Raw genomic sequence first — 144,179 nt, 5'->3', positions numbered from 1 at the left:
GTCCAGGTGTGCAAAGCTCTGAGACTTACCCAGAGAGATTCTAACATGTATTGACACAGGGGTGTGAATATTTATATTAATGATATATTTCTGTATTTCATGTTCAACAAGTTTTCAATTTGTCATTATGGTGTATTGCATGTAGATTGGTGAGAAAAACAATCAATTTAATAAACTATGAATTCAGGCTGTAACACAACAAAATGTGGAATTAGTCAAGGAGTATGAATTTTTTTCTGAAGGCACTGTATATCACAGTGGTGTATTAACTAATTGGTTATAGAGCAAACAATGCAATTATCACAACACGTAGGTTGTAATATGCCTTTTTTCCCAGACTTGGCTTCCCCTTCCTTTTAATCCTTCATCGGATCCTCCCTCTACAGTTAAATTAAACTAAATTACTCCCTGTACAAACAAATGTTGTAGCATACACACAGTACATATGCATGCAAACACACAGTACGTACAAACGTACCCATTTGGACACACACACACACACACACACACAGTCCGCATGGTCCAGGAACACCTTTCTTAATTAAGCCCTTCTATATCACTGTCAATCAAATTATTCGAAGAATGTGTTACTTTTGTGAGGAGTATAACAGGAAAAATACCAGTCAGTTGAAAATAGCGGCCAGTCTTCCCACAGACGGGCTYAAATGTGTGATGGAGGGTTGAGAGGTGCGGTAGTGACGTGAGCAGTCTGGCTCGACTAAAGTGTGAACAGGCAGGTGTAAAATCACAGAAAGGCCTCCTGAGAACTTGGAAGTGCTAACACAACAGCACAACAGACCCGCTTCCACAGCTGAGACAGAGCACCTGCACACACACACAGACAAATAGACAGACAAAGACACACACACTCACTCTCTCATATGTTGTAGGTTTAAATAGGATTTGCCAGTGTCATATACCTCCACAACCTGTAGTAACACCCAAGCATTTGCTGCCCTCTAGTGGTGGTTCAGTCTCCACTATGAAGGTCCATGTGTTTCCATTTGAAAGGTATCTTATGAAATACCTTTATTTGACTGATTATATTTTGGACCATGGAATTTGTCAATATAAAATCATTGTAATGATGTGTTGTTAAGGATTAACATCACAAGGGAGGATGCCAACAGGTTGAACAAAATTATAAAGAAAGCTGGTTCTTCCATCAGCACCCACATGGACAATCTAGAACCCATTCTGAATAAGCCGATCGTCAAGCAGCTCAAGAGCATAGAGACCAACACTAGCCACGCCCTCCACAGTATCTGTTTGGACCATTCAGTGTAATGTTAGACAGATTTATTTTACCTAGGAGTCAAACAGAATGTTTCCACAGATCTTTTTGTACCTTATGCTATGAGGGTTTTTAACATGAACACTTACAGTACGAGTCAAAAGTTTGGACACACCTACTCATTCAAGGGTTTTTCTTTATTTTTACTATTTTCTACATTGTAGAATAATAGTGAAGACATCAAAARGATGAAATGACACATATGGAATCATGTAGTAACCAAAAAAGTGTAAAAACAAATCAAAATATATTTTATTTTTGATATTTTTCAAAGTAGCAAGCCTTGCACACTCTTGGCCTTCTCTCAACCAGCTTCATGAGGTAGTCATCTGGAATGCATTTCAATTAACATGTGTGCCTTGTTAAAAGTTCATTTGTGGAATTGATTTCCTTAATGTGTTTGAGCCAATCAGTTGTGTTGTGACAAGGTAAGGGTGGTATACAGAAGACAGCCCTATTTGGTAAAAGACCAAGTCCATATTATGGCAAGAACAGACCAAATAAGCAAAGAGAAACAGCAGTCTATCATTACTTTAAGACATGAAGGTCAGTCAGAAAAAAACAACAAGCATTATGATGAAACTGGCTCTCATGAGGACCGCCATAGGAAAGGAAGACCCAGAGTTACTTCTGCTGCAGAGGATAAATTCATTAGAGTTAACTGCACCTCAGATTGCAGCCCAAATAAATGCTTCACAGAGTTCGGTAACAGACACATCTCAACATCAACTGTTCAGAGGAGACTGCACGATTCAGTCCTTCATTGTCCTAATTGCTGCAAACAAACCACTACTAAAGGATACCATTAAGAAGAAGAGACTTGCTTGGGCCAAGAAACACGAGCAATGGACATTAGACCGGTAGAAATCTGTCCTTTGGTCAGATGACTTCAAATTAGAGATTTTTGGTTCTAACCGCCGTGTCTTTGTGAGACACAGAGTAGGTAAACGGATGATTTCCGCATGTGTGGCTCCCACAGTGAACCATGGAGGATAAGGTATGATGGTGTGGGGGTGCTTGATGGTGACACTGTCAGTGATTTATTTAGAGTTCAAGGCAACATAGCTACCACAGCATTCTGCAGCGATCCGCCATCCCATCTGATTTGCTCTTAGTGGGACTATAATTTGTTTTTCAACAGGACAATGACTCAAAACACACCTCCAGGCTGTGTAAGGGCTATTTGACCAAGAAGGAGAGTGATGGAGTGCTGCATCAGATGACCTGGCCTCCACAACCACCCGACCTCAACCCAATTGAGATGGCTTGGGATGAGTTGGACTGTAGAGTGAAGGAAAAGCAGCCAACAAGTGCTCAGCATATGTGGGAACTCCTTCAAGACTGCTGGAAAAGCATTCCTCATGAATTTGGTTGAGATAATGTCAAGAGTATGCAAAGCTGCCATCAAGGCAAAGGGTGGATACTTTGAAGAATCTCAAATGTAACACTTTTTCTGTTACTACATGATTCCATGTGTTATTTTATAGTTTGGAAAAATAGTAAAAATAAAGAAAAACCCTTGAATGAGTAGGTGTGTCTAACCTTTTGACTGGTACTGTATGTGCTGCTTTTAGTGTGTTTTTAGTTGTGTTTTATTGTGTATTTATTGGCGTTCTCTGTATTGGCTGGTGCAATCAACATTTCCCTTCTGGGGGATTAAAAAAGTACTATCTTATCTGTAATGACCCTATAGGTGCCTAACGATCTCTCATCATACAATAAAGTATCTACAGCAACAATGGCTAATCACCCAACAACAATYTTCTTATAATACTTGTTTTGTTTTCCTGTAACACAGGATTTGGTCAAGTAATGGATTTTGCAAACGGATGTTTTTATTTTGAACACTATCTTATGTGATGAAACAAAGCACTTGCACTCCTTTACATTCATACCCAAAGTCAGAGCAAACATCTTGTGTCTTTAAACAGGAAGTGAACTTCAAGATTATAGGCCTATGGCAGACGATTTGCCTCAGTAACTACTGTAGGGATAATAATATTTAACAATCTACATTTAATACATCTTACTGTCTGACTCCATTTAATATAGTAAAACCATGTGCAATAAGATTAAGAAATGGTAATGAGAAGAGAATCCAAGGTATTAATTAGTTATTCTCAATTAACAACTTTCAAATAGATAACAAACATGAATGCTATAGTATTATTCTCACACATTCCAATAGTCATTCCGCTGGATACTGTAGAGAGAGAGAGATACATTTTAGGGGGGAAGGGCTGTTTTAGGGCAAATTGCCATGCAGCCCCAGGTGACGGAGAGCACGTAAGTTTGAGGCAGGGCCTACACTATCACTCTGCTGAAGTCATCTGTCCCTTCATCTGGACGTTCAATAGAAGACAGCAGGTTGAGCATGCCTCTATTTCTGGTGTCATTTTCTGCACACCCATGGTCCATTTCTGGCCACCGCAAATGCTCTGTCCAAGTCACTGTCCTCAGCAGCATCTTTAAGCGACTGCATCACAAGGGCATTTCTCCTCCTTGTATCCTCCATTCTCACTGGGTTAGCTTCAGGGAAATGTTGAATTAATTCCTTCTTTCTTTCTTCTCCTGGGGAAATCACTGAAAACATTGTATATCCAACACCTAGTGCACCGACCAGCGCTGTGGATGCCAGGATAGTGACTCTGCTCATTGTTACTTGGTCCGCTCGGTTTTGCATATGACACAACTACTTAGAGTTTTTTTTAAATGTTTTGTTTTCTATGTTATCAATCACTGTTGTGTTTTTCCTTCAGCAGTGCACAATGTCCACCCAGAGGTTTTGTAAGTYGCTTTATTTTGGTCTGTTGACAGTCACAATGCATTCTGGGATGGGAACAGAACGGAACGAGAACGTGATCGCTGTGATTCCCTTTCAAAATAAAAGTCCTGCGATGAAACTGGTACAAAATGTTACATATTGTCAAAATTCGTACCAAAGATGTAGTAGTAAATGGCATATGCTTAACAGAGTTGGAATATTCTTAAACATGATCAACAAAGTAATTATTTAATTAATTTTACAATTATTATTATGGTAATGGTTCTCCATGTTCCATATGCATATCCGTGAGTAATAAACATAAGAGGATCTGAAATATGTAGATGTTTTTCAATCTGTAGAGAGGTTAAATGCCGGTAATGTAATAAAAGATTCTCCAGTACTTTTGCATACTTTTTAGCCAGTAGTTCTGAAAGTAGTGCTCACGAGTCAAAAGTGATCCCCGAAAATCGCGTACWATGTCACATGCAGATATGTGCACCCCGTCCTTGGTCTCTCTCTCTCACTGCTGTGTGTGCATCTTGCTAGCTGTCYCWCTAATGTCGAGGAGCTAAGCTCATTGGCTATGAACACAAATTGTTAGGGGGCTGGCCCAGGTGGGGAAGAATGTTGGGGAAATGGCGCAGCAAAGCTTCCAGAAAAATAGTCGCTTTCAAAATAGAGATTCCGTGGCTAATTGAGGTAATACAATAATTGTGCTCATAGATTATGCATATATGAACTGCACATTGACACATCCAGCCTAAAGCGGGAGGTTTAATGGACCCATCTTGCACACATAATTTATGGTAATTAGGTTTGACATTTCACTCAAGAGCCTCAAAACCCCTTTTTAACATGGTAACCAGGGTACCATTAATGTGTGGCGGACCTCTCCAAATGCCTTTCTGATAAGCAAAGAGAGACTGAAAGGAAAGGCTGCTTTTCAAGGCTACTTTTCAAGCATGTCCATATTCACGTCCATTCTTTATGTGTGAGAGCAGCCCATGTACATTGTATTGTATTCACTGCAGATTCTACAGTATATGCCACCTAAACCTGCTTTTCCACTGAGCAAGCAAGGTCTTATACGTTGCTGTGGTTTATTATGTTTAAGTTCAATAATCACTGACAAGCAACGTCCCACCACACGCCTACGTACACTGAGTGTACAAAACATTAAGAACACCAGCTCTTTCCATGACATAGACTGYCCAGGTGAAAGCTTTGATCCCTGTTAAATCCACTTCAATCAGTGTAGATGAAGGGGAGGAGACAGGTTAAAGATGGATTTTTAAGCCTTGAGACAATTGAGACATGGATTGTGTATGTGTGCCATTCAAAGGGTGAATAGGCAAGACAAACGATTTAAGTGCCTTTGAACGGGGTATGGTAGTAGGTGCCAGGCGCACCGGTTTGAGTGAATCAAGAACTTCAACACTGCAGGGTTTTTCYTMCTCAACAATTTCCCGTGTGTATCATGAATGGTCCACCACCCGAAGGACATCCAMCCAACTTGACACAGCTGTGGGAAGCATTTGCGTCAACATTGGGGCCAGTATCCCTGTGGAACGCTTTCAACACCTTGTAGAGTCCATGCCCCGACGAATTGAAGCTGTTCAGAGCGCAAAAGGTGCAACTCAATATTAGGAAGGTGTTCCTAATGTTTTGTACACTTAGTGTACATAGAGTATACGACACATAAGATGTAAAATATACATCTGATGAGTCTGTGGACTGTAGAAAGAAGTTCAAGGCATGCTTGATCTAGACTTTTCTGGCACATTGTTCCAGGGGAAAAAAATATTTCTTTGATTATTGTGATTATTTTTCTKTTTTCTCTGGTGATGAACRTACTCATTGGACTGGTGAGCCTTAAAGAGTGGTTCTGGCAGCCGTCCTTGAGCGTCATTCCTGCATAACAAGTCCACGGCCCTCCCAGCATCATCTTGACTTTTTCAATCATCATCTTCAGATACTGTTATTGGCACATGAAGAATGAGGCACACAGGGATATAAACAACCACCGTGCTTGTGGCTGTCCAAATAGGATAACTGTTATTTGGTTCCAGCTAGAACCCTTTGGGTTCCAGCTAGAACCCTTTGGGTTCCATGTAGAACCCTCTGTGGAAAGGGTTCTACATGGAACCCAAAAGGGTTCTACCTGGATCCAAAAGGATTGATTCTACCTGAAACCAAAAAAGGTTCTTCAAAGGGTTCTCTTATGAGGACAGCCAAAGAACCCTTTTAGTCCTTACAGAAAAACCACATGAACACGTTTTCATGCGATCACATGTGGCCTTATATGATAACATGTGACATGTAAAGCAACGTGATAACATGAAACTACACATGTGAAAACGTGATCACGTGAAGTGTTCAGAAATCATTTTTTTCATGTGATTTTCCACATGTGAAAAACATGTTTTTTTTCTGTAAGGTACAGTAGGTTCTAGATATCACATTTTTTTCTAAGAGTGTATTGTCTATTGGAAGAAGCATAACCCAGGGGTGAATCGTGCCGTGTTCTGTGTTTACCAAAGGAGGCAGGAGAGGAAGAGGAGGAGAGCGTTCAGGAAGAGTAGACCGTTCAAGAGGAGGAGAGCGAGGGCTGGAAATGATACCACTGGGAGAGAGAGGAGGACCACAGGGGGATTTGGTGGGATGGAATAGGAGCAGGAGACCGCACCCGTCACCTCTGTCTCACATCCTCATCTCCTCCTCCAGTTTCTTGGGATCTTTTTCAATACCGGTTAAATTCTATCTCGCAAAACATTGTATTTTGAGCCTGTGTATATGTAAATGACTGATTGAACAAGTTAAATAGTTCATGCAACATAGGCCTATTTAGGAAGGATAGTTTATCAACTGTGTTTGATGGTAATGTGCAGCTGTGTGTCTGCTGTTCTCTTTGTCTGCTACTTTAAAAAAGAAATGTTATTCTTGTATGTACAATAGCATGCTTCCATCAGCTCTCTCTTATGCTAACAGATGTATAATACACCCTCTTTTATTGAGACACAATGTACAGGACATGTTCTACAGTGAAATGTAACATGCCACAGCTTCTATCATGTTTTAGGGAAGACCCAGATGCAGACAGTGTCGAAGTAACAAAAGTTGTTTTACTTGAACAGGGGGCAGGCAAAATGACAGGTCAAGGGCAGGCAGAGGTCAGTAATCCAGATCAGAGTCCAAAAGGTGCAGAAAGGCAGGCAGTCTCAGGGTAGGCAGAGGTCAATAATCCAGTGTGGTGGGGCAAGGTACAGGACAGCAGGCAGGCTCAAGGTTAGGGCAGGCAGAATGGACAAAACAGGAACTAGAAACAGCAAGGGGAAAAACGCTGGTAGGCTTGACGAACAAAACTAACTGGCAGACGAACAGAGAACACAGGTATACATACTGTATGTGTGGGGTACAGAGATTAGGTAGGGGTTCAAAAATCTTGTTAAACACCATTATTAAACACAACTAGTCCATGGAACTTATTATGTGACTTGTTAACTCCTGAACAGTGCATTCAGAAAATGTTCAGACCCCTTGGCTTTTTCCACATTTTGTTACGTTACAGCCTTATTCTAAAATTGATTAAATAAATAAAAAATCTCATCATTCTACACACAATACCCCATAATGACAAAGTAAAAACAGGTTTTTAGATTTTTTGCAAATGTATACATTTAAAAAATATATATATACTTTATTTATATAAAGAATCTCATATCTACAAATAAAATTCTCTGGTCTGATGAAACCAAAATTGAACTCTTTGGCCTGAATGCCAAGCGTCACATCTGGAGGAAACCTGGCACCATCCCTACGGTGAAGCATGATGGTGGCAGCATCATGCTGTGGGATTGTTTTTAAGCGGGAGGGACTGGGAGACTAGTCAGGATCGAGGGAAAGATGAACTGAGCAAAGTACAGAGATCCTTGATGAAAACATGTTCCAGGGCGCTCAGGACCTCACCGTCCAACAGGACAAAGCCCCTAAGCACACAGCCAAGAAAACACAGGATTGGCTTCGGGAAGTCTCTGAATGTCCTTGAGTGGCCCAGTCAGAGCCCGGACTTGAACCCGATCTAACATCTCTGGAGAGACCTGAAAATAGCTGTGCAGCGACGCTCCCCATCCAACCTGAGAGGATCTGCAGAGAAGAATGGGAGAAACTCCCCAAATACAGGTGTGCCAAACCTGTAGCGTACCCAAGAAGACTTGAGGCTGTAATTGCTGTCAAATGTGCATCAACAAAGTACTGAGTAAAGGGTCTGAATACTTATGTAAATATGATATTTCAGTTTTGTTATTTTTAATACATTTGCAAACAATTCCCCAAATCCTTTTTTTGCTTTGTTATTGTGGGGTATTGTGTGTAGATTGATGAACGGAAAACAACTTTTTAATCCATTTTAGAATAAGACTGTAATGTAACAAAATGTGGAAGAAGTCAAGGGGTCTGAATACTTTCCGAATGCACCGTATTTAAGTTTGCCATAACAAAGGGGTTGAATACTTATTGACTCCAGACATTTCAGCTTTTCAGTTTTAATTCATTTGTAAACATAATTCCACTTTATGTTTATGTTATTTCATAGTTTTGATGTCTTCATTATTATTCTACAATGTAGAAAATAGTAAAAATAAAGAAAAACCCTTGAATTAGAAGGTGTTCTAAGACTTTTGACCGGTAGTGTATGTCCACAAGCCTACCTCAACATTCAAGACTGAGAACACACTTCTCAAGATGTCACCAAAGCAGGTTCCCGCCTTTCTAGGGAGTTTTTCCTAGCCACCGTCATACTACATCTGCATTGCTTGCTGTTTGGGGTTTTAGGCTGGGTTTCTGTATAGCACTTTGTAACATCGGCTGATGTAAAAAAGGCTTTATAAATAAATTTGATTGATTGATTGAGAAAGGGACCAGTGGAAAATACTACTAAGCTATGTTTTAGGGAATCGTCTCAGAGCCCAATGTATGATTATGTGCTTATGTTCAGTGTCAGGAGAATTTTCCCAAATAGAACACGATAAGTACACTCTGTCAAATGTCAAAGGCTTCCCATGTCCTTCATCCAGCCAATACTAGCATATGTTATATGGTTGTGCGGCCTTAAAACTCATTCTATAAGACCAAGACCCAAGTGGTTTTTGAGCAAAGAACAAAATGCATGTTTCATCATTTTTTTGTGACGTATAGTAGGATAGGATTAACAAGAGTTAAGTATTTATTCAAATAGCTGCAGTTCATTCAAAGTATTTCCACCTCTACTTTGTGATAATAGTTTTTCTTAGGATACAAATCCAGTCTCCTAAAGTTAATATAAATTAAGTAATTGAGAAAAATAGAAAATGGTTACACAGTATATACAGTATATAGTGAAAAATATAGTTCTCATGTAATCAAACAAATATCATGGTTACAAATAGAAAAATACACACATTGACCCAAAAAATGTCACCATCTACCAGCCGATAGAAATACTGACTCAGAAGAATACCTTAAGGCATAGCGTGGTTAATGGAAAGAACTATGATCTTTTCGGCAGGTTAAATATATGCTTTCTTGTAGGCTTGTAGGTTATCTTGTAGGTTTCTGGTTTCTGGAGGAAATATCCCTAGCCAGCAGCATTCTTGTCACGACTTCCGCCGAAGTTGGTGCCTCTCCTTGTTCGGGCGGCATTCGGCGGTCGACGTCACCAGCATTCTAGCCGCCACCGATCTACGTTTCTTTTTCCATTTGTTTTGTCTTGATTGTACACACCTGGTTTCCATTACGTTATCATTTATTCCCTATTTAACCCTCTGGTTCCCACATGGTTTTGTGCGTGTTTGTTCTTTGTTAAGTAGTCGCTCTGTTGTGTCGAGCTAGAATATTTTTCCCTGTATGGAATTTGTTTGTGATTTTCCGAGTAAAGTACGTTGTTACTCACTTCTGTGTCCTGCGCCTGACTCCGTCCTACCTGCTGCACACTGACTCTTGACAATTCTAAAGAAACAAGAATCAACACTGTGTCTGCACTTTAAGCAGATGTAAAGCTATATGGTTACATGGACATTGTTTACTGCGAGAAACTAAGCAAAACAATGTTACCCAGACCATGAGGTGAGACTACCAAAGGATAGGTTTCCAAAACGGGTATTTAGTGTTATAAAGTTCTGTTTTTACGCTGAAATTTGCTGCTCTCAATAGCACATTATTATGCATTACTGCTACAGCACTATTGATCTATTTACATTTAGGTAACCATTTGTTCTTTCAGATTTCTCTTTCACAACAATATCGAAAGTGTTAAATCAACTCTAAAATTATAAAAATGTACACTGTCTATTGCCCCACAATACATGTTCATGCCTTCGAAAGTGTAAGCTTTTTAAAAATGGCAATATGTAACTTTTTGGGCAACTCAACCTAATTCACATAGAATTGGGAGTTACTGTGTCTTTCATTTCATTGAAAGCAAGTCTAAGAAGCAGTATATCTGTTGTATGTGCACTATTTCTATGCTTCCGGTTAAGTTTAGCTTTTGCATCTTTCACTTTCAGTTTTGTACAAACTTCAAACATCTGAAAATACAATATTGTTGGATATGGAATATATATTTCACAGCGGTTTAGATGGTACAATGATTCTCTACACTATAATTGCTTGTTTTTTCACAAACTGAAATTAGGTGAAGTATTAGAATTTTAACAACCAGAAAATGCCATAGTGCACTTTTATCATTTTCACAGAGTTTATGTAACTCTGTAAAGTTGGCCAACACTGGTTATTATTGCCTTCACTCTACATTGGTGTTAAGTGTTAAATCGATTTCATCTTAGTATTTTATTTTTATTTTTTACTTACTACCATTTAACACGAGGGTGTAAACACTTCTTATTTAAATGATATGTCATTCAAGGGACCAGAGTGGCCCTGGTCCAGACGGTGAAGGGTAAAGTTGTCCCTAGACGCTGATCTTGGGTCAGTTTTGCGTTTCCCCCACTAATGGTTAAGGTTATGATTGGCGGAGGGGAAGCCTAGATCAAGAGAAACTTCACCCTGGAGTGGTCTAGACATTGTTTGGCAGGGACACTTTGACAGTCTTTATTTCTGAGATGTGGGAGGACTTTTGGATGATGCAGCTGGTGGTGGTAGTCCCTGTGGCGCAGCACTGCCCCTGGGCCAAGTTAGTCAGAGCCATGGCAGCGTGGATCTCTCTCCACTCTGCCTCCTCCCTCCTCTGGCCTCTCTCACTCTTCCCCTCACTGCGAACGACATAAAGGAGAGATTTAGAGATTTAGAGCCTAGAACGTATCATTAATGCACACTCCCCAAGATGAAATCATCATTCACAACAGSGAGACTTCCTACTAACAGACAACAGCAGGTATCAATAGAAATGCATCATCCTAGACTGCCATTATTTGCTCATCCCAATGTGGGTGTGCTACAGCGAAATGTTGCATTAGTACATGTTTATGAATAATACTACATCTTTATGCTGGACTGTGAATTGAATATGTCTTCTTTCTTATGCATCTGGAGCGCTTCTACTCGATATAAAGAATGGTACACTGGATAGAAGGGGTCCATAAACAAACAAACAAACATACTCTTACCTGTCACATCTAGTTGATGCATAGTTCACTGTGTCTGAAAACATGGATAGAAAAAAAGCCAGAATTACATTTATTGTACAGGAAAGGCCAATTAATGATAAAGTATGGAGTTTTCTGGAACCTATATATTTATTTACATACAGTACCAGTCAAAAGTTTGCACACATTGTAGAATAATAGTGAAGACATCATAACTATGAAATAACACATATGGAATGATGTAGTAACCAATGAGTAGGTGTGTCCAAACTTTTGACTGGTACTGTGTATGAGTGTGTGTTGGCATTGTGTTTTCTATTCATAATTTTCAGTTTCTGTGTGCATTACCAAGTGTTTGCATATGTGTTTCTCTCTCCTGTGTGTGTGTGTGTGTGTGCTGTGTGTGTGTGTGTGTGTGTGTGTGGTGTGTGTGTGTGTGTGTGTGTGTGTTGGTGTGGTGTGTGTGTGTGTTGTGTGTGTGTGTGGTGTTGTGTGTGTGTGTGTGTGTGTGTGTGTGTGTGTGTGTGTGTGTGTATGTGCACTTTAACTGCGCCAGAGGGCCTTAACTCACTGAAGTACTCCAGTCTGGCTGCTCATAAGCACTCCGGCCAAAACAAATGCAATTATGTTTCTCCTGTGCCTTTTCAGATGGAAAAATACAATATCTGTGCAGTGTCATGAACGCAGACACTCTGTTTCCAGGTCTCCAGAGCTCGTTTGCATCCAGAAAGTTTTTAAACTGTTTTTCAATCCACCCTCTGCCCTCTCTCCCTTTATGTTTGGCTGAGTACTGCAGATCATCATACATCATAGAAATGTGTATGGGAGTATTGTGTGAATGAGCGACATGTACTGTAATACTCCCTCTATGGATCTTTAGTGGGCAGTGTCTCACCTTCTGGGTGTCTTTGGTTCCACTAAACGTATTGGTTTGAGCTCAAATGTTGGTTTATCAATCTACAAAATGCACTTTGTTTATAGTTTGGGTGTTATCATCCTTTTTTTATGATTCGGTTTATAAATGAGTAAGAAATAGTGTGTTGATTTGCATGTTTGCGCACACGTTTTTCATGTGAACACAGCAGTAGGGCTATCTGTTTTGTTGAGACAAGTCAGAAAAGTCAAGTATAMTTATCTTCAGGGAGCTGTGAGCAGGAAAATTAGAGGCCAATTGCGAGCATACAAAATGCCGCTTTCAATATTCGCTGCCTGAAACATCTCAGACTCCTATTTCTATAACAAGGCCCAGGCCAAGAGCAACTATAGGCAGACAATAAATCATTTGATGCCTCTCACATTTTGCTACTGAATGTCTCTACTCTTTCTTGGTGGTTCTGACATTTATGTTTTAAAAAATAAAACAGTACTTTCTGGAAACCTATCACTAAATACAAAATGCACATGTAAATCATTATGGGGAAATTGAACTCTGCTGTGTTTGTCCCTGCGTCATTTATGTTTTACAAGAATTCTCCATTCATTTTACTGAAATAGTGTTTTGTACAAGACCTTAACAATCATGTTAGCGTCTCTCAGACCAAGTCTGACCTGGGACATCAACTACAACAAATATGAAATTCCTTGGCTTACTCTGAAAATAACATTTCCATTCTGATCATAGAAGTCATGAACTCATACAGTAGTGTTGCACAAGGGGATGCAGGGCAGATAGTTTTCACTTGCCCTCAAAAGTTAGTCAGAGCTGGATTGGCACTACAGATTCGAAATCAGTTGCTAATTGAGAGACAGATTGAAACCAAGCTACCAAGAATTAGAACTGCTCATCTAGGGTATCAGAAAACGAGGAACTTCTGTCTCAGCATGAATGTTTTCATTTTGCAACAAACTAGGTTAAAAAAAAGTGTGCAGTGTCCTCACTCCATATAAAACATGAATCCAGTAAGATTTATTCGTCTCTGGCTCCTCGAAGGGAAAGACCACTTGTTATAGTTTAACAGCATATTTCAACGTCAAGATCCCCAGTGTGTAGACGCTTTCTGAAGACTTTCACTTGGCAGGCAGATTTAGTGTTTGATGACCTGTCGTTATATTGGACATCCAAGAAACAACACTAATTAGCATGTCCCAGATAGGCGTAGTGACTCTTTTACCCCTCCCTAGTGCAGTGTAAAAAAGCGTTAACGTTCTGAGTTCTTTCGAGACTGCATCAAGGTTCAGCACTGCTCTCCACTCCCATTCCAGAGAAGCTCTAAGCACCCTCTAAATACTCCAGGGACACACCCAAAAATTTGCTGTGTGCCTGTATAGAAATCCGAAATGTTTCTTGATATCTGAATGTAATGTTCTGTTCTACCAATGTTCTGTTGGTAGCCTACCCTAAAACTAGGTATTTTGTGAAATAGGCTAATGAGGTAAGAAATGAATGTGATATATACTGTAATGTGCTTATAAACCAATTTGAGAAACTATACTTGCAACTTTGAGTGTGGATATAGTTATTTGAACTTCCAGAAGCAAGTCTGTGGTGCTTTAGTATTAGGGTCTAAGCAAAAATCCACATTGAAACGCCATTTGTACCAGAAACTTTGGCAAAGGTCCTTATGTCTCACCTTGGGGACAATAAAATCTCAGACATTCTGTAATTGACCCTGAGATCTGCTATTTTCCACCATGGCAAGGAAACAACGCACTCTAGAATATGGATCATGGAAATCATAGGACCGATGAAGTAGTCTACTACTTTGTCTTTGGCTAAACAAGATCAAGGATTTTATAAGCAGTGGATTTAGATGTCAGCACAAGTTCTTATTAGCTGTTGCTTTTGTTCCAGGACCTTTCTGGAGTTTAGAATTGTCAACCTGATTTAGGGCAGTGCTCCTAACTTCAGGTACGGAAGTGCACCCATGTGTGAAACATATCTCCCTCCAACCTAGTTGTGTCTTGTTAAAGCTTTCAACATTGACAGATAAGACCAACTGAATGAACAGAAGTTCTGCAAACCTAAAGCGGCAAATCTTAAAGCTGCAATATAACTTTTTGGGCGACACGAACAAATGCACATAGAAATGTGAGTTATAGATCTGCCATTCACATTGAAAGCAAGTCTATGAAGCGGTAGATCTGTTCTATGTATGCTATATCTATGCTTTTTGTTTCTCAAAGCTTGCGAACTTGCAACATTATATCAACTAGCCTATTCCGGGCCCTAAGAGTTTCCACACCAGTGAGCTCCGGACAGACACAGCTGTTTTTGCGCAAAAGGAAACGTGTTCAGGTAGGCTAATTTATGAGGTTTCCACTGGATATATGGGATACTCGGAGCATGACATTTTGCTCTTTCACACCAAAGCCTGGTCCTTAACGTGTTCAGGTAGGCTAATTTATGAGGTTTCCACTGGATATATGGGATACTCGGAGCATGACATTTTGCTCTTTCACACCAAAGCCTGGTGATTATCGAGGGGGAGTGTGTTGGAAAGATTTTTCAAATACTGTGAGGAAATATTGTTCGCAATGGATTAAAAAAAAAATAACTCACTTTATTGAAAAAATTACTAAGAAGCTTAGCTTATTAGTGGTGGTGAGTTAAGACAATCAGAAATCAGACATCCAGTTAGCCTATGTGTGCTAATGCTCGTGTAACAGTATAACTTTAACACGTCCCCTCGCCCCGACACGGGCGCGAACCAGGGACCCTCTGCACACATCAACAACAYTCACCCACGAAGCGTCGTTACCCATCGCTCCACAAAAGCCGCGGCCCTTGCAGAGCAAGGGGAAACCCTACTTAAGTCTCAGAGCAAGTGACGTAACTGATTGAAACGCTACTAGCGCGTACCCGCTAACTAGCTAGCCATTTCACATCCGTTACACTCGCACGCTCCATCAACTTTAAGAGGACCGAAAAACCAGACACGTGCTCATTGCTCACATGAAGCGCTTCAAACAAAATACAATGAAAACATTGACAAAACTCGGAAATGATGGTATGAAATAAACCAAAACGTGTTTCTCACAAGTGGAGCAGGTTGTGACGCTTTCACTCCAACTTCACAGTAAATGACTGTAGGCCTTAACACAAAACAATAATGTGCAAGAACTGGCAGGAGACAGCTGAGCCATTCTGGAGGGAGACTTGCCTATATCTTTGCCACACACACCCCTCCCCTTCTTCTTGTCTCAACATTTCAAATTATACTGAAGACACATAATCTTCACATATTTTAGATGCATTGCGGTTCACTGACAGCCACACCTTAATAATCAGCTAGACCTGTTGCCACTGGCGCTGCCCAAATTGAGGGCCTCCCAACTAGGCATAGGCCTACACGCTTGAGGTTTGAAACAATGAAGCTTTAAAATAAGCTAACGAAGTCATGCTCTCTGGTGAAGTATTTTCAATAATTTTATTTCTGTATACAGTAGACAGGAGTAATTATATATTTTTGGCAAATGTATTTCCATTTACTTTAGGCTGCAAATCTTTTCCTATGCTTAGGCTACACCTCACAGCACCTCCTATGCAAAGTATCTTCCCATAGCTATGCCTCCGCCTCATGGCAAAATTTGCAGAATTGCATGAAATTTGTTATAAAATTGCTAAATCTTCTCTCCGCCCCATAGCAAAATGTGTAGAAATGCAGCAAGCTTGCTGTAAAACAGCAAAATGTTCTCTAAACGCCATGGCAAATTGTGCAGAATTACACAAAATTAACTCTAAAATGTAACTTTGTGGCCCCCTGTCACGACTCCTACCGAAGGTGGCTCCTCTTCCTGTTCGGGCGGTGCTCGGCGGGGTCTACTAGCTGCCACCGATCCCTTTTCCCTTTTCTGTTGGTTATGTCTTATTAGTTACACCTGTTTCTTGTTTACGTTTAGTTGGGCTATTTAAGCTGGTCGGCCCGCCTGCTCTTTGTGCGGGCTTAATTTTTCCACTGTGTTTTGTGAGTGGTAGCGTGTTTCGTTTTGGGATTTCCCTCTGGACTATTTAGGTCCTGGTTTTGGGTATCGTGTTTGTTGCGCCCATGAGTGTTGGCGCGCACAATTTTTTCCCTGTGCCTAATTAAAACACTACTCAGTACTTTCTGCCTCATGCGCCTGACTCCGCACCCACTACGCTTAAGTGCGTCACACACCCCACCCCCATCAGAGTTGCCCATCCCTGGTTTAGACGATACAATGATTCTCTACATAATGACTGCTTGTTTTGTCACGTAAACTAAAATTAGGCAAACTATTCAAATTTTAGCAACCAGGAAATGGTGGAGCTATTTCTGCATATTCTACCGTTAACCCTTGAAGTAAGCTAGTTGGTTAGCGTTATGCCAAGTCACTGAGCCACAAGCGAGTCCAGTCATTGTAAAGCTACAGTACGTTAGCTAGTATGTCTGCATATGACATCTCTTATATCCAGCGTATGGCAGCATTCTGTAGACTTTGTTCAGCGTTTCAAGTAAAGTGTCTCCAAAGAATAAGAAACCTCTCACCCATATGGTAGAGAGAGTTTGCCTCTGCTTCAGAGGAAGAAGGCGAGACGAGGTCGTCGTCACACTCGTTGGAGCTGAACGACCCTGAGTGGTTCCTCAGGTGGGACTTTGTGACGTCATCAGAGGTTGCCATCACGTGTCGTAGGGTGTCGTTAAGGTACCGGTTCAGCAAGCTGCTCTTGTACTTGGGGGGTGGAGAGACATAGTCGTCACTGAAGGCAGGATCAGTCCTGTTCTCCTGTTTGATGACACTCTTAAGTGAGGGCCTGGAGAGCTCTGATTGGTTAGCTGGAGTTTGTAAGTGACACTCATCATCTGCAAAAAAATGTAATAATAATAATAATAATGTTTGTCCTCCGTCAACTACCTTTGGTCTCCAAAAGAGGCTGAATATCTCAAACATACATTTTTAAGTTTCAACTGCAGTGTTAAAAGGTCAGCAACTCTATTAGTAAAAAAAATACACAGAGAGTAGATTTTGCATAACATAAATTCAGTGGTGTAAAGTACTTAAGTTAAAATACTTTAAAGTACTACTTAGGTATTTTTTMGGGTATCTGTACTTTACTTTACTATTTATATTTCTGGCAACTTTTACTTCACTACATTCCGAAAGAAGATAATGTACTTTTTACTCGTAAAATTTGTCTGAGTGAGTGTGCCCCTGGCTATCCATCAATGGGAAAAAAATTACATTGTGCTGTCTGGTTTGCTTAATATAAGGATTTGAAATAATTTATACTTTTACTTTTGATACTTAAGTACATCTTAGCAATTCCATTTACTTTTGAGACTTAAGTATTTTTAAAACGAAATGCTTTTAGACTTTTACTCAATTAGTATTTTACTGGGTGACTTTTACTTTTACTTTTACTCAAGTATGACAATTTAGTACTTTTTCCACCACTGCATAAATTCACACCCTACAGTGTTATTGTAGCGTGAATTTTTTGTTAATGGCTGGTGTTCATTTTCAACTTTTTACAGAGTTACAGAAATTGTTACAGAAGTGTAACATTAAACTCTGTGTGGTATGTGACACTATAGACACTTGGGGCGTGCTAAAATGAACACTTTTGAGATGACATCCCCAGCTATAACCCTGCTTAGCCTACCCCCAGTCTCTCTTACCCTCAGAGCTGGTGTCTTCACTGCTGACACTCATTCTCTCAGCGTTGCCCTGGATGTATTTATTGTAGAGTTTGATCCGTAGAGCCCAACTCAAGTCTGGCTGACTCACTGTGTTCTTCAACCTCCGCCGGGCATTGGCAAACCAGTTCGAGACCTGCAACATAAGCATAAAGAAATTAAAAAAGGAACATTAATTTGATGAATTTCAAAACTTCAACTTGTCAGCTAAAAAAATGTCCGACGGGCTTCTGCTTTTACTTCCATGGTAGTATCCATATGACCAAACCCATACCTTGCTTTGAGGGGTGTGTGGTTTGCCTCAGCTCACCTGTACTAAAGTCATGCGGGACCCCAGGGAGAGCAGGACCTTCTCTGTCTTGGTGGGGTAGGGGTTGTCCTTGTGTTTGTACAGCCACTGCTTAAGAGGCCTCGCCATGTCCTGAAGCGCCTGGCGCTTGTGGCAAACTTTGACCCCGCCCAGACAAGACCTGTGTGTAAGGTGATATATGATAGAACTACGCTTAATCTTCTGATGGGAGAGGAGTTGTCACCATTTCATGGTTTATTACAAGGATAGGGTTGCTGATATTTCAGAAACGGACTAGGACCAAAAATCAGCCCGCGCATAGCACTAACTTTGCTGATAACTTCGTTGAAAAATGTACTTTCTACGAATGTGATATGTAGTTGTCTCTTGGCGATCTTAAGATCCATGCACTAACTGTAAATCGCTCTGGATAAAAGTGTCTGCTAAATTACTAAAATGTAAACGTTATGTAAATGTCTTTTTGGTGGGAATCCATAGATGTCACTGTTGGGCTGTGTAAGCCATCTAAAGTTTGCTCTCAGTGATGGGGATGTGTGGGTCAGGTTCCTTAAATATACAGATATAACCTGGTTCTCCCAATTATTTCAAACATGCTTTTTGATCATGATCATATATGTCATCTCATTGCAATTTGAATAAGTAATGTCTAACATACACAACACTCACAATTTATTTTCCATATGACAACATTTTTGCAGCATTACAGACAATGTTCAATATATTTCATAAAATATAAAGTGTTTTTTTGTGTGAAAAAAAATGTATAGATGCAAAAAAGACGCTGCACTGAAGATATTTAAACGGTGTAAAAAATACATCTGATCAATTACCACGTTTCCATCCACAGTTATATTGAGAGTAAAGTCAAATTGTATATAACAAATCACGACAGCTGTGATGGAAACAGGTGATGTCGGTACAATTTTATAAATGCCGACAGAGAATTTGTTTGTTCGACATGATGGGATCTTTTTGTGTCTGTAAAATTWGTTAATGTGAGAAACGGTGGTGGAAGCACCTTCATGCGCAAATATTGATATAATAACCAGAAGTAAACTTGGAGTCACTCGGTGATATGGTGTGTGTTCCACTACGACTCGGGAAACCGTGCAGTTTATTAGGCTACAGATTATGGTGATGGAGCTTGATGCTCCTTTACAATAAATATTTAGGGTCTTATTCTGGTGACATGACGATCGATACTTCACTACCATTTGACAAATATAAATATTCTCGCTCTTATCCATAATAATCTCATCAGTAGCTGTATCCGCGAGCTGTTGGCTAGAGCGCACGTGCCAAGACCAGTCTTGGCCATTTGCCATTTAACTCGGAACAGTTTTTGTGACAAAACTTTCGTTAGAGTTGAACATGCACGGGAAACATGTTGAACTTTATATTTTTATTCGGTACATGAAAACTTATGCGAAAAAGTAAATTTTGTGTGCTCTACATTTAGTGGAAACCCACCACTGGTGGGAAAATGTGCATAATTGGATGGAAACCTAGCTCCAGGTTTTTTTTTTTTTTGCCCTTTGTAAATTGCAATGTATATGACAAAAAAATAGAAATTGTGCTTACCCATACCTCCTATACTTAACAACAGGGTTGTCTTCTATTGCCTCTTGGCATGGTTGTAAGTCTGTATGCTGTCTATCTGTTACCAGACAGTCCACACCGTTTCTCCTGCGCTCCTCCAAAATATTTTGTCGATTTGACCTCTTCACAACAATGTTGTTCATCTTTTGATTGCTCGTTTTATCCAAACAACATCAGACGCAACTGCAGAAGTTCAAATCCGAATACATGCAGTAGCTTTCCATCCTCACTGTGACATACACAAGCAGAGAAGTAACCCAGAGGTCTCGGTGCGCTCAGGATTTAAGCCACCTGTCCAAAAGACAGCTCATCTGGAGGAGCCTCTTGGAACCAGACCTTTACAAACCAGACGCTGATGCCAGTCTTGCCTTTACCAATGAGAGTGTGTTGTCTGGGTAGTTCAAGTAACCTGCTCTCCTGTGTCTAACTGGCTGGCTATGGCTCTTTCAACATCCAATTAAAGTCAGATTTCTCTGCTCTGTGGAGGTAGCTGTTCACTGTATGTCGTACCAAGACTTGGGATGAATACCATGCAACAAGAACGCCAATAGATGAACTAGCGTGTATGGATTGTGACGGGGATCAGCACATCTTGGGCACTTTACTGAGCTCTTTTGAAGTTTGTAAGCATTAAGAATGTAGGCTATCATACATTCTTAAGTCATCTGACACATGCTCCCGATATTTCCTTCATAAGGATCATGAAACCTTGTGTTTTTCCTCAACTGCCATGTCTGCGGATAACATACGTTTTACGAAGGGATTCTGGYAATGTATAGGTGTAATGACACGGTTTCTAATGTCCACTGAAACCCCTCAGCTGTGTTTTGTATTAGCTCAACTGGGTCTATAACTGGAGATCAACASAAATCAGCATAAGAGTCATCATAAGAGTGAGAGGTAGTTATGTTGGGCACTCACAATGAAGACAGTAGAAAAGGAACCATTTGACGGAACACTTTACATTACGTTGCCCTTACACCTGTGTAGTAACACTGTAGTTGCACTAGAAACAATTTATAACATGTTGTTAGATAGTACCAAAGTAATTACAGAGTAATAGAGTTGAGCGGTTGTTGTAAGAGTAATAGGGGAGGGTTCCTAATTTCACATGTAACTAAAGTACTATGTCAGATCAGTGTTACTGTAATAACAGCATTACTACACAGGGGTAAGAGTAACTTAATGTAGTGTTACCAGACATTTGAAAAACATATATACTTTCTTTTACAACATCGGTGCGCCGACCCCACCCCAAGCAACAGTGTGTGTGCATTAGTGAGAGCGAGTGAGATAGAGAAGAGTGAGTGTAAATATAGTGGTGAGCACACTTATGTGTAAAAAAAAAAGAATTAAGCAGCATTATAATTGATAGTCAGCTGTGCGGTGATGAAAACTCACTCTAACAGAGACATTTGACTGTTCATAAGTTACTTTATGACAACCTTCAGGCTCTGTGCCCAGCACAATGTTGGGCACTTAACTTTTACAGTAATCCCTCAAGTGAAAGAGTCAAATAAAAGGCCTGCAAATACTCCCAACACAAGCAGAAAATGTGTTTTTTCTCAATCGCAAATCTGTATTGCAGACAGCGCATACCTTCCACTGCAGTTTGACGCTAAAATAAAGTTTTATACCCTATTGAACACCAGATTACCAAAACACTACACGGTCCCTGTCTCTGCACTAGGCTACTTGTCACACACACTTGGAATGATAGGGCAGCTTGTACCAAAGTACAGGTAGACTTCCCATGACACTCAACCACACACATAATTCAGCAACAACGGGGAAGGTTCGGTTTAAACATCTCAAAGCTGAAAAACACATGCAGCATCTCCCATCAGGTAGCATACATTTCACACATGCATTCCTTAGCGGTAGTCCGAGAATATTACATGGCATAACAGCTCATAAAGTCCTGTCCCTTAGCMATYCATTAGACTGCTCTTTCTTCATTCAGTAGCTTGGAGACCTGTGGAATAAACACATTGGGAATTGACTTTGTCTCTTTTTAGGTAGCTTGGAGCTGTTATGTTCCACAGTAAAACGAAGCAGATTGGTTACCTTACTTTTTAAAACTGTCTGTATGCTTTGAGAGCGTTAAGGACCTATCCTGCTCGGACACGGTTACATTATTGTGTCTACAAGGGTCAGAGTCAATTCCATTTCGACTCGTTCAATTCTGAAAATGTAACTAAATGTAACATGTCCAATTGCCCTCTATTCTTAGTTAGGATCCTCAAAGAAGCATGACAGCGTATACTTTTAGCTTGTGAAATATTGCACGTTTACAAAATAGGAATCGATCATATCACTGTGTATATTTAACTGTACTGAAATCAATGGTTCTAATGACCAGTCTACTTTATAGAGGCATTACAAAGGCTCATACACGCGTATAACAAGTTATAAAGCATTATACCCGGATGCTTAAAGTAAAGTATTGCCCTGGACATTCCTTTGTGCTCTAAAATAGATCATAGGTGAACTGCGAGCCACTGTAAACAAAGAATAGAAGGATTTTCCTTGGATCATTACACTCTTTTTAATAGGATTGTTATGATGTCAGAGGGTGCCTGTGGATGCTCAATGCGGGTATAAAATTATATTGCCACGCTCAGATGGATCCATGGCTAGTGTCTAGCAGCAAGYCTGCCACGGACAGTGTCCAAAAGTTTGGTATTAGACGGTCGGCAAGATTAGGAACCATAAACCACTATTTCCTCATCAAATAATTTAGCCGTTGAAAACATCCAACAGTAAGCCTGTATCTTTAACTTAGCAATATTTGCATTAAATCACATGATTTCCATTGTAATAGTTGCCTTGTAATAGTTGACTTGATGGCAAGACAACACATCTTTTCTTAATATTTCTATTTCAATGCTTCTGGACMATTCAGCCATATTTTCATCAAACAATCAACAATCTTATACAATTACTAKATTCCTAACTCCTAAGTGAGCAGGACCAATTACAGTAAGGTCCGTGATTTGGTAATCTCAGTCTAATTCTACTTGTCGAAACTCCACATCCAATAAAGTATGGCTTTTTATGTTTCTAATAKCTCTTACATGCTGACCACACAGCTAGCGTTGCAAAATACATGCTARTAAATCATTGCACCAACACTGCTCGCGCAAGTCAATGAGCGTCTGCGTAGTCAGGCGCTAAAATAGAACTTGGTTATATTTGTGACGCTTGACGCGATGCGAGTCCCATCTCTTCAATCTCCTCATTGGTTTTTTAGGAGCATATACCCACCTGGGTGATTGAAAGATGAACTGAAGTCCACACTCCAGTCCAGTTGGTGGTTGTAATGCACCTTAAAGTTGGTTGCCAACCATCATATAAAGTCCAAAGAAGAAGAAGCCTGAAGGAGGAGCGATTACTAAACTCAGCAAAAAAAGAAACGTCCCTTTTTCAGGACCCTGTCTTTCAAAGATAATTCATAAAAATCCAAATAACTTCACAAATCTTCACTGTAAAGGGTTTAAACACTGTTTCCCATGCTTGTTCAATGAACCATAAACAATTAATGAACATGCACCTGTGGAACGGTCGTTAAGAAACTAACAGCTTACAGACGGTAGACAATTAAGGTCACAGTTATGAAAACTTTGGACAAAAAAGAGGCCTTTCTACTGACTCTGAAAAACACCCAAAGAAAGATGCCCAGGGTCCCTGCTCATCTGCGTGAACGTGCCTTAGGTGTGAACGTGCTGCAAGGAGGCATGAGGACTGCAGATGTGGCCAGGGCAATAAATTGCAATGTCCGTACTGTGAGACGCCTAAGACAGCGCTACAGGGAGACAGGATGGACAGCTGATCGTCCTCGCAGTGGCAGACAATGTGTAACAACACCTGCACAGGATCGGTACATCTGAACATCACACCTGCGGGACAGATACAGGATGGCAACAACAACTGCCCAAGTTACACCAGGAACGCACAATCCCTCCATCAGTGCTCAGACTGTAGGCTGAGAGAGGCTGGACTGAAGGCTTTTAGGCTTGTTGTAAGGCAGGTTCTCACCAGACATCACCGGCAACAATGTCGCCTATGTGCACAAACCCACCGTCGCTGGACCAGACAGGACTGGCAAAAAGTGCTCTTCACTGACGAGTCGCGGTTTTGTCTCATCAGAGGTGATGGTCGGATTCGCGTTTATCGTTGAAGGAATGAGCGTTACACTGAGGCCTGTACTCTGGAGCGGGATCGATTTGGAGGTGGAGGGTCCGTCATGGTCTGGGGCGGTGTGTCACAGCATCTGTCTCTTATACACATCTAGATGTGTATAAGAGACAGGGCAGACAATGTGTAACAACACCTGCACAGGATCGGTACATCTGAACATCACACCTGCGGGACAGATACAGGATGGCAACAACAACTGCCCAAGTTACACCAGGAACGCACAATCCCTCCATCAGTGCTCAGACTGTAGGCTGAGAGAGGCTGGACGGAAGGCTTTTAGGCTTGTTGTAAGGCAGGTTCTCACCAGACATCACCGGCAACAATGTCGCCTATGTGCACCAACCCACCGTCGCTGGACCAGACAGGACTGGCAAAAAGTGCTCTTCACTGACGAGTCGCAGTTTTGTCTCACCAGGGGTGATGGTCGGATTCGCGTTTATCGTTGAAGGAATGAGCGTTACACTGAGGCCTGTACTCTGGAGCGGGATCGATTTGGAGGTGGAGGGTCCGTCATGGTCTGGGGCGGTGTGTCACCGCCGGCAATCTCAGCGCTGTGAGTTACAGGGCAGACATCCTCCTCCCTCATGTGGTACCCTTCCTGCAGGCTCATCCTGACATGACCCTCCAGCATGACAATGCCACCAGCCATACTGCTCGTTCTGTGCGTGATTTCCCGCAAGACAGGAATGTCAGTGTTCTGCCATGGCCAGCGAAGAGCCCAGATCTCAATCCCATTGAGTACGTCTGGGACCTGTTGGATCMGAGGGTGAGGGCTAGGGCCATTCCCCCCAGAAATGTCCGGGAACTTGCAGGTGCCTTGGTGGAAGAGTGGGGTAATATCTCACAGTAAGAACTGGCAAATCTGGTGCAGTCCATGAGGAGGAGATGCACTGCAGTACTTAATGCAGCTGGTGGCCACACCAGATACCGACTGTTACTTTTGATTTTGACCCCCCCTTTGTTCAGGGACACATTATTCAATTTCAGTTAGTCATGTCTGTGGAATTTGTTCAGCTTATGTCTCAGTTGTTGAATCTTGTTATGTTCATACAAATATTTACACATGTTAAGTTTGCTGAAAATAAATGCAGTTAACAGTGAGAGGGACGTTTCTTTTTTTGCTGCGTTTAGAAACAAACTCAGTTTACCCTTTTATCTGTGGATTAATTGTCGGAGTACAGGACCACTTCTGGTAAAATAACAACCCAATGTTTATATGCCAGGACAAATTAGCTAGCAACAGCAAGCTAGCTAGCTAAATTGCCATAAATGTTTAATGCTTTTCGACCTGTCCCCAAACTAATATTACTTTGATATTTCAACCTGTGTGTCCTGATCGCGTCTGGTGTGGGTGGACAAAATCAAAATGCTCGCGATGGCGCACGCAGACGCAAGTGCGTGCGAGTGGTGTGGTCAACATGTTAGGRGGCTCGAGAGCCTAAATCCCCGGGGAACACATAACTGACTTCACATGACGGCGGTTTCGTCTTTAAGACATGATGGACACATTTACACTCTTTCACACCCAATTGACAGCATGATCCAAAAGAGGAAGGAAATCCCCCTGTACTCACAGGAATGCATCCATTAAATGGAATTACTGAAAMATTTACTGGGCYTGTTGTGTGCTGTACGTCATTCTCCTCATTAACCGTGAAATATGTCATTGTTGAATGGAAATGTTTGTCAATGATATGTCACTTATGACAATTTTCTGACATTGTCTGTAATTATGAACTCTTGACAAGTGCACACGTCACAACTTTGAAATCATACGCTTGCTTATTAACTTTACACATGAACAGAAACAAATTCTAATTAGTTATCTTACAACGTAATCCTTTCACATTCAACCACTCCTACCACAATGTCTGTACAATTCCYTTTTTATTACCATTTCAGCAACAAAAACAATGAATCTGCTTCATCTTGTCCATGTTCCCTTGTTAACCTTTCCCTGTCAAAATATCTTCAATTAATTTAGTTTCGCCAACACTTTCTTCATATATTTTGTTAAGTGTTGACTCTGCTTGTGTGCACTGTTTCCTTGTTCTATATGCAGCATGCTGTTAGTGTTGGTGAGTGCCTGGGCCGGGTAATATTTGCTCTGGGATACATTACAGTTAATTGAGCTATTGCAGCTGTCAAAGTAATTACATGSTCGTGTTTGTAACTTGGCAGGGGGAAGGTCTGTGTGACCACAAGCTTTTGGAGGTTTTTTATGTTTCGACCCTAATTGCCAATGTAGAAATGCGAACTCGAAGACAAGAAAAGCTGGCACGTAGGTGGCAGGGACCAATAACACTGTTTTGGACATGTAAGTACTATGGTCAGACAGGAGGCGTAGGGATTTCGATTCCTATAGTTCTTTAAGAGCCGTGCTCTGTGACTAACTTGAAGTTGGGACTAGTTATTTCTCATGAAGGCCGTCTAGACTCTGTCTACATATTACAAATATAAATAATGATTATAGTATTTTCGATTTAATCGAATGAATCTGAGTTTGTACATCATTTTCTCTGCCTTGAGTGGTTCCCCTTACACTTCTGTATTCCTTCAGGGGTGTGACCATGTTCCTTGACATTTCCTCTGTTTTGGCAGGAGAGTCCTTTTCTAGTTTAAAAGAGGACATCTAGGATTCAAACAACAACGAAGGGGTCACCCCACAGGTAAGGGATGGGGCTTGAGAAATGTAACCACTCTCAATGTTGACTAAAAACTGTTGACGGCCATGTGTAATCTATCCGTTTTTTTTTTATGTGCGTCAAAAGGTGAAGTGAGTTGAACTTATGAAGAAAAAAATGGATGTGAAATTCTCTCTCACTACGTTTCTTCAGTCTCTGTTGCCTGAATCACACTATAGGGCCAAGCCTAGCTATACTAGTTATGGTTATGCATCCATAAAAGTGGCTGGAACTGTGCTGTAAAGGAAAATGTGAAAACAAAATATCTGACCCCACACAGTACGGTTTGACACTATAGTGTGAACACAGGTGGCCGGTGGCACCTTAATTGGGGAGGACCGGCTCWTAGTAATGGCTGGAACGGAATAAATGGAATGGTATTGAACACATCAAACACATGGTTTCCATGTATTTGATATCATTCCATTAATTCCATTCCAGCCATTATTATGAGCCATCCTCCCCTCAGCAGGGGAATGAGACATGTATGACCAGGCTCTTAGTGTGTTCAGCACAAGCTCTCTGTGTTCTGTTCGGTGTGACTGGTCCACTCCACAGGAATCCACTGAGGCGCCTCCGTCTCAAGCTTTTCCAGCTCCGCCCTCAGTTTGTTGAATGCCATGGCGAAATCTCCATTGACAACGACCATCTCAAACAGGTGGCCGTACTGGCTATCCATGGCTTCTGCTGAGCTAATCATATCTTCAAAGTCCTCTTCCTGTGAYAAACAGGAAGTACATGTGTGAGTTCATAAATTCTACAGCTGAATTCTCACCTGTAGGCCAATTGTAGGTCATGCTTTGGACGGATGGTAGTACCGGTATTTCCATCCAAAAACATGACCTTTATCACTCATTGTCAGGTGATCCTGCCTTTAGCTGCAAAGGGGTTTATGTTGAAAACATCACATCACGTGGCCAATAAAGACCAGCATCACATAAGGCAGGAATGTGCAACTTTGACGGGGGTGGGGGCCACACAAAACATAACTCATCATGAGGGGCCACAGTCTGTGTACCCACATTTCATGCAATTCTACTCATTTTGCCTTGGGGCGGAGAGAAAAATGAGCAGTGTTACAGTTCATTTCCTGCAATTCAACACATTTTGCCATAGGGTTGAGACAAATGTTTGCAGTTTTTAATATGATAACTTATGATCAAATGGGCCCTACCTCAGTCGATAATTCAACCATGCTTACTACAAGTTTAGATAGCTGGCCGCTAGACTAACTTACAAATCAAAAGAAAATTAGCTGACATGGGATAATTGGGTGACTGCTGATGAACAACCAAATTTTGAAATGACATCTTCTAAGTTGTAAATGAATTATGCACCCTTGTTTTCAGTACTCCAGCACCCTCCCCTTGCGAGGATAACAAAATAGCCTTTTTCTAAKCTGTTTTATGAGATTGGAGAACACATTGGGAGGGACCWTAGACCATTCCTCCATACAGAATCATTCCAGATCCTTGATATCCTTCGTCTGTGCTTATGGACTGTCTTTTTCAATTCAAACCACAGGTATTTAATGGGGTTCAAGTCAGGAGACTGAGATGGCCAATGCAAAATGTTGATTTTGTGGTCAAATAACCATTTCTTTGTGGATTATGATGTGTCCTTGGGGTTATTGTCTTGCGGCCAAGTGTCAGCATCCTGGCAGAGGCAAACAGGTTTTTGGCTAAAATGTCCTACAATATACAGTCTTTTTTGCTCATCTTTATCAAGGATTCCAATCATTTTGGACGCCACTGTATATGCAGCCCACCCCGCAGCCATTTTATTTGTGACCTTTTGGCCACTGGCTACTCTTATAAGTCAGAGGGTCAACCATYTTTAAACTAAGTTGTGTGTAACCTCACACCACCTGATGCTGCCATGTTACAAGACCTGGGACACAAACATGTTTGATCATGTGTGRGTATACGACAAGTGAGAACAGATACATTTTTTCTGTATTCCCCTCCACCTCAATGATGACGTGTAGGAAAACTGCATTGCAGCAAAAACATAAAGAACGGTTTCCATTCAAACATACGTAATKAAAAAATTAAATWAAAAAAACTGGGTAAAACATTTATTATGCATTTAAACAATTTCAGCACCATTTATTAATCATCGTAAATGTTAGTAAGCTAGTTATTTACAATGACTAACGATTAGGGAAATTATTTATAAGGATCTATATTAAACATCTTATGAATGATCTTAGGAATTATTAATACATGTGTGAATAACTAGCTTTCAATGTAAAGAGAAACCCGTACATTTACAAATGTAGGAGTAATGATTAATAAATGATGTAAAATATTTATAAATGTCTTATAAATGGTTTGTTACTGAAAGTTATTCTAAACTGTTACCAAAAACAGTTTCTTGACATTACCGAAAATGTCTTTGTCAGTTTCGTCATATCTTGGGTGGAAATGAATGTAGCTTTCCTTCGGCTAAAACGTAGCTCCTGAATCGATGGTGGCTTCACAAAAACAACACATGGTTTGAACTCGGTTGTGTGTAAGCGCTGTATAGTCTGTGGTATTGAAAAGAGGGAGAAAGAGCCAGGCAGAGGGATAGAGAGAGAGACAAAGATAGATTTGAATTCAATTAGAGTTAAGAAGCACATAAATTAGGCCCCATGTCACCATTTTCATGATGTGATCCTAAAAAGACCAATAAATCTAAATCAATCAAATCATTGGCTCCTTGACCTGTCATTTACTGGTCTGGGATTGTGATTGGCCTGCTGGCCTGTCACTCACATGAGGCTGCACATCCAGTAGGCACACCTTGTCCTCCCCTATGACCTTGTGCACCGACTCCAGACTGGTCCCGTAGTAGTTCCCTCTGTGATCCCCATACTCTAAAAACCTGAGACACAAAACCGTACAGAAACACTAGTTAAACTTGAGCCAAACAAATACGAACTTAATGGAATACTTTCATACAGTTGAAMTCGGAAGTTTACATACACCTTAGCCAAATACATTTAATACAATTCCTGACATTTTATCCTAGTAAAAAGTCCCTGTKTTAGGTCAGTTAGGAACACCACTTTATTTTAAGAATGTGAAATGTCAGAATAATAGTAGAGAGAATGATTTATTTCAGCTTTTATTTCTTTCATCACATCCCCAGTGGGTCAGAAGTTTACATACAGTACATTCAATTAGTATTTGGTAGCATTGCCTTAAAATTGTTTAACTTGGATCAAACGTTTTGGATAGCCTTCCACAAGCTTCCCACAATAAGTTGGGTGAATTTTGGCTCATTCCTCCTGACAGAGCTGGTGTAACTGAGTCAAGTTTGTAGGCTCTTCTTGCAACCACTTCTTTCAAGTTTGCTACAATTATATAGGATTGAGGTCAGGGCTTTGTGATGGGCAACTACAATATCCTTGACTTTGTTGTCTTAGGCCATTTTGGTGCCAACATACTTTGGAAGTATCGCATTGGGGTCATTGTCCATTTGGAGACCCATCTTTTGCGACCAATAGCTTTAAACTTCCTGATGATGTCTTGACGATTTGCTTCAATATATCACACATAGTGTCTATCTCATGATGGCCATCTATTTTGTTGAAGTGCCAACAGTCCTCACTGCCAGCAAAGCACCCAAACAATGATTGCTGCACCTGTGCTTCACAGTTGGGTGGTGTTCTTCGGCTTGCAAGTCCCTTTTTTCCTCCAAACATAACAATGGTCATTATGGCAAACAGTTCTATTTTTGTTTCATCAGAACAGAGGCATTTCTCCAAAAAGTACGATCTTTGTCCCATGTGCAGTTGCAATGGTAATCTGGCTTTTATATGGCGGTTTGGAGCAGTGGCTTCTTCCTTGCTGAGCGGCCTTTCAGGTTATGTCTATATAGGACTCGTTTAACTGTGGATATAGATACTTTTGTACCCGTTTCCTCCAGCATCTTCACAAGGCCTTTGCTGTTGTTCTGGGATTGATTTGCACTTTTCGCACCAAAGTACGTTCATCTCTAGGAGACAGAACGGGTCTCCTTCTGAGCGGTTTGGCGCTGCGTGGTCCCATGGTGTTTATACTTGCGTACTATTGTTTGTACAGATGACGTGGTACCTTCAGGCATTTGGAAATTGCTTCCCAAGGATGAACAAGACTTGTGAAGGTCTAAAAAAATTCTGCGGTCTTGGCTGATTTCTTTGATTTTCCCATGATGTCAAGCAAAGAGGCACTGAGTTTGAAGGTAGGCTTGAAATACATCCCCAGATACACCTCCAATTGACTCACATACTCATAGCTATCAGAAGCTTCTAAAGCATTGACATAATTTTCTGGAATTTTCCAAGCTGTTTAAAGGCACAGTCAACTTTGTGTATGTAAACTTCTGACCCACTGGAATTGTGATACAGTGAATTATAAGTGAAATAATCTGTCTGTAAACAATTGTTGGAAAAATGACTTGTGTCATGCACAAAGTAGATGTCCTAACTGACTTGCCAAAACTATAGTTTGTTAACAAGAAATTTGTGGAGTGGTTGAAAAATGAGTTTTAATGACTCCAACCTAAGTGTATGTAAACTTCTGACTTCAAATGTCCATGCTAAATGGAGGAGACTTACATGGGGAATTGAACTATCCCTGAACTGAACTATCCCTTTAACTATTGGAATTTTCTTTAATAACATGTCATTCCTGATTAAGAAAAAATCCCAAATGATCTCGTTCCCTGTCGCTTGCTACCAGTTCTGGTTGTAATGAACTATCAACCCTTATACTGCCTTATACTTGCCAACATTGATGTCTTCGCATTAAGACACATAAAAGAAGGATGAGAAAACGGGAATCCATCCCAGGGCATWACTGGAATGCCACGTCTTACCTCCTTTCTTCCTCTCCTGTCCTGGTTCAGCATTAGAGATAGTAAATGCCATGAAAACATTGGAATATCAGGCTCACTAGTCCTCTTTGAGCAATGGCCTAAACTCACCAAAGGCGAGCATGCAAGGCATGTGTGTGATTTATTTTAGAATSCGTTGTTTTGAATTATAATGWCCTAACCGAAACAAGGTGGGCGGGATGTCCGCTTTGACGCGTCCCTCAATTAGAACGTGTCTCTATTTTTGCATTTTAATCYCTATACAAATGATGAAGGTAGGTAAGGGTTGAGGCTTTACCATACATGCTAAATTAGAACAATTTATCCACTTGAGGAAACATAACATCGCTACCAGCAAAGATGATTGGAGATTTAGACTATCCTGCTAGCATACAGTCACTGCTCTGCCTGTCCCGRCCTTTCCATCCACCTCACTCTGCTTGCTCCGCCAACCCGCTTCTGGTTTTTCGCTTAAGATATAGCATTTTGCAGAGCCCTGCCTGTTCCAAATATCTTAGAATGTTTGCGTTTCAGCTGATCTCCCTTGTTGCATATTAAATGGGAACCACCTGCTTGTTTTATTGTTCAATGACTAGATGCCTGGATGTGTCTTATCCAAGGCTCTAGTGAAATGGAATGCCAACAAATGAAATGCTTGTGTGGTAGCACTGCACTCAACATGCAAATTTGCATCGTTGGTTAACACCTTACTCAAAAGGGTATAACTGGGGCCTCCCGAGTGGCGCATCGGTCTCAGGCACTGCATCACACTGCTAGAGGCGTCACTACAGATCCGGGTTCAATCCTGGGCCCAGCGTTGTCCGGGTTAGGTGAGGGTMTGGCCAGATGGGATGTCCTTGTCSCAGCACGCTCTAGCGACTCCTTGTGGCGGCCGTGCACATTCACAGCTGTACGGTGTTTCCTCCGAKACATTGGTGCGGCTGGCTTCCGGGTTAAGCGAGCAGTGTGTCAAGAAGCAGCGCGGCTTGGCGGAGTCGTGTTTTCAGAGGACGTATCGCTCACGACCTTTGCCTCTCCCATGTCCGTATGAGAGTTTCAGCGATGAGACAAGACTAACTACCAATTGGATATCACGAGATTGGGGAGAAAAAAAAGGGTAAAAAGTAACAAAGTACTAATGTAGTAACTGCCTTGAACCATATGGTGATCACTGCCTATTGCACAGCATAATCAGTAAAGGTCACTGGCTACTTTCTCTCCCYTCAAGAAATACGTACTTGTGGTTGACGATGTCCATTTCAAACGTCTGCCTTGAGACAAAGTGGTACTCTACCCCATCTTTCTCCTGCTTCCTCTTCTCTCTGGTGGTGTCTAAAAAGGGAGTACTTTGTCATTTACATTGTGGAGTAATGTTGTGGAAAAAAGCATCACCGTGGGGAAGAAATAGAGATGATTTTAAAATAGCCTAATTACAGTTCTAGAATCAGCTCGCCGTACCCCCAATTCACCGTGACCATGAGGAGAGCAAAAACAACCCTGACCCTAGATCCTGGCCTTAGGAGCAGTAGAGTGAAACACGGTTTAGGATCCAGAGTTGTTACAGATCAAAAGGTCAGGAAAACTTCTGGGCCCTAATGTGGTTTAATAAATCGCCCCCTAGAGTTGATGTCCGCGCCTGCAGTGGAAAATGGCAGACCAGGAGACATCCCGAGAATCTGTCTTTTCACAAAAACACCTGTAGCGTCCGAACCGTTTGGGCTACAAACTAATATGATCCCTTTATGGGACTCTCGCGAACACGATGMTGTTCTCTGTTTTGCTCTACGACCCCCACAAGCATCATGGGACTCATCTGAAGTCAGTAGCGCCGGTCTACCATCTTCTGTCTGTAGCGTACGAAAAGTTTGGGCTACATAGTAATATGACCCCACCAGCGAAACGTGACTCTCACGAGCACGTACAGTACCAGTCTAAAGTTTGCACTAACCTATTAATTCAAGGGTTTTTCTTTATTTTTTACTATTTTCTACATTGTAGATATATATACATTGTAGATATTATATAGATATATAATAGTGAAGACATCAAAACTATGAAATTACACATATGGAATCATGTACTAAGCAAAAAAGTGCATTTTAGATTGCAGATTCTTCAAAGTAGCTTTGTTTCAGGACAGCTTTGCACACTCCTGGCATTCTCTCAACCAGCTTCACCTGCAATGCTTTTCCAACAGTCTTGTTGGTCAAATAGCCCATACACKGCCTGGAGYTGTGTTTTGGGTCATTGTCCTGTTGAAAAACAAATGATAGTGGGACTAAGCACAAACCAGATAGGATGGTGTATCGCTGCAGAATGCTGTGGTAGCCATGCTGGTTAAATGTGCCTGGAATTCTAAATAAATCACTGACAGTGTCACCAGCATAGCACCCCCACACCGTCACACCTCATGCTTCACGGTGGGAACTACACATGCGGATATCATCCGTTCACCTACTCTGCGTCTCACCAAAGGACAGATATCCACCGGTCTAATGTCCATTGCTCGTGTTTCTTGGCCCAAGCAAGTCTCTTCTTATTSGTGTCCTTTAGTAGTAGTTTGTTTGCAGAAATTCAACCATGAAGGCCTGATTCATGCAGTTTCCTCTGAACAGTTGATGTTGACATGTGTCTGTTACTTGAACTCTGTGAAACATTTATTTGGGCTGCAATCTGAGTTGCAGTTCATTCTAATGAACTTATCCTCTGCAGCAGAGGTAACTCTGGGTCTTCCTTTCCTATGTCGGTCCTCATGAGAGACAGTTTCCTCATAGTGCTTGATGGTTTTTGCGACTGCACTTGAAGAACCAGATTGACTGACCTTCATGTCTAAAAGTGATGATGGACTGTCGTTTCTCTTTGCTGATTTGAGATGTTCTTGCCATAATATGCACTTGGTCTTTTACCAAATAGGGCTATCTTCTGTATACCACACCTACCTTGTCACAACACAACTGATTGGCTCAAACGCATTAAGAAGGAAATAAATTCCACTAATGAACTTTTAACAAGGCACACCTGTTAATTGAAATACATTCCAGGTAACTACCTGSTGTAGCTGGTTGAGGGAATGCCAAAAGTGTGCAAAGCTGTCATCAAGGCAAAGGGTGGCTACTTTTAAGAATCTCAAATATAAAATAMATTTTGATTTGTTTAACACTTTTTTGGTTACTACATGATTTCATCTGTTATTTCATAGTTTTGATGTCTTCACTAGTATTCTACAATGTAGAACATAGTAAAAATAAAGAAAAACCCTTGAATGAGTAGGTGTGTGCAAACRTTTGACTGTTACTGTACATGTCGGCTGTTTTGCTCTAGGACGCCAACATGACTCACAAGACTCGTCTGAAGGTAGCCCAGTACCAGTTAATGGAAGTACAGTATATGGAAATAGTTTAGTTCCAGAAAAAGGTGTTAAATATGGGTAAAAAAAAAACATTATAATAATTTCCTGCTCTTTCTTATATCGCTCAGATATAGAGTTGGACAGACACTTCAAAACAAACTTCCTTTTGACCATCTGTTTTGCCATGTATGAATGTTATTCAATGTGTTTCTATGGGCTAATAGCAATAAAGTTCAATAAAATAAAAAAYTAAAYAATMTGATATTTCTTTATGCCTACAGGAGGTCCAAAAATGCTAAATCAAATAGCAAAATGATGTACGGTYTGATCATCTTAAAATAATTCCATATGTTAGCTTAGTATAACCCCTCCCCCCAAATCCAAAAGGCTCAGACTTTTAGGTGTTTTAACTCACGTGGAACAGTGACACCATAGTGGTCAGGGTCAGAGAGCAGGAGTCTCCTCTTCATCTCACTCAGCCCAACTCCACTGGGACCTAAAGGGTTAACCACAACACATTACAGGGCAGCAGCTTCATTGGGCCATAATAGTGCTAACTACCACAACACATTATATCAACAGCACTTAAAACAACAACAGTCAGCATATTCTGTACAAAAACGCTCTCAAATCTCTTCCTTTCATATTGTCAACCTGCACTTTTCTTCCATAATACCACCCTCTTAAATTACAAAGTGATCTTTCATTCACATAAAAACATCAGAATGAACAACCCTCGAGATAAAATAAGTCCCTTATCCTAGTGATACAGCTGTGATTCAAATCATTGAGAGGATAAGTGTGTGTGTGTGTGTGTGTGTGTGTCCGTGTATGTGTGTGTCTGTGCTTGTGTGCGTGCGTGAAAGAGAGAGGTTGATGCTATTTTGATTTTAGACTGTGACTATACTGCTCCAAAGACCCTGCTTCTCTATCCAGGCAGTTCAGTATCTGTCCACAGATGCTCTGGAAAAGCAATATAGATGAACTGATGCGATTCCTTCAATGACTCCACATAATATCAATGTCATGGCACGTCTTTGGACAGGATTACATACACGCACACGCAGCATCTGGGAACATCTTTAGGGATCTGGGTTGCGCTCAGGAAAGTAGTAGAGTGCAACGTACTGAGCATTTCTGTCACAGATCCCCAGGGTACTGCTGCTCATTCTGTTCACCAGTTCCGGAGGTCGACATCACCGGCCTTCTAGGCTGCACTGAACTGTGTCGTTACACACACCTGGTTCCAATTCCTCACTGATTGTGTTTGTATAAATGTGCACTTTGTTTCCCCATTGGGCTGTCGATTATTGTTCCCATGTCTGTTTGTCGTGCGAGTACCTACGCGTTGTCTCAGCCTGTGCTGCGTGTTTTGTGCATTGTGAATTACGGGTCTCGTCCTGTGTCGTTCTATGAGGTTTACCCTCGCTCTTTTGTTTGGGTACATCCCAGTGTTTTGTATATGTGTTTGTTTTGGGTGTATTAAAAACCCAGATGTATTCCTGCTCCTGTCTCCAAATCCTTTATACCAGTGTGACAATTTCAGATAGAAACCCCATGAATTTACAGTAGCTGCCATGATAACCTACCTAAACAATGTCGGAGAGYCATGACTGTTTTATGTAACGTATTTCTATCTGATAGTTCCACAACGCTGTGCTCTACTGAACATTGCYGACAGAAAAACCATGAATAAAGCTGCCATGATTTCTTACTGTACATATTTGAGAGGCATGTCTGTTCTATGTAAATATTTATATCTCCGCTCTCCACAACACTGTGCCATACTGAATGCTCCCCAGGTCGATGTCACCGAGTGTTGTCTCAAAGTAAGATTCCAGAAATACATGCCATCTCGATCACCCYTTGCATGACTTCAGCACATGCAGTCTTAAGTTTGCAGATCAGTTTAAGGTTTTTATTATGCTTTTCACAACCGCTTATTAAAAGGTGGATGTGGAACCACGAGCATGAAAAATCTACTTTACTCCCCCCTCACATATCTGATTCATAGTAACATAATCTTGTCTGTTATGAAAAACTATAGCACCAAGCGATGAGGGAACTAGATCATTTGGCCCAGGTTTCCCGGGTGGGAGGAGTTTTCACCAGGTGCATTCATTTGTAAAGGGCGCTCCTCCCTCAACACTTTTGCCCGTTCACATCATGGGCCATAGACCAGAGCATCGCGGTTCAGCTTAATCGAACGCTGCCATTTACTTTGGAAGCTAGAAAGATTGAGAAAGAGAGCGCATGCTTGTGTATGCACGCGTATGCACGTGTGCATGTGTCTGTATCCGCTCATAAATATCTAAATTAAACAAATGGCAAAACGTCCACCTAATTAGCAAACCTGACCCATCAATAAATGTGTCACTTGTGCCCAGGCAAGGTCTTCCCACTCATAAGAGATATATATGGGTCATTTATCTCCCTCCCCAATGATGACTTCTGGCAATGGTGGATGGAGACTACATGACATCAAACAGAAACCGGCGGTGGAGTTGGTCCAACTCAATTACAGGGTGAAATCTGGATTAACATTTTTTGATTTTCTTTACATCCCTTACTGTACGTCTGGATGATGAGCTTGCCTGTCATTATCTGTGATCCTGTTCACAGTCCAGCCCAGACCTGGGTTCAAATAGCATTTGTTTTCTTACAGAAACTGAGCTCGATTGAGCTTGTCTGGCACAATGGAACCAATGGAATAGTCCCAAAAGTGGCGCTCCAAAGTAAATTATTCTGTATGTGACACAAAATAATATTCCCTCTTCAGTTACGACCAGAGGTTGCCAATAGAGATTACATTACAAAGAGCTCTCAGCAAAGCCTATGTCTGAACCCCATTGAGAGAGACATAGTAAAAGATACATACACCAGACTAGATTCCCTGGCCGTAGGAAAGCCCTGAAGGGGAGTTCCATATATAATCTGTCCGAAAATATTTACATTAGTATGAAAGGAGAGAATTGGAGTGCTTTCTGACAAAGACCATGCATTTGGTTGCCTAGATTTTATTGATTGAGTCATTAATTAAATAGACATTAAATAAACATCAGAGCCAGAACTATATATGTGAGTGTAATTTAAGACTGATGACAGCCATGGATCAGACATCAGACAGGAAACAGTTATCCACACCAAGATTATGGCAAGGCCAAAGCGAGACTAAAAACCAAGGATGACCGTAGAGGCATTCTAAATAAGTGAAAACATTAAGTAASGTTCCTCAACATTTCCTTATAGTTTATATTATGTAAAAAAAAAAATGTATTTAACATTTATTTAACTTCTTGGTACTTGGTCTGGATTGCTTAGCTACACCAACACATTTAGCAAACCTAGCACTCTCCAAATTTGGAGAGTTGCCCTATTGTTTAATTGTGGTCTTACACAGAACCAGCAACCCATTCTTTAGACCAGGGTTTTCAAACATACGGCCCCGCGAGTTTTAACAAAAAAATATCTATCTATATATGTGACTAAACTTTTTTTGGCAGAAATGCCTTCTGGAACATGTGAGCTTTCATGTGCCGTATTAACAAACTTGTATGCCATCTGTAAATACAAATACAATTCTTAAATTACGAGCATAGTTGGTTTAGCCACGGAAAAAGAAAGAAACATTACCCCTAGCCATGAGCAAAAACATGAGCTGGTCAGTATGTGCAGGTAATCCTTTCTAGCGCTGATGTTCTTAAAGATATCACGTAGTAGAAKTGCATAAGTGTTGCTCRCCACTTTCTGGAGGACCYAGTTTTTAAATCAGTGGAATTAGAGWGATAGCTAAGATGATGGAGAAAATTCTGGKGTTTGATTGCAAATARGCAGAGGGAGTCGAAAAGAGAACACACAGAAGGCTGTTGTATAAAARGCCTGTCTACGGATTACATCTTCAAACTATGGGCAACCATGGCATCTGTGACAGAAAGGGAGAAGCGTCCATCCATGTATACAGGTAAGATAGTCTAGCTAGCTACATTTTSAGATATTATACATTTCWAATTTTGTCAGAAAATGGTCAGAGTGAGCTGTTCTCTCATTTGTGCCTGGAAGTAGCTAGCAAGCTATCCAACCTTAGCCAGTTAGCTTGGGTAACTGCTGCTGTTAGCTCAGAACGCTCGGATCAACTCTACTCCTTGGTCAGAGCATTCAGTGTGCGCTCTGAATGCTCCAAGAGTGTTACGTCTACTCCTGCTCCTCCCCTCCGGCGTTCAACGTCACCAGTATACTAACCACCGGTCTTGGGATCCATCATTACGCACACCTGGCAATCAATCATTACGCACACCTGCATGTCATCCATTACCTCACTTATTAACTCCCCTATATCTGGCACTCCCTTAGGTTCTTTCCCCAGTCAGTATTGTTCCTGTGTTCATGTGTAGACGATACTGTTATGTTGTCTCATTCCATGTTTGTTGTTTTATTAAACGTTGCACCTGCTTCTCGACTCTCAGCGTCTCCGTTACAGAATACTGACTCCAACAATGGAAGCAGCAGGAAAACAGAATATCTCCCAGATGGTCGACGAGCAGGGATACCTTCTAAGTCAACACCATGACCAGCTGGCACAACTGGGGACGGCTATGGAAGAGGTTCTTCGCAGTGTGCAATGTCTCAAACATACCCGGGTGGCGTTTCCGTTATTAGCGGAGGATACTCTACAACCAGTCGAACCAGCACAACAGCCCATTCAGCAACCCYCTCAGGTCAGCAATGCCTGTTTGTCTCTCCCGGATAAATATGACGGCACCCCATCTAAATGCTGTGGCTTCCTACTTCAGTGCTCCCTCTTCTTTACGCAKCAGATGGGAGCTCCCACCATGAGAGGTCCAATTGGAATGGGCCARGGCCGTCTGGGAGAGAGGAGAGGAGGAGCTAGATTCATATGAGGGGTTCATGGCTCTGTTCAAATGCATCTTCGATCATCCCCCAGAGGGCAGAGAGAGGGGTGAGCACCTACTCCAATTACGGGTGGGACTAGACAGCTGCCGAGTGCGCACTCACCTTCCGGACAGTAGCAGCATCCAGTGGATGGAACGAGAGGTCTGCGCGAGGAGGTCCAGACGGAACTGGCCAGTCAAGACGACAACCTCTCCTTGGATGCACTCATTGTGATGGCCATCCATCTGGATAACCTACTTCGGGAGCGTCGGTACTCTCATCGCATGTCTCCCTCCCTCAGTGAACACTCTGGATCAGAGCCTGAACCCATGGAGGTAGGGATCACACACCTCCCTGCGGTGGAGCAACGCAGATGGAGTCAGCTGGGGCTCTGTCTGTATTGTGGTCAAGGAGGGCACCAGCTCCAGTGATGTACGGCACTTTCTAATCCAGGATCTACAAGAGCAAAGGGATGTTCACGTGATCTTCCACCTCCTGGGGCAGGAGTGAGTATTCCATCTTCATCACTTTCTGCTGAACACTTTTTGATGTCCATCAGACTAGTTGACTGTTCCTCATGTACTGTGTCTACAGAGTTAGTGGATTCCGGTGCCGCAGGGAACTATATTGACCAGACCCTTGCCTCCTCTCTTAACATCATCTCATACCCGCTCTCCTCTCCTTTCCCGGTTCAAGCCCTCGATAGTCGGCCACTAGGATTCAGAACCATCACACACATCACCCAACCACTAACCCTGACCGTGGAGTCCATTCATCAGGAGAGCATCCCTTTCTTCATCACCAGTGCACCAGTTCACAAGATCATCCTCGGCCTCCCTTGGCTTCCACGCCTAACCCCACCACCTCATGGTCYAGAATGAGAATCACAGACTGGTCATCCGAATGCCAGAGTACCTGCTTCCCCATCCCATCCCATCGGTTGAGAGTCATGTGGTTGCCCTTCAGCCCAACATCCCGGAGGCATACCAAGAACTGCGAGAGGTATTCTCCAAGACCCACGCCACCTGTCTTACTCATCATCACCCTTGGGAGTGTGCCATCGACTTACTGGCAGGGTCTTGCGCTTCCGCYCAGACGCATCTACCCTCTGCTGGTGGCTGAGACCCAGGCCATYGAGGATTAGAGAAGAGAAGCTCCAACAAGGTTTCATCCGCACTTCCACTTCTCCTGCATCGACTTGTTTCTTCTTCGTAGCCAAGAAGAATGGAGGGTTACGTCCATGTATTGATTACAGAGGACTCAACGAAATCACCACGAAGTACCGTTACCCTCTCCCGAACAGCTACGACGGGCCCGGTTCTTTACCAAACTGGACCTGTGGAGTGCATACAATATCATCCGCATCCGGGAGGGGGATGAGTGGAAAACTGCATTTAGCATGATGTCTGGTCACTACGAGTACTTGGTGATGCCATTTGGCATAGCCAATGCTCKATCAGTGTTCCAGGCATTCATTAATGAGGTGTTCAGGGACATGCTCGGACACCAGGTGGTCATCTATATCAATGACATCCTGGTCTACTRGGCTACCCTGGATGATCACATCACTCACGTTTGAGCAGTCCTGGAACGCCTCCTGTCTAACCACCTGTTCATCAAGGCTGAAAATTGCCAATTTCATCTTCTTAAGCTACCGAATCAGCCCACAGGAAGTGACGATGGACGGCAAGAAGGTAGATGTGGTCAGGTCATGGCCAGTCCCAACCACCATAAAGGGGTTACAATGGTTTTTGGGGTTTGCCAACTTCTACCGCCATTTCATCAGGAACTTCAGCTCCGTCGCCGCCCCTCTCACCTCTCTCCTCAAGGGTGGTCCCCGTAGGTTGGTGTGGAGCCCAGCAGCCGACAAGGCCTTCCATCTACTCAAGGGACGTTTCACCTCCACCCCATTGCTCAAACACTCAGATCCCACGATATCCTTTATGGTGGAGTTGAATGCTCCAGAGGTGGGCGTGTGGACAGTTCTGTCTAAACGACAGTGTAATCTACAGTAATTGTATCCGTGTGCATATTACTCAAAGAAACTTTCCCTTGCAGAGAGGGATTACGACGTCGGTCATCGAGAGCTCCTGGTGGTGAAGTTGTCATTAGAGGAGTGAAGACACTGGCTGGACGGCGCCAAGGAACCATTTGTCATCCTCACCAACCATCGGAACCTGGAGTACATACGGACAGCGAGGAGGCTGAATCTGCACCAAGCAAGGTGGGCCCTTTCCTTCACAAGTTTCGACTTCACACTGACCTATCGCCCAGGTTTTAAAAAAACACGAAGGCCGATGCCCTGTACCATCTCTACGATTCGAGAGAGGGTCCTGTCCAGAATACACCTATAATCCCATCCTCCCAGGGCCTCCCGGGAGGCGCAGTGGTCTAGGGCACTGCATCGAAGCGCTAGCTGCGCCACCAGAGTCTCTGGGTTCGCGCCCAGGCTCTGTCGCAGCCGGCCGCGACCGGGAGGTCCGTGGGGCGACGCACAATTGGCCTAGCGTCGTCCGGGTTAGGGAGGGTTGGGCGGTAGGGATATCCTTGTCTCATCGCGCTCCAGCGACTCCTGTGGCGGGCCGGGCGCAGTGCGCGCTACCCGAGGGGGCCAGGTGCACGGTGTTTCCTCCGACACATTGGTGCGGCTGGCTTCCGGGTTGGAGGCGCGATGTGTTAATTAAGAAGCAGTGCGGCTTGGTTGGGTTGTGCTTCGGAGGACGCATGGCTTTCGACCTTCGTCTCTCCCGAGCCCGTACGGGAGTTGTAGCGATGAGACAAGATAGTAATTACTAGCGATTGGATACCACGAAAATTGGGGAGAAAAAGGGGTCAAATTTATGGTCTGGCACGTAGATGTGGACATTCACCAGGCTCTGGAGATGGAGCCCACACCCACTAACTGTCTTCCCGAACGCATCTACGTTCCCACGGGGATAAGGGATCAGCTGCTTACCTGGGCACACACAGCGGTCGTCGCTGGACATCCAGGTATTTCTCGCACTAACCAATCCATCTCTTAGAGGTACTGGTAGTCCACCTTGGCGCAGGACGTCACTCACTACGTCAAGTCCTGTTCCGTATGTGCCCAAACCAAATAACCCCGGAACGCTCCAGCAGGGAAACTCCTTCCCCTTCCTGTGCCTCAGCGTCCCTGGTCCCATCTATCCATTGACTTTGGTACTGATCTCCTCTCTGACAGTTTCACCATCATTTTGGTGGTTGTGGATACATTTTCAAAATCCTGTCGTTTAATCCCTCTTTCTGGTCTCCCTACTGCTCTCCAGGTCGCTGGGGCACTATTCCAGCATTATGGCCTTGCGGAGGACATCGTCTCCGACCGTGGCCCCCAATTCACATCACAGGTCTGAAGAGCCTTTATGGAGAAGCTCGGTGTCACAGTTAGCCTCACTTCCGGGTATAGCCTCAGTCCAACAGGCAGGTGGAGAGGAGGAACCAGGAGCTGGGGAGGTTCCTGAGGAGTCATTGTCAGGACCGGTAGGGAGCGTGGTCTCGATTCTTTCCATGGGCGGGGGAGTATGCCCAGAACTCGCTACGTCACTCCTCTACTGGGTTAACCCAGAACACACTGGAAGAGGGTCTTCAGCCAATCCTGGCTCCGTGGACCCCGGGCCAGACCGGGTGGTTCAGGCGCGCAGAAGAAGTGTGGAGTGACGCTCACGTGCGACTCCAGTATGCCATCCACCGTCAAAAGGAGCAGGCAGACCGCCACTGCTGTGCGACCCCCGTGTACCAACCTGGGGATCATGTCTGGCTCTCTACCAGGAACCTCCCACTCCGCCTGCCCTGCAAGAAGCTGAGCCCCCGGTTTGTGGGGCCATTCAAGGTTTTCAGATTCAGAAAACTTTAATGTCCTCAAAGAGGCAATTCATCTTGCAGCAGTCATAAAACATATAACATGTAAAAATATAAAATAAATAGCAAAGGATATTTACAAACAAATAGGCAGGGTAAGTGCAATTTCATAGTGCAAGTGCTAAGTGCAATTAGTCCAACATTTGTTAAGTTGCAGAATTGCATTCGGAATAACAGAGAACTTGGCCCTATTTTTTTAACCTTAGGTAGTCTATACCTGCATCCAGAGGGAAGGAGATGGAATTCAGGGTGGAGTGGGTGGGAAGAGTCAACCTCTATTTTATTGGCTCTGCCCAGGTAGAGAGATGACATTTCTTGCTGTTGCTGTCCCATGATTTTTCCACAAGTCCTGACTATCTTTCCCAACCAATATTTCTGTGCAAACTTGATATTCCCAAACCAGCAGGTCAAGCAGTAGGACAGAATGCTCTCAATGAATGATTTATAAAAGAGAACCATGATGGTTAGATCAATGTTAAAAAAGTTCAGTTTCTTTTTAGGAAATACAGTCTCTGTTGGCCTTTCTTAAAAATAGCGTCAGTACACTGATCCCAGGACAACTTGTTGTCAATGTCTATCCCAAGGTATTTGTACTCCTCCACTATTTCAATGGGCTCACCTTTTACCAGTGATGGTTTATTAACTTTCAAAGCAGAATTAGTTTCCCATTGTTCCTCAACTCTAGTGTATGATATACCATTTTCTAGCTCTGAATCTCTACTTTTATCCAATTTTAAAAAACGGCATTTCAAATTTTGCTACATTAGACCGAATAGAGCCGGTCGGTCACTGAAATCGGTCTTATGTAGCAAATTTTAATTTTTAATTTTTTACAATGGATAAAAGTAGTAAATGGGAAATCATACACTACAGTTGAACAATGGGAAAGTAACTTTGCTTTGAAAGTTGGCAGACTAAGAAAATGGCCTTTGAATGTTTTGGTACTACTACTGGAGAGTCCTTTGTCTACACTCATTCTGCATCGTTCACACCATCTTAAGCTTTAACCCCACTCATCCCTTTAAGGGTTGATCCGAATGTACTAACAGCAGTCAAGCACCCAAGCTAACTTGCTAGCTACTTCCAGACATCTAAGTGAGAGAGAACAGCTCACTGAACATTACTCGTCCTAGCAGAGTTGGTTAGGCTTTTATGTTATCCAGAGCGTTGGTGACTGCAACTGTGCTGTCAGATTGTCCGTTCGTAAATTCACTGGACGCTCTGGCCGATGAGTAGGGTTGATCCGAATGTTCTGACCTCACAATGGCAGTCAAGCACCCAAGTTAACTGGCTAACACTGGCTTGCTTGCTAGCTAATTCCAGACACATAATGAGAGAACTCCCCACTCGGATCATTTTACTCACCCTAGCAGAGCTGGTTAGGCTGTTTTCATGTTATCCAGAGCGTTGGTTACTAGAACTGTGCTGCTGGCAACAATTTAACATTTACTGACACTTGCCATATTCAACGGGTGTTGAGCGTTCGTAAATTCAGTTGTTCTGCGCTCTCTTGCACACCCAGACGAGAGTGCTCTGAAATTGGAGTAGATGGCCAGACTGAATTTACGAACGCACCCAAAATGGTTACTTGCATAGTGGTGTCTTTTGTTAAGACATGTAGCTAGCTAGCTAGCTAACAATAAAGCATAATCCCAACTCATGACATTACTACCCTGCATGAATATGCTGGTACTAACCAACCAGGTGCAATGTTAGCTAATAACATTAGGCTATAGCTAGGCTAAGCAAATGGCTCTTGAGATATGTTTAATAAGGTCATACATGTAATGTTAGCTAGCGAGCCAGCCAGCTAATGTTAGCTAGCTAGCTAGGAAAACAATGAAGCATAATCACAACTCATGACGTTACTACCTGCATGTATTAGCTAACCAACCAGGTCAATGTTATCTAGCTAACATTAGGCTATGCTAGCTAAGCAAATGGCTCTGAGATACGAATAATAAGGTCATACACGTAACGTTAGCTAGCAAGCCATAATCACAACTCATGACATTACTACCCTGCATGAATCTGCAGGTAGCTAACCAACCAGGTCAATGTTAGCTAGCTAACTTAGGCTATAGCTAGCCAAGCAAATGGCTCTTTCTGTCAAAATTAGAAACGTGTAATATCTGAAAATTAGGTAGCTAGACTATTTTACCCGTATACATCATTCATGGTTGGACACGTCTCCTGTCGGATGCCATGGTTGCCCTCAGTTTGAAGATGTAATCCGGAGACAGGTGTTTTCTCCATCTCCTTAGCTATCATACTCGAATTCCACTGATTTCAAAACTCAGTCCTCCAGAAAGTGGAGAGCAACACTTAAGTTTTAATACACATACAATAAAAAAGCAGCGTTAGACAGGATTACCTAGACATACTGACCAGCTCAAATAGACAGAAGCATGCTACAGTGGCAAGAAAAAGTATGTGAACCCTTTGGAATTACCTGGATTTCTGCATAAATTGGTCATAAAATCTGATCTGATATTTATCTAAGTATAACAATAGACAAACCTAGTGTGCTTAAACTAATCACACACAAATTATTGTATTTTACTTGTCTATATTGAATACATAATTTAAACATTCACGGGCATGTCAGATCTCACCAAACTATCTCCAATATTGCGACCACGCTGATAGACCACCAGTGGAGGTTCCTTGAAGGGGTGTGCCATTTTTTTGTCCGATTGCAGAATTTMCCAGTGCTTTTTCAGGATTGCTTTCATTTTCTCCCCGAACCCTTGGTGTACTTAATGCAAAAGACGATTGCGTTGTTTTTCTTCTTTTGGTTGAGTTTTTAGTAATTCCTCTCTTGGTTTTTGAGATATTTTCATCATGGCAGCATCAAGACTTTTGTCCTTGTAGCCTCTCATTTTGAATTTCTGTCATTTTTTTTTGCATTGTTGTCAAAATCTGACTGGTAACTGCATAACCGGCTATATGGTAGACCATTCTTAAAGGGATGCATACTATCCGCACATAGCAAGGTATTGCGATCTGTGGGCTTTGTGTATAAGTCTGTGTGTAATGCGCCATTCCTCTTTGATAATCCARAAGTCCAGGTAGTTTATTTATCTCTCATCAGTCTGCATGGTGAATTTGAGGTATTCAGAGCTCTCGTTTAGTAGAGTTTGGAATTCATTTAGTTCCTGCTGACTTCCTTCTCAGAGCACAAAGACATCTATGTATCTCTTCCATAGAAGTATTTTAGAAAGTAWGGGGTGTGTCTCTGTTTTAAAAAGGAATGCTTCTTCAAATTGTCCCACATACAGGTTTGCATAGTTGGGGGGYAAAGGGGGAGCCCACGGCTACACCCCGAATTTGAAGGAAAAAGTCTGACTCAAAAACAAAGTAGCTATGGGATAATACCAGTTCAGTGAGTTGTAAGATGCGATCATTGGATGGAGCAAGGGTAAAGTCTCTCTGCTGAAGGAAGTGTTGTAGCGCCTGCAAGCCTCCAGTGTGTGGGATGTTAGTGTACAAGCTCTCCACATCAAAAGTGGCCAGCAGAGTGCCCTCTGGTATCCTTCCTATCAAAGCCCTCTATCAATGAGATCAATTGAAAAATTATTTTTACAGCTTATTAGCGTACACCTAATATGTTCCCCCTGTTGATGATGCTCATTATATATTAAGGTTGAACCAAAAGATTACATGTAACAAAAATGAAATAAGAAATTATTATGTGAAATTGAATGAAACAATAATGTATGTTGATGCTAATATGATGTACAATATTCCATTATGTTTTTATATGATAACAATAGCGTAATATATTTCATATGCCATATACTATTTTTTATCAGTTTCACTAATTCATTTGAATTAACTTAATCATTATGACGCACCCCTCACTACTGTCATTGGTTACACTATTTGCACTGTGTTTCTACATAACCTGGTTCAAGTATTCATGACATTACTCTGAGGAAGGCACAGCGATGCCGAAACGTTGGTAAATACTTATTAAATTGCTGGGAGATTATACGTGGAGTGTGCGACTTTATTTTGATAGTTATTTCGCCGTTAGTCAGCACCTCCACACAAACTATTATTCTGGGTGTGCGCCAGCTCATGTTTTTTTTATCCAGTATTTATTATTAGAAATATATAATTTSTTTGGGGAGGAGACAAACTCAGTATACTTCAAAATTACTACAACCAAATCGAAACAATGTAGAAATMATAATGGACCTACATTCATAGTTTCTTGACTATGTTCTGCTCGCTTATAATCACCGAAATGAAAGCTAGAYACGGCCAGGAAGCATAAACAAAATACCAAAACTTATGGATAGAGGACTATTTTTTCGTAACAAATTTTCAGTGCAGCCCTCCGGACCTCGTTGAAGAGCGAATGTGGCTCTCAGGGAAAAATGAGTTTGACACCKATGCTTTAGGCATATAACGATTTTGGAGTGAGCATGTTACAATTTCATTCCAATTCCACTGTAACCGCCCACGCCYTTTGATGCCTGCTATACCATAGCTGCTTTTAGCAACGTTGGTGTATTTACTCTAGCGTTGCTCCCTATTGGGTTAAATACAAACTGTCCATGGGAAGCCAAAAGTTCAATAAAATTCAATTTTAACTTACTGTGCCAGTGGGCAGGAAGGTTGGTGCTTAAAACGGCGGAAATTTGAGTCAAAATATCTAAAGGAACATATTATTAAAACAGACTTTTCAAAACGTGTTCCTCTCTGCTTACCTCATGRTAAATTTAAAATCCTGCAGGTGTGCCATATGTGCACAAAAAAATGAATAACTTGGAGGGGACTTTTATTTTGACATGAGGTAAGCAAAGAGGAAGTTGGTCTACAACAAACCCACCTTTGGAAATAAGACTMACCTTTAGATATTTTGTCTCAAATTCGCCCTGTTTTAAGAACAACCGTCCTGCCCACCGGCACAGMAAGTTGACATTTAATTWAACTTCTGGCTTACCCGGACTGTTCAGTTTTTTTCAACCCAATAGGGAGCAACACTACTGTATTTTTATTTTAACCTTTTTTTTAACTAGGCAAGTCAGTTAAGAACAAATTCTTATTTACAATGACGGCCTACACCAGCCAAACCCGGACGACGCTGGGGCAATTTTGCACCGCCCTATGGGACTCCCAATCATGGCCGGTTGTGATACAGCCTGGATTCGAACTGCTTAGACCGCTGTGCCACTCGGCGTTGCTAAAAGCAGCCAGGAAAGTTCACATTTGGAAAGTTTTCAGACCCCTTGACTTTCTCCACATTTTGGTATATTAAGCCTTATTCTAAAGTGGATTAAATTATTTTTTTCCCGTATCAATTGAAGGTTTCTAAAAACCTGTTTTGTTTTTTCATTATGGGGTATTGTGTGTAGATTGATGAGGAACACATTTTAGAATAAGGCTGTAACGTAACAAAATGTGGAAAAACAGAAGGGGTCTGAAAACTTTCTGAATGCACTGTATACCAGAGCATGAACAAGCTTTATATGGCTGTGTTGGCCTTCATATGGCTGTGTTGGCCTTCATATGGCTGTGGTGGTCTTCATATGCCTGTACTGGTCTTTAGATGGCTGTACTGGTCTTTAGATGGCTGTACTGGTCTTTAGATGGCTGTACTGGTCTTTAGATGGCTGTACTGGTCTTTAGATGGCTGTATTTCTTGGTATATGCTTATCTCCTACTCACCAACCAGCAGGACCAGCCGACGTCCCTCTTTGGGGTCCCTGCAGTACGGGGCCACCTCCAGGTAGGTGGGTGTCTGTGTGGCTCCTCCCATCTCCTGGCTCTTCCTTTTAGACTCAACACTCCCACTCCTACCGCCCCTCCTGCCCAGCCGGAAACTCCTTCTCAGACCAGCTGCAGGGAAAGAGATACCTGTCACACACCTGTCACTGTGTGCATGTGTGTGGGGGTGGGTGTGTGTGTGTGAATGTTATGTCTTTACTATTATTCTACAATGTAGAAAATAGTAAATAAAAATAAAAACCCTTGAATGAGTAGGTTTGTCCAAACTTTTGACTGGTACTGTACKTGTCARACATGAATCCTACTGCATATAGTCACCATATTTAATGTAAGATGAGCAGACTGGTGGATGTCTGCAATTACACAAACAGGGAGCAAAATAAAAGCAGCTCTCGAGTGCTGGGTATGATGACATACAGCAATGACGATGAGGAGTCACCAGTCTCACCACCAAACCTGTTGACAACCACTGTCGACCATCTCAACAGCTCGACTCCACCACTCTGAGGGGACTAAGGAGAGGACAACATACGATTGAATGTTCTTTCATGCATTCGCTTGAATGAAAACAGAGCCTATGCCATGTGTATGTGGTCTGGCCCGGATTMGCATGTCCTCCATGGTGTAACTGCCTGCTATAGATGTGGGTCTTACATTGCTATGACATCAGTTGCAGTTTAAATCAGTAAGCAGAACAGGATTTTGGGCCTGTTTTCCTTGTTGCATGCTACAATTACTGTCATTTTGTCTGTGTTGACTTCACTTTTAAAGAATGAGTTTACCCGACTTTATCAATCGGCACAGTTGGAAGAGGGTGGCAGAGATCGAATTAAACCAATATCAGATTTGGTTAATTTGATTACAGTGACAACAGGATATTCATGTAGTTTAAGGAAATAGGATATTGAGCATGCTGAAAACAATCTCCAAGACGCTGTCACCAAGAGTCAGTCTGAAATTATCGACAGAATCTCAAATAGGAAAAATAATTATGCGTTTCTCTTCTAGCTGCCATGCCAAACACCCTCCATATAGTACTGTACTGTTCTGAACATACTAAAACCTATGCAGTCAGTGCGTGTATTATTTTGCTTCACTTTCAAATTCAAACTTCCTCCTACAGCACTAAACTACTATGAAGTGCACACTACATCCTCCTTCACTCTGAAGTTTACCTATGTTCCTTTCCCCCTAAATAATCTAGAGTACTTCAGTGCACTTCACATGTAGTGCACATGCATGTGATACCACACCAGGTGGTCCTCTCCAGTATCTCCTCTTCCAAATTCTGCTGTTTTCGACTCTCTCTCTCCCTCCCTCTAACCGCACCTGCTGTCTCGACCTCTGAATGCTCGGCTATGAAAAGCCAACTGACATTTACTCCTGAGGTACTGACCTGTTGCACCCTCTACAACCACTGTGATTATTATTTGACCCTGCTGGTCATCTATGAACATTTGAACATCTTGAAGAATAATCTTAATCTTATAATCTCCACCCGGCACAGCCAGAAGAGGACAGGCCACCCCTCAGAGCCTGGTTCCTCTCTAGGTTTCTTCCTAGGTTCCTGCCTTTCTAGGGAGTTTTCCCTTGCCACCGTGATTCTACATCTGCATTGCTTGCTGTTTGGGGTTTTAGGCTGGGTATCTTTATAGCACTTTGTGACATCTGCTGATATAAAAAGGGCTTTATAAATAAATTTGATTGATAGCTAGCGTCAGTCGTGTGGCCTCCATTAAACAATCAATAGCACTTTGGAGCTGAAACTCAGAGAAAGTACAGAGCGCTACCACATCCTGTTCTAGAATCTGGACAGACACTACACGTGCGCAGTACAAAGATATGACATGCTGTAACTTCAGTAGCCAATAATAAACAACACCTGACACTTAACTCAGTCACACCTGAAGCAGGAGTGCAAAATGATACACGAGGATTCCATTGACATCAAATATGCAGGTATCTATTCAAATATGCAGGTTTCTATTCAAATATGTGGGTATCTATTCTTCTCATGATTTTGCTGCTTGAAACCTAATAAWGCACCGGTGACCATGAACAAGGATCAGACAGCTACCCATTGTTTCTATTATTCTGTCTGGGAAATGCATTTTAAGTTTCGATAAAGCAAAACACACACACACACACACACATTCTCMCTCTCTCTCACACACACAAACGCACTGACACACACACTATTGCTAAACCGACATCAAACACATCCAAGGGATCTGAAGAAATGGGGGAAATGATCTGGCTGTTTAAAACTCATTATCTTTCCTTGGCTTCCCCTATATCTCTGGGGAGCACATACGGATTGAATAATCTGGTTTGTAAATAGAGCTTTTTTTCAAACCAGAAACAGACTGGCCATATGGCAGTTCGGGATAATGCCAGATAGGCTGGTCCATCTTTAACCTAATGGGTCTGTCTAGAAATGGGCAGGTATGTTAGAAATGCCCGGGTCGATTTTTGGTTCTAGTCCGTCTCAAGTTCAACCCCTGCTTGGTTTTTCATTCCGTGTCTGGATCTTATTGGTAGTAAGGAGGTGATACATTTTCCTCATCCCTATCCCTGGAAAAGGTAACATCTCACCGATGTGGATTCCAGTAATAGCTCCATAGTCTGCATCCTCCACCACTGTAGAGAGAGAGCAGAACACTGGAGAGAGGGAGGGAACAGAACATAATTTTAATTCCTAATCAAATCAGTACAGTACATTACTTTTTTTATATTATTACTTTGAACACAGGGGGTAAATAGTTTTTTTTACATTGTTCGATAGAAACATAAAGCGAAAGAAGACCAACTATGACAAGCAAGCAGTACCTTCCTCCTTTTCTGAGAAGCATGGATACAAAACAAGAATAGTGAATCATGGAGACAGTAGTTAGTTATGTCTCTACACTTATAAAAAAGCGGTTCATAAATAGGCCCATAAAGCAGGGGTTGGCATCAGGCAGTCCGCAGGCCAAAATCAGCCCACGAGTGATTTTTGGGGGGGCCCGAAAGTTTTTAGTAACAAAAAATAAGAATACAAATGTTTTGGGTAAAAAAAGACTGTAAAATCACCAGGAATTCAGCTAAAAATGTGTTTAATTTAGGAAATCTATTCCCAAGTATTCCCACAAAATAAAAAAAGAGATATGTGATCGTGTCTCAATCAAGCTATAAAATMGTTGTTATTTTCAAATACAATCTCATTTGGGCTTAGTTATGTTCAATTTGCAGTGTCGAAATTATAATATTTATTTTCCCGGCCCCCAAATATTCGCTCTGGCATTTTGAACCATTTAATGTGTCTGAAGGTACAAACTCTGCRTACTCSGCATGCCCGGAGAGCAAATCAAGTGCACCTATAGACCTACCACTAACCAATCGGATTGCTTAGATCAGTGTCAAAATAAATTGATAATGTGATTTAAAAACGTCTTAAACCTTGACTAGAGACAGACTATTAAGGAATACAGCAAAAAGCTGCTGTTTTTGTGAGTGAGTTCATGTTTAAGTTTTATTCAGCACTGTCAACACTTTTTATTCAACACTTTTATAAGCCATGAAATGTGCTCCTCCACTTATGCTGCATCCAGCATTGCAGCTTCAATGAATGAGCAGCAAAGTGTATCGATAGGCTTGCATTATTATTATTAGCGACTATGTGTTTTTAATATCAAGTGATATTTTATTTTCTCTGGTCAAAGAAGTAACATACATTTGTGCAAGCGCCCGCATGCTTCCCATCCGAAACAGTTCATGAAAACTATATTGTGATGACATTTTGTCACGTGTTTGTTCGTTTTGGTCTTTGGCAAGGGATTTTTTTGGTTGTTCGTGCGCTCAAAATATTTTCTCAGGGCAAGCCGAAGTTCGGGAGCTGAAGTCTACGCCCCTTCGTCGGTCATTGGTAAGGATTCTTCAATTAAGTATTTGTTGTCATTCAACGATAGACGACTTGTTTCCATACACATTTTCTCACTTGAGAAATACTGCACCAAACATCTTAGTTAGATGCAAAATTGTGTGAKTAAGATCTCCTTAACAAAAATGTCAAAATGTATGATTCTTGTGTTATCTTAGAATAATTCTGACTACTTTGAGGAAGTGTATACTGGCTATGGCATCTCAAGATGGACAAACAGTACTATTGACACTTAAAAGAGCTCCACTTGAAAAACAATTAAGAGAGTATGCAAGCACATTTGTTCGGTTCGCCTAGCCGCCTTCACCCTCTGATGCTCGCTCTCCCTCCGCTGAGACTGGCAATCAGATGCAGGCACAATCAGTCCAGTAAAATAAAGAAAGCACATCATTTATATTTATGCTCACTCAGCTTTGCCTCACAAGTAACACAACAAATGATGATCTATCTATTACCGGTGTGATCATATACCTCAAGTTTTMAAATATAATTTTTAAATGGTATAAGAAGAACAACATTGGCAGGGCAATTCAAGCATATCCAATATGCAGTGATCATGTACTGGGCATATAGCCTACTACAAACGTCATTGCTACAGAACTGTTTTTAAGTCATGTTAAAACAAATCTGAGCAGATCTCAGCCTTCATTTTGARTCAGAAGTGATCTCGGCTCWGAAAAGTTTGGGGACCACTGCCCTAGATGAACTATTCAAGACCCATCAGTTGCTACCATTTGGYAAACACTGACATAGTACATAGTGCTTGAGTATGTTAACTGATTAACTGAGCTACTCCTTGTGAAAATTTGATAAGTAATATGGTATTGCAGTATAGTATTTRAAAGTATTGTGTATTTAACCCAGATCTGGACCTGTATCCAAACAGAATAGAACATTGGTTGTAAGTGCTGAGAATACTCTTATGGGTAAAAATAAAAGCTATGTCTTCAAACAGGTTTTAACAGGATTCCTAGGACCTTTTCTGAGATGCTTTATGGATTGGCCTTGGTGCGGTCCAAAGTGATTCCCTTCCACATGTGGCATTGCCCTGACGTGTGACTTTCACCTTGACCTTCAGGTATGACCTTAGACCTTCAGCCTTTGTCCTGGGAGAGTGTTAAAGGACTGTTTATTCCTTGCAGGTCGGGGTTTATTGGAGAGATCATCACCTGTCATTTTTTGGGGGACTCTCTGAGGTTTAAATAAGGCTTTGGGCCGCTGGAGAGCGACTCTCCTAAAGGAAAGAAAAAGAGAACAGTTATGCCATTGTATAGAGTACCATTTACCTGAGTGAACAATTTTGGTGCCATAATGGATCAGACTAGGGATAATGTTCCTCAAACCTCAATTTGTCTAGTTTCAATTTATCAAAAGGGTTCAAACTCCAGGTTGACCCCCCTTCAACACAGATTTTTATTTTATTTGACTGTTGTTAAAACCTTTCTGGAGCATCCTGCTTGACTGAAAACATTCACATTTAAAAGACCATAGAAACCYGGGACTTTACTGTGTTCTCATCTTCTAATTGAACATTCGTGTACTGTTCTCGTGTTTGAGATGTCATCTCAAAGTGATATAGACGTACAATAGCGGTTTGTATTGCTGTCAAATAACTTTTCTCGAGTTCAGAAAATGGTTAAGATTGGAGTTAAGAAAACTACACAACAAGTCAAACTAACACAAACGCTGATGTGAGGGTAGTTATGAATGGCTGTGCATAGATTGACCATGGACATGGAGGCCCACCTCTCCTGAAGTTGCCTGGAGGGGATGAGTCCTGCTCGGGAGTTGCTGTCACCATGACGACAGGCTTGCCACCAGGTGTCGTCCTCCTGGTTAACGATCTGAAGGATGTCCCCCCTCTTGAAGCCCAGCCCTGCCTGTCTGCAGGGGATGGCAGGGTCCTCATCAGGATTGTAGTCAAAGAGCGACCGCACAAATAACTGAGAACCACAACAAAAAACACAAGAGCTTTACTTCATTTTTTTTTTTACCAGATACGTGCAATGAAATATGTTAATTTACATAGTCAGCAATAACAGTACGGCGCCCCTGGATCAAATTAGGGTTAGGTGCTTTGATCAAGGGCACATCGGCAGATTTTTCACCTTGTCTCGGGCTCAGGTATTGGAACCAGCAACGTTCGGTTACTGGCCCAATGCTCTAACTGCTAGGCTACCTGCCACCAATGATTCAACAATAGCGTCTTGAACATCCTAGGAGAAAGTGCTGTGAAGGTGGTTTATGGTTGTCATGTTGCTATCTCATACTCTGATACTGTTATTTGTCTGAAAAGCCAAAGAACCAATATAAGCAGAGCACGATAGCTTTACCATAGTCTCATTGGCTGACAGCTCTTCCTTGATGCCAGGTACCGGTATCACTTTAAACGTCACCTCTCCCTGCGATTGAGCCTGGCACAAAAATAWTCACAGAATGTAGACTTGACTGACACACAGACAGGTACACATTAGACCACACAAACACATCAGTGATGTGTGATGCAAGCAAATACATACAATGATCCAAGCTTACAAGCAGCTAGCCTCTTAAATGTAAAGTCCCCATATTTGGTGACTCTATTTTATTTATTTTATTCAATTCAGTATGGTGTGAGAACGGTAGCTCCTATCTGCAAAAGCAGGGCGTCTGCGGAAAGCTGAGTATCTTGGCTATTGATCTGTGTCTTAAAATATTTGGCGTCTTACTACCATATATGGGCAWACGAATGTATAAGGGCAGGCCATGAAAAATGAAAAATGTGATGAAAACACTTGGATATCCCCTGTATGTCCCCCGACATCACCACAATGTTTGAGAGAGGTTGGTGTTGTAGAAATTTAGTTTTTATAGTGAACATGAACTTTTAGGCACATCCAGTGTGCAAAAACAGTGCAATTATCACATGCAGACACTTTGGAGAGGTTGAAAGGACACTTGAATGTACCCTATATACCCCATAACACCACCACAATGTTTGAGTGAGGTTGATATGGTAGAAATTGTGTTTTTATACTGAACAAATAGCATTTAGGGATTGTAAATGTGTAATAGCACTGGAATTAATAACACTGACACCACTTAAACATCTGCCCGTTTCTAGTTGMTAGGTCTATCAATCCCAGTTTTTTTWWATATTGTTCACATGTTGTGGAAGCCATCTGATGTGTTTCCAGCTCTGGGCATCAATAATTKATTTATAGGTTGTCAATGAAAGATTACTTTAAAACATTTAAAAAAAGGATTGTTTTGTGTGTGRTTGATCTTGTGTATTCTGAACTATGTAACTCTTATCTATCTTCTGATCATTTCCTCATAAACTCCCAGATGTTTTCTTTCCAAATATACCAAGTATTGGCATGTCAGAATCATGTATTTACACATGAGTAGCAGTTACTTTTGGGTATGTCTATTTAGGCGGAAATCTACATTTTGACATTACATCTAAGCTAGACACTAGCCTCACTTGGCCAGACGTACAGACTTGAAATAGACCACACACACTCACACCATAATAGGAATGATTTCCTCCGGTGTCTTATCCTCCATTTGGACTCCATTGACTTCCCTTAGCTCATCGCCCTCATGAATCAGACCTGCAAAATATCTTTGATTAAAGAGCACTAATTTCTCTGTAACGTTTTATAAATGTATGATTACACTGCTATTACATTGTATATATGTAAAGGACATCACTCTGCTMGCTTAGTGAGTACCATTTCCTCCTGATTCGGCCCATACCTGGCAAGAACTCGGGACCTCTGCCTTGCAAGCACACGTGACCACCCTCCTGAAGTGTCTAACCAATTGGRGCCACTCAAAAAGCTAGCTATTTGCTGGCGCAAGTGGGGACACTTCAGGCTGGGGAGTAAGCTTCACACATCCCAATGTAATATATTAATCGATACAATTTCATTGTTCATCAATTCACTTTTTAATTATTTTTACCACTTCTGTCTGCAGCACCCCCTCTCATGATCCTTGCTACAACTATAGCTCCAGTGGATTCATCTCTCTTTATGGTGGCCCCCTGAAAGAGAGAGAGAGAGAGAGAGAAGACAGCTGGATAAACAAAGGGAGCATGAAGAAAAAAAGGAGGGATGAGAAAGTGAGTGAGGGCCAAAAAGATAGACGGAATGGTACAACAAGGTCTTCATTGACGTTAATAACAGAGAAAACAATCATGTCTGCTCAACGTTTGCTGCTACCAATAAGCAATCTTCTAATAAAGCCATGAACATTGATGCTGTTACCCCAGGCCTTAAATGTCACTTATTGCCACTGCAATTTGTTTAGAGACAGAACCATTTTGGGAGTGTGTGATGGACATAATCACATAGCTGGAGAGGTTATCAGACTTTTTTTTTTACCAGATGTTATCAATGGGGGGAAAAACACATTGGAAACACAGCATCTCATGCCATTACCAACAATCAGGTCACGTCAGGGTGGAGAACTTCGCATTACGGCTCAGAAAAATGGCGGCACATTGCATTAATAAAACAAATCCAGAAACTTCCATACGTGTAAGTTTGGTAATACTTATCAGTCTGCATAACGGTATGTTTTCTATTATTGTCCGGAAATACCATCCAACCGCGATTGTTCACACACACACAGAGAGAGACCCACACACAACAATGCTCAAACTCTGCAATGTGTCACTGTAGATAGACTACAATAAATTGACAATAGGAATGTTCTTAAAAACTATTTTCTATGGCTTTAACCCTCAGCACATGTCCCATATTGTTGCAGCATGAGCCAACCTGGCCTCAGGGCAATTCGTATGATTTGGTTTGCTTATTTTACCCCTTTTATATGTAGACAAAACCTGCAATCTTTACCATACAAACTTCTCTATACCGCCTTTTCTTTATATCTGAAAGGTGTAGGGGGTAAAAATCGCGGTACAGTAAAACACGCCAAGGGACGTAGACATGATTGCAGTATTTTCTTAAAAGCGATAATCGAGAAGTAGCATTGGCACACACTAGGCTCTTATGTGCTGCGACTCTGACGTCCTGACGCACAATGATCACTTGGGTGTACCATGGCAGGCAACATAGCCCCAGTGATGTACTGGGCCGTACGCACTACCCTCTGTAGTGCCTTGTGGTCAGAGGCCGAGCAATTGCCGTACCAGGCAGTGATGCAACCAGTCAGGATGCTCTCGATGTTGCAGCTGTAGAACCTTTTGAGGATCTCAGCACCCATGCCAAATCTTTTTAGTTTCCTGAGGGGGAATATGCTTTGTCGTGCCCTCTTCACGACTGTCTTGGTGTGTTTGGACCATTCTAGTTTGTTGTTGATGTGGACACCAAGGAACTTGAAGCTCTCAACCTGCTCCACTACAGCCCCGTTGATTAGAATGGGGGCGTGCTCTGTCCTCCTTTTCCTGTAGTCCACAATCATCTCCTTAGTCTTGGTTATGTTGAGGGATAGGTTGTTATTCTGGCACCACCCGGCCAGGTCTCTGACCTCCTCCCTATAGGCTGTTTCATCMTTGTCGGTGATCAGGCCTACCACTGTGTCATCTGCAAACTTAATGATGGTGTTGGAGTCGTGCCTGACCATGCAGTCGTGGGTGAACAGGGAGTACAGGAGGGGACTGAGCACACACCCTTGGGGAGCTCCCGTGTTGAGGATCAGCGTGGCAGATGTGTTGTTACCTACCCTCACCACCTGGGGGCGGCCCGTCAGGAAGTCCAGGATCCAGTTGCAGAGGGAGGTGTTTAGTCCCAGGATCCTTAGCTTAGTGATGAGCTTGAACGCTGAGCTGTAGTCAATGAATAGCATTCTCACATAAGTGTTCCTTTTGTTCAGGTGGGAAAGGGCAGTGTGGAGTGCAATAGAGATTGCATCATCTGTGGATCTGTTTGGTTGGTATGCAAATTGGAGTGGGTCTAGGGTTTCTGGGATAATGGTGTTGATGTGAGCCATTACCAACCTTTCAAAGCACTTCATGGCTACGGGCGTGAGTGCTACGGGTCYGTAGTCATTTAGGCAGGTTGCCTTTGTGTTCATGGGCACAGGGATTATGGTGGTCTGCTTGAAACATGTTGGTATTACAGACTTAAATCAGGGACATGTTGAAAATGTCAGTGATGACACCTGCCAGTTGGTCAGCACATGCCTGGAGCACACGTCCTGGTAATCCGTCWAGCCCCGCAGCCTTGTGTATGTTGACCTGTTTAAAAGTCTTACTCAGGTCGGCTATGGAGAGTGTGATCACACAGTCATCCAGAACAGCTGATGCTCTCATGCATGCCTCAGTGTTGCTTACCTCGAAGCGAGCATAGAAGTGGTTTAGCTCGTCTGGTAGGCTCGTGTCACTGGGGAGCTCGTGGCTGTGCTTCCCTTTGTAGTCTGTAATAGTTTGCAAGCCCTGCCACATAAGACGAGCGTCAGAGCCGGTGCAGTATGATTCAATCTTAGCCATGTATTGACGCTTTGCCTGTTTGATGGTTCGTCGGAGGGCATAGCAGGATTTCTTGTAAGCTTCCGGGTTAGAGTCCCGCACCTTGAAAGCGGCAGCTCTACCCTTTAGCTCAGTGCGAATGTTGCCTGTAATCCATGGCTTCTGGTTGGGGTATGTACATACAGTCACTGTGGGGACGACGTTCTCAATGCACTTATTGATAAAGCCAGTGACGGATGTGGTGTACTCCTCAATGCCTTCGGAAGAATCCCGGAACATGTTCCAGTCTGTGATAGCAAAACAGTCCTGTAGTTTGGCATCTGCTTCATCTGACCACTTTTTTATAGACCGAGTCACTGGTGTTTCCTGCTTTAAATTTTTGCTTGTAAGCAGGAATCAGGAGGATAGAGTTGTGTTCAGATTTACCAAATGGAGGGCGAGGGAGAGCTTTCTACGCGTCTCTGTGTGTGGAGTACAGGTGATCTAGATTTTTTTCCCCTCTGGTTGCACATTTAACATATTGATAGAAATTTGGTAGAACTGATTTAAGTTTCCCTGCATTAAAGTTACCCAGCATCTGTCTGTGGTGGTAAATAAACAGCCACGAAAAGTATAGCTGAAAACTCTCTAGGCAAGTAGTGTGGCCTGCAATTTATCACAATATACTCTACTTCAGGCGAGCAAAATCTAGAGACTTCCTTAGATTTTGTGGACCAGCTGTTGTTTACAAATATGCACAGACCTCCCCCRCTCGTCTTACCGGAGTGTGCTGTTCCATCTTGCCGGTGCAGCATATATCCCGCTAGCTGTTAGCATTTGTGGCTAATGTTAGCAGCTAATGTAGCGAGAATTCACGTATCGGTTAGGAGAATAAGGAAGGTTAGAAAACGGTTAGGTCAAATCATACAGTTGTCCCCGAAAAGATTCAAACATGCAAACTTGCCAAACATGCCAAACAGTCACATTATACTCCCACCCATCATCCCCGACCAACATCCTTTTATTTAATTTGTAACGTAACAAAAATGTAATACATCATACTAAATGGAGGTGCACAAATATCCTACATATGGCACTGATTTCAGGCTGCATGAGCACAATCCTAACTAGAGATCTCAATTAAGGATTCATCCCTACGACCATGATCCACTCACCAGTGGCTCCTGGCATTTGAACAGGCTTATAATCTTCACAGAGTCCTCATCCTCTTCTTCGATGTTATCAGGTAGGGGTGGCAACTCGGGGTCATAACCTTTCTGTGCTACTATGTCGTGAACAGAGAGAAGGCCCTGGACAGAGGACATTAGAAAACAGCGAGAGTAGCTTTTCATATACAGCGATGAATGAATTTATTGACACCCTTGATGAAGATGAGCAAAAACAACTGTATAAAATAAAGAAGTCAAATATTGAGCTATAATGTATGTTAAAAAAATTGGGAATTCATATTATTTTATACTAATACAGTTGCTCAGAGAAATAGATTTTGTTTAACAAGTAATATTTGTATTTCTCAAAAATGTAGGGGTCAAAATGATTGACACCCTCGTTTTCAAAACCTCACCATGCGAGGGTTAACGGCACTGAGCCTTTTTCTATAAWMCATTCTTATTTCGAAGTCAAACCCACCACTGGTGTGCATGGCCGAAGAGCTCTATTTTCATGTCATCTGACCAAAGCACCGGTTGGGCGCCGAAGACGTGGATGTCGATTAAAGCAGRCCTCTGCACCTCTCTGATTCAGAAGGGGTTGGGTTAAATGCGGAACACACATTTCAGTTGAATGCATTCAGTTGTACAACTGACTAGGTYTCCGTCTTTACCTTTCCCTTTATAATCCAAGTTCACATTTGTTGGATGACGTGAAAATAGAGCTCTTTAGTCATGCACACCAGTGGTGGGTTTTGTGTGGAAATGAGAATGCACGAGCAGAAAAGAACCCCATACCTACTGTAAAATATGGTGATGGATCTGTGATGTTATTGGGCTATTTCACTTCCACTGTTCCTGGGGTCCTTGTTAAGGTCAACGGCAAGAACTATACATAGTGATATTGATATTTTAGCCAAAAATCTGGTTGCTTCTGCCAGARGGCTGAAACTTGGCCGCAAGTGAATCTTCCAGTAAGACAATAACCCTAAGCACACGTCAATTATTTGAATGATTTATTTTCTACTTTTCATTTTTGCTCATCTTTATCAAGGGTGTCAATCATTTTGCACCCTGTGTCTATTAGTGACGGTCGGTCCAGGTAGGAAGAAGAGAATACACATACAGTATCTATCTATCCCTCTGTCGGTCTCTTTGTGATACGTCTGTCCATAGTGATGAGAATAAAAAGGCCAATACAATACTGGTCAGTTCATAACAGGTTTAAAAAAACATCCAGTAACGTTAACAGTAACACGCATACGTGTGTGCCACCAAGTGAGAGCCAGGAACAAACAGGTCGTTAAAGCTATCCAAATAAATCTGCAGTGAAGTCCTGGGTTGTCCCAAATGACACCTTTTGCACTATATAGTGCACTACTTTTGATCAGGGCCCATAGGGAGTAGGGTGCTATTTGGGACGCATTCCTGGGCCGCCAACAATCCCTCGTTAATAAACGAGCTCCACTGCAGCCCTGGAAAACCAGGTACTCTGTGTGTCTGCTTTTTAATTCGACTTAACAGTTCCAGAATATTAGTGCTTCTGAGATGCTGTCAATAGGATTGAATAGAAACACATGCATTAAAAGGGCAATATGGGATTCAAACAGGTTGTTATTTTTCAAGACTCAATTGGTATATATAATTAACTTAAGTCCAAAAATTGCTGCACCAATCCTAGATTGCCCCTTTATTCGCTCAGTTTCTTTCTCTGCCCGATGCAGACTGGCTGCAGTTGTAATGACAATAATGAACATGATTGGTTATGTTACCCTTTGCTGCTAATGATGCTAATTTGAAGATGCTAATAGCTTTGTGTAAAGGGAAGATGAAGGGAGGGGGAAACAAAACTACATTTCACACCTGGATACATTTTTCGCCAACTAAATGGGCCGTGTTAGTAGTAATTATAGGCTATATTGAAACAGCACCTGTTGATTAGTCAGCAGAGGTTGTGTGTGTGTGTGTGGGTGGGTGGGTGTGTGCGTCCATGTTTGTGTTTACATGCATGCAATAACATTGGCAGGAGGAACAGATTACTTTAAGGCCAGGCACCACAGACTAAAATTACATTATTGCATCTACTTATTCTTTGTATTTTGGTCCATTAAAATTTGTATTTTCAAAAAGAATTTTTTGGGGGATAAATGTATACTTTCGTTAGTTTATCATATTACATCAAAATGTAATGAATTGTAACCACTTAAATGGACATACTTCCATACTTCCAAGCTTGCTATATTGAATCACACATCATTTAAAAGCTAATTTTCATGCCAACTCATTTTTCTCAGCCTCAGAAGAATCTGTATTCCCCACAATTTGTGTGGTTATCATAAGACTTATTTTTTACAGATAGAAAGTTGATAAAAGTAGGCCTATTTATCCACAATCGGCTATGTGTAAGTTCAGTCCTGGAGGGTCTTGACAACATGAAACCCAAAAATGTAGGCTGACTTCATCTAGTGTCCAGAAAAAGGTATTTGCGTAATGTGCAAATACAGTATATACAGATATCACCAAATTTGCAAATTTGAATACAATATTTCAGAAGAATTGCAATCCCCAAAATTATTATATTTGTGTCCACATTCTGGTAAAAGTTGATTGTGAAATGATTAAGGGAGGGGAAAATACCTTATATGGGTGTGGTGCCTGGCCTTAATGTGTCTCTAAAAGAAACGGAATGAGGCGTGTGTTTGACTGAATGAGAGAGTCTGACATTATTTACTTTCATATCCTTTATGGGAGACTCACCTTGATGTGCGGGTTGGACAGCAGGCTGATCAACTCTGAACATTCCGCACTAGCCACTTGAGTCCACAGCTCCTCAGCCAACTATGACACACAGACACACGCACACAGTATGCAGCCTCTGATATAACAATGAGGATGGTGTGTTTTGTGGTAAGATGTCTAGGGGGATACTGTTGTAACTTATTGCTTCAAGACAGTTGCAATGTTTCCCCATAGATGCAGATAAGAACAGCCTCCAGTGGGGGGGAAAGGTGTATCTAGAACCTAAAAGGGTTCTTCGGCTGTCCCCATAGGAAACCCTTTGAAGAACCCTTTTGTTCCATGTTGAACCCTTTACACAGAGGGTTCTACCTGGAACCAAAAGGGGTTCTACCTGGAACCAAAAAGGGTTCTACCTGGGACCAAAAAGGGTTCTACCTGGAACCAAAAAGGGTTCTCCTATAGCAGTGGTTCCTAAACTTTTTATAGTCCCGTACCCCTTCAAACATTCAACCTCCAGCTGCATACCCTCTAGCACCATCATTGTAAGCCTGCCACACACATAAGCCTGCCACACACATATGATACATTTATTAAACAGAAGAATGAGTTTGTCACTTCCCACGAGCCAGGTTGTGACAAAGAGCTCTTATAGGACCAGGGCACAAATAATAATAATCAATAATTTTGCTCTTTATTCAGCCATCTTACATATAAAAGCTTATTTGTTCATCAAAAATTGTGAATAACTCACCACAGGTTAATGAGAAGGGCGTGCTTGAAAGGATGCACATAACTCTACAATGTCGGGTTGTATTGGAAAGAGTCTGTCTTAAATCATTTTCCACACACAGTCTGTGCCTATATTTAGATTTCATGCTAGTGAGGGCCGAAAACCCACTCTCACACAGGTACGTGGTTGCAAAGGGCATCGGTGTCTTAACAGCGCGATTTGCCAAGGCAAGAAACTCTGAGCGCAGCACTATCCAGAAATCTGGCAGGGCTTCTGATTAAATAACATTTTTACAGAATCGCTTGTTGCAATTTCGATGAGGCTCTCTTGATCAGATATCGGTAAGTGGACTGGAGGCAGGGCATGTAAGGGATAACGAATCCAGATGTTTGTGTCGTCTGTTTCGGGAAAGTACCTGCGTAATTGCGCACCCAGCTCACTCAGGTGCTTCCCTATATCAATTGACATTGTCCGTTAGCTTGAGTTCATTTGCACCAAAAAAATTCATACAATGATGGAAAGACCTGTGTGTTGTCCTTGTTAATGCAGACAGAAAAGAGCGCCAACTTCTTAATCATAGCCTCAATTTTGTCCCGCACATTGAATATAGTTGCGGAGAGTCCCTGTAATCCTAGATTCAGAACATTCAGGTGAGAAAAAACATCACCCAGATAGGCCAGTCTTGTGAGAAACTCTTCATCATGCAAGCGGTCAGACAAGTGAAAATGATGGTCAGTAAAGAAAACTTTAAGCTAGACTCTTATTTTTTTTTTTAACGTGTCAATACTTTCCCCCTTGATAACCAGCGCACTTCTGTACGTTGTAAAAGCGTTACATGGTTGCTGCCCATATCATTGTACAGTGCAGAAAATACACGAGCGTGCAGGGGCCTTGCTTTAACAAAGTTAACCATTTTCACTGTAGTGTCCAAAACATCTTTCACGCTGTCAGGCATTCCCTTGGCAGAAAGAGCCCCTCAGTGGATGCTGCAGTGTACCCAAGTGGCGTCGGGAGCAACTGCTTGCACGCGCGTTACCACTCCACTATGTCTCCACGTCATGGCTTTTGCGCCATCTGTACAGATACCAACACATCTTGACCACCAAAGTCTATTTGATGTCACAAAGCTGTCCAGTACATTAAAAATATCCTCATGTCCTGGTTTCCAGTGGTTTGCAATAGAGGATGTCTTCCTTAGTTGACCCCCCATAAACGTAACGGACATATACCAGGAGCTGTGCCAGGCCTGCCACGTCTGTTGACTCATCCAGCTGTAACGCATAGAATTCACTTGTTTGTATGCAAAACAGTAATTGTTTCAAAACAACTCCTGCCATGTCATTGATGCGTTGTGAAACAGTGTTGTTTGATGAAGACATTGTCTGTATAGTTTTATGGGCCTTTTTCCCCAGCATTGTCCCAGCCATATCCTCAGCCGCAGGAACAATTAAGTCCTCCACAATAGTATGGGGCTTGCCTGTCCTAGCCACTCGGTAGCTCACGATAGGCGCTTCTAGCCCCTTCTTATTAAATGGTATCTGTTGCTTTCATACATGTCTTACTAGTCGAAAGTCATCTTAATTCTCGCTCAAAAAACTCCTTTGGCTTATTTTTCAAATTGTCATGTTTCGTTTCTAAATGTCTGTGCATGAGTGAATGTTTCCCGCGAGAGAGTAACAGTTAATGTGATTGGATGTTAATTATTTGACTAGACTTCCTCTATTTGACATTGTGTTATTTCGCTGAATACTAGATGGTTTAATTTAAATTTTTGGCAGTGAAACGAGGCAGCTCAGGCGAGGCAAAAAAATCTCACCCAAATGTATAGCCAGTTGGAAAATATAAATGTACTGTTTGAAAATGTGAAGAATGATACATTTTTTCCAAATGTGAATCACATTTTTAAGTTGGCATACCCCTGACGGCATTGCGCGTATCCCAGTTTGGGAATGCCTGTCCTATAGGGACAACCGAAGAACCCTTCGGTTTTAGAACCCTTTTTCTAAGAATGTGCTTCAAGCTGTTATGTGCACACACAAAAGAATCCATACAGTCGGGAGGAACTACTGAATATACGATTAACGTCAACTCACCATCGTTATAACCAGGAATATGACTTTCCCGAAACGGATCCAGTGTTTTGCCTTCCACCCAATACAATGGATCTGATCCCAGCCGGGGACCCTATGCGACGCCGTAAAAGGGGCAAACGTAGCGGTCTCTTGGTCAGGCTTCGGAGACGGGCACATCGCGCTCCACTCCCTAGCATACTACTCGCCAATGTCCAGTCTAAGGTTTGATGAAATCCGAGCACGGGTAACATTCCAGAGAGACATCAGGGATTGCAACGTGCCCTGTTTCACGGAAACATGGCTAACTCAAGAGACGCTAACGGAGTCGGTGCAGCCAGCTGGTTTCTTCACGCATCGCGCGCGACAGAAACATACATCTTTCTGGTAAGAAGAGGGGCGGGGGGGTATGCCTTATGATTAACGAGACGTGGTGTGATCATCATAACAACACACAGGAACTCAAGTCATTCTGTTCACCTGATCTAGAACTCCTCACAATCAAATGTCGACCGCATTATCTACCAAGGGAATTCTCCCTCGTTCATAATACAAGCCGTATATATTCCCCCCAAGCAGACACATCGATGGCCCTGAACGAACTTTATCTGACTCTTTGTAAACTGGAAACCACACACCCCTGAGGCTGCATTCATCGTAGCTGGGGATTTTAACAAGGCTAATCTAAAACAAAACTCCTAAATTCTATCAGCATATCGTTTGTGCTACCAGGGCTGGTAAAACCCTGGATCATTGTTATACTAACTTCCGCGACGCATATAGAGGCTCCCCGCCTCCTTTCGGAAAAGCTGACCACGACTCCATTTTGTTGATTCCAGCCTACAAAAGAAACTAAAACAACAAGCTCGGCGCTCAGGTCTGTTCAACGCTGGTCCGACCAATCTGATTCCACGCTTCAAGACTGCTTCGATCACGCGGATTGGAATATGTTTCGCATTGCGTCCAACAACAACATGGACGAATATGCTGATTCGTGAGCGAGTTCATTAGGAAGTGCATTGACGATGTCGTACCACACGCAACGATTAAAACATTCCCAAACCAGAAACCGTGGATTGACGGCAGCATTCGCGTGAAACTGAAGCGCGAACCACTGCTTTTACCAGGGCAAGGTGACCGGAAACATGACCGAATACAAACAGTGTAGCTATTCTCTCCGAAAGGCTATCAAACAGGCTAAGTCCCAGTACAGAGACAAAATGAAGTCGCAATTCAACAGCTCAGACACAAGAGGTATGTGCAGGGTCTACAGTCTATCACGGATTAACAAAAAGAAAACCAGCCCCGTCGCGGACCAGGATGTCTTGCTCCCAGACAGGCTAAATAACTTTTTTGCCCGCTTTGAGGACAATACAGTGCCACTGAAACGGCCGCCTACCAAAACCTGCGGCTTCTCTTCACTGCAGCCGAGGTGAGTAAAACATTTAAACGTGTTACCCTCGCAAGGCTGCAGGCCCAGACGGCATTCCCAGCCGCGTACTCAGAGCATGCGCAGACCAGCTGGCTGGTGTGTTTACGGACATATTCAATCAATCCTTATCCCAGTCTGCTGTTCCACATGCTTCAAGAGGGCCACATTGTTCCTGTTTCCAAGAAAGCTAAGGTAACTGAGCTAAACGACTACCGCCCCGTAGCACTCATTTCCGTCATCATGAAGTGCTTTGAGAGACTGTCAAGGACCATATCACTCCACCCTACCGGACACCCTAGACCACTCCAATTTGCTTACCGACCCAATAGGTCCACAGCACGACGCAATCGCAACACAACTGCACACTGCCCTAACCCATCTGGACAAGAGGAATACTATGTGAGAATGCTGTTCATCGATTACAGCTCAGCATTTAACACCATAGTACCCTCCAAACTCGTCATCAAGCTCGAGACCTGGGTCTCGACCGCCCTGTGCAACTGGTTCCTGGACTTCCTGACGGGCCGCCCCCAGGTGGTGAGGGTAGGTAACACATCTCCCACCCGCTGATCCTCAACACTGGGGCCCCCAAAGGTGCGTTCTGAGCCCTCTCCTGTACTCCCTGTTCACCACAGACTGCGTGCGCCATGCACGCCCCAACTCAATCATCAAGTTTGCGGATGACACTACAGTGGTAGGCTTGATTACACACAACGACGAGACGGCCTACAGGGAGGAGGTGAGGGCCCTCGGAGTGTGGTGTCAGGAAAAATACCTCACACTCACCGTCACAAAACAAAGGAGATGATTGTGGACTTCAGGAAACAGCAGAGGGAGCACCCCTATCCACATCGACGGGTCAGTAGTGGAGAAGGTGGAAAGTTTTAAGTTCCTCGGTGTACACATCACGGACAAACTGAATTGGTCCACCCACACAGACAGCGTTGTGAAGAAGGCGCAGCAGCGCCTCTTCAACCTCAGGAGGCTGAAGAAATTCGGCTTGTCCACAAAAGCACTCACAAACTTCTACAGATGCCACATCGAGAGCATCCTGTCGGGCTGTATCACCGCCTGGTACGGCAACTGCTCCGCCCACAACCGTAAGGCTCTCCAGAGGGTAGTGAGGTCTGCAGAACGCATCACCGGGGCAAACTACCTGCCCTCCAGGACACCTACACCCCCGATGTCACAGGAAGGCCATAAAGATCATCAAGGACAACAACCACCCAAGCCACTGCCTGTTCACCCCGCTATCATCCAGAAGGCGAGGTCAGTACAGGTGCATCAAAGCAGGGACCGAGAGACTGAAAAAACGCTTCTATCTCAAGGCCATCAGACTGTTAAACAGCCACCACTAACATTTAGTGGCCGCTGCCAACATACTGACTCAACTCCAGCCACTTTAAAAATGGGAATTGATGGAAATTATGTAAAAATGTACCACTAGCCACTTTAAACAATGCCACTTAATATAATGTTTACATACCCTACATTCCACATCTCATATGTATATGTATATACTGTACTCTATATCATCTACTGCATCTTGCCATCTTTATGTAATACATGTACCACTGCCACTTTAAACTATGCCACTTTATGTTTACATACCCTACAGTACTCATCCCATATGTATATACCGTACTCTATACCATCTACTGCATCTTGCCTATGCGTTTCTTGTACATCACCTTTAACCATCACTCATTCATATATCTTTATGTACATATTCTTTATCCCTTTACACTTGTGTGTATAAGGTAGTAGTTGTGGAATTGTTAGGTTAGATTACTTGTTGTTATTACTGCATTGTCGGAACTAGAAGCACAAGCATTTCGCTACACTCGCATTAACATCTGCTAACCATGTGTATGTGACTAATAAAATTTGATTTGATTTGATTTGATTTGATTTGAAGTCTGCCTGAAGGTCATTACTTTCCCGCTGTGAGCAAACAGAAGCCATTTTGAAGAAAAACAGCTCTTTTGGTTTGGCCCCTTCAGTAGACATTGACGATTTAAACCAGGCCTGGAGTGGCTGTCAGACAGGACCTTGAGTAAGGGGACTGGGAGGTGGAACAAGGATAGGGCATAAGGAAAGAGGAAAGGGATTGGAACTATAGTGAAATTAAATGAGGAGTCACTGACCGCAACTGTATATTTTCCACTGGTTTACTGAACTCTGCATTTTAGACACAAGTAAGGATGCCCACATTGGACATACTACAGAACAGTGGGGTAGGGCAGTGAGATAAGGAATGGTACTTAAAGGGGAGGTTTGAATTAGAGGATTATGGGAGAGTGGGAATTCTCAGTGTCACTTTATACAGTTGACATTAATGGTAGTTCAAGGCTGAAACATTACACTTGGGATGAAATTATTTTAACACCTTAATGCTGAAAACTGTCCCATGATGTCACTCTGTATAAAGGAGATATGTCAAATAATATCACTGTAAAACAAGGCTTTGCCTCAGTTGCATAATCAGTGGATGTCTTGAAAAATATTAACTTTGTTACAAAGTGTGATTGTTGACCAAAAAAAAGACAATTCAATTTCAAGCTATACAAAATACTCTAATGTCAAAGTGACAGAACAATTCACACACAAAAAAGAACACAACATTCATAACTACGATATAGTGTCAGCCCCTTTGTTGAGGCAAGCCTAAAATAATTCAGGAATAAAATGTGGCTTAACAAATCACACAATAAGTTACATGAATTCATAAATAGGGGTTGATATGATTTTTGAATGACTAACCCTTTCTCTGTCCCCCATACATACAACATATGTAAGGTCCCTTAGTCAAGCATTGAATTTCAAGCAGAGATTCAATTACAAAGACCAGGGAGGTTTTTGAAAGCCTCATAAAGAAGGGCAGTGATTAGTAGATGGGTAACAATAGCGAATCAGACACTGAATATCTCTAAGCACGGTCAAGTTAATAATTATGCTGTGGATTATGTACTAAACTACCCAGACACATCAAAGATAGTCATCCTTCTGAACTGAGCTGCAGGACAGAAAATAAACTGCTCAGGGATGTTACCATGAGGCCATTGGTGATTTTAAGACAGCTACAGAGTTCAATGGCTGTAATGGGAGAAAACTGAGGATGGATCAACAACATTGTAGTGACTCCACAATGACAGAGTGAAAATACAAATATACAGAATAAAAAAATATTTCAAAAACATGCATCTTGTATGATACAAGGCATTAAAGTAATACTGCAAGAAAATGCTAAATGGGCCTGAATGCTAAACCTTATGTTTGGGGACATATTTTCTGCTTGAAAATCTATGGCAAGAAATGAACATTTCTGTCTAGCCATGATCCCCAACATCTTGGCAGAGCTTGAAGAATTTCGAAAAAACATTATGGGCAAATATTGCACAATCCAGGTGTGCAAAACACTTATAGACCTACCCAAGAAGACTTACAGCTGTATTTGATGCCAAAAGGTGTCTGACATGTATTGACTCAAGGAGCTGAATACATATGCAACAACTATGTTTTAGTAATTCCTTTGTTATTAACCTTAAATACAATTTGACATTACAGAGTTTGTGTAGTTGACAATTAAGTCAATTTTAAATCGCACTTTGTAACACAATAAAATGTGAAGAAATCCAAGGGGTCTGAATACTTTAGCAAGGCACTGTATGTAGGGACACTTGTGCAAAATATCTCTTCCATTATCTATATTTATATCCAGCCATCCATTCATCCATCCATCCGAAGGAAGAGTGCAAAGAGAAAGACTTACATTACAGGCCAGACTCTTTGCATTATCCCGGACCGGGACAGGATTCCTTGATCCAAACCGCCTCAACCTCGCGTGGATCTGTGAAAGAGAACGAGTCAGGCTATGACACTATTACAGTGCATCACTGATGATGTACATCTGTTGTATTCATTAGTGCACACCACAGCCAAACGTTCTGCAAGGGAAAATGAGGAAACAAGGCGACTATAATTTGGCCACTCAGGAACATTCCCTAGGCGGCTTCCACCCGATTACGTAACCCTGCACCTTAGAGGCTGCTGCCCCATATACATAGACTTGAAATCACTGGTCACTTTAATAATGGAACACTAGTCACTTTAATAATATTTACATACTGCTTTACTCATCTCATATGTATATACTGTATTCTATTCTACTGTATTTTAGTCTATGTCACTCTGACATTGCTCATCCTAATATTTATATTCCTTAAATGCATTATTTTACTTTTAGGTTGTGTGCATTGTTAGATATTACTGCACTGTTGGAGCTAGAGACAAAACACATTTCGCTACACCCGCAATAACATCTGCATGTGTATGTGACAAATAAAATTTGATTTTGAAAAGTTCAGGTAGTCCCTCCCTGTTTCGGACCGTTTGCTTCCGGTTAGTTCCTAGTGAATATTACCCAGTACATCCCTCTTGCATTTCCATAGCTACACACTATGACATACTGTAATTGTACATGATAAACTCTCAGATATCATTACTATAACATAACTGTAGCATTGCCATTACGTCACAGTAGTTAAAGCCAGTTTCACCTTGACCAGTAGATGGAATCTCCTTTCCATGATCATGCTTTTAAGAAACGTAAAGTCCTCATTTCTGTCCATTATAGATTTCATCCCAGAGATCACCAAGGACAGCAGTTCAAACACACCTGAAGTAGAGGAGAAAGGAGTTAACATAAATGCCCACGCACACACAGACTGTACCAGTCAAAAGTTTGGACACACCTACTCATTCAATGGTTTTTATTTTTTACATTGTAGAATAATAGTGAAGACATAAACTATGAAATAGCAAATATGGAATCATACAGTAACCCCCCAAAAAGTGTGAAACAAATCAAAATATGTTATATTTTAGATTATTCAAAGTAGCCACCCTTTGCCTTGATGCCAGCTTTGCACACTCTTCGCATTCTCTCAGCCAGCTTCATGAGGAATGCTTTTCTAACAGTCTTAAAGGAGTTCCCACATATGCTGAGCACTTGTTGGCTGCTTTTCCATCACTCTGCGATCCAACTCATCCCAAACCATCTCAAATGGGTTGAGGTCGGGTGATTGTGGAGGCCAGGTCATCTGATGCAGCACTCCATCACTCTCCTTCTTGGTCAAACTCATTCCAACGCCCGCCCAGTCAGCAGAGAAATAACTGTGGCAACCTTGGACCTCTCGGTGGTGGGAACACCCATCTTGTGCGCAAAGTAGAGGGAGCACTGAAGTAGGAAGCCACAGCATTTAGATGGGGTGCCATCATATTTATCCGGAAGGGACAAGCAGGCGTCGCTGACCTGAGCGGGTTGCTGAATGGGCTGTTGTGCTTACACTCTACATCCAGTCGACCCAGTGTATGTTCTTTGAGATGTTGCACACTGCAAAGAACCTCTTCCATAGCCGTCCCCAGTTGTACTAGCTGTTCATGGTGTTGACTTAGGTTTCCCTCTCGTCGACCGTCTGGGAGATATTCTGTTTTCCTGCACCTTCTGTTGTGAGTCAGTATTCTGTAACGGAGACGCTGAGAGTCGAGAAGCAGGTGCAGGGGAAACGTTTAATAAAACAACAAACATGAACCGAGACAACATAACAGTAGCGTCTAAGCATAAACACAGGAACAATACTGACTGAGGAAAGACCCAAAAGGGAGTGACAGATATAGGGGAGGTAATCAGGAATGTGATGGAGTCCAGGTGAGTATCATGATGACGTGCAGGTGCGTGTAATGATTGATGCCAGGTGTGCGTAATGATGAATCCCAGGACTGGTGGTTAGTATACCGGCGACATCGAATGCCGGAGGGGAGGAGCGGGAGTAGATGTGACACACACTCAGACGCAGTCCACCTACTCCTCTCCCTCCATTTACAAGAGGGTCAGTGGGAGGGTCATAAATAGCCAGTCAGAGGACAAGGACAGGGGTCATGTGGGATGAGTCAGAGGTGTCAAAGGTCAAACCAAGGGTGTGGAGAAAACATCAAATAGGGGAGCCCATATAAGGTATTCCCAGACAGATTCTCTTCCACATCTACATTTCAGTATGCCCAAATAGTCTTCAATGTCTTCCTTTCCTTTATTCCATTTCCTTCACAAACACTGATCTGGCCTGACTTTTTGGGAGAATACTCATAATGTGCAGGTCGCTCCATCAGACAAACACACACCTTCAAACTTACCTCCTGGTCCAAAAGAAAGACTCAGCATACTCCTTGTCTGTGGAAACCCATATCGAAAAGAATCATGATTTTTTGTTGTTGTTGAAGTAATCTAATAAGGATCTGGTATGTTTTTCCTTATATCTCAGTTGTGTATTTGTATATATTTGTGTTAACCCTATACACTGAATTGCCCTACAGAGCATTCAGAAAGTATTCAGACCCCTTGACTTTTTTCACATTTTGTTATGTTACAGCCTTCTTCTAAAATGGATGTAATAGTTTTTTCCCCCTAATCAATCAACACCCAATACCCCATAATGACAAAGCAAACACAGGTTTTTAGATATTTGTGCAAATGTATAAAAAAAAGATCACATTTTCATAAGTATTCAGACCCTTTACTCAGTACTTTGTTGAAGCACCTTTGGCAGTGATCACAGCCTCAAGTCTTCCTGGGTATGACACTACAAGCTTGGCACACCTGTATTTGGGGAGTTTCTCCCATTCTTCTCTGCAGATCCTCTCAAGCTCTGTCAGGTTGGATGGGGAACGTCGCTGCACAGCTATTTTCAGCTTTCTCCAGAGATGCTCGATCGGGTTCAAGTCCGGGCTCTGGCTGGGCCACTTAAGGACATTCAGAGACTTGTCCCAAAGCCACTGCTGCATTGTCTAGGCTGTGTGCTTAGGGTCATTGTCCTGTTGGAAGATGAACCTTCACCTCAGTCTGAGGTCCTGTGTGCTCTGGAGCAGGTTTTTCCATCAATGATCTCTCTGTACTTTGCTCCGATCCTTACTAGTGTCCCAGTCCCTGCCGCTGAAAAATATCCCCACAGCATTTTGCTGCCACCACCATGCTTCACTGTAGGGATGGTGCCAGGTTTCCTCCAGAAGTGTCTCTTGGTATTCAGGCTGGCCACTCTACCGTAAAGGCCTGATTGGTGGAATGCTGCAGAGATGGTTGTTGTCCTTCTGGAAGGTTCTCCCATCTCCACAGAGGAACTCTGGAGCCCTGTCAGAGTGACCATAGGGTTCTTGGTCACCTCCCTGATTGCTCAGTTTGGCCAGGCGGCCAGCTCTAGGAAGAGTCTTGGTGGTTTCAAACTTCTTCCATTTAGGAATGATGGAGGCCACTGTGTTCTTGGAGACCTTCAATGCTGCAGAAATTCTTTGGTACCCTTCCCCAGATCTGTGCCTCGTCACAATCCTGTCTCGGAGCTCTACGGACGATTCCTTCGACTACATGTCTTGGTTTTTACACTYACATGCACTGTCAACTGTGGGACCCTATATAGACAACCCTTCCAAATTATGTCCAATCAATTGAATTTACCACAGGTGGACTCCAATCAAGTTGTAGAAACATCTTAATGATCATCAATGGAAACAGGATGCACCTGAGCTCAATTTCGAGTCTCGTAGCAAAGGCTCTGAAAACGTATGTAAATAAGTATTTTTTTTTTCTTTCTACGTTTGCAAAAATGTAAAGAAACCTGTTTTCGCTTTGTCATTTTAGAGTATTGTGTGCAAAACAATTTTTTTAATAAGGCTGTAATGTAACAAAATGTGGCAAAAATCTAGGGGTCTGAATTCATTCCGAATGCACTGTAGATGGATAGGGCTAAATTAAATATATTCTTACTGAAGAAATATGAAAACCATACGCGTAACCATGGTAGCAATTGAAAGGGAACAGTTTGGAGACAATGGGAAAAAATATTAGACCAAAGGTGAGTACACAACAGTTCACCTGACAACACGGAATCAAAACATTACACTGTTGATTTATGTGCATTTTATATTTACTGTACTTTGACGCATTTGTTGATAACGAAATATGAAAAATATACTCTGCATACATTCAGTAACATGATGACTATTCCTGGAAAATGTGGGGTAGTCAAAACATAAAACATTTCTTTACAAGGGTTTGAGTAAGAAGACTAACTGGTGTCTCCAAGTGGCCACAGATCTCTGCAAAATACAACATTACAGTGTTTGGCCTTCACAAGGCAATTCAGAGAAACAGATTGTAATTGGGGTTCGCATAAAAAGGAGTCATGAGTGCATTTTCGACACAATAAACAAACATATGCTCATTCTGTTCAGAACAACCCAGGGTATGACGACATGTAATCTTGTAACTGTACATCAAACATAGTGTCAGAAATGTTGACACTGTATATAACACAAGTTTTATGATTTGGAAACGTGAAGAGCACATTTGGACTCATGGGTGTTTGGCTTTCTTTTATGACATCCAAGCGGTATTTATTATAATCCTCAGCATATTATCTTTCAAAATATATTGAGCCATCTTCATTTACAGCATTTCCCTCACTCAGACAACAAAACATTTGCAAAAGTTGCCTTATTACCGGGAGGGATCGGGGCTACTTGTCGCTCAGTGCTCAAGTTCAGATCAGCTGTCAGTCAAAACCCACACAGTGCTGTGAAGCGCAGAGCCAGAACTCTGACGTCATGTATAGTATATTGTACCACCCACTACATAGGAGCTTATTAGTGACCAAATCTGCCATTTTCAGTACGTACACTGTATACGTGTTTAAATGTAAAGGGATACCTTATATGACATACACAATTGAATGATTGTGGTGCAATTCCTACAAAGATATGATATGACATATTTGAGAAAAAATATATGAATTAAATTAGTCATTTATGAATATTATAAGAAGGTGGGGGGACTCACAACTTACTATTGAGAGTAGGAATAGTAGAATACACCAGCGAAATTTGGTTGTTCATCAGCTGTTTCTCTCTGTTGTCACAGTCACTCAATTAGCCATGTCAGGTAACAATGTTTGCGTTGTTATCTGACATATATTTACAAAAGATATACTGTATATGGAGGATTAGAAATTATGCAGACAATTACTTTGATGGAAGCTACAATCTATCTGCAATATTAAAGCTGATCTACCCCCAAAAATAAAAACATGTTTTGCTTTAAAAGTGCAAAAAATGATCTCTGCCCCATGGAAAATGAGTATAATTGCATGAAATTTGTTATAATATTGCTAAATGTTGTCTTCGCCCAATGACAAAATTTGTAGAATTGTAGAAAACGTGCTTTAAAACCGCAATAATTTCTCTCCGCCCCATGGCAAAATGTGTGGAATTGCAGGATATTAACCTTAAAATGTTTCTCTCCACCGTCAAGAGGGGAGCCACAAAAATGTTTTGTCACAAGGTGGGGGGCCCCCCAACCAGATCTCGCATAGGGCACCAAAAGGCTATATTATAAGAAAAGTTGATGTACGGGGTATGTTCTGGGAATGCATTCCTTATATGTTTCACATGGTTTTTTATAAATCAACACATAAAAAGAAACATGACAATATCTCTAAGAAAAATACATTATTTGTATATACATTTTCATTTGTAGGTATGAGTTTCCATGGTTAAGGCTGGGCAGCACCTCCTACTGTACAGTTGATTTATCTACAGCTATGCCTTTGATCTCCCATCCAGGGTTTTAATCAAGCCCAGTATTTTGATAACAGTAAGTTGAGACCCAGACTGAATTCCTAAAAAAAATGGCTTATGTCGCTTATGCCGCTTGTGCCTGGAGCCGCCTCTGCCTTAGAAGGCTTAGCTTACATGGCTCTTGTATGTTTTTCATACAATACATGCAACAGCTTGCTATTACTATGATCCAAGTGCTCGAAATTTGAATATCTCATGTATGTGAGACCTTAGAAGGCTTATACAATACATTCAACATTTCTGTTATGTCTAAATGGTAACCACCCATATAAGTCAGATATTACAAGAATCTTCTATGAATCTTGTAAGTGTATTTTCTGCCATATTTATTATTTGCAAGTTCCAGGTAGAACATATAAGAATTTTGTTAAATTATTCTGTCTTTTCCATAATTGGAAAATAGCACTGCAATGTGAGAATGTATATATCTGCATACTGTAGTGAGATTGGCCTGTATTCACTCATCCATTCATTCTCTATCAAGGCAGGCCCTTTTTTTTATTATCAATTGGCTGCCTCACAAACATATTAAATATGTACTGGTTGGCCAACTTGGACTGTTGCAGTGGCTGGCACGACATCCTAAACAAAGGACAACAGAATTATGATCTCGCCTAGTATAAGAGACTAAAATTACGGGAGCATACACTGAAACCATTCTGTATGTCTTGTTCTCAGTATTTCATTCTAGTGTTCAACAATCTTAAAGGCCCAGTGCAGTCAAATACATTATTTCCTGTATTTTATATATATTTACACACTATGAGGTTGAAATAATACTGTGAAATTGACGATAATGCCCTTTTGGTGTAAGAGCTGTTTGAAAAGACCGCCTCAAATTTCAGTCTGTTTTGGCGGGAAGGAGTTTTGGCCTGACTTATGACATCACCAGGCAGTAATTAGCTAATAGACCAATAAAAAAGAGAGCTCCAAACCAGCTAGTTTTCAGTTTCCCCTCCCCACTCAGACCACTCCCAGACAGTCCTAACAAAATTCTTGTTTGAGAAATTGCTCTTGCTAAGAGCTATTTTGTTTATTTTTTAACATTTTGATTGAAAACAATCACAGTAAGGTGCCCAGAAATGATTTGATATTGAGATAAAAATGGCTGCAATGGGCCTTTAATGGAGTAGAAAAAGAAAAGAAAACCTCTATGGTCCGAAAACATGTTCTGTTTTATGGTATTACTGCCACCAAGTGGATAAGATAGGTTAAATGTTTGCAATTTAGCAGATTTGACATGTCCTTTTTTGAAGATCTATTATGTAGTTCAGTGTAGGACCTGACTGATTTCAGATAGAAATGTGAGTTATAGATCTGTGACTCATTGAAACCAAATCTTTCAATAGTCCACATTCTTTCTACACTCCACCTAGTGCCATGTTATTGAAGTGTAAGTTCTCTCAACCAATTATACAAGTATATGCTCTCTCACCACAGAATCATAGCTTTTCTGTCCTTCATGTGACATCATTGATTGATGTACACAGATTGAAAGTACACTGAAACCGATCAATCAAATGCATCTGTGGGATACATGAAAGCAAGTATATGGCTGCGATCTATATTCCTAAGCAGTTGACTAACAAGCAACTGAGTCAGTTTGTGACTTTTGTTGACAATAAAAATATGAATATTGTACTGTGTGAGTGGAAAATGACTCAATACTTTAAAGAGAACGGAAACAACTAAAAATGGTGCTTGATAAATCAGATGAACTGTGTTGAATTTAAAGAAATCTGCACACTGTTTGTGACCAAAAGTGCTGAATTTATTCTTAATGAAAAGAGCAGATGGCTTTTCCATCCCTAACAGTTTGTTTATTTGTTTTACAAACCATCCTCTACAGCTATTGGATCAAAATAATGTAAATATTGATGGTGTCAATATGCAATTCAGCAAGCTCAGCACAGTACAAATTAGGTAACACTCACCAGAGAGAAAATGACTCCATGGACGTTTCTCCTTCTATAACGTGAGATGTTGGGTCCATTTGAACATCCACACGTGAACAAAATAAGAGACAAACATAGAGTAAAAGCAATAAGAACCAGTCTGATCCAGACAGTATTGGTCCATGTGACCTGTCACCAGCTCTGACCCAAATTTACCAGGCAAGCGTAAAGGTTCAATAAAACTTTGGTGCAAATGTCCCCCTCGCCCTACACGTTTCCCCATCAGTTCTATATCACGAGGTCGGTTCATTTGGATCTGAGTGGACCAGAACAGGCATTGGAAAGCAGAGGCCAAACAAAGGCATGGTCTGATGTCTCCTTGCCATTATATAGATTAACAGACAGACATACTAGACAGACAAGACAGACAGCGATACATAAAAACAGCATTGGTCCTGATTGGTAGGCTATCCAGACCAGGCTCAATCCCTGCAAAATATGGGAAGTGTTCTTACTGGTCCCGAAGGGCCAGTCTATTTAGGCTTTTGTCTCAGCCTAGTGCTGTGAAATTCAACAAACTATCGCTTTGATTAGATTGGGTAATGCTTTGCAAAGCCCATGGATGAACTAAGAACATGAGGGGAAGGGGATAGTGATTGATTTATAATTTAATGTTGCATTGGGCACTGTGAGAGTTTTTTTTAGACTATCGAAATAGGCTACTGGGGTAGGGGAAAGTGCATATGCCTKCCACTTTTATAATTACTTTTGTGAACCTTGCTTTCATCATCTCCTTTTCTTAGCCATGTGCATTAGCAGTTAGGTGGGCTGTGTTGTTATTTCAACCACTGTATTTCCTCTGTGTCCACCTTTCTTGGTGAGAAAGTTATTTGTAAGACTGCGTTGCAAATCATAATTTATAAAGGGTTTGCGACTCTTTTCCGACATGGGAGTATCCCGGAAATAGCTAAGACATTGGAGGCGGGGCAGTTAGCGTTGCTTCGTCTGTTTCCTTGCACTGCACCGGATAGATTGTGCAGTTTAGGCGAGCAAATAATGTACCAAAGGCCGCTTTCAACATAGCGTAGCTAGCCACTGTACAAATTTAGTTGCTAGCGTCCCTAGCTGGCTAACTAAATACAGAGACATCGCCAAGATCAAGTTACCAAAGACGAGAATACTATTTTGTTGTCCATAGTTCACCCCCTCGCGCGCACACACACATCAACACGGCATTGATGGTAATGCATGCTAGGAAACAACCGAGACTCAGCGATGGGTAAACGACAATACATTTTATTGCCACTTCTCATTGACGGCTCCTCCACATCTTTAAAATAATGCTGCCAACTAGCATGTCTAGCTAGTTACAGCTAACTCGCTTTTCGCTAGCTAGCTACTTGTAGCATATTTTGCAGCGCGAGCAGAGACGGCATCAACATTTTAGATGTGTGCCCTATAACTTGGCTAACTTTATTTTCTTATATTTCAGGTGCAACGACCGAAGGGATTCCCAACCCTATCAGGTAAATAGTGAATACAGGCTAATTAGCTAGCTGCCTGGTTAACAAGTATGTTATCTAGCTAACTTAGTTAGCTACTATAACTGGTTAAAATAGCCACCTAATTAACTCGTAAGCTAGGCAGGCCTCAGCCTGGCTTTGCAACTCCCAAACCATGGCTCAGTTTTGTGCAAAATTACGTTACTGAATATACGTTGGCCTACATCTAACGTTAGTTATTTACACTAGCTAACTAACTACGTTAATGTGTTTAGAAACAACTGATGGTTAACTAGAAAGCTAACTTAACTAACTGCTGACTGGTTTCCCGTGACGTAGCTAGCTAACGTTAGCCAACGCTAACCATGTTTACCTTTACGAGATAGCTTGAAATTGCAGGCCTTGATAGCCAGCAGGATAACGAATGTAGCATAACCATATCGTATATAACTAACGAAATAGCCAATTTGCTAGCCAGTGTAGCTGGATAATTATCTTCTGCTAGGTAACGTTATCTGGCTAACGTTAGTAAGAGCTAACTATAGCTAGGTCTTTATCAATACAACGTCAAGGTGCAGAGCGCTGAAACCATTGACAACTACATGACGTTTTCAAGGGATTGTTAAATAAATATGAACAATTTGGTTGTAATAACCCTTTGAAGAGCACAGTCAGAAATACACATTTCCGATTATTCCATGAAAATCAACCACCATTAATTTGATATATGTGAACGATAGCTACCTGACAAGCCTTTGTGCTTTGCCTGTCAAGCAGAAGGGCGCATTTGCCGATGTAGGCCCTACTGTTGGCTGATAATGTTTATTGTGCAAGTTACCGGTAGAAACGTTGTACAGTTGGCTAAACAGTGTGGTAAGTAGACCTACTAACGTGAGTGTACTTTTTTCTCTCCAACCAACGTAGCTCTGTTACCTAGGGAAGTTAGATAACGCTATCCCATTTTCAACATTGTTTTAAATAGTGTTTAATCACAATTGCTGACAGACATGATGGGCTACATTGATTGATGGACCACATCAAATTGACTAGCTAATCACATATCACGTCAATATGGCTAGTTTAACAAGCTAACTTTGAGGGGATAAACAAGATGGCGATATCCAAATACTGTTTGATCTATGGTGGTGATAACAGTAGTCCGACTGACAACTTTTTACCAGGATGAGGAGTTGCAGATGTCAAGCTCTTTCCAAAATCCCAATCGCTGATGAAGCAAGCGAAATGACACGTTGGTTGTTTAGCTAGCGACGTGACAAATGGATAGGCTACACTCACGTATTTGAAAATACATTATGCATTGATGTTTAGCCATTGACCATGAAAAGCATGATGCTACTTGCAGTATAACTCTTACAGAGTTAAATGTGGAAATGTGTAGTTCTGACTATGCTCTTCAAGAGGTGATGATATTAAAACCGTAGCTGTCAATGGTTTTTGCAGAGCTCGGGTCTCCTTTTCCCCCCCAGCAGCCAAATCGATCGCTCTTCACCATGTTGTGGCGTTTTATTGATAACGACCTATACCGAAAGTTAGCTAGCCAACTACATAGCTTTCTAATCTGAATACTGCACAAAGATTTACCTACTGCACAAAGATTTACCCACCGTAAGATGCTTTATAAAAGTGCAACAATTACAGAACCGTACTGACAAATGCAGGCAAAAATAATTGGGTTAAGGTTAGGGAATAAAAAAACAATACAAACGGTTGTGCATCCATAGGCAGGAATGAGAATTACAGCACAATGTCAAGAGTGGATAATAGGCCTACAGTATAATGTCAGGTGTTTATCAAACAGAAGAGGTGGCTTTGTATTGATATGTTGACTAACACAAGTCTATTTGTATTGCAGACTCACAAATCCCAGCCAAAGAGTCAATCTACCACCCTTCACGGTCACGATAAAATGCGAGATGGGTTATCAGATCCTACACCGCCCTACAAAATGCTCCGGCGCTCTGATGAAAGTCCGGTCAATAAATACAGCGACGGGCACAGCAAAACAAAAACATTTCACACACTCCGAGGCAAAGATGGTGGTAAGCCCAAAGAGAACCGAGCTACACACAAATACAGATGTTCCCTTCTCTGTATGCTTGTCAACAGTACTGTGTGCACAGAGAAGCTTGTACGTTTGTTCAGCCAGATGAGAGCTTATCCTGGTCCTAGATATGTTTGTGCTGTTTAGCCAATTCCTGTGGTCTTCGTTATGCCAAGCAACCTTTTGGAGTTGGCTGTATCTGGGACCAGGCTAGCGAGATCCTACATCAAACTAAAATAATATATATACATCAAACTGCTTAAAATATATATACACTGTTGATTGGGTTATTAAAATCACTTGGACTTRTGCACACGTCACCTGCTCAAAACATGCATAGATACTCGCGTACAACAAGACATTGACCGCTGGAAATATTTAAATCACTGAAGTCTATTCTAAGGCCCAATTCCTGACTGAAGATATACACACAACTGTTGGTCAAGTCTATACACAGACATCAATGCAACATTAACATAATAAGTTATGTAGCTGATGTTCCACAAGTGCTAGTATACGGTAGCCTGGGCACCAGTTTTTAGCTAGTTAACTTGTTACTGTCTTGCCAAATGAGCAAGCGCTGTAGAATGCTAATACTGACATGCACCAAGGCGATATTAGTATTATTCTCTTGTGCACTAAAGTATACATTTTCGACATACTGTACCCGGGTACTTCATAAAATGGATAGCCGCTGTAAATTCCATGATGCTGCACAAATATTTTGTTCAATGTCTGGGTAGCCTAACTTGTCATGTCTATCATTTCTAATTCTGTTTTATTTCTCAGAAGTGTTCTCATCATACTGTTTATTTTATAGGTACCAGCTGCTCTCCGCAAGAGAATTTGCACAACCACAGCTCCAACTCCCACTCGAATCAAAGCAAGGCGTCAGACACAGTAAGATACTTCTTTCTTCTTGAACAAATTATTTCTGAAAGTAGGCATTCACCAGGCTATGGTTATAATAATACAGCATGGGCCCCTGATCCACAGGACAAACTCATATACAATTCATAGGCACGTTCTATAGCTGTGCTATTGAGAGCATCTTCACTGGCTGCATCACCGTTTGGAATGGCAACTGCTTGGCATCTGACAGCAAGGCGCTACAGAGGGTAGTGCGTACGGCCCAGTACATCACTGGGGCCAAGCACCCTGCCACCCAGGATCTCTATACCAGGCGGTGTCATAGGAAGGCCCTAAAAATTGTCAGACTCCAGCCACTCAAGTCATAGTGTTCTCTGCTACCGCATGGCAAGCGATACCGGTGCACCAAGTCTGAAACCAACAGGACCCTGAACAGCTACCCCCAAGCCATGACACTGCTAAATATTTAACCAAAAAGCTACCCAGGCTATCTGCATTGACTCCTCCCCCCTTTTTGTACTATAACTCTTTTGACTCAAGACACCAATTCAAATTTTATTGGTCACATACACATGGTTAGCAGATGTTAATGCTAACCATGTGTATGAGTGTAGCGAAATGCTTGTGCTTCTAGTTCCGACAGTGCAGTAATATCTAACAAGTAATCTAACAATTTCACAACAACTACCTTATACACACAAGTGTAAAGGGATGAATGAGAATATGTACATATAGCTATATGGATGAGCGATGGCCGTGCGGCATAGGCAAGATGKAGTAGATAGAGTACAGTATAGAGTACAGTATATACATATGAGATGAGTAATGTAAGGTATTTAAACATTATAAACTGCCATTGTTTAAAGTGACTAGTGATACATTTATTACATCAATTATTAAAGTGGCTAGAGATTTGAGTCTATGTTGGCAGCAGCCACTCAATGTTAGTTATGGCTGTTTAACAGTCTGATGGCCTTGAGATAGAAGCTTTTTTTCAGTCTCGGTTCCAGCTTTGATGCACCTGTACTGACCTCGCCTTCTGGATGATAGCGGGGTGAACAGGCAGTGGCTCAGGTGGTTGTTGTCTTTGATGATCTTTTTGGCCTTCCTGTGACATCGGGTGATGTAGGTGTCCTGGAGGGCAGGTAGTTTGCCCCCGCTGTTGCGCCTCCTTCACCACACTGTCTGTGTGGGTGGACCATTTCAGTTTGTCCGTGATGTGTACGCCGAGGAACTTAAAACTTTCCACCTTCTCCACTGCTGTCCCGTTGATGTGGATAGGGGGGTGCTCCCTCTGCTGTTTCCTGAAGTCCACGATCATCTCCTTTGTTTTGTTGATGTTGAGTGTGAGGTTATTTTCCTGACACCACACTCTGAGGACCCTCACCTCCTCCCTGTAGGCCGTCTCGTCGTTGTTGGTAATCAAGCCTACCACTGTAGTGTCGTCTGCAAACGTGATGATTGAGTTGGAAGCGTGCATGGTCACGCAGTCATGGGTGAACAGGGAGTACAGGAGAGTGCTGAGAACGCACCCTTGTGGGGCCCCAGTGTTGAGGATCAGCGGGGTAGCTATTTTGTTTCTTACCCTCACCACCTGGGGGCGGCCCGTCAGAAAGTCCAGGACCCAGTTGCACAGGGCGGGGTTGAAACCCAATGTCTCGAGCTTAATGGCGAGTTTGGAGGATACTATGGTGTTAAATGCTGAGCTACTGCATACGCTTCTGCTTATTATCTATCCTGTTGCCTATTCATTTTACCCCTTCCAATATGTACATCGACTCGGTACTCGTACCCCATGGATATAGCCAAGTTATCGTAACTCATTGTGTATTTATTTCTTGTTATCTTTCTAGTTTTTTTCTCTCTGCATTGTTGGGAAGGGCCCACAAGTAGGCATTTCACTGTTTAGTCTACACCTGTTTACAAAGTCGCAAATAAAATTTGATTTGATTTTACGTCGACATTTCAATGTGTAGTCCAGTTTCGTGTGACAAATGACCTCAATTGGCTCTGTCCGGATGACAAAGCCAATTGAGGTCATTTGTCACACGAAACTGGACTACACATTCAAATGTCTATGTAAAATCAAATCAAAATGAAAAAATCTAATCAAAGGATGCGATTTTGGTTGGTTGTTCTCTGGTGTTCATGATGGTGATCAGTCGTTCAAGAGGATATTCTTTCCGCAGCTCACCACAGTTATACATACATACATACACAACCAAAAACACACCCCCTCCCTTCTGCAGTGAAACAATGGGGTAGAGTTACTTTTGCATCGAGATATCAGCCCCTTGATGCATTTCAAGTCTTTCAACACTGTCAAGAGAACACCTGTAAATGACCTAAATGAATGCCTCGGAGCCTGGCCCACGAGCCGAGTATTACTGCTAGCCTTGTTGAGTATGTTCTCTGTGTAGACAGGATAGTCAGTGTAACGGGGATAAGCAGAGAGTTTCAGTATATAGGCATACACCCTGCATATAGGCATACACATTTGACCGAGGCAGACTAGCCTAAATAGTGTGCGGGTTTAGGTAACTTGCTCTTATCAACCGTGCGAAGTCTAGGCCTATATGCTCACATCCTGTATTTATTTCCTCTATTGTATTTACTTGATGCCTTCTAACATTGCTTTTTGTATGTTGTAAAAGAAAAATGTATTGACCCATCCAAATTAGACTTAAATGTGTTTTTCTAGATAAACCATCGGTTGCTTCTTATAGAATGGTTCTAAGCATAAAACGAACGTTAGGCCCAATACTTGAAGCAAGGATCCCCACACAGGATTTTACATGTGAATCTGATCACTGGCCTTTCCCCTGATTTTCCATGTAGTGCTGATCACATCCCCGAATGTAGGCCTACTTGATCTTAAAGCTAGAATCCTTAGTTGGTGATACTTCCACGTCCGTTTGGGATATTACAACAAAGAAGTTACTGCAAACAATGAACACTGATTTTCTTCCATTGCATGCATGTTAGATCTGTACTACGGAAAAAAACATTCCCACTGCCTGACACCCCTCGCCTCAGTTTCATCAACAAAATAAAAACAATTGGAAAAGTGCTAGGTAGAACATTAGTGCTGTTTCCTCAAATGTGGATTCGAACTTTGTTTGCACTCTGCAAAACCTACCCTAGAGTGTTCGTTAACCTATTTGTCGTGCCTTCTTCCCTCAGCCTCATGAGCCTGCAGACGACTGGTCCGAGCACATCAGCTCCTCCGGCAAGAAGTACTACTACAACTGCAGGACTGAGGTCTCTCAATGGGAGAAGCCCAAAGACTGGCTGGAGAGGTAAGGCCTTGAATCATGGAAAAAGTGTCACTCCTAAGCGCCATACTCTTCTCCTCTTTTCCCTCAACTCTTCCGTTTCTACCCTAAAACTCAATACAGAATCCACAGCCGCGTGGCTGCCGTAGTCCGACGGCCCATTATAACATATTTATGAGCCTAATTTCATTGATTGAATTATTGTAGGGGCCTATAACATCCCTGATGCAGAAAACACAGACGGAATCGCTGAATCCAGACATTAAAACGGAATTCAACAATATTAAATGTATTAGATTTGCCCAAAATTTTCACACGACAAGATTCAAAATGCATCAGTAATTAGTATTTTCTTTCAACCTTCTGTAGAGCAACGTGGGAATTCCCCTGTGTTTGTGCGTGCATCTGTCTACTTTGTGTATGCCTAGCCGTTAGCGATGATGCTAATGACAACGATGGAAAGGCTTTCTCAAAACCCTTTTCAATAAAATTTTCGCTACAAGGTAGAAGTCGACCGATTATGATTTTTCAACACCGATACCGATTATTGGAGGACCAAAAAAGGCCGATACTGATTAATCGGCCGATTAAAAAAAATATATATAAAAAAAATAAAAATAATAAAAAATAATGATGATGCAAAAACAGAGTGTTGGAGAAGAAAGTAAAAGTGCGATGTGTGCCATGTAAGAAAGCTAACGTTTAAGTTCTTGCTCAGAACATGAGAACATATGAAAGCTGGTGGTTCCTTTTAGCATGAGTCTTCAATATTCCCAGGTAAGAAGTTTTAGGTTGCAGTTATTATAGGAATTATAGGACTATTTCTCTCTAACATTTGTATTTCATATACCTTTGATTATTGGATGTTCTCATAGGCACTTTAGTATTGCCAGTGTAACAGTATAGCTTCCGTCCCTCTCCTCGCCCCTACCTGGGCTCGAACCACGAACACATCGACAACAGCCACCCTCGAAGCATCGTTACCCATCGCTCCACAAAAGCCGCGGCCCTTGCAGAGCAAGGGGAACAACTACTCCAAGTCTCAGAGCGAGTGATGTCACCGATTGAAACGCTATTAGCGCGCACCCCGCTAACTAGCTAGCCATTTCACATCGGTTACACCAGCCTAATCTCGGGAGTTGATAGGCTTGAAGTCATAAACAGCTCAATGCTTGAAGCATTGCGAAGAGCTGCTGGCAAAACGCACGAAAGTGCTGTTTGAATGAATGCGTACGAGCCTGTTGCTGCCTACAGACTGCTCTATCAAATATCAAATCATAGACTTAATTATAACATAATAACACACAGAAATACGAGCCTTTGGTCATTAATATGGTCGAATCCGGAAACTATGTTTATTCTTTCAGTGAAATACGGAACTGTATTTTATCTAACGGGTGGCATCCCTAAGTCTAAATATTGCTGTTACATTGTACACCCTTCAATGTTATGTTATAATTATGTACAATTCTGGCAAATTAATTACGGTCTTTGTTAGGAATAAATGGACTTCACACAGTTCMCAACYAGCCAGGCGGCCCAAACTGCTACATATACCCTGACTGCTTGCACGGAACGCAAGAGAAGTGACACAATTTCCCTAATTATAAGAGATTCATGTTAGCAGGCAATATTAACTAAATATGCAGGTTTAAAAATATATACTTGTGTATTGATTTTAAAGAAAGGCAAAACCTGAAAAAAACGGAACAATTCTAAATGGGAAAAACCAAACAGGCAACAAATAAAATTGAGTTTTTAGGCCCTATGTCCCAAAGCGGAGATTGGTAGATTACACATTTTGACAGAAGTCTGAACATGAAATTACATTCCCAATCTGTATTCAACCAGCAATTACACTCCGTTTAATTGAACTTCAACCTGACAGTGACCTTGCGTTTGTGTTTCATTGTGTCCAGAGAGCAGAGGCAGAAAGACCCATCTAAGAGGGAGTCCAACACTTTCCCCAAAGACCGGGACTACAGAAGAGAGTCTGTCGACACAGCCACCACAAGTGAGTATGAAAACTACAGAGGTAGAGCGTATGGGAGGTGTAGTAGTCTAGGTTTCAGATGCAGCAGTAACATTTGGATTTTGACTTGCCTGCCTATTTAAAGAGTACCTTTTTGTTGTGATATTATGACTATACCTGTATATGAAATCATCTACAGTCTTATAATATGGCCAATGTGTCAATAGTGAGAAGTTACTTATTTTCCTTGTGTCCTCTCCTTCCTCTGCACTGATCTGAAAAGACTTGACAATTCTATGCATTATGGCTATCACCTTTTCAATGTGTGAAAAAAGTTGAGGAGGAAAGGAAGTCACTATGAACTATAGAGGTGCATCCTATGTGTGTCAAGCCAGTGTCCGCAGTCCTAACTTGTTGTTCTTTTTGCCTCACAGAGGGCACTTCAGGGGACAAGTCCTCCAACTCTGCACCTTCTCAGTCCTCTTCCTCCACCAATCCGGGCCTGAACCAAGCCTCTGGCTCTAACCCCACCCCTTCATCTTCCTCCTCCTCCACGGTCCCGGTGTCCCCCTCTGTCCAAACCCAGGCCTCGGGCCTGCTCCAAGACCCCGCCCTCCTGCGGCAGCTCCTCCCAGCGCTGCAAGCCACCCTGCAGATGAACAACGGCAGCATGGACATGGCCAAGATCAATGAGGGTGAGTTGGCCAATTCCACATTTCTCCTTCTTGATCTTTAGTGTACCTGAGTTCAAATGGCTCCCCGGTTGAAAAAGGCTTAATTGGCACAAGCCCCAAGTCACAAAATATGACTTTGGGCTCAAAGGGCAAATCTGAGTGTCATGTTTTCTTTGCAAATGTTCATGGAGCATAAGTATTGTAAAAAAAAAAAAAAAAAAAGGGACTTATCCCCCTTCCCCCCCCACCGCTGTACTGAAATGTGAAACACACATTTGGATTTTCTGATATCTGGAGTTATTATATGACCACAAAACCAACGTGGATTTGATCTTCAGTCTGATCCCATTTGGTTTCGAGTTTCTCTTACTCCGAGCAGATATTGAATAGGCTCAATTCACGATATAGGGAGTAGCTTAATCGAGGCGAAGGGTTGGTGGGTGCTTTTGTTGTGGATGAGTGATCCTGAGAAAATGGATTCTTGCCTACCTACCAATGGGTTGTAAATATAAAATCATCAAATTAAACCACCCATTCAATGACAGTTTTGTATAGCCTATATCATGTCTGCTCACCTCCTTTTCACTGTGTCACTCAACAACCCCTCTCCTCTCTTGCCCTTTGTTAATGTATATGTATGGACCCATCTGTGTATGTGTTACATACATACACAAGTTTGTTGCCTTATCTGTGTGTACGTATCTGTATTTTTCTCATTGTCCTGTGTGTGTTTTCCCTCCTACAGTCCTCGCGGCTGCTGTCACCCAAGCGTCCTTGCAGTCTATGCTTCATAAACTCCTCACTGCTGGACCATCTGCTTTCAACATCACTTCTCTGCTTTCCCAAGCTGCTCAACAATCCTCCAACCAAGGTATGGCCGCTGTTATGTCACCTTTCGGGTGATCTTTTTGATGCCTTTCTTTTTGTTAGCTAGACTGGTTTTACAGATTTTTCAGTGTCCTGTGGTTGGTAAAAAGAGCTATGCTTACATTGCACTCTGACATGTTATTCAGAAAGAAATACATTGTAAGCATTCTCCTATTAAATGTTTTCATGGAAGCTGTTATTGTTAAAATATGTAACTGGAAATGTTACTTATCTCTCAAGAAGGTGTATGGGCGTCCTTCAGTTCAGGTCAACATCTGATTAGGTTTTCTGTTGAATAATCTAGAAAACTTTGCTATTGACGCATTTAACCAGYGTAGGCCTCAAAGCAACAATAGCCACTGAGTTTCACAAAGTTTTGGATGCATAAGAAAAATAAAACCTTTAAAATAACGGTCCTTATAGGCATATTTATAATTTATATACTGAACAACAATATAAACGCAACATGTAAAGTGTTGGTCTCAGATTGCAAGAATGTCCACCAGAGTGGTTGCCAGAGAATTGAATGTTAGTTTCTCTATCATAAGCTGCTCCAACGTAATTTTAGCGAATTTGGCAGTACGTCCAACCGATCTCACAACCGCAGACCACGTGTAACCACACCAGCCCAGAACCTCCACATCTGGTTTCTTCACCTGATCATCTGAGGGGGGGGGGGGGTTGGTATTTCTGTCTGTAATAAAGCCCTTTTGTGTGGAAAACTCATTATGATTGGCTGAGCATGACTCCCCAGTGGGTGGGCCTATGCCCACCCATGGCTGCACCCCTGCCCACTCATTTGAAGTCCATAGTTTAGGGCCTAATGAATTTATTTAAATTAAATGATTTCCTTATATGAACTGTCAAATCATTGAAATTGTTGCGTTTATTTTTGTTCCGTATAGTAATAATCTTTTGTATGTGAGATTACGGTTGCTATCATTAAAAATATTTCCTCCTTTGTCCTATTCCCCTCCTGGACATGAACCAATAGCGGCCCAGCAGGCAAGTCAGTCACCCATATCGCTAATGTCGGACACCTCCTCACCACGCTCATATGTGTCACCCAGGAACGGCACGCCCCAGACCAACCTCCTTAACCAGAAACCCCCACTCAGCATGCCTCCTGCCTCCTCCCAACCAAAGGTCAGCACCTCCACGGAAACTCTAAACTTGTCAAATAATATTGTTATGATTGGGGGTGTATTGTTTACAAGAAATAATAATAATAATTTCAACCCTGTGATCTGTGTTTCTTTCTCCCCACGTCACCGTTCTTTTATCTCCATTCACCTCTGCTCTCTTCTCTCGTTCCCGGTTTCTTGCTTTATTTTTCTTAATTGTTTCCTTATCTCGTACACACTCCCTTTTTAATGGCTTACTCTCTCCATCCCTCCCTCTCCCCTCTGTGCCTCTGTAGGTTACCCCAGTGAAACCAGGACCAGTTTCTCAACAGGCTTCAGCAGAGAAACATCCAGAGGACCCCCGAACTCTCCGACAGCGGAGGTAGTTTGAAATATAGAGGCACTTGTGTATATCTGGAAGGATTGGATGTATAAAAGCGCTTTTGTAGTAGCCACCTATCCAAACTTTTCCAATCAACACAAGTGTGTAGGTGGTAGACTGGAGGTTGTTTCTGGACGGAGCCTTACTCTCCTTATAACTACTCTGCTTTCTCTCTGGTCCAGCAGTCAGGGGAGTCCGCCATCAGGACCTAACGGCAACGCCACCGGCGGCCATTCGGTTCTCAATGTCGCCTCAGCCCAGTCCAGCACTCCCGGCTCCTTCACTCCCTCGCTGGCCTCTCACTTTGATGAGAACCTCATCAGGCACGTCCAGAACTGGCCCGCCGAGCACATCGAGAAGCAGGTAGGAGCTCCACTGTTAAGTGCGATAACGGGATGATCAACATATGGGAACACCGAGTTAGTAGTTTGTATGTTAATATCTGTCAACTATATGACTAAGATTTGAATGGGTTCAATATTCATCATGAAAATAATACCACACTGTGTGGATATAACAGGAATACACAGAAGGTCATATTAGTTAAATTAAGATTTATGTGATCGCAATTTAGTAGTCATGCATTGATGTTAGTAGGATATGTGCATGTCATTGAGTTGTGTGCATATTATTAAGTAACAGCAGTTTAAAATAGCACTACTATACAATCACATTTCGTACCTACAGTTGAGGTCGGAAGTTTACATACACTTAGGTTGGAGTCATTAAAACTACTTTTTCAACCACTCCACAAATGTCTTGTTAACAAACTATAGTTTTGGCAAGTCGGTTTGCGACGTCTACTTTGTGCATGACATAAGTAATTTTTACAACTATTGTTTACAGACAGATTATTTCACTTATAATTCACTATCACAATTCCAGTGGGTCAGAAGTTTACATGCACTAAGTTGACTGTGCCTTTAAACAGCTTGGAAAATTCCAGAAAATTATGCCATGGCTTTAGAAGCTTCTGATAGGCTAATTGACATCATTTGGGTCAATTGGAGGTGTATCTGGATGTATTTCAAGGCCTACCTTCAAACTCAGTGCCTCTTTGCTTGACATCATGGGATGCAAATCAATCCCAGAACAACAGCAACGGACCTTGTTAATATGCTGGAGGAAACGGGTACAAAGTATCTATATCCACAGTAAAACGAGTCCAATATCGAAATAACCTGAAAGGCCGCTCAGCAAGGAAGAAGCCACTGCTCCAAAACCGCCACCAAAAAAATACAGACTACTGTTTGCAACTGCACATGGGACAAAGATTGTGCTTTTTGGAGAAATGTCCTCTGGTCTGATGAAACAAAAATAGAACTGTTTGGCCGTAATGACCATCGTTATGTTTGGAGGAAAAAGAGGGAGGCTTGCAAGCCGAAGAACACCATCCCAACTGTGAAGCACGGGGGTGGCAGCATCATGTTGTGGGGGTGCTATTCTGCAGGAGGGACTGGTGCACTTCACAAAATAGATGGCTTCATGAGGAAGGAACATTATGTGGATATATTGAAGCAACATCTCAASCCGTCAGTCAGGAAGTTAAAGCTTGGTTGCAAATGGGTCTTCCAAATGGACAATGACCCCAAGCATACTTCCAAAGTTGTGGCAAAATAGCTTAAGGACAACAAAGTCAAGGTATTGGAGTGGCCATCACAAAGCCCTGACCTCAATCCCATAGAAAATTTGTGGGCAGAACTGAAAAAGTGTGTGCGAGCAAAGAGGCCTACAAACCTGACTCAGTTGCACCAGCTCTGTCAGGAAGAATGGGCCAAAACACTTATTGTGGGAAGCTTGTGGAAGGCTACCCAAAACGTTTGACCCAAGTTAAACAATTTAAAGGCAATGCTTACACTCAATTAGTATTTGGATGTAAACTTCTGACCCACTGGGAATGTGATAAAGGAAATAAAAGCTGAAATAAATKATTCGCTCTACTATTATTCTGACATTTCACATTTTTTAAATAAAGTGGTGATCCTAACTGACCTAAGACAGGGAATTTTTACTGGGATTAAATGTCAGGAATTGTGAAAAACAGAGTTTAAATGTATTTGGCTAAGGTGTATGTAAACTTCCGACTTCAACTGTACATGGCAGTAGCTATACTCAAGGCCACGCTCAGGCAATTTCATATTGGGAGCCAAAAAAGCCAAACTCGCCTTTCAATGATCAAACATTTCAGTTACACCTGCTCATGGAGACCTGATGGATAGAAAAGAGACATTATAGTATATATTTAGCCATCACTTCAACTACAAAGAGCTGAACTACCAAAAAATGCTGGAGCTGGCTAGTCAGAAGCAGCAGATAAGCTGCCTGCCTTAGGGTACACAGACAAGGGTTCACTTGCTTTCACTTCTTTTGCACACATTGATAGCAGGTTATGGAACCAATAGGCAGGCCTACGACCCTATAGATATTGTGTTGGCTTTTCGGTAGTCTGACTAACCGGTACTGAAACACATTTCTGATTTGGTGATTTCCTTCTGAAGAAGCTTATTTTTACTTTCTGATATTTGCTCCATGCTAAAAGTTCATTTGTGTTTTGGTGCACTCTCTCAACCAGCTCCACCTTTCTCTTTCAGGCAGCACGGTTACGGGAAGATGCCCACAACATGGGCAGTCTCTACATGTCTGAGATCTGCACTGAACTCAAAAACCTCAGATCATTAGTCAGAGTGTGTGAGATCCAGGCCACGCTGAGGGAACAGAGGTGAGAACATGACAAGCGAGCACACACAWACACACATCATAATTGTCTTGTCTAGGAATTGTGTCTATATGTCACACGATAAATTGCTTATTTTCTTAAAACTGTGTCCTTTTCTTTCTCCCAGAATACTGTTCCTTAGACAGCAGAGCAAAGAACTGGACAAGCTGAAGAATCAGAACTCTTACATGGTCTGAGAACCTGTGTGGGAGACGAAGGACGGTGAACTGCTTAAGACTGCAGTCGAAGCCCTCAACGCGGTCCTCTGTGCCCTGGACTGAACACTTCTGTAACMTCATGAACCAAAGGGCAAATGAGGAATACGGAAAAGAGTCTGGGCCTGTTGAAGACGTCATGAGCCAAGCAATGAAGCGTACCATTGCCYAAGCCCCTGAAAGTGTATATTTTATTAGGCGTCCAAGATTARAATTTTCTATGAAACTGCAGGCTGAAAGAATACGAAGCCTAGTTGAGCGTTTCATGGACACCCAAACCGGTTGATTCTGAGGAACATACAGGTCATAACTTTTTCTTACCTGAGAAACAGCTGCCGCCTTTTGGAATCGTGGACTGTTTGTTGCACTGGAGAAACTGAGAATTTCTCGCTTTTCCTCTGGAATAGCCAGTTTTGGTTGGGAATGTGTACTTTTCTCCACTGACTTGTGGCTGAACTGAAGTTTCTAGCGTGAACTCAGATTGGCTTGAGATGTATGAATCAACTGATTCATGAACACTTCTTCAGCATAGACTTGAAGGAGTGCAAAGAAGATTCTTGAATGAGCCAACTTTGATTCCTTCCAGACTCATATAGTAAGGAATCATGAATTTAGCAGTCCCAGGATCATGGGTTCATTATTAGGAGTACTTTTTTAATGTGATCTGACAAAGATGCATAGCTGCTTGATGGAAGTTGTCTGTCTGTCCATGCTCTCTCCCCACTTTCCTGCTGGTTGGAAATAGTCTGTAGACTTCTTAACTTCCCACCCCAACATGGCTATGACCTCCTCTAACATTGGGCCAGGAGACTTCTCAGAACATGCTTCCCCATGGAGTAACCTTCTGGTAACCTCCCAGTCCCTATCACTAAACCCTACAATAATCCTACAATAAAGGGCAACGTTCTCGTCCTCCACACCCTCTGAATACCCTCCGTAGACTTAACCCTGCATCTAAACTCCCATTTAATCTGTACTTGATTATTTTCCCTGTTTCCCCTGAACTTTGATGTTTTGTAAGCTTGTCTGTTTTGTCTGGCTTGAGTCTGCAGAATAATTCATTCCTTATCATGTGCAGTTTCTTGCGAAATTGTTAAAGGGTCTTTAGTTTCACGTGGTTATGTAAACCTAAATTATTGCACATTATTCATTGTGTCCTTGTGAACAGGATGGGATAATTTTTTCATGGGACTCACCTTTCTCCTGACTATACTAGCTAAGCCAGTACAGCAGTAATTAAATGGACTCCGTAGTTAACTTTTGCAACATTTTGTTTTACCGGAGTTAAACTTTTTTAGGCCTCACTAAATAAAGTAACTATTTTACAATGAAACATTCACACGACAATGCTGTCTCACTCTTCCACATCCACAAACTTAGCTTCGCCTTCCTTCTCCTAAGACCTCTCTGATCAATCAGTGGCATGCTGAAATTGGGAAGGCACTGGCCAAAGCGTTGGTTTGTAGAACTGGAGTGACGTACGCACTTTTCAGATAGTGGGGGACCAGAGGTTTTTGTGAGGATGGGGCGAAAATAGCTTTGTATATTATTTCTTTAAAAGTATATCAGAATAAAATAAATTATTCTACCACAAATCTCTTGATATTCTCATTTTATTTATCACTGTTATACGGATGTTTGCAAGCAGGCATATGCATTATTCCAGAGATGTGGTTAAAAGCTAAATGGTACCTTGCCTCCAACTGCAAAACCTGCCGAAGATGACACAAAACACCCCAATCCTTTAAACGAGTGCGCTCCATGACAAAGCACAATCTTTCTTCTTTCTGTGTGTTGTAAACATGCTCGTCATTTTAATGATTGCTGCATGAATTCAGAAATGTTGGTCGTACTTAACCTGCAAACACAAAAGTACAGTTGTGCTAATTCAAACGTGATGCTCAGTTGCTCCTGTCATGTGACACTAGATGGCAATATACAGCTGGAAATGGCAATGATCATTCTGTTCTGTGGCTTGTCTCCTAGATTCCCTTGTAGGCATTTAATTAACATTTTGCATATTTCTCAATGGTTACTGAATAGACTTCCCTGTCATTACSTCTTTCACTGCTGATTGCTATCTGTTCAAGCTGTCTGAGCTCATCAAGTTTTGCATTGTCATATTCCTCAGAATTTTGATGGATGGTTTTAATCTAGGTTGAAGATATCTTCAACCTACGTTTCAATCAGGAAATATGAATCCAATCAGTGGACCTCAGCAACTGGATACATGCATGAATAGTGGCCCTTATTAAGGATTTGATGGTGCCTAAAGCAATGAATCAGAGGTTATCTTTCATAAGCATTTACATTCTTCACTAGCAATTGTGTATATATTTTTTTTTACTATTTATGGTATAGAGCTATTTTTAGAGCACCATGATTTGAAGGTTGAGGTATAAAATACATATTTACATTTCTGTCTCTCGTCGTCATAGTTTTGTTCAAGAGCCTTAGCAACATTAGGAAGTGGGTCGTAACATTGAACAGGAGATGGGTAGGTATTAATTTTCCATTGGGGCCTTCATAGGCAGGTGTTATGGCCAGCATTCTGTCATTGACTTGGGTCTTTTTTTCTTCTCAACCAATAAGTGTCTGTTAACTAGCAAACCAACACATATGCAACCCTCATGCCGATCATGTAAACACTTATTGTATCAAGTCCCTGAACAAGGCACTTGTCTACTCTAGAAATTCCTCAACACACATCTATTGGTACTATTGACTACTCATATGGACCTGACTAGTCTCTTGTGGTRCCCTGACCCTTTCAGTGGCCAATAGCAGCATGATAATATTTCGTTACTATTTAGTCTTAGCACTATAGACCCTCCAGAATGAAGAGCTTAGTTATAATTGGTCCATGATCAAGTGACGCAATGTACATGGAGGTCACCCATTGGCTCTGGAGGTGGGTTCCCTGAGTCACATCAAGAAGCCACTGCTCACATTACAACAATTTGCACTGATCTCCAGTTTTTATTTAAGCCTCAATGTTGGCATAGAGACAAGCACAGTGAAACTTCTTTGAGCAAGTTTTTACTAGAATACAGATTTATTCAGTTTGGGGATTGCATCCACCAAGTAACTTTTGTCCAATGATAAAGATAAAAGCCCTAGTCATCAAACCCTGACTGTTTGGCTAAATGGGAGTCAGCAAATGTCCAAAGGGTGACTAGCCTGCCACACTCCTGAAGTGTTTTGGACACATTTGCTCAAACCTACCCACGTCCCTATCGTAGCAGCTGATCTTGTTTACAAACCACTGCTATGTGAAATGGCTATCTGACAAAGAAAGCATATCTGATGACATTTTACATTTGCTATAACACATTTTATTATTTCACAGACACAATATGTGACACTGACATAAAGCCATCTAGGCAATAAGCTTTTTGTCTGTGCACAACTTATTATATTGAATACTAATGTCTCTAATGCTAGAATCCACCTAACAATTGAAACGGAACAGGTTATAGATTATAGAACTAACACAAGTTTAAAACATTTGGTGCACCCTTTTAAAAACGTACTAATTTTAGAAGCTACTTATTACCCCTCCCCCCACAGTCCCCAGTCAGAGGGCAATGTATGCCTATAGAGCAGGAAAAAGTCGCTGCAGCCCACCCAACTCTATATATCACCCTTCAGGTCCTGCACAACCTCAGTGTCTACTAACTCCAACAGAGCGACGTCTCCTTTCCTCCAACTCTCCCATGTCGGGATACAAAAGAAACCCGGAGAAGGTGGAGTCGTTGGTGTTGTCAGCATACACCCCCCCAAAATCCTCATCTCCGTAGATCTGCAGCCAAACCTCGTCCCCAGACTGCAGCCTCAGTATGAGGGCCCCCGAGGCCTGGTCCACGTTGCCCTCGTGGTACTGGTCATAGGTGAACATGACGGGCTTGTCGTTCTTGAACAGGCTCACCCGAGCATCTTTGGTGTAGACTGTGAGGTGGTATGTGAAGAAGTAGACCCCTGGGAGGAGGCAATGGAACTTTCCGCTCACGTCATTGTAGTGGTGCTGCTCGTTGTGGAAGAATTTGTTGAAACGGATGGGAACGTTGGTGGCGGGGACGGGATCTGTCAGGCCCACGCTGAAGGAGGAGTGATATAACAGGGCYCTCTCGCCCTGTGCCCCCTTCAGACCGGGGTTGCCCGGGAAACCGCGAGGTCCCGGAGCGCCGTTGTCGCCCTTTTCGCCGGGCTCTCCCTTCTCACCTGGTTCACCTGTACACACAAAGACATCACCAGAGTCGGGGCGAACTTAGAGGCCTGTACTGGTGTTCGTTGACTGTGCCTCATGCGGGTTACTGTGATTAGATTTACTGTGAACTTTGGATGTTGTAGCAACAGCAAAGTACAGTTGGTCTTCTTACCTGTGTCTCCTTTATCACCTCGAGGGCCATCGTGCCCGTCTCTCCCGTCTCTCCCTAGGTGCCCACTGTGCCCTGGAGTGCCTGGCACTCCTCCCATCCACATGGCACAAGGCTGCCGGTCGTCAGTCAGGCCGGCTTCTGTCCCAGGACCCTCAGGCTCTGCCACCTCCACCGCCGCCTCTTCAMRMTCTYCAGCTGCCTCTTCATCTTCTACAGCTGCCTCCTCGGCTGGTTCCTCTGCCTCTTCTCCATCTTCCTCCTGAGCCACGCTAAAGCTCCCAGCCAGCAGCAGGCCCAGCAGCAGCAGGCTCCACAGTAGCTTCATGGCACTTTCTATATAACCCCTCAACCTGTATAACCTTTGACACTGATGGAACAATAAACACACATCAGTATCACACAGGTTAGTGCTATCAAGGCTGTATCACAACCGCCCGTGATTGGGAGTCCCATAGGGAGGCGCAAAATTGGTCCAGAATCGTCCTGGTTAGGCCGGTGTAGGCCGTCATTGTAAATAAGAATTTGTTCATAACTGACTTGCCTAGTTAAATAAAGCTTAAATAAAGCAAGCGTTCTCTCACTTTGGGTCAAGGCTAGGCCCCATGCCCAAGGCATGCAATGTCCCTGAGAGTGAGTGCTTGTAAATTGATATTGGATAAGGAGAAACCTCTGACAAGTTCCACCTTTTAGTATTTAGTTAAAACTGTATGACATATTGAGGTCACTTGGTGGTGAGTCCATCTGCAAAGTGCTTGCTTTGAGCAAAGGACATGTATAGTGTTGAAGAAGTTTTACTGGATCTTTTTGGGCAATATTACCGTAATCTGACCCATATTTGACCTCTGACCATTTTTTGACTMGCATTATTATGACAACATGGAATACTTCTAAGGCATGGTAAGACCCCCAAAACTTTTTTATGCCTGCTACATGTACGCTAGAAAAACATTTTGGGGGGTCTGGACATGCACTAAATGCTGTGAAACGTATAATTCCAGAGCGCCCGGCAGCTATTGATTGTAAGGCACACGCTGTACAGCCATGCCTGGTTTTCTGCCGGGTACTTAACGTCTAAATGAAAGACGCTATTGCAGTTAAGAGGCGAATGAACAAAAAGCTATACATATAATGCTCTTGGCCAAAATCATTGCCATCTACCAGCAAAGATACAATACAACTTCAAAGAAAATAACTCAAAAGTTGTATGAAACAATTTTTTATCCAAAATGTTTACAGTGAATAGGTAAACAGTGTTCCCCTGGACAGTTGACCCCCTCTCCCTAGCGATAACATCATCTGATCACATGCTTTGCCAATACCTGTAAACCTGCCACAAAGGTCAGAGGTTACAGTCCCTTACCTTGTCTATGTTTTTCCCCCTCGGAGAGGTGAGTGTTCAGTGGCGTCCCCCTAAGAAAACCACCCTCACTCAGCGCTGCAGTGTGTCACAGTCCAGTTGTCCTGTGGCCAGTGTCCTTGGGGGACATGTGCAACTTATTACTGATTGCCTGTCACACTATATTTATCTCTGTCCTACTTTATTTATGGGCCTGCTGATCCAAAAGGGCAGTGGGGATTAGAGTGCCCCCTCRTTCCCTCCCCCCTAACCATGGCTGTCCACTCTGACTCTCTGCCAGTCTGGTCACAGTGTCACTTAGAGAGGGGGGGAGGGGACTTAAGGTGAACAATTTCTCTCCAGAAACAGCATAATCTCTTCTTTTTTTTACCTGGTGAAACCTTTGATCAACGAGGGCTAATGTTTATTTTCCATTCCAAATATGTGTGGCACAAAAGTCCCTGYCGTGAATCATCTCGTTCCCAAGACAACCGATCCACAAAGCTATCTTTACTTGTTTGCCTTGTCACGTAGACATGGTGTTGTCAGACACACTTAACACATTTGTGGTGGAAATTGTCTTCTGAAAACATTTGTATCATTGTCCGCTATCAACTGGACATGTTAACGCCAGTTATTTGAAAAACCTGAAATGTCGGTTTATTTGTTCTCTGGAGACATCAATGTATTAGTAACTGAAAACTGTGAGTGTGTGGGGCTTTATAATAATGTGGATACAAATCTCAAATTTACGACAGTCATGAGGACCTTAGAACCGATTACTCAGTCATCTGATTCACACCTGGAAGAAGAAGCCTCGACAAATACAAGTTAGAGAAATGTTACTTTGCCCCACTACAGCCACCATATCAGATACACTCCCCTACAAATGTATTTGAACAGTGAAGCTAAAACTTTTAATTTGGCTCTATAATTTGTGCAGAATGTCACCTTTTATTTGAGGTTATTTCCATACATATCTGTTTAAACATTTAGAAATTAATGCACAAGAATCTAGTCCCCCCATAGAGTGCCACGGTATGAATCATAATGCCCATAAAACCTAGCGGTCAAACAAGGAAATAGTTGCAATCGTTTTTCCACCATTCATTTTTCCCATAGGGGATTTTAAAAACACTTTAAAATAAGGGCTGTGTTTTGTGTAGGCCTACCCTGGTGTGACGTTTTGATAACCGTGCAAATCTCTCTAGGACAGGGTGACTTTTATCAATATATTCGCTTGTATTTACCCCCCCCAAAATGAAATGTTAATTAGCTGCTAATTGGAAGTGTTTCTAAAATTCCCTATGGGGAAAAATGAATGATGGAAAAACGATTGGAACCATTTCCTTGTTTGACCACTAGGTTTTATGGGTATTATGACACCACCACTGTGGGGCTCTATTTGAAGGTGTCATAAGTATTTGGACAAATTCACTTAGTGTATTACATTTAGTCAAGTATTTTCTGCCATGTTCCTACAGTAGCAAGCAATAACTACATCAAGCTTGTGACTTTACAAACTTGTTGGATGCATTTGCAGTTTGTTTTGGTTGTGTTTCGGATGTGCCCAATAGAAATAAATGCTAAATATTGTATGGTGTCATTTTGGAGTCACCTTTATTGTAAATAAGAAGGTAATATGTTTCTAAAACACTTATACATTCATGTGGATGCTACTATGATTACGGATATTCATGAATGAATTGTTAATGAGTGAGAAAGTTGAATCTCTTATTTTGAAAATTATTGGTTCCCCCCCATTCTGTTTAATTTGATTAAAAACCAAGCATAGCCTACCCTCCCCTTAATCAAGGCTGGTTTAGCAATATCGCATAAGGTGCTTATTTTTACCCTGGCCATTAGCCAGGTAGCCTATGAATAAAGGGGTTTTAAATGGTCTACTGAGAGTGCCTTGAAATGTTTGAGGTTTTTGCATTCATGCGTTTTCATTATTCACAATTCCCAGAACTGCTATCCGTCCCCGTTTTCAAAGAGCGCCCCTTGTCCGATTACCAAAGGCTCCTCCAAACTATTCAGTCCTCCCTCTAATGGCATATCAACTGCATATAAAAAAAAAAAAATCTGCCTCACACATAGGCAACAATACAATTGACAGAAGCCTAGTATCCGGGTTCCTTGGGACGTCCTTACCCCATTTGAAGTTGACATTTAAAATGGTTAGGGTTTAGGGTAGGGACGTCCCAAAGATCCGGGTGCTGCACTAACCCAGCCGAATAAGAGTTGATGACAACACAAAGACCGTCAATAACCTACAGAACTTGAGACAAATGCATTCAGTATTAAGCCATGGAGCTCATTAATTGGCCAGTGAATGGCCAAGCCATCATCAGACCTACAACTTGTTTATTCATCAAAACCCAGTCCTTTCGCGGCCCTGCCAGCTACTGCACTTATAATTCCGGCTGTGAAAATAGCAAAAATATTTCCGGACCTATAGAGCCAGTGCTTAGATCTACCATTCCGTTAGGTTTGTTAAAATAGAGCCCTTGATCTCAAATCCAAAATGTTGGACTATAGAGCTAAATAAAATGTTTAGCTTCACTGTCCAAATAAATAACATAGGGAAGTGTAGATGGCCTTCCAGGACAAAGACTATGAAGCACCGTCATAAACCTTATCTGACAATTATAATCAGAGAACTCTCATATTTGCTATTCATCCAACACCAATTTTCTCTGATACACCATTCAAATCACAACCTCTCCTCTGTGGGTAAGGAGCTGCTCCAATTGCAAATAAATGCACCCTCACTGTCTGAATCGTTAATTTATTTATATTATTTTCCCAAACCAACCTTAGCCTCAGTAGAAAAGTCATCTATGAACAAGTTGATTGCTGCTTTTCTAACTGACTGTTGATAAATAAGCAAAACTTTTACTTTCCTCTCAATTCTGACTCGCTAAAAATAATAGCTCAGCACAATGCACAATTCACTGAGGAGCACTAAAGAATTGGTTAAAAACTAATTTCACTCATAAAGTTTTAATCTAAAACATCACCATCATGGTTAATATACCGGAAAGTTTGAAAACCAATTGACAATTCCCTGGGTACAGAGATGGGTGGGATTGAGTCCTATTTCATTTCCCCCAAGTAGGCAATGTAATTTAAATAATACAATAAGCAATTTACTGATGTAGAGGAGGAGGGGGGTGCTGAGGAGTATTTCGTTCTGTAATAAAGCATTTTTATGGAGAAAAACTCAGTCTGATTGGCTGGGCCTGGCTCCCAAGTGGGTGGGCCTATGCCCTCCAAGGCCCACCCATGGCTGTGCTCCTGCCCAGTCATGTGAAATTCCATATATTAGGGCCTAATTAATTAATTAAAATTGACTGATTCCTTCTATGAACTGTAACTCAGTAAAATCTTTGAAATTGTTGCATGTTACGTTTATATTTTTGTTCAGTATATATATGCTAACCATAGTAAAATTGCACTAACACAAAATCACCACAGGGGTGTGCTCTCTGCTAACGTGAGAGTCATGATTTCATAACCTGGAAAACTCCCAAATAAATAGTTTTATTCAGGTCTACAGTTCAAAGGAATAAAATAACTAGTTCCTAAAGATAAAGCACAGGATCACAGTAATTTTTTCAGAGTAAATGTTTTATTGTAGAGACAGTCCTCGAATGCTTGCAGATCATAAGACTTTTTGGTAAATTGTTGAAGACCTTTTTATTCGAATCCCATATTGACAAGTTAGACATACCCAAGTCTCCCAACATGTTACAATTCACAATGAAACAATTACTCAAAGAATAATAAATAAGGTGGATAAAGACGGTATACACACCATCACTTGTAAATATGATGCCACTTCAAAGATAGCAAAGAATCTGCAGAAATAAATACCCCTTGCACACTTGTTGCAGTCTTTTAAATTCTCAGTCTCTTACTCYTTCCTTTCACTCGTCCTTACCAACAGGTGGATGGAGGCCAAGGCATTTCCACATAGGTGGCAAAGCAGTTCTGAGAAATTCAATTTGCATATGTTATCAACAAAAGGCCAAGATGAAAGAGTAGCGAGGCTTTTATAAAGATGTAAAACCTGTCTGTCTGTAATTACATTTATTAAGGCGAGGTTGTGTACGGCTGAGTCAGAAAGTGAATATGGGCAAGTAAATAATACAGGCACCCAGAAACATTTACCGACCCTGGGAGTCTGCAAGATTGTTCTGCCCTCTTCTAATGAAGGTCACCTGTGAAAACTTCCAGACAATATTACGAATGTGATTAATCGCAGGTGAAATACGTGGCATTTTTATAACCTTTCCAAGGGGGTCATTAGAGGCCACATAGTTTATGTAAAACCTTCTCTATATTACAAGCTCAACACATGAGATGTAGGCTTTCCTTTTGTCATTGATTCAGCGATTTGTAGTAACATGTCAGTTACATATTACAGTAATTGCATAGGAGTTGAGCGATTTGTGTAATTACACAAGAGAAATAGGTGATGTTATTCCAAAACRCTTGTTCCATTACTATGCAATTACAAAAAAAGCGAACGAGTGGTGCGCGTTTTGAGAAATGRTGGCTGTATCCAAGGCTCAGCCAATCATTCACATAACAGAATGCAGCGCAGCACGAGACTGAAGAAAGAAGAAAGACAACCAATTTAACAGTTACAGCATCAGCMCGCCCTCTGGAAAGGCAGCTTGTCAGTTACAGCATCTCGTCCCTGAATGATAACGACGAGGTAACGTTAGGCGAAAAGCCTGACCACGGGCACGGGGTGAGAAGGTGATGAAGTGTACTTCATGAGCTGTAACCCGAAAAACCACTGGCGTTTGGAAAGTTTGAGGTGAGGGAGAAAGTGTGGTGGAACAAGTATTAGCATTGTTAAGTATCTTGCTAGCTGGATCGAATTCACAGTTAGCTAACCAGAGAAATGTTGAGCAACATTAGCCAACTTATCTGATCAAATAATTGAGTTGATGGTGTGAAAATCAGCTTGCTAATAAAGTCAGACAGCGAACGTTAACGTTACAACATCAGATGAGCTAACATTAGTAACATAACCAATTCGCTATAACTGGTATACGACTCCTTGCCGTTCCTCAAGTTATAACGCGTTAGTTGCTTACTGGACCCTGGCAATCAGTGTGAAATGTTAACTAGGTCATTAGCTAACGAACTAACCACTATCTGTTAAGCAATGTTTCCCTATACAGTATGTGGTTAATTTTTTAGAATGAGGGAATTAAGTGAAAATGAGGCGTTGCTTACTAAACAAGTGTAGCTGGAGCTTGGGCCTGGCTTTAGCTGGATGCCACTATAGAGGTGAAAGGAACACCACACACTTGCCCTCTTTCTCACTTTTGCTGGCACATTGTAGAACACATGTCCACAGGCAGAAAGTGTACAATGTAATAATGTGCAGTGTAGCCCAAATATATTATTTTGTTGTGTTGAACTTGACTTTTTCTCAAGACTTGAGTGTAATTTGCAGTAAAGTCTAGGCAACAAATAACACTGGATTGCTTTCTTTACATTTTTTTGCTGTGAGTTAGGTTCACATGAACCACTTGTTATTTTACACACAGAGACTGATCATGTAGATCATATTCTTTGTTGTTTAATTAGTTAAAACCTGCATTTCCCCCTAGCAGGGATTTTTTGCATGTTTCAGTGCAAAGAAGTCCTCATCTTATATGACCACAAATACACTTGAACTATTATGGTGATCTTCATTAACCGGGAAGTCCCAAGAGATTAAATATCTTAACTGAGACTTGCAAATACGTATTGGTATAACATTAGAAGGGATGAAGCAATGTCTGTATTCCACATTTTTTTGTGTTACAGCCTGAATTGAAAATGTATTAAATATATATTTTTTCTCACCCATCTATGCACAATACCCCATAATTTTTTAGAAATGTACTGTACATAAGAATTCACATCCTTTTGCTATGACACTCCAAGTTGAGCTCAGGTACATCCAATTTCCTTTGATCATCCTCGTCACTACAACTCGATTGGAGTCCACCTGTGGCCAATTCAATTGTTAGAACATGATTTAGAAAGAAACACACCTGTCTATCTAAGGTCCCACAGTTGATAGTCAGAGCAGAGCAGAATCTATACCATGGAGTTCAAGAAACTGTCTGTAGATCTCTGAGATAGAATTGTGGTGAGGCATGTATCTGGGGAAGGGTATAAAACAATTTCTAGAGGGTTGAAAGTTTTCAACAGCACAGGTCTTCATCATTAGAAAATTGAAAAAAATATGGAACTACCCAGACTGCCTACAACTGGCCGTCCGACCAAGCTTAGAAACCGGTTAAAAAGGACCTTGGTCAGAGAGGTGACCAATGACCACTGACAGAACTACAGAGTTCCTTGGCTGAGATAGGAGAACGTGCCAGAAGCGGTCTCTACAGCACTTCACTAATCTGAGCTTTATAGGAGAGTGGCCAGACGGATGCCATTCCTGAGAAAAAGGCACATGACAGCACGCCTGGAATTTGCAAAAAGGCATGTGACCGATTCTGTGGTCTGATGAGACAGAAATGTAACTCTTTGGCCTGAATGCAAAGTGCTTTGTCTGGAGAAAATCAGTCACAGCTCATCACCTGTCTTAATACCATCCCTACTGTGAAGAATGGTGGTGGCAGCATCATACTATGGGGATGCATTTCAGCGGCAGGGGCTGGGAGACTGGTAATGATAGATGGAGCAATGAATGGAGCCAAATACAAGCAAGTCTTTGATGAGAACCTGCTTCAGAGTGCAAACATCCTTAGACTGGGGGGCGAAGACTTACATTCCAACGGGACAATGACCCCAAGCCAAAGCAACGCTGGAATGGCTTCAGAACAAGAATGTGAAAGTCCTTGAGAGGTCCAGCCAAAGCCCAGACTTAAATCCCATTGAAAATCTGTGGAAAGACATGAAAATTGCTGTTCACTGCCGCTCCCCATCTAATTTAACKGAYCTTGAGAAAATCCCCCAAATCCAGATGTGCAAAGCTGATACAGACATACCCAAGATGACTCAAAGCTGTAATCACCGCAAAAGGTGAATACTTACGGAAATAATATTTCTGTATTTAATTTTCAATACATTTGCAAACATTTCTATAAACATGTTTTCACTGTCATTATGAGGAAATATTTGGGATTTCTSTTATMGATTGAATTTGCTACACATTTGACCGTCATCTTTTGCAGAAGCATCCGCTACTCTTCCTGGGGTCCACAAAACATGACAAGTAACAAAATACTGATACACTGATAGACAAGGACAGTCACACAAATAAAAAAATATAACGATACACAAACAATACAACATTAAAGTGTCTGTGTCCCGTCTCGGTCCCCGCTGTTCCATTAGATGGTAGATTTTTTTGTAATATGTACATTTTTTTTAATAAGTTTGAGTAATTTGAGATGGAAGGGAGATCCGTGTGATCATGGCTCTGTATAATCCTGTGTGTTGACGTGACTTTGTTTTTGACTGTGAAGAGACCCCTAGTGGTATGTCTTGTGGGGTATGTATTAGAGGTCGACCGATTATGATTTTTCAACYCCGATACCYATTATTGGAGGACCAAAAAACCCGATACCGATTAATCGGCCGTTTTTTTGGTAATAATGACAATTACAACAATACTGAATGAACACTTATTGTAACTTAATATAAAACATCAATAAAATCAATTTAGCATCATATAAATAATGAAACATGTTCAATTTGGTTTAAATAATGCAAAACAAAGTGTTGGAGAAGAAAGTAAAAGTGCAGTATGTGCCATGTAAGAAAGCTAACGTTTAAGTTCCTTGCTCAGAACATGAGAACATATGAAAGCTGGTGGTTCCTTTTAACATGAGTCTTCAGTATTCCCAGGTAAGAAGTTTTAGGTTGTAGTTATTATAGGAATTATAGGACTATTGTAAAGGGTTGCGTCAATCGAATCTGGTATCAGGATAAAATGTGATTCAGAGTCACCGAATATACTTTATTTATTTTTATTTAACATAAGCAATAAATGGTAAATGCAATTTTCGTATATACGGGTTCACTGTATCACCACGCAGGGTAAAGCAGAGAACTGACTGAAATAGTACAGACATCTTCTTTTATACTGTGACAGATGTAGTTCCAACTTTAGAGTTGGCCTGTCACAGTAGAGGCTTAGCGTGGTTTAAACTTGCTAGCCTATCGGTGGTGCCCAGGCTGGTCCCAGCCTCACAGCACACAGGATCCAGATATCCGGAAGTGTTTGTTGTGAAGTTTGAGCTGAGTTGTCGGTGGCTACACTGCTCAGTTCCTGTTTTCTTGTTATTCAGCATTTTTCCATCTTGTCTCAACCTTCTGGTTAGCACAGTCGACACCCTAGATTAGCAACAGCTTTTCTGCAGTCACGCTATGTTTTGTGATTAACATGTCCTATTTCTATAAGGCATATATTTTTGTTAAAAAGAGAACAAAACCATCCTTCACACTATTTCTCTCTATACAATTTGTATTTCATATACCTTTGACTATTGGATGTTCTTATAGGCACTTTAGTATTGCCAGTGTAACAGTATAGCTTCCATCCCTCTCCTCGCCGCTACCTGGGCTCGAACCAGGAGCACATCGACAACAGCCACCCTCAAAGCAGCGTTACCCATGCAGAGCAAGGGGAACAACTACTCCAAGTCTCAGAGCAAGTGACGTCAACGATTGAAACGCTATTAGCGCGCACCCCGCTAACTATTTCACATCGGTTACACCAGCCTAATCTTGGAAGTTGATAGGCTTGAAGTCATAAACAGCGCGATGCTTGAAGCATTGCGAAGAACTGCTGGCAAAACGCACGAAAGTGCTGTTTGAATGAATGCTTACGAGCCTGCTGGTGCCTACCATCGCTCAGTCAGACTGCTCTATCAAATCATAGAGTTAATTATAACATAATAACACACAGAAATACGAGCCTTAGGTCAGTAATATGGAATCGAATCCGGAAACTATCATCTCGAAAACAAAACGTTTATTCTTTCAGTGAAATGCGGAACCATTCCGTATTTGATCTAACGGGTGGCATCCATAAGTCTAAATATTCCTGTTACATTGCACAACCTTCAATGTTACGTCATAATTACGTACAATTCTGGCAAATTAGTTCGCAATGAGCCAGGCGGCCCAAACTGTTGCATATACCCTGACTCTGCGTGCAATGAACGCAAGAGAAGTGACACAATTTCACCTGGTTAATATTGCCTGCTAACCTGGATTTCTTTTAGCTAAATATGCAGGTTTAAAAATATATACTTCTGTGTATTGATTTTAAGAAACACATTGATGTTTATGGTTAGGTACACGTTGGAGCAACAACAGTCCTTTTTCGCGAATGCGCACCGCATCGATTATATGCAACGCAGGACACGCTAGATAAACTAGTAATATCATCAACCATGTGTAGTTATAACTAGTGATTATGATTGATTGATTGTTTTTATAAGATACGTTTAATGCTAGCTAGCAACTTACCTTGGCTTCTTACTGCATTCGTGTAACAGGCAGGCTCCTCGTGAGGCAGGTGGTTAGAGCGTTGGACTAGTTAACCGTAAGGTTGCAAGGTTGAATCCCTGAGCTGACAAGGTAAAAATCTGTCGTTCTGCCCCTGAACAAGGCAGTTAACCCACCGTTCCTAGGCCGTCATTGAAAATAAAAATGTGTTCTTAACTGACTTGCCTAGTTAAATAAAGGTGTAAAAAAAAAATTGGGGGGGAAAAAAATCGGCATCCAAAAATACCGATTTCCGATTGTTATGAAAACTTGAAATCGGCCCTAATTAATCGGCCATTCCGATTAATCGGTCGACCTCTAGTATGTATGGGTGTCTTGAGCTGAATTGTATTTTATTATGCAGACAATATGGAATTTGTGACAGTAATATTGCAATTGAAGAAAAGTAGTGCACTACAGAACATTTTGGTGGCATTCATTGAAACGTTTGGCCTTTTTGTGGCTTTCTTTTGCAAATTACAATGAACTAATGGAATTGTTTCTTAAAACTTGTCAATACTAAACATCCTATTAAGGTGTGGGAGTCCTGATTGGTGGAGTGCTGCAGAGATGGTTGTCCTTCTGGAAGGTTCTCCCCATCTTCAAAGAGGAACTCTAGAGCTCTGTCAGCATGACCATCGGGTTCTTGGTTACCTCCCTGACCAAGGCCCTTCTCCCCCGATTGCTCAGTTTAGCCATGCGGCCAGCTCTAGGAAGGATCTTGGTGGTTCCAAACTTCTTCCATTTAAGAATGATGAAGGCCACTGGGTTCTTGGGGACCTTCAATGCTGCAGAAATGTTTTGGTACCCTTCCTCAGATCTGTGCCTCGACACAATCCTGTCTCTGAGCTCTACGGACAATTCCGTTGGTCTCATGGCTTGGTATTTTCTCTGACATGCACTGTCAACTGTGGAACCTTTATATAGACCAGTGTGTTCCTTCCCAAATCATGTCCAATCAATTGAATTTACCACAGGTGGACTCCAATCAAGTTGTAGAAACAGCTCAAGGATGATCAACGTAAACAGGATTCACCTAAGCCCAATTTTAAGTCTCATAGCAAAGGGTCTGAATAAAATGACATTTCTAAAAACCTGTTTACGCTTTGTCATTATGGGGTATTGGGTGGAGATTGAGGATTTTATTTATTTAATGAATTTTAGAATAAGGCTCTAATGTAACAAAATATGCAAAAAGGGATGCAGTCTGAATTCTTTCCGAATGCACTGTATTAGCCTATCTGATCATCATCCTTATTACTGCCAGAGAAACATTTTTGAATCTCCTAAAATAACCACAAGATGACGATATAATGTGTCCTTACTACAAAATCCTACTTTGTGTGAACAGTTTGGAATTGAATTAATTCATAATGATTAACAAAAATGCAGTCGACGATCCTCTGATTTTATGGGAAGCCATTAAAGGTTTTATAATAAACAATGCAACTGCATTTTTATCTGGGCTGAATATATCACAATTAAAGAAGATATCAGAATTTGAAAAGTTGTTAATGATGTCAGAGCGTTCTCTTTCTTTCGCTGTAAAGCATATTTTCAAAATCTGACACGATAGGTGGATTAACAACAAGCGAAGCTGTGTTTTGGTATATTTCACTTGTGATTGCATGATTATAAATATTTGTAGTAATATTCTGCGCCCTGCTATTCAGCGGTTGTTTAGAAAAATGATCCCGTAAAAGGGATCCGTAGCGCAGAGAAGTTAAGGTAATGAGTTCATGTTTTCATATGTTTTTTTTTGTTGCCTCGGATTGGACACAGAGTCTACTGTCCACAATTGTGTAGGAGAGACTATTGCGCAACACCCAATGCTATTCTTATGAATTATTCTGGATATAATGACAACAAATTACATAGCCTAGTGGGCTTCTTCGCAATATGATCTGGTAATGAAATAACATAACATGACAAATACATTTTGGTTTCCATGTTACACTTTGAAGTAGCCTACTTGAATATGAAGCTCAGAAATTCAAGTGCTGGAATAGACCTACCTTGAAAATCAGAAATGTCCATAATTTGGTGCTTAACAATTCCTTGTAATAGACTTCCGGGTGATGACACCAACCTCATGGCAGCATTATGAAAAATATATATTTGCGATATTTGAGAAGAAGCCCACTCTTCGTCTGAAGAGGAGGAGTAGGGATCAGACCAAAATGCAGCGTGTTGTGAAGACATGATGAATATTTATTAAAGCAAAGACGAACACGAAAAAACACTTGGAAAATTACAAAACAACAAAACGACGTAGACAGACCTGAACATGTGAACTTACATAAACACGAAGAACGCACGAACAGGAACAGACTAACCAAATGAACGAAAACGAAACAGTCCCGTGTGGTGCGACAGACACAGACACAGGAACAATCACCCACAAACAAACAGTGAGAACAGCCTACCTTAATATGGTTCTCAATCAGAGGAAACGTCAAACACCTGCCCCTAATTGAGAACCATATCAGGCAACACATTTAACCCCACATAGAAACACATAACATAGACTACCCACCCAGCTCACGTCCTGACCAACTAAACACATACAAAAACAAGGAAAACAGGTCAGGAACGTGACATAAACAGACCATGGGAGCCCTGCTAGGTGTGAAAACATCAGAATCTACTCTGTAACCGAGGGGTCGGAACGAAACGTGAAGCTGCACGTACATGTTTAAAGTGGTTTGAACTTTGAATCTCAACACGAGGTGGAGACAATAAACTCACCTCCCGGACAATCACTGGTTCGGCTGGTTAGCTGTCCTAAGTAAAGTATCTTCAAAAGTGAATTTAAGGAGGACCATCCTGTTACTCTGCTCAAACCATCCATACGGCTGGCTAGCCTATCTTCAAAGAAGCCTCTTCAAGAGTGAATGGAAGGAAAGTTAACTCTGTAGTTCTGTTCAGGACTACATGACAAGTCACCGGATACCGGACAACTACAAAGAAGAACAAAAATAGAACACTTGTTGGAACCTTTTCGGACAATCAGAGCCTTACAAAATTGCAGCGAAATGGCCCAACACCCTTTCCAAGGCTGCATCATAAGTAAGGCTCTGGGTTTTGCAGATGCAAGGAGGTTATGACTGTTCAGAATTATGATATGATACGAGGTTATGATTCATAATTTGACTGTTTATAGATGTGATAGTTAAAGACCTTTTAGAGTTTAATTCGGGAGATGGTAACTCTTTAAAGAACCGCTCTCGTGGTGCCCCAGATCCTAATGAGTTCATTGTTAGATGATTAAGTTAATCGGGTAACAATTAAACAGTCTTCAGATGAAATGTTAAAGTTAAGTCACGACAACACTTTAGATCCCAAAGGTGAACAAGAAATTAAAAAGATCAAGAATGAAATAGATTAAATGTATTCACAAGCAGTATTGAAAATGAAGTAGGCAGTAAGTCTATGAAACTATTAGCCTATACATTGAGAAAACAACCAGCAGATAATACTATCTACAAGTTAAGGAACCCCCTTACCAAAATAATTCAACATAGTGTAGAAGAGATACTACAAATCTTTACAGACACCTACACTCCCAACCACAGAGGAATAAAATACAGCAATTACTTGACTAAAAACAGACAAATCCCCTGGCACAGATGGTTTCACCTCTGAATGGAATAAATTATATAGCGTGCAGATTATCCCAAATTTACTTGCAGACTGTAACTGAGCATTTCAGCAAAGTGACATCCCCTCCTCATGGAGAGGCCATCATTTCACTTATACCGAAGGAAAGGAAAGATAGACTAGATTGTGGAAAATACGGGCCAATCTCAGTCCTAAATTTGGATTACAAACTATATACATCTGTCTAGCCAGAAGAATAGAAAATATCTTACCAGAGCTTATTCACTTAGACCAGACAGGCTTTATCAGAGAAAGACAGAGTATTAGACGAACACTACACATTATGAGATATAACCAAGGGAATAAGGTAGAAGCCATTCTATTGGGCATGGATGCTGAGAAGGCCTTTGATTCTGTCAGATGGGCCTATCTCTATAAGGTCTTGTATAGATTTGGATGCCATGAAGGCATTATTAAAGCATTTCAGGCATTATATGATAGACCATCAGCAAAAATTTAAATCAATGGTGACCTCTCAAACCCATTTGTATAAGAACGAGGTTGTAGACCGGGATGCCCTGCATCCCCCCTTCTCTTCGCTCCCTGTTTATAGAACCCATGAGTCAATGGATTAGACAAAATAATAACAACAAAAGGGATAGATATGGCAGGAGGAGAGCAGAAATTGCCATTATTTGCTGATGATGTGTTGATTTTTCTGGGACAACCTACACAATCATTCCCAGAACTGAAGTCACTTCTGGAAGTGTATGGGTCCCTCTCAGGTTATAAAGGTACAGAAATCTCTGGGTATTACGTTCAACTACAACACCCTGGCGGACATCAGGGACAAGTATGGTCTGAAATGGGATGCAGAGTCGATGAAATACCTTGGTGTTCATTACCTAAATGCATTACAAAACTGTCAATCATTAACTATGGCCCTCTGAATTCCAATATTTTAAGATTATACCTCTTTTTATGTATTTAACTAGGCAAGTCAGTTAAGAACAAATTCTTATTTACAATGACAGCCTAAGAACAGTGGGTTAACTGCCTTGTTCAGGGGCAGAATGACAGATTTTTACCTTGTCTGCTCAGGGATTTGATCTAGCAACCTTTTGGTTACTGGCCAAACACTCTAACCACTAGGCTACCTGCTGCCCCAGGCACTCTAGGACTGAGTCAGTTACGATGAATATATTACCATGTTTACTACATCTCCTCCAGACTCTTGCATGCCTGTGCAGCAATTCATGGAATGGGACAGGTTAATCTTCAGATACATATGGCAAAGGAAAAAGCCTAGAATCAGATAGAAAACCTTGCAGTTTTCGAAAGGGAACAGAGGAATGGCCAGCCCATGTCTAAGAGAATACTACTATGCAGCACAGATAAGGCCACTGGTGTGCTGGTGAAACCCAGTCTACACAGCAAGGTGGAAGGAAAATGAGTGTGAAACTACAAGGGGACTCCCAATAAAGGCTATGATAGTTGATAGACATGTTCATAGATAAAGATAATCCCTGGATCAATTTAACTTTTTACCTTTGGAGATTTGTCATGAAATAGTTAAAAAACATAATTTGAAAGATTCAGAGAAAATACTATGATGGTGTGCCTATGATACCAATTTTGCTCCCAGTAGAATAGATAACCGGTGGGCAATAAGAGGCCTCTCAGCCTGCTGTACTTTTGTACACAAGGGGGTGCTCCAAAGCTTCCAAGTACTAAGAAAGAGGTATGGATTAGAAGGTCAAGATTTTTATAGATATCTCCAAATGCGTCATCGCTTTGACGAAATCATAAAGGAGGAGGATTCGGAGACTATAGAACATGGCATATTAAAAATATTTATCTGCTTATAAATCTGAACCATGCAGCAAAATTGTCTCTGGACTATACAATAGCTTCTTAAAGTCCAAATCTGAAAATTCACTACACCTAAAGCATAAATGGGAACAAGAGGGGAACATGGTTATTTCTGTGGAGAAGTGGGAAACCTTATGCCACAATGGAAATGAGCAAGCTCATTGAAAAATATTATCCGATCCTTTACCACTCCTCTGCAGAAAAGACATCAGGGTAATGGAACGGGATGTTAGAGATTATGTGGAGCTAATGAGGCAAACCATTACCACATATTTTGGGAATGTCCTAATCTTGTCCCATACTGGTAGGACGTGCATAATTGCATGGAAGCCATATTTATGAGAAAAAAAAACACATCAGACCAGATAAATGTGAAGCTGCAGCTGCACGTTTAAAGTGGTTTCAACTTTGAATCACAACACGAGGTGGAGACGATAAACTCACTTCCCGGACAATCACTAGTATGGCTGATTAGCTGTCCTAAGTAAAGTTTCTTCGAAAGCGAATTTATGTAGGACCATCCTGTTGCTCAAACCATCGATACGGCTGGCTAGCCTATCTTCAAAGAAGCATCTTCAAGAGCGAATGGAACTATGTAGTTCTGTTCAAGACTACAGGACAAGTCACCAGATACCGGACAACTACAGAGGACAACAGTAGAAGACTTGTTGGAACCATTTTCGACAATCAGAGCCTTACAAGCGTGCCGCAAAAAGGTCCAACCCCCTTTTCAAGGCTGCCCTGTCCACCGAGAGAACCCCGGCGAACCCAGGCATTTCACGTAAATACATTCATGATTTCTTACTCAAAGTGGGCGGCAGTTCGTGTGCAGAGCATATGGTTACTGTAGGTGAGGGTAGTTTCTGAATGTACCAATGTTAATTGTGTCTGTCCCTCTCTCTCTCCCTCTCCATCTCTTCTTTACCAAGCAGCCATGTTGTTGTCTTTCCACTAGGGACCTGTTTTAGCATATTAAATCTCCAGTCAATAACCAGTGCGAAGTGCGTATGTTTATCCTGTGTTCCCATTTAATTAGCTAGTAAATAAATAATTAAACCAATTTGTGGCGAGAACCCCTGGGTCTCTCTGAACTGTTGTGTAGGTAGCCAAGCGTTTGATGGATGACTCTTAGTTTCCTGTCAGCCATGAACTACTTTTATGTTATCTTGATATCTACTTGATATGCCTTCATTCACCTGTACAGTCCGGAGAAAAGGATATTTTTAGGAAAGAGAGAGAGGGAGAAACGTAAGAGAGAGAGCATGTGTATCAATTTAAACATACAGTGGGATCTGAAGTTATTGACACCCTTGAAAAAGATGAGCAGAAATTTCTATATAAAATAAATCATTCAAATACTGTGCTATATTGTATGCTAAAAAGGATTGGAAATGATTTTATACTAATACAATTGCTCAGAGAAATAGATTTTGTTTACAGTTTTTTCCAACTGCTTATACACGTTTTCAAAACTGTCTCCTTTTTTCAAAACTCTACACACAATTCCCAAAACTGCACACACAAAATGCCTCACATCTCCTTCAAAATGTAACACTGCATTCAAAATGCCATAAACACATGTCAGAATGAAGCATTTGCATCAAATGGCAAACACTGCTTTCATAATAGCATATTTTGGATATACCATGTAACACTGTTGTTCTAAATCTAAAGCTCTTTGGACTTTCATAGGCTTATCTACATTTCAATACAATGTTCTACAGTGAAAGTAATCTGCTGAGAGGGGTAACAAGTACACTGTAAACACCAATGCAATTATTAGGCCAAACATTACTGTTGTATACAGTAGCATACAACAAAACCATAAACATATGTAAACCAAAAGTATATTCTGTCCCGGGGGGGGGCAGTCAAGGAATTGGTGGGGGTGGGGGGCAGTCACCAGTGCTAAGCTACGCTTCATCTCTTCTCCGGCCTGGGTCTGTCCACAATACTTCGTCCACATCACAAGATACGTTTTCTCTTGCCAAACATCGAGGGAAGTATCCTAGCATGGCGTATCCAACTTTGGACAGAGCAAACCTCTATGTCCCCACATGCCTGGAGTAGCGGCATGCGGGCATAGGGTTGGCGATCATACACTTTCCAGCGCCAGGCTGAGAAGGCTGAGAAGAATTCCTCTATGGGATTTAGAAAAGGTGAATATGGGGGTAGGTACAAAACTACACATTGTAGATGGGTGGCAAACCAGTTTTGGACCAGAACAGCCCGGTGAAAACTAACGTTGTCCCATAAAACCACAAATCTAGCAGGCTCCTGATCTGGATCAGGGACAAGCATTGTGTAAATTGCATCCAGAAAAGTGAGCATATGGCCGGTGTTGTACGGACCCAGTGTGGCATTGTGATGGAGGACCCCGTTTTGAGTGATGGCAGCACACATAGTTATATTACCCCCACACTGTCCAGGGACATTGGTAATTGCCCTCTGTRCTATTACATTTCTTCCGCGGCYCCTGGTTTTGGTGAGGTTGAAGCCAACCTCATCCACATAAATAAATTSATGSCGAATTACATGGGCATCCAGCTCCAATACTCTCTGTAACAGACAAAAGGATATACAGATGAGTAAATATGGTATGTCTGAAGTACTGGAAGTAGTGTTGCATACATACCTCTACAAAGTCATGTCGCATATTCTTGACTCTGTCAGAATTTCTCTTAAATGGCACCTTGTAAAGTTGTTTCATCGTCACTCGGTGCCGTTGGAGGATGCGTTGTATGGTCGACAGGCTTACAGCATTGATGTTGTTAAATATGGTGTCATTATTCAAGATATGCTCTCTTATCTCTCGAATCCTAATTGCATTGTTGGCCAAAACCATATTTATAATTGCAGTCTCTTGTACATCTGTAAACAAGCGTCCTCGTCCTCCATGATGTCTTTGCCTTTCCACTCTGTACAGAATTCAAACAATGTGTTCAGCATAGGAACTGTAAACAATGTACAAAACAATGTAGTGCAGCATGATAACCAACCTCATTCATTCAATGCAGTGCAGTAAATGGATGGCTTAGTTACAAATGTTTATGCAATACTATGCAGTCATACATATTTTACAGTACATTACTGTAATGCTAAAATAGTCATTAGATAGTTGCATACCTGTTCTCATTTCTGAAGGTTCGAATTATGGACGCCACTGTAAATCGACTCAAGTTGGGCTGGACTCTCAGTCCAGCCTCMCTRATGGTCAAACCYTGGTTGATCACATGATCAACAAGTYRTGCCCTAATCTCATRAGAGATGGCTCTCCTTCCTTCTCTTCTTTGCCCTCGTCCTCTTCTTCCTCTCCCTCCTACTCCTCTTGCTCTCTGTCCATTGTTGGCATCCATTGTTCAAAACAGGTAATCTGACCTTTGACCTATTTATAGGCCTATACTACTGTAAAGCAGTGATTGGTTAGTGGTAAGTTAAGCTATTAGTGTTTGCACATGTGAGGAGTGTGTGTGTGACCTGGTGAATAAGTGTAGCATTTTGGTTGGTTGTGTTTGGAAAAGGAAAGCAAGTCACTTCCTGTTAGATTTTTGTGTTTTAGGTAGAGAATTGTCTGTAGTGTTTTGAAAAAAGTGTTTTATGCAATTGACAACTGAGTCAAAGGCTGAGAAATAGCTTATGGTTTTGGATATTTGGTGTGTAGTTTTGCACTTTGAGTGAGAGGTTTCAAAAATCGTGTGACATGAAAAGATTGTGTGTAAGCAGTTGGAAAAAACTGTAACAAGTAATAACATAAAATTCTCAAACAGATAAGGGTCAAAATTATTTGTGTTTAATACCTTTCAATACCTCACCTTGCAAGGATAACGGCACTGAGTCTTTTTCAAAAAAAGGTTGAGTTGGATAACACATTGGGAGGGGGTTCTTAGACCATTCCTCCATACAGAATCCTGTCAGATTCTTGATGTCCTTCGTCTGCGATGATGAACTGCACTCTTCAATTCAAACCACAGGTTTTTAATGGGTGTCAAGTCCGGAGACTGAGCTGGCCATTGCAAAATATTGATTTTGTGGCAAATTAACAATTTTTTTGTGGATTTTTATCTGTGCTTGGGGCTATTGCCTTGCTGGAAGATCCACTTGCTGTAACGGTCGTCTTTAGGTGAGAGATTGGACCAAGGCGCAGCGGGTGATGAATACATAATGATTTATTTAAACAAAGACGAAACACGAAGAACACTTGAGAAATTACAAAATAATAAACGAAGTCAACAGACCTGAACAAACGAACTTACAATATACGAAGAACGCACGAACAGGAACAGACTACATACACGAACGAAAACTAAACAGTCCCGTGTGGTGCYACATACACAGACACGGAAGACAACCACCCACAACAAACAATGTGAAACAACCTACCTATATATGGTTCTCAATCAGAGGAAACGTCAAACACCTGCCTCTGATTGAGAACCATACAAGGTCAATTAACAATGACACTTAACATAGAACAAACAACATAGACTGCCCACCCAGCTCACGTCCTGACCCACTAAACACAACTATACAAAAGGAAAACAAGGTCAGGAATGTGACACTTGCAGTCAAAGTTTAGTGTCTTGGCAGTGGCAACCTGGTTTTTGGCTAAAACATCTTGGTATTGGGTAAAGTTCAGGATGCCATTGACCTTAACAAGAGCCTCCGGATCAGTGGAAGCAAAATAGCCGCATACTATTAAAGATCCACCACCATATTTTACCATAGGTGTGGGGTTATTTTCTGCTGATGGATTCTCATGTCGATGCCAAACCCACCACTGGTGTGCATGGCCAAAGAGCTCTATTTTCACGTCATCTGACCAAAGCACTGGTTTCAATCCAAGTGCCAATGCCGTTGAGCAAACTCCAGGCGTTTAAAATTGTCGGATGACACACAAAAAATAAAGCTCTTTGTGCTCGCACACCAGTGAATTGAGTTATCAAATGTTATTTTATTCATCACATGCTTCTTAAACAACAGGTGTAGACGAACAGTGAAATGCTTACTTATGGGCCTTTCCCAACAATGCAGAGAGGGAAATAATAGAAATATAATGACACAAGGAATAAATAGACAATGAGTCACGGTAACGGGGTAACAGTACCATGTCGGTTGAGTTAATTGAGGTAGTTACATACAAGTGGGTAGGGGTGAAGTGGGGTAAAGACTAGGCAACAGGATAGATAATAAACAGTAGCAGCAGCGTGTCCAAGTCATCCTAAGTGTCTTGGGTGAACTAAGTTGACTCAGTATTGGTGATTGAAAAGATCATATGATGTTGACATTTCATAACTTTGTCATTGGGAAAGAAGTAATATCTTTCCAGAAGAAAGATGTAAAAACTGTTGGTGAGCAGACAGTGGTGCTGTTTCTACAGGCTAATATTTTTTTATAGCACAGMGAGTTAGTCTACCTGGTTAAATAAAGGTGAAATATATWTWTTTTTAAAGTATGCTCACCATGGCTACGGTAGATATAAGGATAAGAAAAAGTAGGTTTCCAACCACTATAAAAAAAAATTAAAAGATTCGTGTCGGACATTTTATTTTGTTTGAAGTGTTTTGTCTGATGTTGAGGGAGAGATGCATGGGCCTACTGTGATTGTTTTGGAATGCAGGTGCAATTTGAAGATATTGTTTTTGGACAGTCTGAAATAGTCAAATCTCTTTCGATTGTTCTTTGGATGGATAGTCTGGTTTATTGTTCCTGGAAAAGAACAACTGTGTAATAATTATCATGTTCAGTATTACAGTTTTTGAGAATTGCTGACACTTGCTTTCTGATACTATGGCTCCTTTTTTCTAGACTCTATACACAAAACCCCAAAACACACACACACACACAACATGCAAAACGTCACACATCTCTTGCAAAACCAAACACTTAATTCAAAACTATTGTAACTGTTCTCAAAATGCAGTTTTTGCATCAAAACTCCACACARAAACCATGAAATGATTAGCTCTTATACACGCTTACACACGGATGTGACAAATGTAAAACACTACTATCTTGTGTCTTTTGCATGTTCAGTGGAGTCCACGAAAGTTTGTCATACCACTCACACGTACATGTACAGTGGGGAGAACAAGTATTTGATACACTGCCGATTTTGCAGGTTTTCCTACTTACAAAGCATGTAGAGGTCTGTAATTTTTATCATAGGTACACTTCAACTGTGAGAGACGGAATCTAAAACAAAAATCCAGAAAATCACATTGAATGATTTTTAAGTAATTCATTTGCATTTTATTGCACTGTATGTGCACAAATATATACAGTATGTATGCATATTCAGTATATATTTACACTATAAACAGAAATGACAGGGGAGAATTTTTTTAAATGTATTTCTTTCTCAAAACATTGTATTTTCATCCAGATTTCAGGATGAACAGTAACAGACTAAACAAATAATCTTGTTACTATAAAGAAAAAAAGTATTAGGGTGCATCCTGTCTCCTATTTGTGTCTGGCCACAGTGATGTTCTCTCTGGCTAAACAAGTAGCGTCTGGAGTGGCGTACACAGCCCTGGCATTCCCCCTCATCTATGTCACCACAGGCCTCCTCCTTGTCCTCATCCTCCTCCTTGTCCTCGTCCCCCTCTTACTCTCACTCCTCTTCCTCTAACTCTCTCCAAAATTGGCCTCCTTTGTTGTCCAAACCAAGAAAGACAACCTGAAGCCTATTTATGGTGCTCAAGCTCTGATTTCTAAGTGAAGAAATAAGTGTTTTCACACGTGAGCACTGGGTGTAGGTCATCTGTAAATGAGTGTGGCATTTGGAATGGCAGTGTTTTCCAAATGAAACACGAGACCGGTTCGTTTTGAATGATGAGTCTAATGTAGAGAACTGTGTTTAGTGTTTTGCAGAAAGTGTGTTTCACAATTGCAAACTGAGTGTAAAGCAGATAATGTGCTTGCAGACTTGCAGACTTGGTCTGCATTTAGGTACATGAGTTAATGGTTTCACTGAGTGTGCCTCAAGTACCACTTTTAGTGTGTAAGCGATTGTAAAAAAAAAAAAAACTGTATTATGTTCAGTATGTTTCAGTCATGTTTCATTCGATACTCATACCATTATTAGCAGAGCAAAATAAGACGAACAACAAATGTCCGTGTAAAACTTTATGAAAGCGGTTCCTGCCAAGAGCAAATCAATATGAAAGACTTGTAAATATCACAACATAAGAGGACATTACGTTTGTGTGCCAGTTGCATAGGCTTCATGCTTGATTTAGCCATTGAAATGTTATTCATAGACCTGTCTTTAGACAGTTGACATCAGGAGACCTGTCATTGCGATGCCCCAGGGCCCTATGTGCTGGTGTCTCATCTCAGACAGCCAGGTCTATCTAAGTAGAAAGGTGTGTGATTCAATGGTCTCGCTACGGCTCTAAACAAACAGCTGTGTCATCTGCAACAACACCGACATCTTCCGGGGTTTCGGCAAACCGATGGATCCGAGGTAACAAGCACATCAATCTCAGAAAACGGCCTCCTCCTGACACTTGTGCTTGTCAGCTACACGCTCCAAGAACTTCACAAATCTAACGGCTCTTGGCCAACCGTCAAACCGAGCGCAACCGCTCCACTTCGAACGAATGACACACACAGACACGGGGGTACCAGACACAGGTGACCATTGTCTCCAAGTTTGTTTGCAGGGTCAGTCCGGTTCAGCTGCTCTGTGATAGTGCCATGTGTACACACAGATGGGGTCTTAGCTACAGTAGGTTGTTCGATGTCTAATTTACAATTTCCACTAATGTGAAAAGGCTGTCCCATAAATAGATGTTGATGAAAGAGGTGTAGGCCTAACTGGTTACTGGCCCAAATTATTTGAACCCAGGTCTGCATTACAGTACATACACTGAGTGTAGAAAACATTGAGTTGTACCCTGCCCATTTTGACCTCAGAATAGCCTCAATTGGTCAGGGCATGGACTATACAAGGTGTCGAAAACATTCCACAGGTACTCCAATGTGTCCCACAGTTGTGTCAAGTTGGCTGGAAGTCCTTTGATATACACTGGAAACTGTTGAGTGTGAAAAACCCAGCAGCGTTGCAGTTCTTGACCCAAACCGGTTCATAATGTTTTGTACAATCAGTGTATATGTCAAATTGTATTGGTCGCATAAACATGTTTAGCAGATGTTATTGCAGGTGTAGCGAAATGCTTATTACCGCATTGCTGGCGATAGGAACATATCTAATAATACACACAAATATATTAAGAAATATAGAAATATTAGGTTGATGGATGTCAGAGTCCGGAGTATAAATATATACTGTATATATGATGTGATGTATAGACATTATGGACAGTATGTGGATAGAATATACAGTATATCTGAAGAATACGTGGATAGAATAGTATATGTACAGCAATAGTTGAATAGGATGGACTTGACTAGAATACAGTATATACATATGAAATGGGTAAAACAGTATGTAAACATCATTAAAGTGACCAGTGTTCCATTATTTAAGTGACCAGTGTTCCATGTTTATGTACATAGGCCAGCAGTGATGTGTACGCCGAGGAACTTTAAGCTTTTCACCTTCTCCARTGCGGCCCCATCGATGTGGATGGAGTCGTGCTCCCTCTGCTGTTTCCTGATGTCCACAATCATCTCCTTCATTTTGTTGACATTGAGGGAGAGGTTCTTTTCCTGGCACCACTCCACCAGCGCCCTCTCCTCCTTCCTGTAGGCTGTCTCATCATTGTTGGTAATCAGGCCCACCACTGTTGTGTCGTCTGCTAACTTCATCAAGAAAAATGGCGCGGGAAAGGATGGCTAACTTGTTTCTTTACTTATTTTTTACATCATGTTGCTGCTATCGTCTCTTATGACCGAAAAAAACTTGTGGTCATCAGAACAGTGATTACTCTCCTCAAACTGAAAGAAGCTTTTTCCTTTGACGAGTCCAACGCAAAGGATATACTGTTTCCTGGGAACAGGCCCAAATCCCTGTCAACTGCAAGAAGAAAAGACGGAGAAAAGGGGGGCAGAGGTCGGGTTGCCTTCTGAGAATTTGTGGCGAGCAAGTAAACTCCCACTGCCATCCGTTCTATTGGACAATAAAATCGATGACCTACGATCAAGATTGTCCTACCAGCGGTACATGTAATATACAATAATATCTTATGTTTCACAGAGTCGTGGCTGAGCAACGACACAGATAAAATAGAGCTGGCAGGATTTTCCATGCACCGGCAGAACAGAGAAGCTACATCTGGTAAGATGAGGGGTGGGGGTATGTGTCTATTTGTCAATAACAGCTGGTGCGCAATGTCTAATATTAACGAAGTCTCGAGGTATTGCTCGCCTGAGGTAGAGTACCTTTATGATAAGCTGTAGACCACACTATCTACCAAGAGTGTTCTCATCTATATTATTCATAGCCGTCTATTTACCACCACAAACTGATGCTGGCACTAAGACCACACTCTAAAAGCAAAGAAGAAAATGCTCATCCAGAAGCGTCAAAGGCAAACTTAAATCCGTTTTACCTCATTTCTACCAGCATGTCACATGTGCAACCAGAGGGGGAAAAAACTCTAGACCACCTTTACTCCACACACAGAGATGCATACAAAGCCCTCCCCAGCCCTCCATTTGGCAAATCTGACCATAATTCTATTCTCCTGATTCCTGCTTACAAGCAAAAAATAAAGCAGGAAGTACCAGTGACTCGCTCAATACAGAAGTAGTCAGATAACACTGATGCTACGCTACAGGACTGTTTTGCAACCACAGACTGGAATATGTAAAACATTTTACATTTTTTATTAATCCATTATTTTACCAGGTAAGTTGACTGAGAACACATTCTCATTTACAGTAACAACCTGGGGAATAGTTACAGGGGAGAGGAGGGGGATGAATGAGCCAATRGTAAACTGGGGATTATTAGGTGACCGTGATGGTTTGAGGGCCAGATTGGGAATTTAGCCAGGACACCGGGGTTAACACCCCTACTCTTACGATAAGTGCCATGGGATCTTTAATGACCTCAGAGAGTCAGGACACCCATTTAACATCCTATCTGAAAGACAGCACCCTACACAGGGCAATCACTGGGGCATTGGGATATTTTTTAGACCAGAGGAAAGAGTGGCTCCAACTGGCCCTCCAACACCACTTCCAGCAGCATCTGGTCTCCCATCCAGGGACTGACCAGGACCAACCCCGCTTAGCTTCAGAAGCAAGCCAGCAGTGGAATGCAGGGTGGTATGCTAAATTCATCCAATGMCATTGAGGAGTATACCACCTCAGTCATCGGCTTCATCATTAAGTGGATCGACGACGTCGTCCCCACAGTGTCCGTACGTACATATCCCAACCAGAAGCCATGGATTACAGGCAACATCCGCATCGAGCTAAAGGTTAGAGCTGCCGCTTTCAAGGAGCGGGACACTATTCCGGACGCTTATGTCGTGTCTTTGCTATGCCGGATTAAGTGATATGATATGCTATTCTATAAAAGCATTTCTCTGTAAGTAATATTACCTGATTGAACTAATCATGTAAATGTAATTAACTAGAAAGTCGGGGCACCACGAAAGAATGTTTATAGAGCTGTTATCTTCCGAATAAACTCTTAAAGACCTGGTAATCTTTTACATCAATAGCAGTCAATTCTTAATTGTCACCTTATTCAGTCTCATCTGAACATTGTAGAATTCTTAGTTATCTTCACGAACCCTGGCTAACAAGTTGAATCAGCAATACAAAATTTGGTTTAATTATTTATTTACTAAATACCTAAATAATCACACAGAATTACATATACACAGGATGGATCATACATTGATTACTAATTATGTCATACGGAACATATGATATGACGGCTGGTTACACAAAGAAAGGGGGTTGGGTTTGAATGAAAGCGCGGGAGACTAAGGAACAAAAGAATAAGGGTCTCTGATCGGACCTTGTGAAGCTATGCTATCGTAAATACAGAATCTTATGCATTCTAAATAACCGCCCATTTGGAAAAGGAAAATGCAAGAAATATTTACTCTGAGCTGCGCTTCAATAGGTTGGTCGTAGATGGAAGGCCGGGTTGCCCAGCAGGGATCTCTTGTCCTCTGAAGAATGTCTGGTGGTAGAGTGGATACGTTGTAGTACCGTCGTCGTGTGGTAGAACAGTTACTTTGTCCGTCCTTTCCTAGCCCACGTTTACAGCTGCTGCCGCTAACTCAACGGCTAGGAGGTATCACTTCTTTAGTGAATAAGAGTTCAAAGTTCATACCAAGGTGCCATACTTTGAGCTCACGCTGAGGTTGGCTTAGTTCTGTAGTTGATATTAGCCCTTTTAACATCTGGACAGCAGTCCTCACGTCCTCGGGAACACAAATGTTACATTTTTGTAAAGGGKTTATATAGTGGTGGAGAGAAGGGCGTGTTTCATAGTTTACAACCAATGTCTGTTCACTTGGTCGGGGCCACTGAGTGAGCAGAGCTTTTACTCTATGAAAACCATTCTCTKATTTAGAAGCTAAAATTACATTTAATCTTTTCACAAATAGTTTCACATTTAAACATTTAAATTGCAGCCACAATTTCCATGTGAATCTGATAACTAGAATGTGTAGACTTCCAAGATACAGTTTATGTTATCCTATCATCGTAATAATGTCTCAGATGACAACTGATCTGACATCATATCTTTAAGTAACCAACGCATATTTTCAACTGTCTGGATTACCCGAAATAGGCTTCTGGTCCCCACCTTTTGAGGTTTCAGACTCTATGTTTACAAAGGGCTTTCCAGAGAGTCACTCTATAGAGTAGAGAGAGAGGAAAGGGGGAAAGGTATTTATGGGGTCATAAAACCTCACAACGGCCAAGGCGTCATGACACTTATAAAAAAAACGCTATGCCTCAGACGAACCATCAAACAAGCAAAGCGTCAATACAGGATTAAGATTGAATGTTAACGGGGCTAACATCGACGGGCTGTAGTGGAAGCGGGTCAAAAGTTCCTCCTATTTCCTCAAAGTTCTACAGCTGCACCATCGAGAGCATCCTGACCGGTTGCATCAACTGCTGGTTATGGCACTGCTCGGCAATCTGACCATAAGGCGCTAACAGAGGATAGTGCGTACCCCCAGTACATCACTGGGGCCAAGCTTCAATGCATCCAGGACCTATATACTAGGCGGGGAAAGCCCAAAAAGGAAAGCCAAAAATTGTCAGACTCCAGTCACCCAAGTCTTAGACTGTTTCTCTGCTACCGCACTGCAAGCGGTACCAGAGCACCAAGTCTAGGACCAAAAGGCTCCTTAACAGCTTCTACCCCCCAAGCCACAAGACTGCTAAACAATTAATCAAATGGCCACTGGACTATTTTACATTGACCCCCCCCCCCCCATTTGTTTGTATACTGCTGGCTACTGCTGTTTATTATCTATGCAAAGTCATTTCACATCCTACTTACATGTACAAATTACCTCGACTAACCTGTAACCCCGCACATTGACTCGGTACGGGTACCCGAGGATCAGCTAATGGAGGTGTTGTTTCTGACCTTCACCACTGGGGGCGGCCGTCAGGAAGTCCAGGACCCAGTTGCACAGCGGGGTTCAGACCCAGGGCGCCGAGATTTAATGATGAAGTTTGGAAGGTGTTGGAAAGGCTTGACTGTAGTCAAATAACAGCATTCTTACATAGGTATTCCTCTGTCGTAGATGGGATAGAGTGGTGCAGTGCGATGGCGACATCTGGGCTCTATTGGCGGGCGATATGTGAATTGCAGTGGGTCTAGGGTGTCAGGTAAGGTGGAGGTGATATATGCTAACTACCTCTCAAGCACTTCAGTGATGCACAGAAGTGAATGCTATGGGCGAGTGAGTCATTTTACTTTAGTTACGTTCTGCTTTTGGGTAAGGAACAAATGGTAGGCATCTTGAAGCAAATGGGGACAGCAGACTGGGATAGGTAGAGTTGAATATGTCATGAACACTCCAGCCAGCTGGTCTGCGCATGCTCTGAGAACGCCAGCTACAGAGGCCGTCTGGGCTGGCAGCCTTTCGAGGGTTAAATGTCTTACGTCGGCCACTGAGAACGAAAGCTCACAATCCTCGGAGCGGCCCGTTCGGCGGCACTATTTATCCTCAAAAGCGGGCAAGATGTGTTTAGCTCGTCCGGGGGCAAGACGTCGGTGTCGCGACATGTCTGGTTTCACTTTCTACTCCGTGATTGTCTGGATTTGTGATTGTCTGGAGTCCCTGCCATATACATCTTGAATTGCGACTCCACTTTGTCTCTGTACTGATTTTGCCTGTTTAATTGCCAAACGGAGGCAAAACTGGACTGTTTTGTATGATCCAGTATTCAACTCAATCAAAGTTTATTTGTCACGTGCGCCGAATACAACAGGTGTAGACCTTACAGTGAAATGCTTACTTACAGGCTCTAACCAATAACGCAAAAAAGGTATTAGGTGAACAATTGGTAAGTAAAGAAATAAAAACAACATTAGAAAGACAGTGAAAAACAGTAGCGAGGCTATATACAGTAGCGAGGCTATAAAAGTAGCACGGCTACATACAGACACCTTTTAGTCAGGCTGATTGAGGTAGTATGTACATGTAGATATGGTTAAAGTGACTATGCATATATGATGAACAGAGAGTAGCAGTAGCGTAAAAGAGGGGTTGGCGGGGGATGGGTGGCGGGACACAATGCAGATAGCCTGGTCAGCCAATGTGCGGGAGCACTGGTTGGTCGGGCCAATTAGGTAGTATGTACATATGTACATGAATGTATAGTTAAAGTGACTATGCATATATGATAAACAGAGAGTAGCAGCAGCATAAAAGAGGGGTTGGGGGGGGCACACAATGCAAATAGTCCGGGTAGCCATTTGATTACCTGTTCAGGAGTCTTATGGCTTGGGGGTAAAAACTGTTGAGAAGCCTTTTTGTCCTAGACTTGGCACTCAGGTACCGCTTACCGTATGGTAGCAGAGAGAACAGTCTATGACTGGGGTGGCTGGGGTCTTTGACAATTTTTAGGGCCGTCCTCTGACACCGCCTGGTGTAGAGGTCCTGGATGGCAGGCAGCTTAGCCCCAGTGATGTACTGGGCCTTATGCACTACCCTCTTTAGTGCCTTGCGGTCGGAGGCCGAGCAATTGCTGTACCAGGCAGTGATGCAACCAGTCAGGATGCTCTCGATGTTGCAGCTGTAGAACCTTTTGAGGATCTCAGGACCCATGCCAAATCTTTTTAGTTTCCTGAGGGGGAATAGGCTTTGTCGTGCCCTCTTCACGACTGTTTTGGTGTGTTTGGACCATTCTAGTTTGTTGGTGATGTGGACACCAAGGAACTTGAAGCTCTCAATCTGCTCCACTACAGCCCTGTCGATGAGAATGGGGGCGTGCTCGGTCCTCCTTTTCCTGTAATCCACAATCATCTCTGTGGTTATATGTGGTGGTGCTGCTAATTGCAGGTTATGACAAAGTACACCTATCGCACCATTGTTCATATAGTTATGTCACTTCTTAGAAGCAACAACAAGTTTTTCTCCTCCAGAGAAGTTGAGTAGCTGTCTAATGAAACTTGGGGCTACAGTTCCATGCTCAGCCTCACCTTTGATTCCCTAGTCCCCTAAAGTTTTACAACCTTTTTTTCTCAGACAGTTTTGCTTCTGGCCCTGTGACTTTCTTTTAGAGAATAAAGACACCATTATCCACACAGCTCATCAGTCAACTTCGTCAGGGGGAGTGCGTGATGAGGTCTATGTGGCCAGGTGCCACCCAGGTCCAACATATATACTCCCTCTCCTCTCCAAGGACGTACATTGTTACTAGTGAAGCATCGGGCTGTCTACAAACATTAGAGCTCTGGTTTTCATATTACTGTTGGACTCTTCCCCCCACCTTGTCTCTGACCCTATAAAAAATGTTTCTTTCATTTGGGCTTGATGGATGTATGCTTTCTCCTTTCTCATACTTTGGCCCRGACAAAGAAAAAGACAGGTTTAGGAACTAATAAAAGTTTAAACAAGAAGGTAAACTTTTAAATATTTAGAATGTTCAGAGGTTGGGCTTGGTTGTTTTCTCCCCCCCAAGATCAGGTAGAAGGGAGATAACAGGATGCCAAGAGCATATTGATTAGGTTAGCCATCCTCCAGGACCACCCTGATATGCACCAGAAAAAGATAATTGTTCTCTCAGAACCACAGAACAGAATCCCCTAACAAAAGTCAAAGAGATAAAATCCTTGGACCCAACCAAAAATGGTGTTCTCCGATGTTGGCCAGTCGTTATTATTGTTGACCCTGTTTGGGTTGGAAGTTGTGTGAAGTGAACGCCTAGGGGAGGCAATCCCTTGCCCATGCCCATGATACTTCATCATGGTCGAGGATATTCTAGTATATTGTATGTTAAGTTAATGGAAGTCTTTGTGTCAGTTGTTCAGTGTGTTCTGAAACCCCCAGATAGATGCCCATTTGGTTGGCATTGTAGCATGACCTGAAACATTGATGTTGTTTGTTTGTTTCTTCTGGTTGAGACAGCAGATGGCCTCGTCTATTCTTCGGACGGTCGCACAGACATCACACTTGGACACCTCAGCTGTGGACTCTGACGAATGTTTCATTAGGAGAGGGAGAGATTGATAGAAAAAAAAGAGAAAGAAAAGGGAGATGGGAGGCTCAAATGTCTCTCTTGAAATACCTTTATGGATAGAGAGACGGATTGAGAAACCGAGAGAGAATGAGAGATGGGCCACGTAAAAGAAAGACAGCGGGAGAGAATTAAAGTCTCGACTGAGTTATAGCGAAAGCTGTGCCTGCGTGCCTAGATACTGCTTCCACCTAGGCAGGGCACCTAGGTTGCAACCAACCTGGAAGGAGCTTTCAAGTGTCCTCACTAAAAAAATCACAATGGATTATCCAATATAGCTCCCATTTGGGACCTCAACATATTCATCAGCAAGATCTTGTTTGGAAGGCTCTCTTCACAGCAACTGTAAGGGTTAGGSTCCCAAAGACCCTCCCCAATATTGATTAAGGGGACTTTAAGATTCATATGTTTTGCTGCAGGCCTTATATTAGATACTGTTGCTATGTGTCTAAAACTCTGCCACTATACGTTGCACAAGCCATCTATATTAGTCTTTGTGCTTAAGCCCTAGCTATTGCAAGAGTGTGCTTGCAMGCTAGGTCTGAGTCAGACCGAAKCAAGATAAAGAGAAGTAATCACTGTCTGGTTTTGACATTTTGATCTTGTGTGACAGTGGACAATTCTAATGAATTCAGAGAAGCTACTGTACTAGGTTACCTTAGCTTATTGCTGCACACATACATTGACACAGGTGATCATACCACCAAGTAGAACTTACTCTGACACATACATGCTGTGTTTCCATTGTCAACTTCTGTCTGCAATTGCATTAATAAAGGTTTGACTGATTTACTTAAAGAAGATATTGTCTGACTGCTGATTTCACCAATAAGCCAATGATTGACAAGGAACAAGGAACCTACCCCGACACAACACTGACCTAAACAGTTTCTTATTATCCAGAGTCTGTCCTCACCACAGGAGGTTGGTGGCAGCTTTATTGGGGAGGATGGGCTCGTGGTAATAGCTGGAGCTGAATGAGTGGAATGGTATCAAATACATCATACACATGATTTCCATGTGTTTGATTCCATTCCATTCGCTCCGTTCCAGCCATTATTATTAGCTGTCCTTCTCTCAGCAGCCTCCACTGGTTCTCACCGTTGCCTACCCTCACAGACTGCTGGAGGATTTTGCGGATTTTGCGAAAGCCCTTCCTCGTGAGAAAGACGAATCAGCGAAGGGCAGTCGTTGGATGATGGATGATCCAGCAGAAACTGCGAGGCGTGAATTATTTTTACTGAGTTGACTGATTGGTGACGGAGAAGGTGAAGAAGAACAACTGACGAGAAAGAACAGAACTGAGGGTGAGGTGCARTACTTTTTTCTCGACCCATCAATCTACCAAACGAGTGACAAGTTACAGAAATCAATAGGATAGAGGTCCATGATGAACCAGTCAAACGCTTACCTGATGGATTTCAGCAATCCCAAGTCCATTGTCGAGTTCAAACTGGCCATCAGGGTTAAAGGGTGATCACTAAGCACTCTTAAATAGTCCCCTTCTACCCTATAATATCCCTGATTGAATAGAAATGACACGTCTTGGGTACCAACTGTGAAATATGAATCAAAGTTGTTTATAGTGGCATTGTTTTGTCATAATAAGATTGTTTTCAAAAGCAAATGAGGTAAATACAAGTATTCAAATATTGTAACGACCCTGGGTTTYTAAGCGTGGATATCGACTCTGCCGCTCGAGCATGCTTTTGCGGCACAGTCGATAGCGCGCTGGACTTCGGGCTAGAAGGTCGTGGGTTCGACACCTGCTCCCTGCCTGTTTCATTACAATATTACCAAACTAGTTCAGGTGCCCTACTTTAGGTGCCCTTTTTTATACCTCATACAAAGTTATACATGATATTAGATTATAATATAATCCCTACATCTACAGGATTTACTGGTATYCTTCTCTTGTATGGTCTTTTATCACTTACTGAACTTCTTGATCTTATTCCCTCAAAGTTCGTTGTTGCCCTAGAAGTGGCAACAGAGTTAGGATAACTACAACAGTTGTGTCTCTCATAGCCGCCCTCTTCACAGCTTATTCTATCCCTTCCTAGTTCATTGCTAAAACCACCCCCTCACAATGCATGATAGCATCATGCTAAAACAGCGAATACTTAGATGTCCTCCAGTGATATTTTTTTTACTTTTACTGTTGAAAAGTGATATCCCAAGTATAAATACAGTTAAGTGCACACACTAAAGGATAAAAAAATATGTTTTGCACAAAGTAGTGTTTTTTTAAACACAACTGCAAACTTCAAGGAGTAGTGCGTTCAAGGAGTTGGTCTGAATGGAGTCCGTGATGTATCCGGCCTCCCCCTTGCTTGAGGAACAATAGAGGCGCAATAGAGAAGAAAAGAGGAAAGGCACCTGCCATGACATARCTGGACTACCTATTGAGATGTGCCTTTTGTTAAGAAAAGAAAGTGCTGTGGCCTAGGGTGGTCTAGCAGTCTATGCTGCTGCCTCTGGTGCACATTATAGTATACCACTGCAGTTTCAGTGCTATTTCAGCAATCAGCAGTCTTATGGCTTGGGGGTAGAAGCTGTTAAAGAGCCTTTGTCCTAGACGTGGCATCTACCTCTCTCTATCCAAAAATATATATTTTCAAGTAAATCAGATGTTAAAGTGTAAGAAACGAGATGACAACTGTGGCTGTATGCTATCACACTGATGTGAAAATTCCAGCGCACTACATTAAGACCCGGTTGTAAGCTGCTTTTCTAAACCTTTTCTACACCTCCATCCATTCATCCCCTCATCCTCAATCCCATCCATCCCTCTTTACAGGGATGAAAAATGAAAGCTGGTCCACTCAAGTCAAAAAAACTCTTCCTGACGGTAATGCGTTATTACGTGCTAGACAGTGTTATTCATCGTTGTTACGAGTCCCCGCGCTCCCTCCCCTCGCCTCTTCTATTCACGTCTACATCTTTATCAGCTATCACATACAGTGTGASCACAGTATGACCATATGATTGTATTCACATACAGTACCAGTCAAAAGTTTGGACACACCTACTCATTCCAGGGATTTTCTTTATTTTACTATTTTATACATTGTAAAATAATAGTGAAGGCATCGAAACTATGAAATAAAACATATGGAATCATCTTCGTAACCAAAAAAGTGTTAAACAAATAAAACTTTTTTTTTTTCATTTTAGATTCTTCAAAGTTGCACACTCTTGGCATTCTCATAACCAGCTTCTTGAGGTAGTCACTTGGAATGCATTTCAATTAACAGGTGTGKCTTGTTAATTTGTGGAATTTCATTCCTTCTTAATCAGTTGTGTTGTGACAAGGAAAGGGTGGTATAAGACCAAGTCCATATTATGGCAATAACAGCTCAAATAAGCAAAGAGTTAGGATAACTACAACAGTAGGATACACAAGTAGATTTTTGTATATTGAAGGTGCTCTTTGGTGGACCAAGGCACCCAAGCCAACAATGTTGTCAATAGAATTACATTAGTGACATTACCAGTGTTATGTATAGGGTASTTTGGATCCTGGATACTGATTGGCTTAAACAGCATCCTCTTACTACAGTAGCGACTATTCTACACTACTACTACTGCTACTATTACAGTCACTATAACTGTAGCAGCAAAACTCTGTGGTAGTGTCCACCCTGAAATTGGAAGGGTGGGGATTCGATCCCTTTGACCGATGCCTCTCTGCTTGGCACGTAGCATTAACTTCTTATGGATAGGTGGCAGCATTTTCACGTTTGGATGAAAKGCGTGCCCAGAGTAAACGGCCTGCTACTCAGTCCCAGTTGCTAATATATGCATATTATTAGTAGATTTGGATAGAAAACACTCTGAAGTTTCTAAAACTGTTTGAATGATGTCTGTGAGTATAACAGGTTGGTCGTTTTTCAACTCATTCCCTATTGAAGATACAGTGGGATATGGGTCATGTTGCACTACCCAAGGCTTCCACTAGATGTCAACAGTCTTTAGAACCTTGTCTGATGCTTCTACTGGGAAGTGGGGCCGAATGAGAGGGGAATTAGTTAGAGGTCTGCCAGCAGCCACGAGCTGGTCATGCGCATTCACATGAGAGGTAGCTCCCGTTCCATTTGCTTTTCTGAAGACAAAAGAATTCTCCAGTTGGAACATTATTGAAGATTTATGTTAAAAACATCCTAAAGATTGATTCTATACTTAGTTTGACATGTTTCTACGACCTGTAATATAACTTTTTGGACTTTTCGTCCGTACTTTCCGCTGGACTTGCACGCGCGTCGTGAGTTTGGATTTGTTTACCAAACGCGCTAACAAAAGGAGGTATTTGGACATAAATTATGAACTTTATTGTAACAAATCAAACATGTATTGTGGAACTGGGATTCCTGGGAGTGCATTCTGACCAAGATCATCAAAGGTAAGTGAATATTTATAATGCTATTTCTGACTTATGTTGACTCCAACATGGTGGATATCTTCTTGGGTTGTGTTGGTCTCTGAGCGCCGTACTCAGATTATTGCATGGTTTGCTTTTTCCGCAAAGGTTTTTTGAAATCTGACACAGCGGTTGCATTAAGGAGAAGCGTATCTTTAAATCTGTGAATAACACTTGTATCTTTATCAATGTTTATTATGAGTATTTCTGTGATTTGATGTGCTCTGTGCAAATTCACGGGATGTTTTGGAGGCAAAGCCAAATGTACACTGAGGTTTTTTGATATAAATATGAACTTGATCGAACAAAACATACATGTATTGTGTAACATGTGTCCCGGAGTGTCATCTGATGAAGAATATCAAAGGATAGTGATTAATTTTATCAACATTTAAGCTTTTTGTGACTCCTCTCTTTGGTTGGAAAATCGCTGTATGCTTTCTGTGACTAGTTGCTGACCAAACACAATGATATGTTCTGCTTTCGCCGAAAAGCTTTTTGAAATCGGACACTGTGGTTGGATTAACGAGAATTGTATCGTTAAAATGGTGTGTGTATACTAGTATGTTTGAGATGTACCGTCAAATCTTGGGTGAAACCTCCTTCCCTCAGCCAGGGCATTGAAAATGGGTCGTGGATGGGTATTCCAGCATGACAATGACCCAAAACACACGGCCAAGGCAACAAAGGAGTGGCTCAAGAAGAAGCACATTACGGTCCTGGAGTGGCCTAGCCAGTCTACAGACCTTAATCCCATAGAAAATCTGTGGAGGGAGCTAAGGTTCGAGTTGCCAAACGTCAGCCTCGAAACCTTAATGACTTGGAGAAGATCTGCAAAGAGGAGTGGGACAAAATCCCTCCTGAGATGTGTGCAAACCTGGTGGCCAACTACAAGAAACGTCTGACCTCTGTGATTGCCTACAAGGTTGTGCACAAGTACTAAGTCATGTTTTGCAGAGGGGTCAAATACGTATTTCCCTCATTAAAATGCAAATCAATTTATAACATTTTTGACATGCGTTTTTCTGGATTTTTTTGTTGTTATTCTGTCTCTCACTGTTCAAATAAACCTCCCATTAAAATTATAGACTGATCATTTCTTTGTCAGTGGGCAAACGTACGATCAAATACTTTTTTCCCTCACTGTGTGTTGTTATTGATATCTTTATTGAGCTTCATTGATTTTTCGTCCTCTATTTATTTCTGGATTTGCATAACATGTTATAATACTTTCAGTTGATCTGTACAACGTCATTAGCRGGCTTCCGTCCAAACCATAAAGCGCCCAGAGGCAGAATTTCCTGTCCTTTCATAGTGTTAGACACAGAATAATTTGCGGTTATATAAGCCAGCTTTCAGTTTGAAATACAGACAGTTATGCAGATATGCAGAGTTTCTCAGCTGTGAAAAAGGTATTTAGGATCTTTTTATTTGCTGTTGCTTATATATACTACAGCAACAAGCAGCAAACCATATAAACCACTATATGAATAACTCACTTCACCTGGGTACTGTATCCCTTTACACTCGTAACCATATGCGGGTTAACAATTGCAGATTTGGGCACTGATAAATGCCTACATTGGAACACTGTGACAGCTAGACACTGTACATGACGTCAGACCTGAGGCTCTGTGCTTCACAGCACTGTATGGGTTTTGACTGACAGCCGTTCTGAACTTGAGCGCCACACACGACAAGAAGTTGTCCCCATCCCTACCGGTAATTGGAGGGATGGGGGCAAATGCTATAAATTTAGAGGACTCAATGTATTTTGAAAGATGATACGTTGAGGATTATAATAAATACTGCTTTGATGTCATACAATCAAGCCACACAACTGCCCTTTACGATTCCATGTCATAAAACTCATGTCATATACACAGTCAATGTTTATGATCACTATGTTTGATGTACAGCTCCAAGGTGACATGGCGTCATACCCTTGGTTGTTCTGAACAGAATGAACCTATTTTTTGTCTATTGTGAAGAATATTCGCCACGGCACACTCACCTGAATGTGCTCATGAATTCTTTCAATGCACACCAACATTATAATCTGTTGCCCTGGATTACACTGTGAAAGCCTAACACTGTAAAATCATATTGTATCATTTAGATAGTCGTGTTGYCAATAGAACAAGCTTTCAAATGATGCCCTCTTAWCCCAGATTGCSATTTATAATGGAACGTTTTTGGATTTCCTAAATYACAACAGTAATTGTGTGACGGTGGGGGTGCAGGGCTGGGTTCCAAACAAAACAACTACAAGTGTACTTGTTCTGGTTCCTCAACGCCACAGCTAGGATTCTCAAAAAAGCACCTTATAGTTGAAGACTCTTCTTTAGCCCTATTCGGACGGGATTAGTTTTACTGGGGGGGTTGGGTACAGTGATGCCAATTTAGCAATTTTGTTGCTAGATTTAGCAACTTTTCAGACTACCCCGGCAACTTTTGTTTTCAAACAGCACCTAGCAACAAATTTAGCTACTTTAAAAAATGTATTTGGAACTTTTAGCAACTTTTGAAAAGTGACTCAAATGCTAAAATGTACGCATTTTCCTTCTAAATGACACAAAAACGATTTTCTCTGTCACACACTCAGTCACAACACAAGTGCCTGGCTGCAAAAGTGCATTGTGAGTGACGTCAGCAGCAGGCGCTCAGCTCCCCTGCACAGCAGCAGCAGGCCAGCAGCAATTTCAGCAAATTGCAAATCAGTGTTGGCTGACTGCAGCAGCAGTAGTACGGGTTCGACAAGCCAAACCCAATTAATATAGTTAGTCACGAATGTTTGATCTTGACAACAGAACTTACAACATCAATCAACATGTTTCAATCAAAATTGTACAGCCAGAAGTACAGAAAAGAGTGGAGTCTGTACCTGAACAAATGTCAAATCATATTTTTTGCCGAGCCGGCCAGTCAATTTGAGTAAGATTATTGTGAATTCTACGTAATGACACAGTTTTACGTTATCACGCAATGACATCACAATGTATTTAGCAACAAATCAACCTGCCTCTAGCAATTTACCCTGAAAATAGTTGGCAACACTGGTTGGGTATTGTAATTAAGTGCACGAGCACAATACACATCTGTAATTTTAACATGGCAGGAGAGTAACAATTGTAGCCAGAATAACCTACTATTTCTTGGCAAAGTCCTCTGATAATACTAGTCCCGTGCGAATCGACATCCCTGTGTTTGAGAGCAATGCTGAGTTTGACAGGTGTTGCTCGCAGTTTGAGCAAGAAAACTAAAACTAAATTTAACGAAGCGCTGCACATGGTCTATATATGAAGGACTTACATGTATCGACTTTCATAGTGAAAGCTTTTTGTTATATGTACGTTCGAATGAATTGAATGAACATCGGTAAAAGCATCATAAAAAAGATTGCGTCTATTTAATGCAACCCTTGCCTGTTAATAGATCGCAAAGCATCATCAACTGAGCCAAAGTTTGGAAATGACAAGTTCGCTTTCTCATTCATAGCCTAAAAATGCATCTCAAGTGCAAGTGCACTGTTTAGCTCACATCTGAAGGCTGGGGAGCATTTAGGCGTCTTCTAAGTGGATGCTAAAATATCCTAATGATTATGATCACCACTTCCTCAATTCAAATAATTATTAAAAATATTATGGCTAACTTTACCAAAGATGGTGGTTGGTTTAGAAACTTGGGAACCAAGCTCGAGCTATTAGTGTAGCCTGTTATCGCCCGGACTTCTTTGAAATAATCTTCATGTAACTCAGGAAAAAACGAATCCTGTGCGATCGTCCTTTGGAATAACGAACTTCTAGGTAATAATCTAACGTCTACATAGATCCCTGAACGATACTCAGCCACTTTCCAGCTCACACCTCAACACATAATCCCTGACGCAGCACTCAGCCACTTCAGAACTAACACATAGATCGCCTGAACGCCAGCTCACTTCAATCCCAATCACCTGAATTCTGATCACCTGTTCATACACCTGTATGTCATTACACACACTATTAGTTCAGTTCTTTGCACCCCATCTGTGTAGGTATTGTTTGTATTGATACACATTTAGTCGGAGTGCTGTTTAGTTCCGTATTAGTCTTCCCGTGTATCGTAGTTTTTTGGGCCATCCTCACTAACAATGCTTTTTTGCCTATTCCCTGCCTGTACTTTTGGTTATCAYATTTCCTGTCATCAACCTCTTGCCTGATCTCCCGGACTACGTTATTAGRCTTTMRCCTGCCTGTACTGTTACCTTTTTGGAGTCCCTGTGAATTACTTTCTGCCTGCCCCTGGAKCCAGCTACCTGCCTCCTCCTGTGGTCCTTTACTAATAAACACCTGCTGCGCCCTGCGCATGAAACCAGCACTCTGTCTCCCATCGTACTCATTAAAAATAAATACATAACCAACATTCTCTAGTAATACTAGTCCCATGCGAATAGGGCTTTTGAGTCATACAAGAGTATTGGAATTACTTAGGAAATGTGCACACTCTGGAGAGGTGTGTGTCCACTTGTAAACAGACATCAGTTAGTCCTCTCACTCAAACCTTTTTCATTTTTTTGACTMATGTTGCACCTACAACACATTATTCAGGAATATTCTTATAATTTTACAGTATTTTCAGATTTRGTGAAAACAGAAAATGGTGAAAAGTACAGTAAATGTAAAATGCAAATAAAATGGATTCAGTCTTGTCTCAGGTGAACTATTGTGTCATCACCTTTGGTCTAATCATTTTCCCATGAACTCCAAATTGTTCCCTTTCAATTGCTGCCATYGTTATACAGTACTTTKTTKTTTAAGAAATATTTCAATTTAGCCCTATCCATATAGGTAAATTCCCACGAGTCTAATGGGTAACTCAACTGTTTTCAGCCCTACCCCTCCCTCTCTTCAGCCTCAGGGACCTGGGAAATTAAATGACTGAAAATTACAGGCTCTCTTTCTCCCAAGTTGCCCCAGCGTTGGACCTTTCCCCTAACACCCCAGGGACGACACATTGATTTCCCAGCTGTCTAATTTCCTCGAGCCATGTCTTCCAGGGGAAGCTTTTTAGCTTGAGGGGGCGCAAGAGAGAGGAATGAATGAGCGGGCGGATGGGAGGGCGGATAAGGYGCACAAACASTCACTGTCAGTGAAGGCCCTTTAACCCTATCACTCCTGAGACCCCAGTGACAGTCGACTTTCCATTTATCTGACTTTTGTTTATCTCCATGTCCAGCCCTTATATTTAGCCTCACAATTAAGTGTTTTATGATTTTCTTTGCACGACAACCAGGGCTACAAGTAGAACACAAAACACAGACATAAACAGTTCCATTCTTGAGTTTTAATGACAAAAGTCAGCCAAAGCAAAAAGCTGATAGAAAATGAATCTATATAAATGCTGTAAGTGGGAAATTAATATCCAAGTGGGAAATGAATATCCAACTAGTCAGTGACAACTGTGTGGAGTTTGGAGTTTGTGACAGCAACTATGTGAGCTTATAGTTRGTACCCGAAACCATTCTGACTCTACAGACGTTTTTGTCAAAAAGACCCAGACCCGGTCCCCTTCGGGATCCGCCCTTGTCTGACAAGTATCGCTCTAGCTCAGCCCCCATTAATCACACAGACTAATGGTTGGTACCAACGGATGCAGAARAAATAGACACATCCTATGGTACAACCCAGTTAATAACCCACAGCGCCATTTCCTAGGAAACCCCTCCCTTTTCTGATGTTTTTTCCTGGCTCATRGAGGAAGGTCACCCAACAGAGGAAGGACCCCTGTTGCCACAATTAGGATGCTTAACTTTGTGCCTAGCTTACTTGCTAATAGGGCTGCATACTTCTTATGGGTTCATCTGAGCGCAAACCAAAACGACAAATAGAAATAACACTCGCCGGCCAATTTTTAGCTGTTCACGAAAATGGATCGCACCTATAGACAGTGAGTCACATGGCTTGCCTATATACTTATTTCCCTCATTAAAATGCAAATCAATTTATAACAATTTTGACATGCGTTTTTCTGGATTTTTTGTTTGTTATTCTGTCTCTCACTATTCATATAAAACCTACCATTAAAATTATACGACGGATCATTTCTTCCAGTGGGCAAACGTACAAAATCAGCAGGGGATCAAATCCTTTTTTCCCTCACTGTAAGCCATGGCTTGCTATATAAAAGCAGGCAGACAGGCTGCGCAGGCATTCAGTTACTGTTTGATTAAACGTTAGAATGGGCGAAACGGGTGACCTCAAGCAACTTTGAGCGTGGTATGAACATCAGTGCCAGGCGCGCCGGATCCAGTATCTCAGAAACGGCCGCCCACCTGGGCTTTTCACGCACGACAGTGTCTAGGGTTTACCAAGTAAGGTATGACAAACAAAAAACATCCAGTCAGCAGCAGTCCTGTGGGCTTAAACAGTTTCATTGATGAGAGAGATTGAAGGAGAATGGCAAGAATCGTGCAGCTAACAGGCGGGCGACAAACAGACAAATAATAGCGCAGTACAAAAGTGGTGTGCAGAACGGCATCTCGGAACGCACAACTCGTCAATCCTTGACAGAAATGGGATATTGCAGCAGACGACTACACCGGGTTCTATTCGTATCAGCTCGAAACAAGAAGAAGCGGCTCCAGTGGGTATGACGATCACCTATACGATCCAACATCTGACGAATCCCCGGTCCCTGTTGCGTCGTGCGTGATGGCAGAGTCAGGATTGATGTGAGAAGCATGATCGATGGACCCATTAAGACTGGTGTCAACGTTGCAGGCTGGCGGCAGCGTCCAATCTGCGGCAACTGCATGATGCCATCGCGTCAGAAATGAACAACATTACTATGGAACGTTTCCAGCTTGTAGAATCTAATCCCGCAGAATTTGGGCTGTTCTGGAGGCAAAGGGGGTCCGACCCGGTACAGATGGTGTACCTAATAAACTGTCCGGTGAGAAGTATATTCAGTTGATCAAAATAGTGAGTATGTATTTAGGTCTTAGTTTTGTTGTATAGATGTTGTGCTATTGTATGTGCAGGTAGTTTTACCAATATGTGCCAAGAATTATGTACCATTATTGAAGGTTTATGAAATGACTTGATTAACAGTTTAAAATGTAAATAAACATACTAGTATTTGTATTTAAATGACCATTTTCAGTGAAAGAGTCCTTACACTTAACTGGAATATTTCATTCTCTCGATTGACAGCTCAAAGAAATCTTGCCTGCCTCCTCACACTGTAATACGAGAAATACGTAAATACCAACAAGAAATACATCACATTAACTCTGCAATTAGTCTGTTAGAGGGAACAAGCCGCTATTAAATACATCAAGGCTTTGTCAGCCAATGTAATCTAATAATTAATTTAACCAACCCTTGGTGTGCTGCCATGTTAGTTAGATTTGCAAAAGTAGCCTTATTCGTTTACATTTTGTCATCCTACTCTTCGGCGTAGGTGAGAGGGTTTTCTTGCCATGTCATCAAAGGGGCTACATATTATTAATAATGTCTGTGACAAATGACATTGTTACACTATGACAGATGATGCCTCGTGACTCATGGCATTGACAGGCGTGTAAAGAAGTTCAGGTCAACCATGTATCATATAGATGCTGCTGCATTTGGATATAATAATTAGCGGATATTCTCCATTCTCCTGAAGTATTGTAGTGTCTGCTTAGTACAACTCAAGTGACCTAATCAAGTGGTTCTGAACTCCTGGTGTAGGTAAGCTGTCAGACGGCAGAGCCTTTTAGTCTTTGAGTAGAAGCTCCTATCCAAAGCGACTTACAGTAGTGAGTGCATACATTTTCATTAAAAAATAATAGATAGACCCTGAATTCACTAAATTGGTGTCAGAAATGAGAATGTGCTATGTGATATCATTAGATTGCAGCACAGAGAAACTTAAGGATAGGTTAGCATTTGTCTTTTGTCCTCTCTCTTTATTTTGATTAGCAACGATAAAAATAACAGACTGCCTTTGAATACGGCCTCTTTC

General features: G+C 41.7%; 4 protein-coding genes across 6 annotated transcripts; 1 reads left to right on the top strand and 3 right to left on the bottom strand.

Moving 5' to 3' along the window:
* Positions 1-8,519: 8,519 nt before the first annotated feature.
* LOC111956941 (homeobox protein Mohawk-like) lies at positions 8,520-20,390 on the bottom strand. Its single transcript, XM_070436736.1, has 6 exons — positions 20,126-20,390; positions 18,545-18,704; positions 18,217-18,370; positions 17,086-17,400; positions 11,660-11,693; positions 8,520-11,305 (listed from the first exon to the last, which is right to left on the bottom strand). Exons 1-6 carry the CDS (start codon positions 20,284-20,286, stop codon positions 11,110-11,112), a joined length of 1,020 nt encoding a protein of 339 aa, XP_070292837.1. The 5' UTR covers positions 20,287-20,390; the 3' UTR covers positions 8,520-11,109.
* Positions 20,391-27,236: 6,846 nt separating this feature from the next.
* On the bottom strand, positions 27,237-74,401 carry LOC111956940 (MAGUK p55 subfamily member 7-like). Its single transcript, XM_070436787.1, has 18 exons — positions 74,374-74,401; positions 72,741-72,859; positions 71,954-72,031; positions 63,969-64,049; positions 61,218-61,352; positions 57,591-57,672; positions 57,153-57,238; positions 55,976-56,056; positions 55,389-55,585; positions 54,812-54,876; positions 52,553-52,564; positions 52,319-52,363; positions 49,664-49,834; positions 35,634-35,714; positions 33,108-33,201; positions 29,787-29,895; positions 29,414-29,557; positions 27,237-27,745 (listed from the first exon to the last, which is right to left on the bottom strand). The coding sequence occupies exons 1-18, from the start codon at positions 74,399-74,401 to the stop codon at positions 27,536-27,538; spliced, it is 1,818 nt and encodes a 605-aa protein (XP_070292888.1). The 3' UTR covers positions 27,237-27,535.
* Positions 74,402-80,784: 6,383 nt separating this feature from the next.
* Positions 80,785-95,978, top strand: LOC111956797 (WW domain-containing adapter protein with coiled-coil). Of its 3 annotated transcripts, none has more exons than XM_023977423.3 (13): positions 80,785-81,036; positions 81,250-81,283; positions 83,133-83,319; positions 84,142-84,221; positions 87,375-87,490; positions 89,386-89,480; positions 89,873-90,133; positions 90,858-90,983; positions 91,974-92,125; positions 92,400-92,485; positions 92,671-92,848; positions 95,077-95,204; positions 95,329-95,978. In XM_023977423.3, the coding sequence occupies exons 1-13, from the start codon at positions 80,996-80,998 to the stop codon at positions 95,396-95,398; spliced, it is 1,554 nt and encodes a 517-aa protein (XP_023833191.1). In that variant the 5' UTR covers positions 80,785-80,995; the 3' UTR covers positions 95,399-95,978. The 3 variants fall into 3 exon arrangements, with proteins under 3 accessions (XP_023833191.1, XP_023833190.1, XP_070292644.1); XM_023977422.3 differs by having other exon boundaries at positions 92,668-92,848; XM_070436543.1 differs by having other exon boundaries at positions 80,929-80,998; positions 92,668-92,848.
* Positions 95,979-98,728: 2,750 nt separating this feature from the next.
* On the bottom strand, positions 98,729-101,246 carry adipoqb (adiponectin, C1Q and collagen domain containing, b). Its single transcript, XM_023976812.2, has 3 exons — positions 101,156-101,246; positions 99,796-100,162; positions 98,729-99,646 (listed from the first exon to the last, which is right to left on the bottom strand). Exons 2-3 carry the CDS (start codon positions 100,118-100,120, stop codon positions 99,081-99,083), a joined length of 891 nt encoding a protein of 296 aa, XP_023832580.1. The 5' UTR covers positions 100,121-100,162; positions 101,156-101,246; the 3' UTR covers positions 98,729-99,080.
* Positions 101,247-144,179: the final 42,933 nt, after the last annotated feature.

Source organism: Salvelinus sp. IW2-2015, linkage group LG32 (genome assembly GCF_002910315.2).
Source record: "Salvelinus sp. IW2-2015 linkage group LG32, ASM291031v2, whole genome shotgun sequence".
Lineage (NCBI taxonomy): Eukaryota > Metazoa > Chordata > Actinopteri > Salmoniformes > Salmonidae > Salvelinus > Salvelinus sp. IW2-2015.
Note: the sequence above shows the minus strand (reverse complement) of the source record. Positions and strands in the feature narration are given on the sequence as shown.

What these genes read in the sequence shown, in the direction of transcription:
- LOC111956941 (XM_070436736.1), bottom strand. Translation starts at nt 20,286, where the DNA reads ATGAACAACATTGTTGTGAAGAGGTCAAATCGACAAAATATTTTGGAG. An exon ending in CCCGCATGACTTTAGTACAG is followed by an intron (nt 18,371 to 18,544) that starts GTGAGCTGAGGC and finishes CTTATGTTGCAG; the next exon opens with GTCTCGAACTGGTTTGCCAA. An exon ending in TGAAGACACCAGCTCTGAGG is followed by an intron (nt 17,401 to 18,216) that starts GTAAGAGAGACT and finishes ATTTTTTTGCAG; the next exon opens with ATGATGAGTGTCACTTACAA.
- LOC111956940 (XM_070436787.1), bottom strand. Translation starts at nt 74,401, where the DNA reads ATGCTGAGTCTTTCTTTTGGACCAGGAG. An exon ending in AGGAAATCATTCCTATTATG is followed by an intron (nt 56,057 to 57,152) that starts GTGTGAGTGTGT and finishes TTTTTGTGCCAG; the next exon opens with GCTCAATCGCAGGGAGAGGT. An exon ending in TATTACTGGAATCCACATCG is followed by an intron (nt 49,835 to 52,318) that starts GTGAGATGTTAC and finishes CTTTCCCTGCAG; the next exon opens with CTGGTCTGAGAAGGAGTTTC.
- LOC111956797 (XM_023977422.3), top strand. Translation starts at nt 80,996, where the DNA reads ATGGTAATGCATGCTAGGAAACAACCGAGACTCAGCGATGG. An exon ending in GGGATTCCCAACCCTATCAG is followed by an intron (nt 81,284 to 83,132) that starts GTAAATAGTGAA and finishes TTTGTATTGCAG; the next exon opens with ACTCACAAATCCCAGCCAAA. An exon ending in GCCACGCTGAGGGAACAGAG is followed by an intron (nt 95,205 to 95,328) that starts GTGAGAACATGA and finishes TCTTTCTCCCAG; the next exon opens with AATACTGTTCCTTAGACAGC.